Below are 138,754 nucleotides of genomic sequence, written 5' to 3'. Positions count from 1 at the left end.
CAGCTCAGGAAGAAGTAGCTCCCCCGTCACCTGCGTCCCTGTGAACCAAGGAGGCCACCCGGGGCCACAGCTGGTGGGTGGGGAGAGGGGCTGGGGTCTGCCGTGCGGCCGCATCCGACTCCGCTTTCTGGCCCTGCTCAGTGTGCCCTTGGGGAAGAAAACGCAGAAAGGAAGGGACGGGGAGTAAAGGGATGGAAGGAATTATCCAGAGGCTCAGGCCCAGGCCCTCGCGGCCTCGCGCATAAAATCTTACGCGCAACATAAACAGCGCGGCCGCCAGCCTCGCCACCAGAAATATTCAATAATAAAACACAGCTGTCGGCGCTGGCGTTCCCCGAGCGGGGTTTGTCGTTCTCGCCGTCAGAAACGCTGACGGAGACAGAAACCGTTACATGGAAACCGGTTTCCGTCCCCCCCGCCCCGTCCCCCCCCGGGAAGAGGGAGGTTGTCGTGAGCTGCAGCCCAAGCGCTCGCTGAAAATGTAAAACGCTGGAACGGCCCATCAGAATAATTTAAGACAAAACTTCTTCTTCTTGGAAACTCGTTTTGACCGGAGCGTCGGGGAGAGGCCTGGGCTGGCCCTGGCTCGGACGATCCCCGTGATCTGGAGTCTGTGTCCTGGTTGTTCGACGACCTCCCCCTCCCCCCCCAGCCCCTCTCCGTGGCTCCCCACGGGGTCAGGACGCAGGAGCCTCCCGAGGGACCGTGGGATGGGAGTGACAGGGCGCTGGCCGCGGCTGCTGGCGGGTCTGCTTGGGGCTTTGTAAGACTCCATTCTTACCGTCGTTCTGTTCGAAGAGGAAGCCCCAGATGTGGGGGACAGGAAACATCTGGAGGCACCACACTGTCCTCTGGCCTCAGAGCCTCCCCCTCCCCTGGGCCCCGAAGAAGGCGGCAGCGGGGAGTTCGGCGATACAAGATTTCCAGGGGCGGGGACGGAACGGAGCCGAAAGGGCAGGAGGCCTGTGTGACTCTGGGTTCTTGGGCTTTTTTCTCACGGGAAGACACACTCGGCTGAGGAACCCACATCCAGTCCCGGGTGTGGGCTGTGCAGAGAGGGGGGAGCCCGGAGGAGGGAGGGGCGATGGAGGCAGAGAGAGAGCAAGTGAGAGAATGAAAGAGGCAAGGCGTGGAGGGGCTTTCTGGGGACCAGAAAAGATGGGAGTTTTGAGCCCAGAAAGCAGATTTATTCCAATCTCTGTACCTGAGATCCAGAAAGTAAAATTAAAGAAATAAACTTCATTTAAAAAAATAAAGAATCGCATGAAACTAAGGAACCTTGCAGAAGCACAGGGGAGAGGTCGGAGGTTTGACCAAGTGACTCAGGAGAAGGTGTGCACAGGAGGGAGCATTCAGGCTGGGGTGTCCAGGGATGTGTAGGAGTTTTCCCGGCACAGAGCCCCAGAGGCGTGCGAGAGCCCGGCCAGTGACCCAAGAGCTCTGGGGACGCTCTGATGTGCTGTGTCGGACCTCCGCTACTTCTCCGAGTCCAGCCCTTCCTGACAGAGCGGGGGGCTCCCCAGCCCCTCACGGCCTCCTCCACCTTCTTCTCCTCTTCTCCCTGTGTGCACCTCAGTGGACAGCCCGTGAGTGGTGTTTGGCGAGGAAGCAGATCAGAGATTTGGGGGTGAGGATGGAGAAGGGATCGGTCACCTTTCTATGGCACTTACTCAAGTCACATGCCCTTGGACCAAACCTGTCTCGAGGCCCACCGCCTTTCCCTGCCAGCCAGAGGCATCCACGCGTCACCGGCCCATGGACACCAAAGAGGGGGCCACAGAACAGGGGTCAGGGACCCACGGAAGGTGCCAGAGCAGCTTGTAGGGGTTCTGGCTTCAGGACGCTGTCGTGCCGTCTGCCTTGAAGAGCTGGTGGTCCACTCGGACCGGAAAGTTCTCCCCAGGAAAGGAGACACCACGGCATCCTCCGGGACCGATGGAAGAACGATCTTAAATTCACAAAAAAAACCCCAAGAAGTTTTGTTATTTTTTTTGTGTGTGTGTGTATCCTTTGTAAAACGGGTCCTCTTGTGAAAACGATGCCCGGAACATTCTCAAGTGTGGGGCATGTTCTGCACCTTGATTGGGTAGGGGTTACGCAGTGTGTGCGTGTGTCAAACATCAGCGAATTGCAGGCTCAAAATGCGCGCATTTAATTGCATGCAAATTACACGTCACCCGAGAGCAGAGCTTAGAGGGGGAAGTGATGACTCCCAGCATGCCCTCTCGGGTAAATACAGCGCGTCGTGGGGTTCCGCATGGAGCACCCGCGGCCTGGCCCTCACAGCAGCTCTGAGCGTGGTGCCGCTCTGGCCTGCGGTTTGCTCCTTAAATACCAGTTACATTCGGCTCTGGGCTCGGAGACGCCGAGGGAAGAGGTGGCCTGCCGTGGGACGCTGCCCGGAGCACAGCAGAATGACGGGGGCACGGAGGAGTGGACAGTGGGGGGGACTCTGAGACAGTAATGTCCCCAGCAGTGCGGAGGGACCGTCGGCACTTTTTTAAAAAGTTCGTATTCTTTCCCGCCCCGCCCGAGCTGGGAGGCGCGTGGGGCACCAGAGACGGAGTGTGCAGCTGGACATTCTCCCGGGGTTGCGGGCAGGTTGCTGCCAGACGCCAGAGGTTCTGGCTTCTTCAGACAAAGCAATTGCCTGCAGAGGGGAGCCTGAGGCTCACACCCAGGGCCTTTAGCTCACGGCCCAGGGGGGTCTCTTCGCCCCTCCCCTTTTTGCATCTCCTCGGGCAGGGAACCGCTCTGTGGTTCTAGAGCTTTCTGCGTGTGGACAGTGACTGCCGCCTTCTCCTGAGAGGGTGAGAGATGCAGAGAAGCGAAGAAGACACCAGGACAGCCCACAAGGGGACCGGCACCCAGAACAAGCTCCACAGAGCCTGGCTCAGGGCGCAGCACCCCGCCAGACCCCCGAGAACCCCACATCCAGCGGGCGCTCCCACCAGACGGCCTCCCTCCCTTTCTACACAGGGCATGTGGGAGGGGGTGCCCCGAGTAGAAAGTTTCTGTGAAATCAGGAAAATAGTGTTGCTGTTTTTTTTAAATGTAGTTAATAAGTTCATTATCTTTCCATGACGTGGCTGGCGATCGCCTGGGCTGCTGCTGGGGGCACGGGCTCCCGGAGGGGATTCCCACTCAAGTCCAGGTTCTCCAAGGTGCCCTGCTTCTAGAATAAATCAGTCCTCCAAAACACAGCACCCGGGGCCAGGGGCCGGGGGCTGGGAGTGAGGGCAAGCTTTTTCCCCCCCTTTTTTTTGAGCCCCTTAAGGACATTTCTAAAAGTGGGGAACACAGAGTCCAGGATGGGAAGTCCCTCTTCCCCTCATGCCCCGCCCACTGCTCTTCCTGAGTTACTGGGGTCCCCTGGGGAGCCCACCCCGCCAGGACCAGCGACTTCCGGTACAGTCTGGGTCCTCCAGCGTTTATTGTGCATCCACTGTACAACAAACATAATCCACGCAATCAACATAAACCACACGCACCCAGTACCGCTCCCTGTTCCAAGACCCACACACACATCTTAGCTCATTCGATCTTTACAGCCACCCTGGGGAACAGGCCTGGGCTTATTCCCTGGACAGAAGAGGACACTGAGGCACGGGAAGGGCCGTCAACTGCCCAAGGTCAGGATGGTCACAGAGGAGAAAGCAGGATGCCAGCGCCCCCACCCGGCCTTGAGGCCGAGGCTGTACCCATGGCGCCATGTGGTGTAGACCAGAGTGTCAGCCCAGATTGCAAGAAGCTCCCAATTCGGGCAGAGGCAGACCTGCCAACCCCTCGGCCCCTCAGCCTGGCGGTGGGCACTTGCCCTCACCAGAGGCCTTGCCCCAGAGACAGGGAGTCAACGTCACCGATCATCAGTGCTTTGTGCTGAGTGCCCAGGCCTCCGCCCAGGCTGCTGGAGGCCCGCGAGGAGGCACAGCCCTCGGGCAGGGATTTGCTTCTTCCCTAAAAGGAAGCCGCGTTTGCAGAAGCAGCCGCGTTTGGCTGCTGAACTTCGTCCAATCAAAAGTTGCACCCGAGTTCTTAGAATTCAAACTCAGATATCGATTGCAACTCCTATTTCACAACTATTTTGAGCCCAGGAAAGCCCACAAGTGTGTCTATTCTGAGACAGCGACACAAAAAGATCCAGTTAGAAAAACGCTCAGAGAGACCTGGGGATTATAATTACTCCTACACCCGGGAGCGTTCGTGCGACTGCTCTCGTTTTATAAAGTGGCTCTGCAGAAACTGCATGTTAGCGCGCAGGGTTCGGCCCCAGAGGCGGCGGGGTTGGGCCGGGGGAGCTGAAAGTGATACTGTTTTTAGCAGATAGAAGCCCCCCCTTCCCGAGAGGGGCAGACGTGGGCCCAGGACCTTGTGGACAAGCAGGTGTTCTGGTGAGGGCCTGCAGAGGGCCCGGGGGTGGCTCGGACGGAGAGGCACCCATCCTGGGGAAGAGGAGGGAGGGGAGTGGGTAAGGGCCACGGGGCATCAAATATTGGCTTTATTTCCAAAATAACAATGGTGGCTCCCACTTGGTGACTGTTCCATGTTATGTCCAGAACTGTGCTGAGACCTGGATGGGTATTAACTCATTTACTTATCAAAACAACCCCTGAAATCTATTCCATTAGAATCCCCCTTTTACAACCGGGAAAATGAAGGCAGAGAGGGTGAGGGGCACCTCTAAGTCACACGGCGGGGCAACGAAGCCAGGAAGAACTCACCCAAGTCACATGACTAGCCCTCCGCAGGGCGGGCACGCCTCGGAGCTGAGTGGGGTCCAGAGTGAGAAGGCCCAGCCAGGTGGGTGTCCCCACGGGGCCCAGCCTTGAAAGGGGGAAATTCAGAGGGACGTGGATTTTCTCTGCTCACGCCCGCCTTCCTGCGAGCCCTTGAGAAGGTACGGCCAGGTTTGTCCAAAGTCACATCCTTAGCGCGAGAGCCTCCCCTCGCCCCGCAGCCCTGCAGACAAGGCGCCCCAGCCCCACGTCACAGCTCCCGCGTAAACTGAGGCTGCCTGAGGTCAGACAGGCCCCTGGGACCACCGGGCTCCGAACCCACACACCCTGGGGGCTGGAGCTGACTCTGGAAATCCTCAGAAGCGTGTGTGGGGAAAAGGAACCCTGTCGCTCGGGTTTCCTCTGGGGCACGAACACGGCCGATCTCACACCGTCGCGCTGCTGACATTTCTAAACCCAGCGGACCAAGCCAACAGCGAGGGGGAGTCAGTCTGCGTCCGGGACCCTGGGTCTCGGTGAAGGTCACTCAGCTGACACTCCAGCCCGAGCCCAGGAGGCTGGGGGGTGGGGAGTGGGGGGGGCGGTGGCGGGAGGCTGGGATGCTGCGGAGACACGGGGGTGGGGGGGAGGGGGCTGTTCTCAGCTGAGCGGCACCCTGCAGGGTTCACAGGCATGGAGGGGTCACCATCTTAAAAAGGAAAGCATGGCATCCTGCCTTTGGAATGTTCTGGATGGGCCACCCTGCCGGCTCCTCTCAGGGTTGGGGGGAGCTCCGGCCCTGGGTCCCTTGGCCACTACCCCCAGATGGAGCCCCGTGTTTGGCTGTACCTGAAGCCAAGAATTCAGACACACCCCAGGGACCCGCGGGGAGCAGGCCGAGGGGGCGTCTGGGCGCTGGCTTCGTCTGGGGCAGTAGGGCCTGGCCCCGGGGCCCCGGGGAGGGGCTGTTCCCGGGGGTTATAACCTGGGAACAGCTGTCCTCATAGGCAAGGGCGCCCCAGAGCCCAGGGCCTGAGGGAGGCTGTCTCCAAACCCGGCAGGGGAGGAGGGCGCACGGCTCCTCTGTGGGTCTGCGGCCCCTGGGCCCTAAGGTCCCCGAGGACCCTAAGGCGGGCCCTAAGGACTGAAGGAAATGGGAGACCAGCTGTATCAGTCATCACTACGGACTGAGAGCTTCTGGCACGCCAGCGCCGGCCAAGGGCTCCACGGGCATTCTCCAGTTTCTTCCCTGCCTCGCCCCCCGACCCCCCACCCCCCGCCCCGGGGAAGGGCAGGCTGTGGCCAGAGTCTCCAGCCCGAGGCCTCCGGTGTGCAGTGAGGTCTGTCCCGCTGTGGGGGCAGAGAGGAGCCACTGATGGGCGAAACTGGGGTGTCTCAGGAGAGCGGAGGGGGTGGGGGTGGCAGGGGGCCTCGAGGTGTGCAGGTGTGGCTGAGGAACCAGAAGTCATGAGTGTGTGTGGGGGGAGAGAGAGAGAGAGAGAGAGAGAGAGAGAGAGAGGGGGAGGGAGGGAAGGAGGCGGGGCCGCCCAGAGAGGGGGCCGGGCGGCGGGAGGAGGCGAGAACAGAAAAGCCGGGAAATTGTTCCACTTTCCTCCCCTGAAACCTCCCTCACCAGACAGACTTCTTCCCTGCTCAGAAGACACATTTCGCTTTATCTGCTTTCCTCGTCATCGGCGAACAGTCAGAATCACAGAGGCTTGGAGTGAAGTCGGGCCCCTCGGTCCCTTCTGGGTTTTCTGGACGAGGCGTCTCTGTCCCCTCGGGGAGGAGGAGTTTGTTTTCCGTGGGGCGGAAGCGTGGGCTCCCACGAACGTGCGGCAAGGGAGCCTGGCCAGCGGGTCGCCAGGACGACGACGCAGAACTGCAGAGCGTCCTCCTCCAGGGCCCAGGGAAATCAGGGACCACGTTTCTCCCCCCTCAAGGGGACGCAGTTTGGCTTTGGGTGGGCACGGAGGTGACCTGTTTTTCACGTGGACAAAGCAGAACCCACCCCCCGCCGGGGGGTCGGACGTAGAGGAGGGGCGGGCCTGGTCAAGCTTCGCGTGGTGCGGTGACACCCTCGCTGAACCGTGAGCCCCTCGTCCAGGCCCACCCTCGCGGGTCCCCCAGGTGAGCTTGCCCGCGTGACTGCCCCCCAAGGCAAGGGACAGGGCACGTTCAGCCGCAGGAACCTCCCTTCGGTCCCCCAGGAGCGGTCATCGCGTCAATCCCCGTTCACTCTGCCCCCCTTTCCTTCCAGCCAGGTGCGGGGCAAGCCAGCGAGCACGGGGCACAGCCGGCTCGGCCCCTCCTGGGCATCGTCTGGTCTCAGACCCACCGAAGCCCGCAGGGTCCTGCAGGCCATCTGCCCGGTCCCAGACAGGCCACCCGGGGCGTCGGTGGCCTCCCTCGCTGGCCGGGGGGGGGTCACAGGACTGCAGGGGAGAGGGCCGAGTTCCAGGCGCCCCCAGGCTGTGTCCAGAGCTCACACCCTCCTCCCTCCCCAGCCCACCTGCTCCTCTCCCAGTGCTGGGAACGGAGGGGACCTGACAGGTCCCGCAGGTGGGAGCCCAGGCAGCAGGGGACGGCAGGGAGGGTGACAAAGCTCCCCTCCGAGGGAACCGTGAAGGGCACCTTAAAATTGTCCCGCCGTGGCTGGGCACAGCGGCGTCTCCGCCTGCCGCCTCCCGTGTCATGGAGGAGGGCTGCCTTGGGGCACTTGCTGGGACCCCCACCCGCGGGCGGGGCAGCCCCTGGGTGCAGGAGCGAGCCGGCGGGTCGCTCCGTGGACAGTGGACGGCGGTGCCACGGGCCGACGGAGCTGCAGGCGAACTGAGGGCAGCGGAGCAGAGTTTTAAGAAAAGGTAACATTTCTGAGGTCTTTTTATTGGCCCGTGTCTCAGTCCACTTGGGCCGCTCTAACGGAACGCCGCACACCGGGCGGCCTGCGCACAAGGTCTCACCTCTCGCGGTTTGGGGGGCTGAATGTTCAGGGTCAGGGCGCCCGGGGGTGCTTCCCGGCTCACGCGGCTCACTCGCCGTCCCTTCTCCGTGTCCTCACCTGGTGGGAGGGGCTCTCGGGGCTTCCTTTCTTTCATGTTTCGGGGAGCAAGCCTCAGAAGGCGAAGAGGAAGAGCAAGAAACTGAAAACTTATTTGAAACATAGTGAAGGAGAACTCCCCCAATCTGACAAAGGAAAAAGACTTCCAGGAAGTCCAGGAAGCTCAGAGAGTCCCCAAGAAGTTGGGCCCAAGGAGGAATACGCCAAGACACATCATCATTACATTACCCGTAATTAAATTAAAGAGAAGGAGAGAATCTGAAGAGCAGCAAGAGAAAAGGGGACAGTTACCTGCAAAGGAGTTCCCATAAGACCATCAGCTGATTTCTCCAAGGAAACCTTACAGGCAAGAAGGGGCTGGCAAGAAGTATTCTGAGTCATGATAGGCAAGGACTTGTGTTCAAGATGACTCTATCCAGCAAAACCATCATTTAGAATGGAAGGGCAGATACAGTGCTTCCCAGAGAAGGAAAAGTTAAAGGAATTCATCACCATCAAGCCCTTATTATATGAAATGTTAAAGGGACTTATCTAAGAAAAAGAAGATCAAAACTATGAACAGTAAAATGACAACAAACTCACAACTGTCAGAAACTGAACCTAAAAAACAGAAACAAGCCAAGCAAACAATGGGAACAGGAACAGAATCATGACATGGAGATCACACGGAGGGTTATTGGCGGGGAGGGGGGAGACTGGGGGGAAAGGTACAGGGAATGAGAAGCACAAACGGTAGGCACAAAACAGACAGGGGACGTTAAGAATAGTGTGGGAACTGGAGAAGCCAAAGGACTCTGTGTGACCCAGGGACGTGAACCAAGGGGGGGAAAGCCTGTGGGAGGGGGGTACAAGGTGGAAGGGGATAAGGGGGTAAAATGGTACAGCTGTAATAGCACAATCAATAACGTATGCTTAAAAATAAAAATAAAATGGCACTATTCCCATTTTTGAGGGTTCCATCCTTAGGATCTACTTGCCCCCAAATATCATCGCAGTGCGGGGGGGGGGTCCGGTTTCAACACAAGGGTATTGGGAGACAGACATTCAGCCCGTCACTGCCAGGCCCCATCCAAGGGGCTTTGCCCACATTAACTCACTGAGACCCCACAACAGCCTGCCAGCAAGCACTGGCTTAATCTCTACCTGACAAGTGAGGAAACTGAGGCAGGAAGAGTTCATCATCTCGCCCAAGGTCACTCAGGCGGGGGTGAGCCCAGAGAGTCTGGCTTCGGGGCTTGTGCTCACAGGCAGGGCTGGGACTAGGGTGATCGAACGAGGCGCCCGGGCTGCAAAATTTAGGGAGGCGTCCCACCTCAGGGTTGTGCAGGGGCGGGGTTGGTGCCCCAGTGCAAGGCCCTGCCCCCCCAAATGACACCTGGGTGCTTCGCTTGCCCCACCCTGGACCCCGCCGTGTTCATGACTCCGGGCAAACGGCTCCTGCCCTTGACCCACAGACATCCCCCGCATCCTGAGCCGGGGGAAGCGCTGGCCTTCTCCGAGGCTGACCTGAGGTCACACGCCTGTACACGCAGGAAGCTGTGGGGTCACTGAGGCCATGGTGCAGACAGCTTAAGCAAGGAACAATTTGTCCCTTCGATCTGAGTTTTTCAAGAGGCTCTAAGCAACTGGCAATAAAAATCCATTACAACCTGATTTTGAAGTGCACTCAGGAGACATCTAGTCTCCGCTCCAGCTGGTGCGGCTGGGGCGTGTCCTCACCCGCCCGACGACAAGGAAGAAGCTGGAGGAAGTGGATGTTGACACCTCTCCTCGGGTCCTTCGGGGAACTGAGGTCGCCGGGCAGATGGCCGCCCCAGATGGTCTAGAGACAGACAGCTCGCCGAGGGGTGGGGCTGCCCCAGCCAGGAGCAGGCGGCAACCTCGGGCAGTAGCTGAGTCATCGCGGAAGGCTGAGTGTGGAGGAGCTGGGGATAAAGATCTTCCAGGTGGCCCGTCTCCTAAGGGGCCCACACGGTCGTGAGTTTTCCCTGGAGGAGCCCGCCTGTGCTTGCAGGAGGGGGAGGGGCAGTGACTCCTAACCATCTGTTCTTCATCATAAGGACCTACACTCTAAAGGACGGTACCTTAGCGGAGCCTCCTCTGACCTCTGACCTCTGACTGCACAAGGGCAACCAGACCGCTGGAGCACCCCCCACCCCCCAGCTTTCTGCCTCCCTTTAGCGAACAGGACAAAAAGGACTAAGAAACTCTTCTGAAACTGCATCCCATGGTCTGCGGCCCACTAAAAAGATTTACTTCTGAGACTATAAAACACTTTCTCGCCCTGTCACCTTACCCTCCCGGCAGCAGGGCTCCGGTAGGATGACAGCAGATTGCCGCTGGGAGAACGCTAGACACGGACACGATTTCAGAAGGAGTTTCCGGGGAAACCCAGAGACGCAGGGCAGACGGACCAAGAGGCCTCAGCTGCCGTGAGGCTCTGGGCTGGGCTGGTGGAGATGCTCACGCTGCGGTCTCCTTCCCTCAGCTTCGGTCGCTCAGCACGACGAGTCCCGCTGTCAACAGAAAGCTACGAGGCAGACTACACGGCGCGGGAAAAACACAGAGAAGACCACGCAGGGCGTCAGCACCCGACTCAGACAGGGCAGGGGTGTCTGAATTACAGACTAGGAACTTCAAATAGCCGTGATTAATATCCCTATGTGGAGGGCGCTAATGGAAAAGTGGACCACGTGCAAAAGAACAGATAGATAGTGTAAGCAAAGACATGAAAACTCTAAGAAAGAATCAAAAGGAAATGCTGAGCATAAAAGTAAAAAAAAAATTAAAAACCACTGTAACAGAAAGGAGGAACTGCCTTCGACAAGCTCATCGGCAGACTGGGCACGGCTGAGCAAACAAGCAGTGAACTTGAGGATATGTCAACAGAAACGTCCTGAGCTGAAAAGCAAGGAAAAAAAAAAGAAGAACAGAATAGAATACCCAAGAACTGTGAGGCAGTTACAAAAGGTATTTATATATGGAATAACAAAAGGAGAAGAAGAAAAGAAAGGAATAGGAGATATATGTGAGTGACAATGCGGCTGAGATTTTCCACAGTTGATGACAGATGCCAGGGAACTCAGAAGGCACCAAGTAGGATAAATACTAGAACGTCTACACCCAAGCATCTCCCATTCAACCTGCGGAAAACCGATGATGAAGAGAAAACCTGGAAAGGAGCTGGGAAATGCCTTACCTATAGGGAAACGAGGATACAAGTGACATCAGCCTCTCTTCAGAAATCATGTCAGCAAGAAGAGATTTGGGTGAAACGTTTAAAGTGTTAAAAGAAAAAAACACCAACCTACAAGTCTGTGCTCAGTGACATTATCCTTCAGAACTGAAGGAGAAATGTGGATTTTCTTGAACAAAAGCTGTGGGCATTTAGCTCCAGTAGGCCTGCCTTGCAAGAATTGTTTTAACAAGTTTCTGGGAGAGAAGGAAAATTCAGATCTACATAAAGGGAGCACGTGAGAGAAAGAATAAGTTAAGGTAAAATAAAATCTTTTGGTTTTCTTATTTATAACTGATCTAATAGATAACTTTGCTCAAAATAACAATAGCAGAAATGGATAGGGTTACTGTAGCAAAATGAATGGCAGCATCACTATAAGGAACAAAAGGAGAAATTGGATTAAGAACACCCAGCTGTCAGGTAACCTCACTCCCCAGGAAATGGTGTTGTGTTAGTTGATAGTGACTTTGGTTGGTTGTAATTATATTATGAAGACTCTAAGAAAACCACTAAAATTTTTTAAAGCATAATTGATATGCTAAGAGAGGAGAGAAATTAAGTCATAGAGAAAAATGCTCATTTAAAACCACAGAAGGCAAAAAAAAGAAGACAAAAATAGCAAGTACAATGAATAGAAGCAGTAACATATGGTAGACATTAATTCAACTATATCAATAATCACTTTATGTATCACCTGTCTAAATATACCAGACTCGGCTGCATGTTGTTTACAAGAAATCTGCTTTAAATATAAATACACAGATTAAAAATAAAGAGGCAGAGAACGATATACCATTCTAACAATAATCAAAAGAAGGCAGATGTTTAATTCTAATGCAGACAGAGCAGAGAGAGCGTGGAGGTAGAGGAAGGGATGTGGGAAGAGAGAGGAAAGGAATGAAGGGCGGAAGGAAGGAAGGAAGGAAGGAAGGAAGGAAGGAAGGAGAAGGAAGGAAGGAAAGGGAGGGAGGGAAGAAGGAAGGAAGAAGAAGGAAGGGAAAAGGAAGGAAAAGGTAAAAAAAAAAGCAAAGAACCCAATAAAAAAGAAAATGTGTCTCCAGAAACAGAAGACTTCCCCCAGCTGTTTCACGCTGTAGAAAACCTCAAAGACAAAATGATGAAAACAAAACAAAAAAAAATCTTATTTAAGACACAAACCGACCTGAGGAAACATTAAAAACAAAAACCTCATTGTTATATTACAGAGAAGTAAAATGTTAAGCGGCCAAGAGCACAACAGATACAGCTGGAAACCCCACTATTTAACGCAGAGAAAAGGCTTCGGATAAAATGAACAAATGAGAAAGCGGCAAAGAATGCTGAGCGGAGCCTGCCCACACCCCGGGCTCACAGCCCCGTCCGGCATCTTCAAAGACACCGGTGGCGTCACTCGCGCCTCGGCTTCTGGCCTCACTTTCCCTCTCTCCCTGCCCCTCCTGCCCCCCTCTTACGAGGACCCCCGTGAATACACTGGGCCCACCCAGATCCCCCAGAGTCATCTCCCAGCTCAAGGTCCTCAGCTTAATCACATCTTTCCCCATGTAAGGTGACATTCACAGGTCCCCGAGATGAGGGCATGGGCATCTTTGGGGGCCATGATTCTGCCTGTCGCAACATCTGGGCAGGTTGGGACTTCCTCATTCATTCATTCATTCGTTCGTTGATGCCACAGATTGGAGTGTCGGTCTTGGGTTCCTGACTGGTCCAGCTTGAGTCACATGCCCATTGTTGATCCAATCCCTGTAGCTGTCAGAGAAGTGGGAGGGGAAATTCTGGCGCTCCACAGCCATCAGCTAGATCTGTGCTCACGCAACGAATGCCACAGAGGGCCTGGGAGGCCATGGCAGGACCCACGCAGGCCACGTCCCCGGGTGCCCCACCAGAGGCTGACCAGTCTCACATCCAGGGCTTTCCTTAGCCGACCAGCCAGCCGAATGGGGCCGGTCTGGGGACAGCAGAGCCAGCCCGTCCATGTCCACCTCCCTGCCCTCCTTTTTGCAGACATTGGTCCAGCAGGGGAGGAGGCTGCCAGGTCTGGGCACAGGGCTGATGTCCCCTGCAGCCAGTGAGGGGTGAGGGTGCCCTGTTATGCAGCTGGCACAGGGAAGACAAGGGCTTTCTTACCCCTGGTGTCTGGAGACAGTGGCTGGCTCTCAATTTCCCTGGGCCCCCTGCCCACAAGGAAGGAGAAAGGAAAGGTAAGGAAGAGAAGCAGATCCCCACTCTGGAGAGCCGTGGGCAGGGGCTGGATGCTGGAGGGGAGCTCCCCGCTGCCCTGGGGGTAGCATCCGGCCCCCAGTGTGCTGGTGAAGCCTTGTGGGTCCCAGCAATTGCCCCCCACACCTCCAGGCGCTTGCCAGCCCATGTTCTCTCCAACCTACTGGCTTTGCCTTCCTGGGCCAGCCGCCCAGGACACTGTGCCCACCCCACACCCTCCCTCTGGCCAAACCCTTCTCACCTTTCTGGCGTCGGGACACACGCTCCTTCTTCTTGGCAGCTGGTCTGCGTACCCCACGGGCTTGGAGGCCTCAGGGGGGACCCAGGCCGTGTCCTGCTTGCTCCCTCTGTGCTGTTCACGCCGTCTTTGCACCCGGCCCCTGCCTCCTGACTCGCGTGTCTCCCGGAACTGGGTCCCAAACCTCGTGCGCCCTCTCAGACTCTCCCAGGCGCCCTCCCAGCCCTCTCGGGCAGCGCTGCACGTTGCCACCCACGTCTCTGCTCTTACCTGTGGATGCAACACCAGGCGGTGTGCCGTGGGCTCCGGCTTCCTGAGTGGCCCCCAAGGGGCTGGGTGAGGCAACTTGGAAGGGGCTCGTTTCTAGGGGGCTCGTTGCCAGGCAGCCAAGCAGAACTCCTCCTCATTTCTCTCTCCTGAGGACCCCTCGGGGTGTGGGTCTCCCTGTGGCCTTTCCAGGGAAGTCCACATGCTGAGTGGACACACCTGCCAGGAGGCCCACTGTGTCCCCCCCGAGGGTGTCCGCGGGGCAGCCTGGGCCCCTGCGCATCCCCACCTCGCCTCCAGGCCCCTCACCACCACTGCCCCGGGGTTGGCTCCTCCCCAGTAAATTTCAGTCACTAATCCCTGCCTCAGGCTCTGCCTCCTAAGAGTCCCTGCTCCCCGAGGACAGGAACGTGTATCATCCGTTCCTTTTTAGCTCCTGTGCTTGGAAATAAATATTTGAGGGATGACTCGAGAATCAATCACCGATCACATTTTCTTACACTCACTTCACCGTCGGGAAATGGAGACACAGCGGAGGTGAGTTGAGGGTCTTCTCTCGGGGTCCTTGGTCCCTAAACTGACGCAATGGCTGAATGGGGGTGCCCTTATTCTCGTATGAACAGGTGGATGGCTGAGAAAGTCTTTACATCTCTATGCAGACGAACCAAGTTCCTACGAAGCCAGATCGCTGGAGATGGAAGAGTTCCCTTCCCCCGGCCTGGCCGCCTTCCCGACTGTCAGCAGGTGAATTGACTTTGAACTTGGAACTGTGCCGTCTCTATCCACATAGGCACCTTTCAGTTACTTTCCTGCTGGCCCCTAAACCATGACCCACGGAGGCACGTGGCTCTGGGAGTGGCTCCCAGTACCCCAGGCCCCAGACCCGTGGGCTCTCTTTGGGCCACGTGCCCCAGGAAAATGAGGCATGACTGTGTCTGCCCCCACGCCGTGCCCCAGTGTGCAAGAACTTTCTCCAGTCAACTGCCTGAAACAAACTCCCCTCCATTCCGAGAGGAGGCAGCCTGGAGGCCAGAGGGAGTCGGGACCCCATTAAAACTCGGCGCCTTAGCGAAGGGACGACCTGGTGCCTCTCCAGCGTGGACACCCACCTCATCTCTCGAGCAGAGTGCAAGTAACGGTTGCTCATCTCACCAGCAATCACGGTGGGTTTTGGGCTCTTGCTTTTGTAACTTTCCCAAGTACACATCACGATTCTTCCACGGGCCCGGCTGTTCCCTAACCGTACCGCCTAATGAAATGCAATTCGTTTTCAAATCTCATTAAGCTGGAGCCCCCACGTAGAGAGAAAGCCCTGGGTCTAATTAGAGGCCGAACCTCGGGACAAGCCCGCAGACCCACCGCGGCGGGAGGCGGCACTGGCTGCTACACTCCGATTTCCTGGGTGATGGAAGGAGAAATCATAGTGGGGGCGGGGGGGAGTGGTGCTCGTCAGCTGCAGCCTGACAGCTCGGACAAATAGCTTCGCATCTCCATGGAACATATTTCTGGTGGAGATTCCGGAAGGAGCGCGATGATAAAGTGCCTTCCAGGGCCGGAGGACGAAAGTGGCCCCTGTGGCTTTTCCCACCATCACTCAAAGTGACTCTGTAACATTTAGCTTCTGATAATGAAGCAGCTGCAGCATCTACCACGAGCAAACTAAACGAATGTTCGCCCCGAACCTCCCGTGAGCTCAGGCTCAGGGATCTCCTTTCACTGGTCCCGAAACAGAGAGGCAGTGGGGTAAAGGGAGGGCACCCCCAGCCCTGGGCACCCTAGCTAGGCCAGTGGAACGCACAGTGGGTGCCTAACAGAAAACAAAGCGTGACTGGGCTGGATCCCACGGTAAAACCCGACCCGATACACGATCTAATTAGCTCCGGGGACTGAAAATGGGAAAAGTTTACTGGTCGCTTTGGGAAGAAAAAAAAAAAAAGGCGGGAGAGGGAGGAAATGAGTCGGTGCTCTTCCTGCCTGGAGTTTCCTCCCTTGCCCGCGGCCCTGGGCTGCCTCCAGCCCTCCCCCCTGCTGCACCTTCCTCTCTGGCCCGGGGCTGCCCCCGGCCCCCCGTCTCCACAGAAGGGGCATTTGGGGCTGGCTGGGCTGGGGCTGGTGGTCTGAGCCCCCTTCCGCGGCACAGGCCGGGGTCATGTGGAGGCACGCCTGCTTTGGGCTGTTCTGGAGACGGGGTGGCTCTGGGGTTGGGGACCAGAGTTCGGGGAGCAGGGATGGTTAGGTGGTGGGCAGCGGCCTACAGGCCAGAAGCAGACTGGACCATGGGAGATGTGTCTCTGGGCCCTGCAGCGTCCATGTTTGCTCTCCGAGGCTCAGAAAGGCCAGCGCAGGGCAGCAAGGCCTGGCTCCTGCCTCCCCCCAGAAGCACAGAGCCCAGACCACCCTGGTGGCCAGGAGACGGGGCTCTGGAGGCGCCTGGGGACAGAGCCGCAGCCTGGACGCTCTCGTCCCCGTGGTGACGTCAGCGAGACATGCCTGCGGCTGCCCGGGCGGCTGGAGGAGACCGGTGTGGTCAGACGCTGGAGGGTCAGTGGGTGGACGCTGTGTGGGGACGCCAGCTCAGCGCTTCTCGTGGTTTGGACCTTCTGTTCCTCGCCCGCCCCTGGCGAGGGCGGCGCAGGCGCCGGCAGAGTTGGAGAAGTGTCCCGGTGACTCGTCCTGGCCGGGTGGCTTGGCTGGTGGGAACGTCAGCCTGTGCACCCAAGGGTTGCGGGTTCGATCCCTTCCCCAGTCGGGGTGCCTACGGGAGGCAACGGATCGATGTTTCCCTCTCTCATCCATGTTTCTCTCTCTCTCTCTTCATTCCTCTCTTTCTAAAACCATTTTTTAAGTGTCACAGTGATTCGACGCTGCTACAACTGAGAGCCCAGCGGGGCCTGGTTCAGCCATACCGGAAGGATGGGGTGCGCTGGGAGTTCCGGGGGGCACGCGCAGGGGGACTGCCTCCAGGACTCTGGCAGACTGGCCAGGGCACATCCAGCCCTCGGCCATGCGGTATGCAGACGGCCACCCCCATGAGCCCACTCAAGGGCCCCATCGAGCGCACCCAGAAGTGGTGGGGGACACTAGGCAGGGTGGGGTGGGGAGGTGGGGAGAGGGCTCTCCGTCAGGCAGGCTGTAGGGCCCGCGCCGCCGCCCTTGAGGTGTGCGTGGGACCTCACTTTGGAGCCACACGCTGCAGTGGGGATCAGGATCCTCCAGGGGCAGGGTGGCCTGGTGGTTATGCGTGCGGGCCCTGGCGGTAGGGGAGGCGGGTTTGAGCCTCGTCCATGCTGCTTCTCAGCTTGACGGACGCCCTGTGCCTCGGTGTCCTGACCTGTGACACGGGTCCCCGTGAAGGCAGAGCTGGCACGTAGCCCCAGGCTGGTGCTCGAGGCTCTCTGTCACCCCGTCCTCCCCTGGGACCTTCTGTCCCCACTCAGGTCTCCCCACAGGGGCCACCTGCTCTCAGCGGTCTTCTCTGGCCCTCTCCTTCCCCCGTCCCCTGGGCCCCCATCACATATTTGTCACTCCCAGCCGTGTTTTTATTTGTCGCTCTGTGCAATTTGTGACTGTCCCCCTGGAGCGTGACTTTGGTGAGCAGAGACCTCGTCACCCTGCCCATGGCTCCCTCCTGGGCCGAGGGCAGGCTCCGGCATGAAGCAAGTGTCCGGGAATGTTGGCCCCCGGCCGACGCCCGCCCGGCCGCCTACCGAGACAGGCTCCTGAGCCCGTGGCTCTGGGCCCTGTCACACCTGGGCCCAGCACAGAGGAGCACCCGAGAGACTCCAGATGCCACCAGACTCGGCTTCCTCGGGTGACAGTCCCCAGCTGACACGCAGGCGCCAGAGCACACAGGCCTCGAGGGGCACCAGACCCTGTCTAAACCGGTTGTGAGCAGATCCGGCCACACGGCTGAAACAGCGCCAGCTTGCTGTGTCTTCCTGGGGAACACCGTTCTCCAGGCACCACAAAAAGCCTGCAGCCACGCTCTTTCCAGACCCCCAGCCTTGCGGGTGAGAGCGCCCCACCCCCACCACCCCCACCACCCCCACCACCCCGAGCTTGGGCGAGGAGGGCAGGCAGAATCCAGCATGAGCAGTTAGGGAGGCTGCCGCCTCCACGGGTCTCCGAGACGTCTGGCTGGAAAGGGAAGCGCGGAGCCTCGTGACACAGAGGAGGGCAAAGGTGCTGGCACCCTCCCCACCCTGGACCTCGAGTCTCTAACAAGGGCTCCACCTCCTCAGCCTGCAAGCCCCACCCGAGACCAGCCTGGTCAGTAACTGCTTCCTTTGCTGAGGTCTCAATGGGGCTGGGTGGGCGTGCCCGGGGGAGGGGGGGCCCTGCCACCCAAAGGGCTCCCCTGACCAGGGAGGGTTTCGATCACCTTGGCCCAGAAGGGGGCCACGGTGACCCCTGGTGACGGTCACCCACCTGCCACACGCAGTCTGTACTGGCGGTGTCCACGGAGCCCCCGCAGGAGAGGGAACCCCGGGAGTCGGGACGCAGGAGGGCTCATCCCACCCTTGGAGACTCGCTTGCCGTGTGCCTCTGAGCAGGTCAGCTCGCCATTTGGGGCCGCGGTCATCCCGGCAGAAAACCGGACAGGAGCTGAGAGCTGCCTCTGACCCCGCTGTTGCTTTCCCCCAGCGGTGCTGTGCTGAGACGTCACCCCACTCCCCACCCCCCCGTCCCCGGTGCATTCCCTGGTGTCTAAAATGGGACACTGAGTGGGCCGGCCACGTAGGGTGGTCATTGAACTAGCGCGGTCTGCAGCCCCCTGGTGCCCAGCCGGTGCTCAGGGAAGTTCTGGTCCGGGGCCAGACAGCGGCGTCCGCTCAGACGGGCTCCCCGAGAGAGGGGGTCGGTCCTCTGCAGCGAACACCGAGGGCTGGCAGACGGGAGGCACAGAAGACAGGGACGAGGAAAGGGAGAGAGGAAGGGACAGGGGCTGGTCCCTGCCTCCGACACGCCCGGCGTTCGCTGGCACCAACCTGGGGTGGCTGTGAGCTGCGCACTAACAGGGCCATCTGTCCCCTTGCAGCCTGGCAGGTGACCGTCAGGGAAACCAGGATGCCCTGCCTTCGGCACGGTCCTCTCTTCTCGAGGCTTCGACGGGGCACGGGGTCCAGGGACCAGGGAGGAGGCCCAGTCTGGGATGTGTTAGCGGCCCAACCACGGCTCACCAGCTGGGCAGACCCCACAGACGACTCCCAGACAAGCCCTGGGTGGGAGAGGGGCTCCGCTGGGACGCGGACTCCAGAAGCCTCGGCTGCAAGCAAATGAGGCCCACGTGACGAGCGGGGCACCCTCGAGGCTGGACTGGTGTGGTTCTTCCTGGGTCCTGCCAGCAGGACAACCGTCCAGGCATTCAGTGCTCGGGCCTTTTCTGTGGAACTACAGAGGGCAAAGGGGAGGCGTGGGGAGGTGGGGCGAGACCCAGGTTTCAGTCTCAAGTGTCTCTTAACAGCTGTGTGGTCTCAAGTAAGTCACCGCCCCTCTCTGTGCCTCAGCGTCAAAGGCACAAAGCGAAGGAGCAAGAGGCTCCCCAAGGTGGGGCCTCTGTACGAGTGTATGATTCTAAACCTTCTTGGCACCCTATGTTTTATTCTGCTTTTGAAACCCCAAAAGGGAACTATGCCCAAGAGAAACTAAGGCCAAGTTCAAATCCATCCCTTGAGCCCAAAGGGGTGTTCGTTGTTTTCCTGGAATATAAAGGCGGTTGGCTTCAGGCACGGCGGTATCCAGGGGCTCCAGCAGGGTCACCATCCTGTCTGCGCTGTCCCCCGGTTCTGTCACTCAGACAGACGCTTACCTAGTGGTGGTTGACCACTGAAACGGCAGCGCCTTCAGGCTAATGCCCACCTGTGACCTCCTTTCCTGTTTGCTCCGACAGAACTCCCAGGACTGTTTCGGGTTTGCCTCCCTTCCTCCTGTGTCCACCCCCAAACCAACCGCCGAGGGCCGGTTCAAACCCAGCCCCACCATGCGCTGGGTGGCGAGGCCCTGGATGAGTCGCCGTGTCAGTGTCCTGGGGCTGCTGGGACAAGCTACCCCACACCCAGTGGCTAGAGACAACAAAACTGATTCTCTTAGGGTTCGGAAGGTCAGAAGCCCGAAATGAGTGTCCGCAGGGCTGCGTTCCATCTGGAAGCTCGAGGGGAGGATCCACTTCTTGGCCTTTTCCAGCTCCTAGGGCCCCCTCCCCCCAGGCCCCTTGTCTTGCCGGGTCCCTCCTCTGTCCTCAAGGCCAGCGGGCCTGCCTCGTGTGGCGTCACGGACGCGCCAGTGGCTCTCCTGCACCCTCTTCCTGCCCTGCCCTGTGTCTCCGCGGGGCGCCCGATGCACACTTCAAGGTTCGCCAATCAGCGACCTTCATTCCACCGGCAACGCTGGTCTCCCTCTGCCATGGGGCCCAACACATCCGTGGGTCCCGGGGGTGGACGTCATCGGGGGCCATGATTCTGCCGTCCACCCTCGCCTCGCCAGTCCTCACCCCGTCACCTGTGAAACGGGACGATGGCATTACTTCCTCAAACGGTCACAGTAACCGCTTAGCAGGTATACAGTAAGCGCTTACCAGGTGGCGGGGCTGCCGCCAGCCTCAGCGTTTGTCTGGGACCGTACTCAGCAAGCGTTTGGGAGGTTCTCAAGGTCATGTGGGCAGAAAGGCAGCACATGGTTTGGGCAAAAAAAGAATGTAAAATATAAGAATAACTCAGCACTGGGCCTCGGGGTGTGTGACCCCGATATTTCTGGGGTGCCCTCCGCCACCGCTGCCCAGACCAGGGAGGGAGTGTGTGTTTCTGCCCGATACTGCCCCATGGGAAGGCTCAGGAAAAGGCCACGGCCACCCAGGAGGGGGCCTACCGACACCCCACCTCCCTTCCCTGGCCCCCTGTTGGGAATGGACCCGCAGCAGCCGCCCAGTGGGCGCTCTGCCGTCTGAGGTTTCATAAGGGAAGCTTGGGGTCCCGCCCGCTCTGCTCGGCCCCCAGAGCCCTGGGGGCTTTATGGTGCTGAGGTGCGTGCCGGCAGCATCGGCCCAGACAGTCGGTGCTGGAAATGTTTGGTGAGCTCAGGTTCAGCTCGGGGGAGAGAGCCTGGCTGCAGGTAGCGACTGCCGTCCTGCTCTGGCTCTGAGCCTCAGTTTCCCCATCTGCCGGCAAGAGAACTGCTTGGTGCTGACCGCATGATGGGCATCCCTTAAATGGCCACAGAGGTCCCCCGTCTGACCTCAGCCCACAGATCTGCAGTCCGGGTCCCGGGTCCTGTGATGCTAAGATCCAAGAGACGAAATCTACCAGCACGGTGAGCCCCTGGGGCCCAGGGCCATTGTATAAGGGAGGAATCCGAGACCCAGAGAAGGAAGCAACAGGCTGGAGGACACACGTCTAGAGGGGGCAGGCCTGGTGCTCTGGCCCCTGACTCCCACCCCCCACCCCCCACCCCCCACCCCCACTGGGAGTGGCTGGCAGGACTCGCCCTGCTCACCTCCCCAGGTGGCAGGTTGGAGAGAAGGAAGGCCAAACCGACCCCATCCCTCACTCTTCCCCCTCCCCCGCCGAGTTTCTGGAGGCTAATTACAGGTTTAATGGCCCCCGGGACACAGTCCCAGCCCTCCCAGGCGGTGCCGGCCACAAGGATGATAAAGCCCCCGTCCCAGTCAACCTGTGTTTATTGATCCGTAAGCAGCTGCCTCGCAAAGACAAGACAGCACGCACGCCAGCGTCTCTCGGGCCCCCTCGCTGCAGGACACAGTGCTGCAGCCGAGGCCTCCGTGGCGATGGGGTCTCTGTGGTGTCTGCCCCCAAAGGCAACGTGGGTGCGTGACCCCATAATCGGGGGTGTGGGGGTGCGCAGCACGGGGCGGTATTGGATGGAGTGTCGGATATAGGTCTGGTCTGACCATCTCTCTGAGTCTAGACGAGAAGTGTCACCTGCCTGCCCAAAATATTAAAGTTTCATGGCCGACTCCCAGGAGAGCCCCTTGGATGATAAACGCAGAGTCAGTCCGAGTTGTCTTTCTGTGTTCGTCTTTAGGCTTCCTGTTTTGGGCCGATTATGTCTTTTGCAGAGCTGCGGAGGTTCGTGAGTCTCGGGACGCGCACACTCCCTGCCTTCCCCATCCTGGCCTGGTGTCTGAGGGTCCGGGTACCAGTCCTGCATTTGGCCCTTGGCAGCTGTTTGGGCCCTGGGGCCTCTGAGCCTCAGTTTCCCCATCTGAGAAATGGGCTGGCCTCACCAGGTTGTTATGCTAGATGAAGAAATAAACGAGATAGCTACTGGACTGGGTTGAAGCGTGTCCCCCCACCAAAATAAAATCCCCATCCACCTGGACCCTCGGAATTTGATCTTGTTTGGGATGAGGGGATCAGGTTAGGTCGAGGGCATGCTGGAGAAGGGCTGTCCCCAGCCCCATGTGACTGAGGTCCTTAGAAGAAGGGGAGAGAGAGACTCAGAGACACTGATGGTTTGGCAGTCCACTCGGGCCACATGACAAAGACCAACACCGTTCGTTCTCCTGGCTCTGGCAGCCGGAAGTCTGTTCGCAGGGTCCGCGTGCCAGCCCTCTTCCTGGCGGGAAGTGGACTCTCTCTCTCTCCTGCTGACGTCACACCCGAAGCAAACAGCAACCAGGTGGGCTGTTGTCCTGGAGCCGAGAGGAGAGGTGGTCTGAGGGGGAAGCCCACTCCAGGGGTGCAGGTGGCACGGTGGGGGCTCCAGGCTGGCCGTGTTGCCGGAGCGGCCCGATCCGTACCAGCGCGCGACTGTCCAGTTCCGGCAGGTCCCAATAAGCCCCCTCGATCCTCAACGTCAGCTTGAGTGGAGTTTTCTGTGGCGGCCAATCCAAGCCACCGAGCTCACGAGTGGCCACGCGAGCCCCAGCCTCTGTAATCCAGCTGAGTCCCCAGAATTAAAATCACACGGTCCCTGGGCACCCCCGGGCTGTCCCAGCAACAAGGCAGCTACACCAGGGGCCTCCTGGGTTTGACCTTTCTTGCCCGGGCTCGACTGAACTCGGAGAGCGGCACTCGGGAAACACGAACGGCCCCGCTCAACCCGGGCGCCCCGAGGAAGCCCGGTTCACGCTGTGCCGGCCGTGACTTATCTCCGGGCGGGATGCCGGTGTCGGGACAGATAGCATCAGGAACACATTTCAGAGCCGGGGGAGCCCTCAGAAGTGGGGAGCGAGAGGGAACACGCCTTCCTGGTTCAGACCCAGGAGCCAGGAGGCCGCAGGCCCGGGGAAGGCATTCCCATTTCTGGAATTCTTTGGCGACAGAACAATGGGAGCAGCCGCAGGTGCCGCGCAGCGGCCCCGAATGCCACCCGCAGCCGAGAGCCCTGCAATGCAAGTGCCCCAGCTGCGCAGGTCAGCCCCGTCTCCCTGCGTCTCTCCCTGCTCCTGGTTCCCCGTCGAGGTGGATCCCGGGCCAGACAAGCGGGAGGGGAGGCAGAATCCGTGGCTGGCAGAGAATCAGTCTCCGGCCCCATCCAAATCACGGGCGTCCTTACGTGGCAAAAACCAAACGTGTTCCCGGGGCATCAGGGAACAGCCACCCCCGGGGTGCTGGGTTTTCTGAAGCGGAGGCTTGAAGACAAGATCTTCAGCCTCCTTGGGGGCGCGGCGGCCAGCCCCTCACGCGGGGCCTCCACACGGGGATGGATGAGGGGCGTCCAGGTTTTGTCCTGTTCTTCTCTCCTGCGATCAGAAGTGCATGGCGCACGGTCGGAGCGACTCAAACAGCGCTGCCTCCTCCCATCCCACGACCAGCCTCATGCCTCTGCCCCCACCTCTTCTCTGCTCCCCACAAACACCCTTCACGGACCACCCCCAATGCGTAACCTTCCCATAAGCCCCTCTCAAAGCCTCTTCCCTCCGAAAGCCACAGTGACATCGCCCCAGGGCTGTGGATGTGGCCCCGGCACCGGACGGAATGTTTCTTACCTTCCCTGTGAGTGCCATTACCGTTGTTTCCGGTTCTGTTTTTTCCTTGAACCACAAACCGCCCTGAAATTGACAGCTGTGTGCACAGGTGGGAAAGCCAATGCGTTTAACAGCTGTCACGGGTGGGGACGCCAACCTGTCAGATGGAGGTGGCCCTCCACGCCCCGAGCAGCTGGGGCCGTGGGCAGGGAGGGGCTGCTGGTCCTGAGAGGGCGAGCCTGGGCCGATACATTCACCTGCTTTTATTGCTCCGAGATCCTTTGTACAAGTGTGGCCGCTAGGTCGGGGGCTGAGCACGTTTTTTCAGTATCAATTGCCAGGATACTTTTTCTAACTGTGGGGATACAAAATAATTACAGCGATCTGAGAACTTGGGGCTGCTGGGGGCCTGGGTGCACAGCATACGTGCAAGGGTGCGGGGCGTATCAGCATAGCAGGGAGCAAGTCCCTTTGCAGAAACCGGTGGTGTGTTAACCGCATAAAGGACAGCAAGCCCTGGTGAGGGAAGGGTCCCATCTAGGCCAGCGGGTGCCCTGAGGAAGATGCTGGGTTTGTCTCAGCCAGTGGCTGTTTGGGGTCTCAGATCCTTTCAAATGCACTCCCCACGGCCTGGCTCCCCGTCCCCTGCTTACTGTCCCCAGCACTTTGGTGCCAGCCTCGCCGGCCATCTTCCCCGCCCTCCCCCTCCAACCTACAGGGACGTTTCCCACTTCCAGGCCTTTGCACGTGCTGTTCCCTGGCATGGAATGCTCTTCCCCACCCCCCTCCCTCGCAGGCTGGCTCCCAGGTGGTCCGAGATGTCAGCCAACCCACGGCCCCTCCTCCCTTGATGCCCCCGTAGGGGGATCGTAATTTGTCATGATTTTGTGTCTGTTCACGGCTGTTTGCTGCCCGCTCCCCCCGCAAACACACACAGTGGACCTCGGACTTGCTGTGCGCACCCTGCATCCAGCCAATGTGAATGGATACACGGAATTATCCAAACCTTGCTGAATCAGATCCTCTTCATCTGTAAGGTGGGAGTCATGGGGGGAAACGGAAGGCTCAGCCCTCCCCAGGGTGTGCAGGGGGCTGAGATGCGGTTGCTGCACATGAAGTTCAGGGTCAGATGCAGCCGGCGGTGACCTCGTGGCGACCCCCAGCTGGGACTCCCCGCCAGCACGCTGTGTGAGAGCCCAAATCCCAGGTCCCAAGTCCACAGCCCGGGTCCTCCACATCTGAGCAGTGGCCCCGGTGCCACCGCGCCCTCATCCACGCAAAGGGGGTGCTGCCACGAGGCCGGAAGGGACTAGCAGGCCTGCAGCTCTTAGCAAGGGACGGCGCTGGAGAGGGCCGTGGAGGGGGTGGCGGCTCTGGGGACGGTCCCCTCCCCTGGCTTAGCGGGTGCCCTGGGAAACAGCGCTGGGGGCCGAGCCCCACACGCTGCCCGCTGAGGGGGTCGTCCCAGGGCACCAGAGGCGGTGACCGCAGCTGCTCAAGCGGCCACAGCTGGGGCAGGGTGTCCCCAGAGAGGCCGTAGGGAGCCTTGCACCCGGGCCGCCTGCTGAGGGAGGAGGCCGGTGATGCACGAACCTCCCGGCCCCTCCCCGCCCCCGTCTCACCTCAGCCGACCTTCTGCCCCTCGGGATGCTGGCCGCTCACCCTGTCCTTTGAGAGTGCGTCACTCTGTCCTGAGGGGTGGCTACTGGAGAAACCAGGGCAGCTGGGGGTCCCGTATAGGTACCCCTGGGCCCTGAGGCAGCTGGGACCCCAACACTAAGGGCAGGAGGCAGGCTGTGCTAAGGCTGGACCCTCGCAGGGGTGGAGGCGGGTGGGTGCAACGCTGTGACAACACACAGGTAACCGGTGGTTCATGACCTTGGGAACAGAAAGCTCCTTTGCTGGGGAAAGCCGCCAAGGCCCAGGGGGGCAGGTGAGGCCATGGGGACCCCGGGGTGGCAGGAGCTGGGCCCCCACACCATGAACCGACTCTGAGGTCACCCGCCCACCATCCTCATGACAGGCCAGCTGGTCAGGCGCCCACACCCTGCGGCTGTAAAAAGTAAACGCACTGCTATTTCTAACGCACGGAGAACAGTGTCGGAGCTGTGAGCAGGGACACCGAGGGGTGTGCCAACGAGCCGGGCACGCTAGGTATCTCCGTGAGACGGGCACGCCTGGTTCCTGGCCCCTGCTTTGTCCTTCGGTTGACTTGGTTTTTCCTGGGGCGGAGTCCCACAGATGCCAGCTCCCGTTCCCTCCTCTGGCTCTGGGCTGGGTGAGAGGAGTGAGTGTGGGAGGGGGTGGGGAGGACAGGTCACGCCAGCCAGCCAGCCAGCCAGCCACACGTCCCCAGCCCCAGACTGGCCCTACCTGGAGGCCAGTCTCAGCGCGCGGCTCCCAGGGCCGGGCTGTGGCGGCTGCAGGGATGTCTCCATGGCTTCCGAGTCAGACCTCGTGCTGAAAGCATCGTTTAAAACTACAGTAAGACGGAGGAACCCGTTTATGCTGAGACGACAGCATTTTCCCAAGTTGCCTGCAGGACAGAACAATTAAAAAAAAAATGTATCCTTAATAGCATTTTGCTGAATTCTGCCACAGGAGAGCCGTGTCTCCCGGCCGGAATTTGGAAGGGCTCTCAGTCTGTCTCACATCCCCTTCCTCGGCCAGCCACCTGCCCCCCCGCCCCCCCCCCGCCTCCCAGGGGGCACTCGGCAGCCAGCCCACCCTCCCTTCCTCCCTGCACCCGCAGGAACTCCAGGAAGGGAAGAGAAAAAAAAACAACCCTAGAACCAGCTCCCGCGGCTCTCCCCTCCTCCAGCTACAGATGAGTGAGAAGGCAGAAAAGCAAGGGACGAGATAACCCCAGCAGCCAGTGAAATGGTTTTCTTTCTAATTTCATATAAACGAGGGTGATAAGACATGGTGAAAAATTGGGACGGGGAGGGGGGAGAGTAGGAAGGGGGCAAAGCAAGCTTCAGAACAAAATAAAATAGTGATAACATTCATGCATTCCAAAATCTGTCTGTATATATATATATATATATATATATATTCGAGTCTCTACTATGGAAATGCACAGAGAAGAATGTGGAGGGACACGGTTTTCTCGGGGTTCCCTCTGGGACGGGGAGCGGAATGAGAAATGCGTTGTGCTCTGAGGACACGTCCCCGCTGCTCAAGTGTTTTGCCGGTAACTTGGGGTAACTCACACGAGTGAAAAAGGGGTGCTCCCGACAGAGCGAAACTGCGTTCAGAGTGTGGGATGTCGCCGTCTGGGCCAGTCTGTGGGGTCCCGCCCCACCCCCACCCCCACCCCCGGCGGGAGCGCGCACGGACACGGCCCCTTGGGAGGATGGATTTTCCGAGTCTGAAAACGTCACACGAACAAGCTTGCACCCGGCACCTCCCTTCTCCGGAGGGAGGAGCTGGGGAGAGACCCCCCCCCCCCGGGGCATCGGACGGTTAGTCGTAGCACAAACTCGCACAAACTCACACCTCAGAAGCCCCCTCTAGGAAGCTGACGAACTCAACTTCGGGGTGTCCGAGCCATGACACCTGGGCAGCCTTTACAAACAGGACGCAAAGTGACACCTCCTGGCCCAGAGAGCTCTCTCTCTCAGGTGCTTTTTCAGGGGGGAAAGAGAGTGTTGCAGAACGGCCTGTAGAACAGGATACGCTGTATCTTTTCCAAGGCTGCCCGCGTAAGGATGCGAACTCACAGAAAGAGGCGTCTGGAAGGAAACGCACCAGACCATTCCCTGGGGCATGGTGGCCCCATGCTGTTCTCCAGACATTGTTTAGAAGGTTTTATTTATTTGGTTTTAGAGAGAGAGGAAAGGAGTGAGAAACAGAGGGGGAGGTAAACACCGACGTGGGAGAGAAACATTGATTGGTGGCTTCTCGCACGCCCCCGGCTGGGGAGCTGGGCCGCAGCCCAGGTGCGTGCCCCGACCGGACCTGGAACCGGAGACCTTTCCCTCTGCAGGATGCCCTCAGCCAGCTGAGCCAGCGGGTCAGGGCAGTTCTCCAAACGCTTTTGGCCCACTCCGCTTCCAGGCCACCTGCACTGGGTGGGGGGCCGTGGGGCCACTCCGGACAGCGCGTGGTGGGCAGGAGTGCCGGAGGCCCCTTGCAAGCTGCACATTAACTGACGCTGGGCAGGCGACCCCTCAGCTCTTTTGCTCGGGCACAGTGACCCCCACCCACGTTCAGGAAGGCAGCTCCCACCAACCCCGTCCCAGGGGGCAGAGCCGCCTCCCACCCCAGACAGACGTGCAGCTCTGAGCCTTGAGACACCAGTTCTCTGCTGTTGTTGCAGAATAACCCAGGCTCCCCCGGCAGAGGCCTGTGCCACGCTCGGGGACACACAAGCTCAGGGATCGGCCACCACAGGCAGAGGCCACTGCGGCCTTGTCTCCCTCCATTGCCTGGCTCTCTGCCTCCGCCCACCGCTGCCGGCTCGTGGCTGCCAGCAGGCACCCTGAGATCGAGACGCATGTCCTGCTCCCGACGGCATCCCGGAGCGGAGCACTCAGTAGGAGCTCAGTCAGCATGGGTGCCGCTATGGGATGCACGAGTACGTGTCTTGGGAAGCTGCAAGGGGCCAAGGCACCTGACACTTCGCTGCCAGATCCGGTCCCAGGCGAAGGCGGGAACTCTCCACGATCCTCCCTCCCTTCACAGTGGCAGAGCGCGCTGGCCGCCTCCCCACAGCCACACCCCCCGTCCCCTTCCTGAGCCAGAGGTCCTGCCACGCGACGGCCTTTCCCAGCTGTCCTTGAGGCTCGGGCACTGAGACGAGCATCGAACTGGGGGAGGAGGGGCCCCTCCCAAGGCGGATGGACAGCTGGGGGTGCCCCTTTGGACCCCATCCCTATCTTTGGCTGGGTTTCCTCATAAGCCAACCCTAAGGACTCAAGGACTCAAGGGCAAATGGTTCTTTCAAGGTTGTGCAGGGGGAAGACGAGTCTGAGAAAAGGAGGAAGCCAGCACAGAGCGCACCGACCAGCAGGCTAGCACCGTGGGCAACACAAGCTCAGTCCTGCTGGGACTGTGGGGGGGATGGTCCAGAGCACACCTCTCAGAGTCAGCCCACCCGGGAGGTAAGGAGGCTGGGCTCTTCATCCACCGACTTGCTCACCACTGAAGACTGCCCTCAGGTGATCCACTCATCCCACCTGAGCCAAGAGCAAACCTTCCTCTGGCAGTAGGACACCCTCCCCATCTGCAGAAACAGTGAGAGTCAGGGGCAGCTATTACATTTCCAGTCCCCTTCTTCCTGCCTGGAATGCAGAGGTGTTGTCTGGAGTTCTAGCAGCCATATTGGGCCATGAGGCAAACGGGAATGGAAACCACAGGCTAAAGATGAAGGAGAAAACAAAACAAAACAAAACAAACAAACAAACAAAAAACAAAACAAAACAGAAAGTATGCGAGTCAAACCAAAGAGAAAAATACACTTTGACCTTAAGCCACCACAAATTTTCGATGTTTGCTAGCAGCAACCAAATGCTCCTGAAGTCATTGGTCATGTCATGGCCGTGTCCCCCCGCCTTCGAGAACTCAGACGATGCGGGTGCTGCTGGCGATGACGGCGGTCCGACTCCGAAAGGAGTGGTCGGCACACGCCGTTTCTCCTGCACGTAAGCACTTTACGTGCTGCTGTGGGTTCGGTCTTCACAACCAGCCTATGAGGCGGATACTATTATTATTTCTACTTCACGGATGAGGAGTCTGGAGCACAGAGAGGTCAAGCCACCTGCCCAAAGTCACACAGCTTGTAAGCCGCTGAGCGGGGCCGTCTGACCCCAGAGCCCCCTCTCCTGCCCACTGCAACACGCCTCCTCGTCCTCTGGGCTCTCCCGGCATCTTTGAAAGCCATTTCTTCCCTCCACCTGTGCCCTGCCTGATAACATTCTAGAATGGCAACTTTGATAGTTCAGTGGCTTAACAAAGCATGTGATTTCTCAGCACGCCTTTCTCGGGAGGAAGGTGCCTCTTTGCAGTTTAACCAAGCTCTTCGTGGAAGCCGGGAAGGAGGGGGTGGAGGGAAAGTGCCTCAGAATCTGGGGAGAAGGCGCCGAGGTCCAGAACGCCCCGGCAGGAGAGGGGCACGTAGACCTCCGTGTCCTGCAGCAGGGCCAGCGTCGTGGGTGCCGTGGGGGAGGACGTGAACCTCACGGCCGGGTGGTGGCAGCTCAGCAGGCAGGGCACAGAGAGTGCCACCCCCACCGTGGCAGATGCTCCAGGAGCGGGGTGGGCAGTGAGACAGCGCTGTGGGAGGAGACCGATGACCTCGGGGTCCGAGAGTCCTGGGTTCAAGTCCCGGTGGAGGACAGTGTACCTCCCGGTACCCCCGTCTTGTCCTCTGTGCGACGGGCCGTGAGCCGCTCGACTCTCAGGAGGTGGGAGCGGAACTGGGGACAACGGGAGCCGGGAGCTGGCCCTGCAGCGGGGGCTGCCTTCTGCGTGACGGACTCGGAGACGCGCACCGGCCCCCACTGGCAGCCGCCGACTGGCTGCGCAAGCGGAACGGGTGGCCTCGCTTCTGAGTCTCGGTTTCCCCGTCTGTCGAAGGAGAGTAAGAACAGAGCGGCCTTAGCAGGGCTCTAGTTCACCCTTTCAGCAGTGGCTGAGCGTCTGCGGTGTGCCGGGCCCGGTGGTACGGCACCGAACAAGACCGGCGGGATCGCGCCCTTGTGGGCGGCGCGGTCCGGGAAGGGGGCGGACATCGGCCACCTCACCAAGTGCATAAATATAAAACTACAGTCGGGACACATTCCACAAGGACAAGGGCCTGGGATAGGAGGACGTGGCCTTGTGACACGCCAAGGTCCTGGGGTCGAAATGATTACCCAGATAAAGCATGAACCCCTTGCAGGCTCGCTGGCCAGGACGTGCTAAACAGGGCGCTGCCAGTGCGTCCTCCGGCCAACGACGGGCGCATTCACATCAACGGAGAAGACACTTCCTCAGCTGTGGTGCTGCCCACCCCCCTCCGCCCCGGCCCCCTTCCCCCTTGGTCTTCCAGGCTGGGGTCTGCCGAGCAGGGGCAGTGGGCCGGCCACTCATCGCCCACAATTGGGATGTTTTATTGTAAACAGTTCAGTGGCACTCTGGTCCCCAGGGGTGGGGGAGGGCAAGCTCAGTGGGCTGGCACTGTCCGGGGTCTGCCTGCATGTGCCGGCCCCTGACTCACTCTACACTCACCTGGGTGACCACCCCCCTCATGGGAAATCATCAGGGGAGGAAGGGCAGCCAGCCCGCCTTCTGCAAGTGGACACTTCCCCCGGCCGGCGGCGGCTTTGGCAAGGCTTCAGACAAGCCCCTGGGCCAGCTGCAGGCAGCCGCCAGGCTCCCGGCTTTTCCGGGCACCAGCTCAGGGGCTCCGGCATCTGCATGGCCAAAGTCCACTTTATATTCTGCGTCTCCACGCGGAGCCGGAGGCTGGCGGGCCCAGCGGCAAACACAGGCGACATTTCCAGCTGCCCCCTCGATCTCATTTCTAAATTCAAACAAGCTGGTGTCTCCCGCAGTGGGCTGCAGGGCCTCCCTGCCCCGCGGACGCAGTCCCGGGCTTGTCGGATCAGGGTTCTGAAAGGGCCCGTCAGCACCCTGACAAAGCATCAAGGGGCCCCTCTGAAGGTCGTTGCCCACTGTGAACCCAGCGCAGGGGCCTGGGGGACCAGCCCAGACGCCAGTCCGCCTGCCCTGCAGTCTCGGCCCCGTCCTGGGGTCAACCCGGTGTCTGCAAGGCCCGGCCCGAAAGGTGCTCGGTGCAGCGGGACCAGGCAGGAGGCTGTCCCCACACCGGGAGGGGCCCCTCCCCACTGGGGAACCAACGCCAGGAGGCACCTCGGGTCCCAGCTGCACTTCGCTACTGGGGACACTGAGGCCAAGGGAGGGGAGGAGGGGTCAAGGTCAGAAAGTGAATCGGAGCACAGCGGGAGGAGGGAGCCCTCTGCCCCCACAGGCCCTCCCAGGCATGCCCGGGGCACCCCCACCACCTCAGCTTGCGGGGCCTGGAAGAGCCCTTCCTGCCTGTCCAGGCAGGTGGCACAGGCCCTGGTCCCAGCCCCCCACCCCCGGTGTCCTGCACCGCCCTCATCAGGTCACCCACCCACAGGTTGTCGCCGCCTGGACATTTGTCAGTCTCCCGTGACACAAGCCCCAGGACGGCGAGGGCCGTGGCGCCTCACCTGCAGAGTGGGAACACACATGCTCACACACGTACAGGGAGACTCACACACTCACCCACGCGCTGGGAATGAAGGGCGGGTGAGTGAGAGACAGTGACCAACCTCACGCCCCTCCTTCCACGGGCGTCGGCCCTCTGCCCCAGCAGCACCGGCTGGCGCTGGAGAGGAAGAGGATTCTCTCGTCCTGGCCCTGCTCCCATCTGCTCTGTGACCTTGGCCATGCCTGCTCCCCCTGCCCCACCCCCTGCCCCACCCCCACCCCGGCCCACTTCCCGAAGTCTCTCTGTCATTGTCAGGCCCAGAGTAACCCCCTGGGGTCAGACAGACCCTGAGGCAGAGGAGGGCAGGCAGCGTCAGCGACCAGCCCGCCAGGGGGACCACGGGGGCGGGGCTGCCCCTGCCTGTGTCGGCTGCAGCTGCTGCCATCATTTTCATCATCATTGTCATCGTCATCATCATCGTCGTCACCATCATCGTCACGGTCATGGCAGCAGCAGCATCTTCATCGTCACATCATTATCATCGTGGTCATCGTCATGTTTATCATTTGCCAAAGCATTCACCTGGACACAGACCTGACGCAGGGCACAGAACTAACTCAAAGTGGATCACAGACAGAAACATAACAGGCAGAGAAGCTTGACATCGTGGGGTGAGGACACGGGCAGGGGGAGCCGGGCGTGGGGCCCAGCCGTGGTCCAGGTGGCAGCGGGCAGGTGCGGCATAACCTGCGCAGGTATTGGAAGACCACTGACTGGGCTTCCCAGTGGGGCAGGGAGGGTCTTCCCAGAGGGGCTCGAGCTCAGGGAAGTCCCCAGCGAGCAGCAAAGCTCCCTCGCCGCTCGTCCCCGTGGCGTAGCACCGCCCCCCCACCAGACCACCCCTGGGAAGCTGAGAGGCAGGCGAGTCCCTGGAGGGAAGGAGGCTCCGCCCACTGAGCCCCCGCCCCAGGAAGCAGCTGCAGGAAAGGGGAGAAACCGCTCTGTCCTGAGGACACTCTGTGCCCGCGACTCTTCACTCGGCCGTCCCCAAAGTGACAAACATCTCCCGCCTCCACACGGCTGCCACCCCAGCAATTTCTCTGTTTACAGGATGTCTAGACGGGTTCGGGGTGGGGGGGGCGGGGGTGGTCAGAGAGAGACACCCAGGGTCGATCTTGGCCCAGGTCCTGGCTGCCTCGGCAGCGGGCGGCTGAGCCCGGGGACGGAAGTCTGCCTCTGTCTGGAGACTTCATTAAACGAGAATATGCTTAATTCTTTCCTTTTCTATATCAGCTGACAGCTTCCAACAGATAAAGCTTATTTTATTTAAGCTTTCGCACAGCCGGTGAGATGAATGTCCCTGAATTCCAGTCTTCACAGGGAAAAAAATTAAATGTGGATGAAGTCAGAATCGTGAGCAGGTTTCTCGAAACCCCGCAGGGCCGGGTCTGAATTGAGTCGTCCCCCCGCCCCGCCCCCATGCTGTGCTGAAGGAGGAGGACGGGCCGGCCCCCGGGGAGGGCAGATGTGAACCTGGCGGTGGAGGTTGTTGGAGGGGACAGCCACCAGCTTCTGCCCCGGAGGGACCCCAGAAGTCAGACTTGGGGGTCCGATGAGGCCCTACAAGCAGGTGCGTGGGTTCAAGCCACCAGGCAAAACAAACAAAGGGCGTCTCTGCTATTTCTTACGGTTGCATTTGAACCTACAGCGATCTCAGTAAACACACACACACACACACACACATTTTAAAAGTAAAATTTTTACTTGAACTTAATGACCTTTGAATGCTTCAATCGAATTTCTTTTATTCAAAAGATATACATTGAGCACTGTGGGAGTCAGCGGTTGTCCATAACAAAATCCTCTAGTGCGGGGGGTTTGAACAGCCAGCATTTACTCCTCACAGTTCCGGAGTCTGGGAGTCCAAGATCAAGGTGCCCGCAGATTCGGTGTCTGGTGAGATCCCACTTCCTGGCTCCCAGTCGGCCGCCCTTTCCCCGTGTCCTCACATGGCAGACAGAGGACGCCAGTGTCTCCTCCTCTTCTTGCCAGGGCACTGCGAGGGGACCCACAAAAAACCATAATTACCTTCTGGAGGGCTGGCCCCTTGTAGGCCAGGATTCCCCCAGCAGGTGAGTGTTCTAGGAACCCACCTGTGCCAGTGTGCCAGCTGGTGTTGTTGTGAGAGGCTGCATTCGGCTTCAGTGAATTTTTTTGAAGAATCTTTCAACACATTTGCTCATTCCATGATGTGTAATTGATGAGGGCACCTGCCCACACCACACTGAGTGTCCAGCAGTTTTTGACCAAAAATGAAGAGGTGAAACAATAAACGGCAGAGGCTCAAAAAGGCATCAAAATTGATGAGTTCAAACACTGTTGCGAGCAGTAGGACAAATGTCTCGATAGGTGCATTGCATCAGATGCAGAATACTCAGAAGGTGACTGAAGTTTAAAAATGTAAGAATAAATACACAATATTTTATAAATAAATTCCAGGCTTCTTTTTAGGATCCCCTCTTGTAATCCCACTGGTCACGGGGGCTCTGCCATGGATCCAGGAGAATCTAACCCCATCCCCCCCCCAAAAAAAAGCTCACCACCGGATACAATCATGTGGGTGTTAGGACCCAAACATTCCGCCCACACGAGCGCTGCTCTAGAACCAGGGTGACCAGCCAGCTGGGATGGACCTCTCTCACGTCACCTAACCCAGGTAGGGGACAGACCACAGTCCGGCAGAGAAGTGAGTGTACAGGATGCTGGCCCAGAACATAAAGGCTTTAAAACAGAAAGCAGGAGGACACTTCAGAAGCTGGCAGCATGGCAGACCTCCCTGAGGAGGTGACAAATGACACGAGAAGCGCCCAATCCGTAGAGATCCCGGGGCCAGAGAATTCCAAAAGAGGGAAGGCTGGGGTCCGTGCTGGGGGGAGGGCAGAAGCCCAGCCGGGGGGAGGGCAGAAGCCCAGCCGGGGGGAGGGGCAGCAGACACTCAGTGTGGGGGGCGCAGGCACCCAGGAGGCAGGTCTTGGGGCTTTACCCAGGGGGACAGGAGGAGTCCCCGAGACTTCGGGGCACAGCCATGACACAAGGGGCTTTTCAGTGTTTAAAAACTCCACCTGGCTCCATGCCCCTCCCAGCTCAGAGTCTCTGATGCCAGCTGGCATTCGGAAAGCACCTACTGTGCGCCCAGCCCAGGGCGAGGCGGTGTCAGACCTGGGAAAGACCACATCGGACATCTGGTTGGTGAAACGGAGCATCGGCGATGGTCAGAGCCAAGGGAGCGTCAGAGTCCGGGGCCCCTACCACAGGTCCTAGCAGAAGGTCATGGCCCCGGGCCACCGGAGCAGCACATGGAAGGGCTGCAGGTGGCCTGCAGGTGGCCTGCACAGCAGCACCCAGGCCCTGTCTGTCCCTAACCCCTGGCTCCCCCGTAAACAATCCCACCTCCCCAGGAGAGGCAAAACTGTGGCACAAGGGTGACACCTCCATCCACATGCCCCCACGGGAGGCAGTGACCCGCAAGCCGAGAGGTGACAGTGGGGTGGGGCAGAGGAAGGAGCCACCCCCCGCCGGCCCGCCATCAGGTGTGTGTGCTGGAGGGGCCGTGTGAGAGGCCCCGGTGCCAGCTGCTCGGCGGAGAATTCCCAGAGTCACGGGTTGGCAGCCAGATCAAAAGCAGCACAGAATCCCGACAGCTTCTCGTGTGGGGCTTATTTCTAATTAATTCCTCGCTGGCACATGCGGAGTCTGCACTTTCTCTCCCTCCTGGCTCTCCCAGCCCCATGCATATTTAAGAGCTCGACAGCTTTCCTGGTACTAAATATAAATCAGGCTCCGAGCTGAGAATTCAGTGCAGGTCCACGGTCGTCACCCCTAGCATTGGGGCAGACGGGCTGATGCTGCTCCCTGCCTCACGGGGGCTGGACCTGTGGGCGCTCCCCCACCACCCATCCTCGTTGCCCGGTCCTTCCATGGACCCAAGGGCAGGGGTCAGTGTTGTCTCATCTGTCCAGCATCCATCCCTCTCCTCTGGAAACAGCGACCAATTTTCCTTTGGAGAATGCAGCTGGCCTCACATCGGAGTCTAAAGGTGGTACCAGCCCCAGACCTGGCCAGTCAGAACGCTGAGGCTCTCCAGCCACAGTGATTGGATCGAGGACATGTCCATCACCCACAAGAGGCCAATGTGAGACTTCTCTGGGACTTCTGTGGGTGCCGGAGAGATAGAGAGAATCTCTTCTTTCTTAAGCCACTCTGTGAGTGGGAGGGAGTCGTGGCGTTCTGGCAGCCACCGTGTCACCAGGAGGGGAACACTGGACCGTGGTTGAGATTCCGGTTCCATTGGCCCAGCCTTTTCAGGAGGGTCTGCTCTTCCTGGGCTGAACATCAGCTTACCAGTACAGGTAGAAAGAGAACATTAGCGAATTCACCTTTGCAACTATTTTGCCAGCAAAATCATGAATTCAGGAAAGAATCGCTAGCGGACACCAAAACCACAAGGTGAGAGAGGGCGTTGGGAGGACAGATTCCTTGCGAGAAGCCAAACTATCCCCTTACAGAATAACTTCAAAGGGAAAAAAACAACTCTTCACGAGTGGCCCCCATCTCCCAGTGACCACGCTGGACGTGCCTCAGAGTGGAGCAACCTGGCATTGTGTTTTCATGGGACACGGAGGAGAGAGAAGAACAGGAAAACCCAGAACGCGGTGCAGTCTGCAGGGTGGCTGGAAGCTCACTTCAGACAGTCAGTGTCGGGGGCAGGGAAGGCAGCGGGGAGAATGCTCTAGATTTCAAAGGACTCGAGAGATGTAAGAATGAAATGCAAGGTGCGAAAGGTGTTGGGTCCTGGTTAAAAGCAAAACAAAAGGACGTTTGGGGCATGACGGAGGAACCTGACTGTGGACGGGACTGCAGATCATAGTAAAGACAGACAGTTAGTTTTCTTGGGAAAGAAAGCAGGGGCGTGGGCATCAAGGCGAATGACCTTGGTTTCCGGAAATGCCGCCGCCTGGACGCCTGCAGTCCCCTCCCCAGTGGCCCGCTAACGCGTCCACCAGACGGGAACAGTGGAAACCAGGTCTCCGCAAAGCGCTTGGCCGAATTCCACACGACGAACCACACGGAAATCTCGGTCTCGGTGCGTGGCCCCTAAAGGCACTCAGTAAACTCGAGAGATCGGCATCGTTAGAAGGGACCCAATGAACTGAAAGACCCTCGGTTCTAACCGAAAGCCCCGACCCTAACACACTCAGAAAGCCCAGAATACTCCTCCAGGACAGGAGGGTGGGCCGCTCTGTCTCGGGGGGCTGGCCTGCGGCTGAAGTTCAGGCCATGTGGACAGTGTGGGGGGGTTCCCCGACACAAAGCTGGGGACTCTGTAGCAGGGAAGGAAGGCAGCAATGGCTGCTGGGAGCAGGCAGCCGCAGCTGCCACAACGTTCAAATTACAGATGGGGAAACTGAGTCCACGGGGTAAAGTGAGTGCGGGAACCTGAGCCCTGCCTGGCAGGTTCCTCACCAGGCCAGGCCCAGCCACTGGGGTTGGGAGGTGGACATTCCAGAGCGAGGGGGCTTGTTCCTGTGCCCCAAACGATGACAACTCGACAGACCATCTTGCCCATGGGCCCCTGACAGGCCTGTCAGTGTGGGGCTGGCCGTGCAGGTCTGTGAATCCGTACAGGTGTCACACTCGCCCCGGTCCCTGGGGGCCCTCAGTGTCCCCTTACTGTGCCCTAACTAACCCCTTCTCAGTCGGGGCCAGCAGGGCCCAGCCTGGCTTCCCCGCTTCTTCATTCGCTGTGCCCTGGACTGGGAGGCAGACAGTCGATGCCTGTCTCCTTAGGGCTAGCAGGCAGGGCCAGTTCTGAGAGGGGACAAGCATTGTCACATGTGGGAATGGATGTCAGGCCCTGGAGCCCCGTGACTCTGCTCCCAGGGGTCCCGGGCACCACACTTTCCCTGCAGGCACCTTCTACCTGGGAGGAAAAGGCACAGCGGCCCGAGGTTGGGTAGGCTGGCCCCTTCGGCGGAGACGTTTACTGCGGGAAGGATTCTGTGACCAGCCGCGACATTCTACAGATGGAGAATGGGACACGGCTGAGTGTCTGTCCCACAGCAGGCCAGCCTCCACCTACATGAGGACCCTGTCACACTTTCCACGGTCCCCTGCCCTTCCTTAGCCTCCACACTGTCGGCAGCTGGGGACTCACACACGCCGGGAGCTTATGCTCCCTCTTTGTCCCCTGCACCCCATGCCCTTGAACCTCAGCCCCGCCAGGGCCCGCGGTGCTGGGTCAACACGTGCTCAGTGGAGTGACTCTACGTGGAATAAAGAGGATTTTGAGCCTCCGCAAAGCAGGGATGGGGGCGATACCAGACAAATGAGGCCCGCATCCGGGGCCCCGTCACCAGGAGCCCTCTAAAGCCGGCGGGCGGGCCCGCTGCCTGCACTGCGAACGGACCCCTCCTCCCCCCCAGGCTCCTCCCCGGCGGGCTCAGCTGTAAGTATGCGTGCCGGGCCGTCCCAGCAGACGGGGCGGGGGGCTGACTTTGAAATCACTTTGGCCTTTGAGTTTTAAAAGAGGTTGATTGTGACGAACTGACCTGAATGTTAACGGCACTGGAGTTTAATTTGTATTCCGACGGGAAGGGAACCAGCCAGTTGGAGGAGACGCTGCTGTTTAATTAGGTCTAGCAGTTAACTTGGAATAAAGGCAGCGCTGCCAGGGACCCGGAAGGGAAGCGGGGTCTCCCGGGAGCTCTCGGGCTCCAGAGGCGCTGCGGCGCGAGCAGCAGCCAGTGGCTTAGAAACGATGCATTCGCTTCCGGAGAGAATCAGACCGCAGCCTCGCAGCCAGGTGCTGAGGGTGCCCCCCCACCCCCTGGCTCCTGAGTCTGTCAAAACAAAGGAGGAGAAACAGGTGAGAATGCGTTGGTACGGACTCAAGTGTGTGTAACACAGGTCTGCAGGGGAAGAGCCAACTTTAATTACCAGCAAGGCAGACCCCTCCGACACCCATACCAGCACACGGGGTTCAGAATAGGCAAAAAAAACTGGAAACAACTCAAATGCCCATCCACAAAAGGATGAATGAATGAACTGTGGCACAGTCACAGTACGGAATACTACGCAGCAATGAAAAAGAAATGAACTCTTGCTGTGCACGAGAACGTGGGTGAAATGCAGGGGAATGATGAGTAAAAATGATGTCACTGAAGGTCTCACACTGCGTGGTGCCGTTAATAAAAAGTTGAAGAGCAAGAAAAACTAACCTAGAGTGACAGAAGGGAGGACAGCCCCCACCTTGCCAGGAGGCGCTACTAAGGGCTGACGTGCTCCGGGTGTTGGTCCCAGAGGGGGTTAGACAGGCATGGATTTGTGTGAAGTGCACGCTATTGGAGGTTTGTGGTACCTCCATTTAAATACATGCATGTTGAGAGAAAGCCCTATTCCAAGCAACGCAGCAGCTACGGCATGTGTCTCTGCCACGGCACTGCTTGGTGTCACACTCGTGACACACGTGAGCTCCACGCCCGCATCCCGCCCCATGCAGCAGACAGCCGGTGCTTGGGCCGTGGGAGCCGTTATCCTCACAATTACAGGTTGAACTCTCCCCAGTTGTCTGTTCAGTCCACAAAATAAATTATACATCTTCCCCGCACTCTCTGCCTGCATGGTCTAATAGGGCGGGGAGACCGGGCATTTCTCGCTTTTACTTAAGGGCTCCGAGGGGTGGGAGCCGCGAAGATGCTACAGATTACCCACTCATCCGCTCCTCGTGAAATTTCCCGGCGAGCGCGGAGCCGTCCCTGTGCCCACGGAGCGCGAGAGGGAAAAAAAATGAATTATGCTTCAAAGTCGTAAGATGTGAAAATTGATTCAGGCACGCTAGCTGTTTTCAATTTTATGCTGCCATTTATTTTAAGAACGCCCAGGCTCTCCCAAATAGGACTTTAGACGCAGATAGAAAAATATAATTAACACGTCGGTGACGCTCCGGGTCCTGGGGAGGTGGCTGTCTGTGCTCCGATGTGCACAGCCAAAGCAAACAGGACCCGCGCCAGGCTTAAACACGGAAGCGCGGAGCGATAAATAAAACACAAAGAGTCTGCTGCCTTTTTCCAGCTCCTCCTCTGCATCCCGCCTCCCTCTGAACTCTGGGAACTTCCCTGGGACGGGCAGGAAACGAGGCGAGGAGACAGGGTTCCGGGGACTCTTAGATCCGAAGGTGGAGAGGGGAAGCACATGGCGCAGAGCGAGGAGCCCGGGTGAAATGCCATGGTTTGTGCTTCTGCAAGACGGGGCGCCGGGACCCCCGGGGAAGCGGGGGGTTTACAGACAGAGGGATCAGCCTGATCACCTTCTGGCTTTCACACGCCACTCCACCCCTTGAGCCTCAGTTTCTTCATCTGCGAATGGGGGATGATAGCAGTGACCACTCTCTAAGGTTGCTGGGAGGGTGAGACGGAAGTGACCTGTGCCCAGCACAAGCCGTGTGGCTCTTTCTGTCCCTCGTCCTGCTGCTTCGCTTCCGACAGCAGGTCAGGGCCCTCACCAGCACTCAAGGACCAGGTCCCTCCTTAGCGCCCTGGAGAGGGCAGCTGGGTAATTTTCGGGGGCACTGCAAAGTGAAAACGTGGGGCCCCTTGTTCAAACGCAGGGGAAAATGCCACTAAAATCCCTCAACTACAATGTTTTTTCCTTTCCCCTGCCGCCTCTTGTCTGTGTTTTTTTTTGTTGGGTGTTCAAAGTCGTCCTCAGTAAAGAACAAATGTCTGTTAGCAGGAGTTTTATCACTCATCTGTTTATTATGCAATGTCCATTTTAAATGCAAATCCGAGAGCGTTGGACCCGTGCGCGGAATCACCGAAGTTACGCCGCTCGTACCTCGCGCATGCATATGCATTGTGTTCCTTCCAGAGCCGTGGGAACGCGGCGCAAAACTAACTCAGCTGTTTTATTTCTCTCCAGATAATGACGCTACCCACGCTCTCTCATTGGCTCACTGGTGACTCAGGGAGGACTGAAACATCGCCTTCTCTCTCCCTTTCCTTCTATGGTGTTGTTTGCGGCAGAAGGGACGGGCTGGGACAGGGAAGTGACATAAGAAAGCACATGTTAGGGCTCCGCTGCCTGTCGGTGGTTTTGAGGACAGCGTTGCCTTCCGTCTGTGTGAGAAGCAAGTTCCGGGTCACCGGGGTGTGGTCTCTTGGGGTGTCCATGCCACTGACTCCGTTATAGATGGAATACCCTTACCTGGTACTCGCTTTGGTCGCTCCCAGGAGTCCCCTGGAATTCTGTGCTCGTGGGGCATTGGGGACAGGACAGCAGGGAGTGGGGACACCCATACTGTACGTGTCCCCCCTGCTCACACACAAGGGCCCATGGACCTCACTTACACACACAAGTTCAAAAGTAAATCTATGACATGTGCCAAGATGGCGACAGCAACAGGGCATCACTCCAGTGTGCGGCTGCATGGACCCTGGGCCTGTGAAGCCCACCCCTCCCAGAAAGTTGTGCTTTAGCTCCTTCAGCGAGAGCCTCCGGCCCCAGCCCACTGAAGTGCATGAATGCTCTGGGGGCAAGATGAGTGGAATCATTACCCCAATTCACAGACAAGCAAACTGAGGCCTGAAGGTTGGCTTGCTAAAGGTCCCACTTCCCGGGAACTTCCCATGGGAGTAGAAGGTAGGCTGGAACCCTATGACCCAGAGATCCTGTCCTGCTCCCCCAGGCCCCTTCTTCAAACCCTGGAGCCCCATCTTGAAGGCCCAGATATAACACAAATACTGGCCCCAAGGTCAAAAGATGTGCCTCCTTCTGTCCCCGGAAGCTTGATCAAGCCATTCCTGAACTCCCACCCCTACAAGTTGTGCCCTGGGAGACTCCCTCAGAAGAACTGCACCCAAAGGCTCACAGAGGAAGTTCGCAGGGGCAGGTAAGTAACTCATGATGGGGCTCAGTATCAAGCTCAATCGAGAGCCTAGGGCTCATGCCTTTAGTTTGGACACACAGGGAGAATCACAGGGCGTCCTGTCTGATGCTGGCACAAGCAGCGTTTGTGTCTTGGCTTGACCCTGTGACTTGGAGACATCCTTCCACCTCGCTGAGCCTCAGCATTCTTGTCTGTGATACGGACTATGACTTCCCTGGAGAGCCTTGGAGGGAGGAAACGAGACTCTATGGACGACACTCAGCGTGTGTCTGCCCTGCCGGCCATGCTGGTCACGCAATACTGTGTGAGGCGTGGTGACTACCAAGGGCCTCCCAGGCCGAGGAAGCCAAGCTGTTCTCAGATGGACCGGCAGTGGTGGGGACTGGGCCGCTCAGAGCAGGATCAGGGCCCAAGGGCACGCCCCCTCCGGGGTGACGGACCGCACTTTCCTGTTGATGAGGAAATCAATGCAGTGCGCGGAGGCGGGCTCCTTGGTGTTCACGATTCTCCCACTCTCCCTCCCGTCTCCTGGGGGCAAACCCACTTCCCTCTGCACGGCGCAGGCAGCAGACCAGGAGGGGAGGAAAGAAAGCATGCCTAGTCCTGAGGGGACGATTGTAAACTCACGATTTAATTATCTCCAGTTGATAAGTGGCAAGCCGTCTGCGATCTTCCCGCACGGGCAGCCGGTGGCTTCCCTTTGCTGAATGTTGATGATGTTTGGGGAAGCCTTTGAACTGTGCTCCCAAATCAAAAATGACTCCTCGCGGCGGGGAGAGGGGAGAGGGACCACCTGGGAAACGGTGGCTGGAGGCACTTCTGTGGAAGCATATGATGACACGTTCTATGCGTCCTGACGCCGGCCGAGCGTGTGCCGTCTGCCAGACCCTCCCTCGGCATACTTGTGGGAGCAAGCGCCTCCCCACCGCAGGGCCTTTGCACGTGCTGTGCCCCCGACAGAACGCTCTGTCCCCGTATGGGCTCCCCCTCCTCTTCTCAGAAAAGACTTCCCCGCCTCTGCTCTCTAAAGATGGATTCCCACGCACGTCTGCTGGCTTGTTCCCTGCACAGCACCGACCTCCGCCTGCAGCACCGTCCACGGCTGGCTTGTGTGTCTGTCTCACCTGCTGTAGCGTGAGATCACGAGGTCAGGCCAGGATGTCATGTCGGCCTCACTCCGTGTCACAGTGCCTAGGGCGGGGGGGGGGGGGGGGGGTGCCGGGTGCCCAGTGCATGAACAAAGGTTGAATGAATGAATGAATGAATGGGCTTGGTATTAGGAGAGAAAGGAAGTGAGGAAAGAATGTGGGTCCTCCCCCCGATCTCAGTTTCCTCCCTGGGCTCATCTATTTTGAGTCAGTGACTAGACCAAGAACCAGCTGCCTCTATTTCTGCAGCAAAACCCTCACTTGCTCCTCCCCAGAGTATGGCTGTGTGGCTGCATGGGTGGGTGGATGGATGGATGGGTGGGTGGGTGGATGGATGGATGGGTGGGTGGATGGTTGGATGGATAGATGGGTGGATAGATGGGTGGATGGGCGGGTGGGTGGGTGAATGGTGGGTGGATGAAGGGATGGATGGATGGATGGGTGGATGGATGGATGGATGGGTAGATGGATGGTTGGATGGATAGATGGGTGGATGGGTGGGTGGGTGGGTGGGTGGATGGATGGTGGGTGGATGGGTGGATAGATGGATGGGTGGATGGATGGATGGGTGGATGGATGGATGGACCGAAGGATTGATGAATATATGAATGGATAAGCAGATGGTGGATACCCAGTTGGATGAGTGACTTGGGCTCCAGGGATGGAAGTGGTCACCTCCTCACCTCAGGACAAGACAGAAAGCCATCTGCCTGGCGGTCTCTCAGGTGACTGCGCTCCTGGAACCTCAGCTACAGGGCCTCCTTCCCTCCCAGCTGCACCGAGGTCCTCCTCTGGCCAGGACACACCTGTCCCCTCATTGTGTCCTGGCTCCGACCTAACGCCAGTGTTTCCTGCCGGAGGGTTTTCTGCGGATGAGGGGTTGCCTCCCCAGGGGGCTGCCCTCGCTGGACCAGGCGCTTCTGGGCTAATGGGGGCAGTTGGCAGGGTTACTCTCACTTCTGCCAGACCAGCAACCCGGAGAGAGCCTGCCCACCCCACAGGCAGCCCACGTCTCTGAGAGGACGGCCTCGGGGTGGGCAGGTCCCCACGACGGGCCCTTGGTCGGTGGAGTTCTCTCGGGAGTGTGTGACAGAAGCGTCCTTGTCAACTGATTGAGTTATACCCAGGTGCTCACTGCTTTTCCTGGGTTTTGTTCCTGACCTCCACACACACAAAAAATATTGAGATTATTTTCTTCCGTATTACAAATCGAATAAACCTCGACTTCCGTGTTTGCTGCGGCTGATCTCACGCACCTTGCAGCTTTTTCCGAGTCTCCGTCCGTGGCAGAAGCAGTGGGGAGGGTGGGGGGCAGAGGTCCTCCCCTTTGTGGTGTGAAGTTTCTGAGTAGCAGACCCGCAGGTGAGCCCTGCAGGTTCCGCCAGGTGAGAGCCAGCTCGTGCCTTCGAGAAAGGACGGAGCCCACGAACGGCACCGGGAGTGTGCACCGCAATTTGCACTTGACAGATTTCCACCCCCATTATCTCAGCCGACTGTCACCGCAGCCCAGGGGAGGAGACACAGATTGCTTCTCGCCAACCGCACATGAGGGACACTGGGGCCGAAATGGACAAGCAATTAGCATTCATGTGTTACCGTGGGCGGCACTGTGACTCGCCACGGCCCCCCTCGCTGCCTCACCCGCTCGCTCACTCACCTGCTCGCCAGGCATTCATTAAGCACCAATTATGTGCCGGGGCTGCCTGCCCGGTGCCGAGAACGCCGCGGTGAGCAGAGCAGACTGGAGTCCGGCCCTGTGAGCCTCCCGCCTCCCACGGAGAACAAACGAGGGACAATGCGGGGAGCTCTGACAAGTCAACAAAGACAGAGAAAAACCCCAGTGGGGGGAAAAATGGACAAAAGATACGCAAAGGCAATTTACAGACCAGGAAACTCACAAAGCTGCTGAGCATAGGAAGCGATGGGAAGAGTTATTAGTAACTAGAGATATGCAAATGGAAACAAAGACTGGTTTTAATTTGGAAGGCAGTTAGTGCAGCGGGTTAGGGGGCCTCATGGGGTGTTGGAGCCCTGGTGCTCTGCCTGGGGCGGGGGGTGGGGGGAGAGGAATGCAGCATCCAGAGGACTTTCTAGAATTTCAGCGATTCTGAATCCTGGGTGCCCACGCCAAAGGCATGCCCACCGAAGTCCACAGACGGACACGTTTGAGAACGACCATCACGGACCCACCAGGGTGTGGGTCCCCGGAGACCACCCGGCTGTCCTCCTCGGAATCCCACGGACACATGTGAAGAATGGGCCAGGTGTGCACATGGCAACATGGGCATGCTGCGAAACACGACGTTGAATGACAAACAAGAGACAGCGAGACCTCAAAGGCAGGTATCGTTTCCGTAGCACGAACCGCACACGCGAAAGAGTAGCGCGTGTTTTGCAGGAACACACGGCAGCGGCAGGGGACACGTCAAACGTTGAGTGACGGCTGGGATCCCGGGCCCGGACTCACCGGAGTCGATAAATGGAAAAGACACGGAAAATCGGTGCTGGCAGTTGTCACGCGTGCTGCTCAGCGCGGGCCCTCCGTCCCCAGAGGCCCAGCGGCACCAGCTCACCCGGCTGGGGAGGGGGCTTTGCTGTGAGAAGGTCTCACCACCAGCCCCAGGCAGCTGCTTACATCCATATTTAAGTTATTTAATATTATATGAAACGGAAAACTCCGTTGCACGGCCTCCCAGGGCTGGTGGCTCCGGCGCTGGAGAAAAGACGGCGTGTTCGCTGTCAGAGGGCTCTGTTGGACAGCGCTGGTCGGGAGTGGGGCTGGGGCGCGGAGCAGCGGTCTCAGTGTCTTCGGGTAGAGGAGGAAGAGGACCCGAACCTCCCCCACCCCCACCCCAAGCGCACCAGCCCAGCACTGGCCGGCTCTGCGGCAGGCAGAGCCCAGAAGGGGCCGGAGCTCGGCCCAGCCCCAGTGCGCCTGCCCCTCTGTGTGAGCCGGAAAACTCTGTCTCCCATAAACGGGAAACCAGGAGGCAGGACGGATAGCCTCCCCCTTCGGCCCGTCCATCACATCTTTAATATGGATGCGGTGCAGGAGGGCCGGCTGTCTCTCCCTGCCGGAGCGCTGACTGCGGATGGGGAGCCCGCAGGTGCACGGGCAGGGCTCCCCTCGCACCCCACCTGGTGCTGTCAGTCGGGGAGCTGCCGCTCCGGCTGACGGATGGGGCTGGAGCCCCGCCTCTGCGGGCCTGTTTCCCACGGAGCAGTGAGGAGAAGGGGGCCCGGGCTCAGGAGACACCCCAGCTCGGCTGCTCCGCAGCCGCGAGGCCCCGGGCGTTTCACTCGATGTCCCCGGGACACGGTTTCTTCATCCCTGGCGGAGCGTTCTAGAAGCCCACCTTGCCCGGACCAGTGGGGCGGGGACTCGAGGAGACGATGCAGGCAAACCCTCACACCGCTCCTGGGGCGACGGGAGTCCTCACAGCGGTCACGTCTGAACACGGAGGGCAGTTCGTGTGCGGCCGGCCCGCCCCCCACCCCCTGGCCCCTCAGGGTGCTCTGTGGTCCCACTCATAACGAGGCTCATCTGAATCCAGATCCAATCTTCTAGAATATGCTGCCCTCAACAGAAGCCGTGTAGAAACCAATACAGGAGAGAGGACCGGGGTGGTATTTATCGCACAGAGCAGGGGAGCGGCCTGCGTGGGCCATCTCACCTGTGTGTGTCTCAGTGTCTTTGGTGACCATGACAGTGTCCCTCAGGGTGGGTGTGAGGATCCGTGGCCAGTCCCCGGGCAAAGGGAGGTGCTTGATTAAAGAATTCCCCGCAAGCAAGAGTTACAGCCAGTGGGGCTTCTGGCAAAGTTGTGTGAGAAAGGGTTGGGGGAGATGCCCTGAGGCTTCTAAGTTTTCCTCCCTAATGACCTTGACCCGGAGAATGCATGGAGCTTGCGTGGGGGCAGGAGCTCCGGGACCTCAGTGGGGAAAGAGCTGAGAGGCCACGAGCCCTGTGAGCCCTGCGGTGGCTTTAACTCGAGTCCCCAGCCCTTCCTCCCTTCAGGGGGTGGAGCTGCATCCCTCTCCCCTGAGTGACAGCTGGGCTTTATGACTTTCCTCTGAGGGATGGAGCAGACAAAGTAACTAGGGCGTACAAAGAAGGAGGCATCCTCCTTGGTCTTTCCCTTGGGTCACTCAGGTTAGCATAAGACGCTGCTGTGCCATAAGGACACTTGGAGAGGTCCATGTGGCAGGGAGCTGGGTCCCCACGCTTCCGGAATTTTTAAGTTTTCTATAGTGAGGATGTTTGCCAACTATTTATGAAGACGTTTTAGATAATAAAATGTAACTTTTAAATAAGAGACATCATACAGTGTGATGTGTGCTAAAGGAGGGCCCAGGCCAGTAGGAGATAGAGGAAGGCAGTAAAGGAGCTGGTCATCAGGGAAGGCTTCCTGGAGGCGGCATCTGAGCTCTCAGAAAATGTTGCCTCTCCTTGAGTCAATGGAGGAGTGGCCTTAGGGAGGGTCCCTCTGTTTGGTGTCACCTGCTTCTTTGGCAGGAGGAGTAAGTTCTGGTAGGACCTGCCTCTCCTTCCTCCTTCAGTGCCATTAGGATTTGCTGGACAAAGATAAAAAGGGGAGCTCTTACCCATAAACATCCGAGTCCCCGCTTCTCCTTTCCCACCTCAGGCATCTGCCTCCTTGTTGATAATACTGAATTCAGATCCATTAATAATCACCCCTTAGTGCTGGGGGTTGCGGAAGCAGCTTGCCTTCACTGAGGAGCACTGTTGTGATAAACGTTCTCACTTTGCGGGTAACATATGTGTAGTGCATGTCTTCTGGAGGCACAGAGAGGCTAAGTGCCTTGCCTAAGGCCACACAGCTTCCTGGGAAAGTGGCACAGCCCGAGGTTTGAAGCCATGCCGGCTGGCTCCTCAGTCCAGCCCCACACGGTCTCTCTGGGCTGCCTGTCCTTCCTTCCAGACTCTCTCTCTCTCTCTCCAGCAGCTCCCCACCCCCATCCTTGCTCCCTCTCTCCCCACCCTCCGCCCTGGCACTGTGGGGCTGGCCTTGAGGGACGTCAGCCTCCTTCTCCCTTCCGCAGACGCAGCGTATTTTAGCGGCTCCGATTCCCGAAGGCGACCCTCCTCCCAGACCCTTTAAAATTTATTTACCTAATTAAAAATCTCTCAGCAGCTCAACGTGCTGGAAGAGTTCATATTTAACCAACACACACAGTGCCAAGCCGGCCGACCCGGGCAGGGCAGCCACCTCCCGAGAGCATCGCGCCGCCGGGCCTTGCGGGGCCGGGGCGGCCAGGGCGGCCAGGGCGGCCAGGGCAGCCGTCCATCCCTGCAGAGCCAGGCCCGGCCAGCTGCGCTTCCGGCCCGTGAACCTGCTGCTCGGAGCCTCCTTTTTAATTAACTCCATCCCTCAGGCGGCCGGAGCACGTGGGCAAACTTCTGTCTGACTTCCCCGGGAAGCCGGAGCACACCCCAGTTTGCTTTCTGAGAATAGAAGCGGGCGCTGGGGAGGGAGGAGGCCGAGGTCTAAAAATGAACGTGCAGCCCCGAGCAAAACACGCCGGGCGGGCGCTCGGGGAGGGGAGAGCGAGGCAGGCACGCCGCCCCGCCCGGTGGGGGCCAGCCGTCTGCTGCCTGGGTCCCGGGTGTGAATCGCAGGCCTGGCAGGCTGCCCGGCCGTCTGGCAGGGAAGAGGGTGGGGGGCGGCTCTGCCCCCAGGAGCCGGCAGCTGGGGATGCCCAGGGGAGTCTGGGTGCTTTTCTGAACTGGTTGGCTTCCCCCAGTCGGCAGAAGTGACTCACGGGCTTTCCGGCTGGGCTCAGGGGTACGGGAGAGCCCAGACGCGGCACAAGGTGTTGGGAGTCGAGACGCAAAGGCCTTGGGGGGCAGGAGGCGGTTGGCTCTGCCATCCAGGAGACCCTACCTCCGCCGGGAAGGGGTGGCAGAAGGGGAAACCCCAAGCCCCCCTGCTCAGGGGGACCCTGAGAAATCGATGGGGAGCGACCTTAGTAACTATGAACAAAAGCAGTAACAACAAAAAAGAAGAACCACAGCTACTGTTTGTTGGGATGTCACTCCATCCTCTCGAAGTATTTGACCTGAGATATCTCACTTGGCCTCACGGTGAGCAGGGCGGCCCCATCTGACTCGTGTCCTGCTGCCAAGGAAACTGAGGCCCGGAGGGTGCGTCCTGCACCCCAGGCTGCACACTCGGGAAGGGGTGCCCCAGGATCAGAACCCAGATGGGCCCCCCCCCCCCCCCCCGCACAGGGCAGGCCCTGCCCCCCTCAGCAGCAGCAGCAGCAGCAGCAGCAGCAGCAGCGGCGGCGGCAACAGCGGCGTCTCCACGCAGCAGCCCGAAGCAGAGCCGTCTAGGCACCGCCTGCCACCCTCAGGGCTGGGGTGCGGGTGGGGAGGGGTGAGGCTGTTCAGGGTCCTTGGACCCAGCACACTGTTCAGAGAAGCTTCTCCCCTTTCCATCCTCGCTCAGCCCATCCTAGGAGACCGGGAAGGAACGAGCCTCGCTGCACTGCTCACCCCTCCCGCCCAGCACCCGCGGGCTCCCCTCCAGGCCAGGAGCGCGGGCCAGAACCCCCCCCGAAGTCCGGGCGCGCTGCTGTCGCTGGGTGTCCTGCGCTCTCCTGCCTCTGTGGACAGTGGCCCAGATCCCCCTTTGAAGGCAGTGAGACAGAGTTCACTTTTAAGATAAACTTGGTTTTAAAAGACAGTTGCATCTTTTTGAGACAGATACTGAAATATTTATGGATGAAATGACATGATGTCTAGGATTTGCTTTAAAATAATCTAGAGCGGCGGGGCCGGTGAGGAGAAATATAGAAGAAACGGGACTGGCTGTGAGTTGGGGTTTTCCTGAAGCTGGCTGATGGGTATTATATTCTATATAATTATGTACAGTATAGGTATGTGTATGGGATTTTACATACAATTTAAATATATAATAAATTATATACAACTATATAAGTGATGTTTTGATGTATTATAATAAATAATTATATATAATACATTATTTATATGGCAATATAATTTATATTCCATATTCTATATTATGGGTACATTCCATTATGTTATTCAGGCTACTTTTGTACATGTTTGAGATTTTCCATGGGAAAGGGGGGTTTCTTTACAGCCACATAAAAAGTTTACAGAAGGCCCTGGCTGACATTGCTCAGTGGATTGAGCGTGGGCTGCGAACCAAAGGGTCGCCGGTTCGATTCCCAGTCGGGGCACATGCCTGGGTTGCAGGCCATGACCCCCAGCAACCGCACATTGATGTTTCTCTCTCTTTCTCCTTCCCTTCCCTCTCTAAAAATAATAAATAAAATCTTTAAAAAATGGTTTGTGATATTTTTTTAAAAAGCTTACAGAGAGGTGTTCTCAGGAAACGGTGACACAGTGGCAGGAAGCGGTAGGTGCCCGGATGGGGCAGGACCCGGACAATGAGGTGCAAAGGACCGAGGCTTGTCACCTGCATTTCCCACATGACAGGGTCCTTTTCCTTCCCAGGGGGCGGGCTTCCTCCCTCTGGCTGCCTGGGTGGTGTACGCGGGGTGTGTGTGGGGGGGGAGGGCCCTGGAGAGGTTGACGGCGTGATGTCGCCCGCCCTGCCGACCTTGAGACAGAGGGCGGGAAAGAGAGCATTGCCTCTGTGTCCTTTCCTGTCGCCGTCACTGAAGCGCAGCACCCCTCAATCGGCTCCCGTCCGGAAATCCGGATGCGTCAGGCATGGGCTCATCGCAGGGCTCTGTGCGGAGGTCATTCACGGCCGGGCTGCACGTCCCACCCGGGGGACCGCGGGCTCAGAGCTGGGAGCGGCCGGCCAGCCTCCTGGTCCACCCAGAGCCCAGCCCCGGGAGGGTGAATGCAGAGTTGCCTCGGGGACCGACTGAGAGGCTCAGGGCTTTGGGCCTCGGCCAAAGGGACCTGGCAGAACGAAGCCCACGAGCCCATCAGAGGAGGGCCTGAGGGGCCTCCTGGTCCCCACCCAGAGCCCCAGAGGCCCCCCTTTGTCCCCCGAGCCCCTCCCAAGCAGGGCTCTTTTACGAGAGCTTCAGACTCCGAACCACCAAACACCTCCCTCTCACGGGCGTTCATTCACTCCGATGTTTCACTAACACGTACCCGGTGCCTCCTGCAACCTGGGGCTGCTCTCGAAGCTGGAAATGCCAGAGAGAGAGAAGGGCACTTCCCAGGAGTCTTAGCCCTGCCGCTCCAGGAGGACACTGTTGTCACCCTCACCTTCAGATGGGGCATCCGAGGCAGACACAGGAGGGGGAAGGGCGCTGCAGAGAAGAAGCCAAACACGTACACACAGCAACAGGAGCTGAGCTCTACTAAGCACCGCCTGTATACTGTATCCTTACCTCCCCCTCATTATGAAGGGGTGCAGTTAGTAGACGCTTTCTGCATACCAGGCTGAGGCGAGGGTTCAGTATGTGACGCGAGTGTTTGCTAAATTTCCAGCACTGTGGGGAACCCTTCCCTGGATCTCTGTGGTCCGCTGCAGCCTCTGTGTGTGGTCCCTGAGCCCTCGAGACGCGGCCGGTCCGAAATGAGGTGGACCGGGAGTGCCTCATACTTGCTGGGTGTCCACAGCGTGATGTGACAAAGACAGAGATCGTAAAGTATCTCACTGATCATTTTTTATTTGGTTTACACATCAGAATGGTAACATTTTGGATATATGAGGTGACACATAACTTTTAAATACATTGTTAAAAGTAACGTTCTCTGTTTCCTTTTCCTTCTGGAAAGTGACTACCAGAAAACGCTGACTTCCGTTTGTGTCTAGACCCATTCTACCGGTGAGGAAACTGAGGTCACACTGGTGCAGGCTCAGCGAAGCTCCACGCTCAGTTCAAAGCTGTGCTGGTCCCCATCTTGAAATTCTCACCAACTCTTGAGTAAGGGGCTGGGCTTTTCCATCTTGCACCCACGGAGGAAGGCAGGCCACCCACAGTGACCCGGAGAGCGCCTCTGAGCCCGGTTCAGATGCAGCAAGCCCCGCGGTGCCGAGTCCCCACACTGGTCACTGCCACCTGGGTTTTGTGGGGAGGGCAGCCAGCGGGATGCAACGCCGGGGGGCCTAGAGGACCCGAGACCCACACCCTCCTTCCTTCGCCACATTCGTGGTGTTTCCTGGACCACACTTCCCTTCCCGGGAAGCCCGAGGCGGGCTCTCCCTGAGAAAGCTCACGCACATTCCCCAGTCCTGCTATTAAGTTTTCCCAAACTGGGCACAGCTCCTCGTTGCTCCAGAAGGCTCCAGAAGCCTCCAGAAGCCTCCTCTGGACTTCCAGCCAACTCCCCGCTCCTTCCTCGGGGGAAGAGAAGTGCAGAGACCTAGCTGGGAGCAGCTTATGACAGGTGGGAGCATCTTAATACTTAAGAGTTATTAGCGCCTTTTATGAACTTCATTTTTACGAGCCCTGCCCTGCTTAATCACGCTAGCGCCATTAACTCAGCATGAACAGCAGCCCCGAGATCTGCACTCCGAAACGTCGCCGTTTGATAACGCTCGTGAAACGCAATGCCTTGGAAAATCTGGGTGGAACCGGTGAGCTCTCTGCTCCCCTGCAAATGGGACCTCAGCTTGGGAGGCCCCGGACTGCAAGCGGGTCCCCCTCCTACCTGCGGCTCAGACTCTGCTGCTTCCCAGCCACTCACCCGTCACTAGAGCAGGGGGCCTCCCTGCCCGAGACCTTCCTGGGAAACCACCCGTGAGCCCCACGCGGAGGGACACCCAGGGAGGTGGGCTTGAGGAAGGCCCGCCGTCAAGAGGGTACCTGGTGGGAACGGTGCAAACTGAGTCACGCTTTATTCTTTTCCACGCCGGTCAAACAATAGAGACATTTGTAAAGAAAGGAGTGTTTGGCCTTCCCCTGCACGCTCAGATCCCAGCTCTGCTCGTGGAAAGCTGTGTGACCTTGGGCAAGTGACTTCACGTCTCTGTGCCTGTATTGTCTCCTCTGTGAAAGGGACATCAGCATAACCTCTACCTCACAGTCTTCTCGCGAGAACGAGAGGAGCCCTGTGGTGGGCATAGCGCTTAGCCGTTGGCTAGTGCTCCATAAAGCGCCTCTCAGATTCCAGCGGAAACCTTCATAGCGGGTACGCCCTTTCAGACCTGTGAGCTACACCCTCATGCATGCTTCACCTGAGTTTTGTCTGTGTTTCGTTGTCCTTACAGAACAGAAACCATCCTCTCTGTGCTGTTGCGTGTCCGCCCCTGCTTTCGGCGTTTTCCTCACGCAGCACTAAGTGATGGAGAACCTTCCCCCACGGGGTGCACTGACGTAGCGAAATTTCCCGGCCCCTGTGACCACATCGCTTCTCCCCTCTCCTCCGTGCCCTCCTCCGGCATCATGGTCAAAGCTCCAGGTCCCTGAGTCCCGCTCAGCTGTCAGCCGGGCGGCAATGCCCAGCCCCTGGGCTTCTGTGAGTCTTCCCTGGTCGGCGAGGGACGAACGGAGCCCCAGGCGGGGTGGACACAGCGTCAGCCATTACTGAGTTATCACTGTCCTCCGCTTCTCAGCAGGTCCCCGGGTCCCCTACAGCAAAGCCAAGGTGGACCTCCGGCTTGCCCGAGGGGCCAGCCGCCGGCGGTCCTCCGCCCTCCCCACCTCTCAGCAGCTGACCCCTCTCAGCAGCTCCGGGAGGTCCAGCTGGTTGTCACCCCCATCTTAGAGACGAGGAGACTGAGGCACCGATGGTTTCGGGCTGTGCCCCAGATAAAACGGTAGGCGAGGGGAAGAGCCTAGATTGGCCTTGTTGCCCTTGACTCTGGAACCCCGGTCCTAATGGTCAGGAGCCACCACCTCTGGGAGCCCCTGTCAGGTGGCAGGTGTGCGCGGGTGTTCTCTGAGAGCCGGGAGCAACCTGCAGGCCCGCCCACCGGGGGTGGCCTCCACTCCCGCGGGCCCTGCCACCGTGAAAGGTGAGGACAGACCCTTCTTCCCCAGCGGGACCGCGGGGACGGCCGGGAGGGGAGAGCCAGCCGCTGAACGGCCCCCACCATGGATTCTATTTCTGCTTCAATATACATTTCAACGTACATGTGCATCCCCCCACCCACCCACCCACGTGCACACGTGTGCCCAGAAATGAGGCGGGAAGGCAAAGGCTCCAAATGCTAAAAGCTGTGTTGCTGGGGGGTAAGATTCTGGGTTCTTCCCACTTACAAGTAAGTGTCTTGGTTTGTTGTGGTTGTTATTGCTGTTTTGCCGTGAGCACAAGTTGCCTTGTTCATGGGGGGGGGGGGCGGGTGGAGACGCAGATGGTGACTCAGCGTCTCCGCCGGCCGGTGTGGCTCAGCTGCTGGGGCATCGTCCAGGGCAACCGCAAGCTCTCGGGTTGGACGCCCCGTCGGGGTGTGTGGGGGAGGCAACCAACCAGGTTTCTCTCTTGAGTTGATGCTTCTCTTGCTCCCTTTCTCTCTCTCTCTCAAAATCACTAAATATATATATATATATATATATATATATATATATATATATATATATAATATTTTAAATTATTTAGCTATTTTTCATTTTGAAAAATGAGCAGTTTGCTCTCTGTCCATAAGGCTCCACCATAGGCGTCTCTGGGTCCAGAGAGAAGTCACAGCCTTCGCTGTCACTGCCGCGCTGATTCTGGAACACGGAGGCACCGCCAGTCACCCAGCCACTCCCCTGGTGACAGAGAAGAGGGCCAGGCATCACTCCTTGGGTGGCGTTGTGTTGGAGGACCCCGTCTTCCCAGCAGACACCTTGAGACGCTTGCTCTTTCCACCACTGTCTTTGCAGAAGGAAACGGCCGTGAACCCCTTGAGAGCCACGAGGAAATCGATCCTACCAATAGCCTGAGGGGCCTTGTTGCTGGTTCTCTCCCAGCCCCACACCTGGATTTCGGGGGGACCGGAGCACCCGTGGGTACTCGGATCTCTGCCAGCTGCGACCCTGAAGCAGAGGCCGGACTCCTGACCCACAGAGGCGGTGAGATGACAAACGTCTCCTGTTGCAGCCGCTCCGTTGAAGGCAGTTTGTCACGCAGCAACAGGTGACTGAGGCAAGCTCATCTGTCCATTCACCCAGCTCAGCTCTGCTGGAGAGGCTGCAGGTCGAGCAAATAAGCGTCCACAATGCCGGGTCAGGCTTGGGGTCCAGCTGCATTTGGGGCGCGCTTCGACCTTTCATGGTCGTCACTGGGTGTCCTTTGTTTTGTCTGGCGACTCCGCGGCTGGACCTCGTGGAAGAGGTGCTGAGCTGAGAGCTGAGCAAACCCTCACCTTCTGCTGGAGAGGCCCAGGGGACGCCCTGGGAGCAGCACGACCAGGCCAGCGTGGGAAGGGCAGGGGCCACATCCTAAATTCCTGTCTCATCCCTCGGATTTTCAGCGCCAAGTCACCGTCCCGCCATCGGAGCGCCACCGTCCCGCCATCGGAGCGCCCTGCATCTGAGCTGGAACACACCTGGGCTCTCCTGCAGGGCTCCCAGCACCCACCGTGCGGGGCCGGAGCCCTCCGCCCTCTGCCCCCCACCCCCAGCACTCTCCCGTGTAGTGGAAATAAGGCCGCCTGTCCACTCGTCCACTCGGCTCGGCGGCAGCCCTGTGGCGGCCGTGCTGGTGGCACCGAGTTGCAAAAAGGTGAGTAAGAGCCAGCCTTATTCCTCAAGGGGACTAGGGCCCGGCAGGAGACAGGAGGCAGACAGGGAGAGAAGCAGCAGGAGGAGGAGGAGGTGGAGAAGGCGGCGGAGGAGGGAGGAAAGGAATGCATTTGTGCAAAAACGTCCGAAGCAGCATTTTCCATGACGGCCACACACCGGAGAGAGCCCGAACGCCCCTCTCCCAGGGCCTGGGTAGACAAGCGGAGGGCCGGCCGCACCGCGGAGCACCGCCGGGCCGCACACGGGCGGGGAAGGCTGCCCACACTCACAGGCGCAGGGGAATGTGGAGCCGGAAGCCAGCTGCGAACAAAGAACGCATTGTGTCACCCACGCAAAGTTCCAGAGCCGGCGGCTTCCTCTGCGTCTTAGAAAACGGGGTGGGGGCCGCCCTGGGAGGGGCGGCGGTGACCAGAAGGGGCACAGCGGCTTCTGCTGGGCACACCCCGTGTCTCCATCCGGGCGCTAGTGACACGGATCCGGTCACTAGTGTGTTCACTTTGTGGAAATTCACTCGTCCGGTCACGTGTGATGGGTGTGCTTTTCCGTGTGTGTCGTGTTTCACTAAATCATCGCACTGTGAACAGGAGGTGGGTTTAGCAACAGGTGAACGGGGTGTAGCCACACCAAGCGACACCGCCCAGAAACACAAACTACACACACAGCAGGCACAAATCTCAAAATAATTGTATTGAGTGAAAAAAGCCAGGCCAAAAAAAGCACATGCTGGATGATTCCAGTTATATAAAACTTGAGAAAATGTAAAGTCATCTATGGGGACGGCACAGATCAGCAGTTGCTGTGAGGGAGCGGCCAGAGAGGGCGGTTACCGGGGGACACGGGGGACCTCGGGGTGATGGACAAGGTCAGTGTCTTGACCGTGGAGATGGTTTCAGAGGTGCATACGCAGGTCAAAAACAACCAAACTGTCCACTTTAAATATGCACAGTGCATTGCCAATGACACCCCGATAAAGGCACTGAGTGTGGTGCTAATACCACACCCATTCTACAGGTGAGAAAACCGAGGCGCAGTGGGCAATGGTTAAGAACACGAGCCTGAGAGCAGGGGTTCCCACCCTGGAGCGGTTTTGCCCCCAACTGCAGGTTGGCGGGGTTAGCCGATAAAAATACAATACTCACGGCTAGGTTTGAATTTCAATAAACGGTGAATCCTTTTTTACTATAAGGATGCCTCAAATATTGCGTGACACATACTTCTGCATGTGTTGGGGACATGGTTCCACTTAAAATGATTCACTGTTAATCGGATGCACAAAGGTAACCGGTACCCTATATTCTATCAGGCGATCCTGCTCCAAGCAGGTAAGGTGTGAGGACAGTGTGGGTTGTCACAGCTGGGGACACTGCTACCAGCATCTAGAAGGGACGAGAGATGCTGCTAAACACGAGGACAGCCCCCAGGACAGGGAGCTCTCTGGCCCCAAATGTAAATAGTTGAGAAATCCCGACCGAGAGCTAGACCAGGGATTGAAATTCCGCACGTGCCCCCAGGGGGTGAGAGGGAAGACCTGGGCTGTCATGCGTCCCCTGACGAGCACAAACAGGGACAGAGGGCACCCGTGGCCCCGAAAGGACAGGCCCGTCATCACACACCCTGAGAGCATCTGTCTGACGCTGGCATGTGTCAGGAATGTGTAACGTGATACAGAGGGGCTAAAAGTAAATAAATAACTAGAGAGGCCCAAATTAGCCATCTGATGGTTTCAGCATGGAGATTTGGTACAGCTTGCTCCAAGCATCCTGGTTTCCTTGGATACGCTGGCCACGCATTAGCTCTCTCAGGCCAAAAATAAAAGATTTGCAAGAAAGAAGCCACAGGACGTTGCTGCTGCTTTTAAAAAATCAGACACCCCTGGCTCTAGGACAGACGAGGGCTTAGCTCTTGCTTCCTCCTGTCACGGGAGGGTGCAGGCGCTGAGAGAATAGACTCCAGGGCCAGGCGGGACTGAGTTCGAATCCAGACCCCGTAGTAACCGGAGAGCTTTAATAAGCATGTTATCTGTCCTCCCCAAGCCTTCTCCGTTCAGCAAGAGGGAAGGCGCTCCCCGCTTCATAGAGCCGTTGGCACAGAGCGAGGCCTGGCTGCCAGCTCCGCCAGCATAGGTGGGCAGGAGAAATGAGCGCGCAGGTGTGCAGAGAGCACGTGAGCCCTCCTGGCAGCCGTCTCCGAGCGAATCACCGGCAGGAAACAACCCAAAGCAACCAGATAATCGACAGGAGAACGATCCATCGAGGTGGCCACCTATGCTGCCGAGCAACAGGGACAAACCGGTGTGACAGTGATGAGGACGGATCTCCCAGGCGCAAGGGTGGGACAGCAAGTTGAGGCGGGGAGAGAGCCGGCAGCTGGGCAGCAGGTGGCTGCGTAAATAACTGGAGGGGCCCTCCCCCCCCGGGGTGGCAGAGGTCAGAGAGGGTCCGCAGGGTGCATCTGTGAACCAGGACTCCCACAGCCAGCTGCAGGCACAGGCCACGCCCCAGGTGCATTCCCCAGGCCCAGAGGGAAACTCCCCTCTCCGTGGTCTCCGGACAGAGCCCAAGCAGCCATAGGCATCCTGGAGGACATAGCAGGACCAGGGGCCACCGATGGGGAGCAGGGCCCACTTCACGGCCTGGGACGTGGGCAGCCACATGGGACCTTGCCCTCAGAAGGGGCCCTGAGCTCTGCTGTCACCACAGTGACATTCTTAAGACATTCTAACAGGGAGCCCTACATTCTCAGGTGGCGCTGGGCTCCCCAAATGATGTAGCAGGTCTCGAAAGGGAAGCCATGCTGTTCCGCTGGGCCCTCTGTGTCTGGAGGGCTTGTCTAGGAAAAGAAAAGCACGTTTAGCTGCCGGCAGCATGAAGTTGTGGACGTTATGAAGCAGGTGGACCTCAGCGTGATGGAGAAAAGAACTTCCTGCCAGTGGCTGTGGGAACACCTCTGCAGGTACCCGAAGGTCACCAGTGAGGGGCTGCTGGTTTTGACAGCAGGAACACACCTATCATGACCCCCATGCACTCCCCCACAGTGGCCCAGCACGGGGCCTGGGGCGCCCCAGTGACAGCCAGTCTATTGGCCTCTCTCTCGCCTCTGCCACCCAGGAGGGCTGGGCAATGAGGTGGGTGGGAGGACCCCAGCTCCCTTGGCTGTGCCTCACCCCTCCGCTTCCTACTCCCTCCCTTCCCTCTCGCTCCTCAGTGGCACAGGCCTGATTGATGAGAATTTTCTTAGAAAAGACAGGCTGGGAACTGCGTGAATAAATGGAAAAGTACATTAGTGGTTAAGACCAAGGGTTCTGGAAACAGACAGACCTGGTTTGAATCTAGCCCCAGGACCTTAGAAAAGTTCCCTGGCCTCCCTCTGCCTCAGTTTCCACATCCATAAAATGGGAGTGATAGTACCTAACTTGTTTTGTATGTGTGTGTGTGTGAATGTTGAATTAGAGAAGAGAGACCTGTCCTTTTTTTTTAAATATTAAGTTACATAAGGCATGTCAGTTTGTGAATAGTACCATGCTAAGATTTGGTCTTGGAGATAATCAGTTAACAGCTATATATATACACGGAGCGTGAAGAAGGCGGAGCGTACCTCCACCATCGTCTCCCTTGCGGATCTCCTGCAGCGGAGACCGGAAGAATCATGATGGAGCAGAGCTGTGGGGGAGGTCAAGTCAGGCCACTGGCCCGCAGTTACACGGATAGAAACGTGGGATTCACAGCGTGTCTTTCAGGGCTTCCGCTCTATCCCACCAGATCCTGCCTGGCACAAAGTAGATGCTCAGTAAATGGCGAATGGACGAATGCTCACGAGCTTCTATAAGGTATCTGTCCATAAAAACAGCCCCGGGACGGCAGGAGGCGGGGAGCGCAGCACCCACGCACGCCTTTCCCGGGAGCGGACTCCAGCCCCAGAGGCGCGGCCGCCGCAGCCCCGCCTTCCCGCCACCACGTGGATTTAAAACCCACGCTGCCGCCGGGCTCCTGCCCCTCTTCCGCCATTGGGCGAGGCAGCCCGCACTTGTATCCAATAGAATGGCTGCTCCCGGAATCCGAACTTGGGATTGGTCCGGCCGCTGTGTCATTTCGGGCTGCTCGTGACGTCAGAAGTGTCTGGCACCCCCGCCTCTTCTGTGTCTTGACTGGAGTTAAAGGAACCACAGGGAAGACGCGGGCGGTTGTCGCTTCAGAAACGCTTTTAAGTAACCTTTAAAAAATGTTTAAATTAACGCTCATTGCAGAAAATACAGCAAAAAGCATCAGAGGAATGTACACTCTGTTTAATCTGTAACACAAAACCAACTCCTGTTAACGTTTGACACAGATCATTGTTTTTAATGTTATTTTATTTCTACATAAGTGGGATCAGTTCTGCAGCCTATTTTAAACTTTATAAAGAACTTTTCTTTCTGCCATCAAATAATCTTTAAAAACACCGTTTTGAACAGTTGAATTATCTTTGATCTTCTTTGTTTAACCTATCCCCTCTTCCCCTAATTTTGTTGCCTCTCTGCTTTCAAACATGAAGGCAAGATCAGTATTTTTGCCCTGAATGCTCCGTTCTCCGATTATTTCCTGACAATATGTCCTGGGAAGAAAACTAGAGGGTGAGGATGCTCACACTTTTAGGGCCTCATACACATTGCAAAAGGGCCTTGCGTTCATCCCGTGGGTATGCCCTGAGCCCGCTGATGCTGGTGGCTGTGGGCGCAGCGAGGAACAAGACAAGGCAGCCCACGGCCCTTTCAGAACAGCAGGGACATTTCAACACCTGGAAAGCTGGCTCGGGACATGTGGTTCCAGCCCCAGATGAGCAGCCTGACCTTGGCCAAGTCACGTCCCTGAGTGGGGCTCAGTCTACCCCTCTGTCAGAAGTGTTTCTTTCTGTCCTTTCCTTCTCTCCGCCCCTCATCTCTCTGCCTTGGTCCCAAAGCCCTGTCTTCTCTGTGGAGACCAGTCTCCTGCTGGAAATGAGAAGCTGGAGGGGAGAGGAGACGGCTCCCTGGTGGGAGGGTGGGGGGAGGGGGATCTGGGACCCGAGCAGCAGAGTTCTCTGGCTTGCCGCTGGGGAGCTCAACCATGCGACCTTTGACCACGAGCTAAGTTCCTGTATCGACACCCAAACGTACAGGACACAACCAACAAAACACACAATGCACCATGCCCGCCCCCACAGCTCGAGTGCGGGGACACCCCACACATACATACCACCCCTGTGTGCACACCCAGGCACCCACAACGCACAGACTACACACCCCCAGCCCCCCCCCCATCAACTTCATGGTTAAGAGCGCATCCGGCTGTGCTCTGGGACCAGGCAAATACTTGTCCTTGGTAGATGCTGGCCCAGGTGCTTGGCTTTCCAGACTCGGTTAGAAGCGTGTCACTAGCTGGGTGTCCAAGGGACAGGACAAAAGGAGACGTTCGGGGGTGGAGGGAGTGAGCGAGCAAGGAAGACAGAGTGGTGAGCAGGTGACGAGGGGAGCTCCACGTGACACTTGCGTGTTTATGTGAGCGGGTGCCGCTCATTTGCTCCCCAGAGGCCTGCCGAGCACCTGCTGTACAACAGACCCCGATCCCGGCGCCCCCTGGGGCGAGCTAGGACAAGTCGGGCCGCCCTGCCCCCCTGGGGGTGCCAGTCAAGAACAGAGAGGTAGTGAACACCCAGACACAGGTGTTGGAGGCCGCCGGCCGCTGCTCTGAGGCCTGGGCACGCGCGCACACCCCTCTGAAACTCTGTGTCCACGCCCATTTAGGGGGGAGGACACTCAGGATCTTCGAGGCCAAGTGACCCGCTAAGGTCACCCACATGGGGCCTGGGGTGCTGGTAGCAGGTGCCCAGAGGATCCTGTCTGAGTTTAGTCTCCACCTTACCCCTGGCCCCCAGCCAGCGGGAAGCCGCCGGGGCGCCCAGGGGCTGGTGCTGCCCGCCCCAGCAGGAAGGCCAGGGTGGATAGACCCTAGCAGAGGTGACGGGGGCAGAAATGCCGTTTGCTGACGCCGGGCTCTGGGGCCCAAGCACCAGTGGTCACGTCCCACTGCACCTCACCCCTGAGTCCCTGAGCCTCAGTATCCGCCTCTGTCAAGTGGAAATCATAGTAACTGGGGCCTCCCAGGGCTGTCTGGGGACCCGCCAAGCTTCTGTGGCTGGCTGTAGGACCCAGTGCATACGTACTGAATGGCGGACGAATATGGAGGCGCTGGGGCTGTCACGCAGCACCCAGTGAACATTATCAGCTCTCGTTCCTGTTTAGAAGCCAAACAAGAACAAAAAAAAAAAGAAGTCTAGAGATCCAAACTGGGGCATGTTGACGGGCCAACTAACCCGAGGCCAGGGCGCGGGGAAAAGAATGACTCGGCAGGCGGGGGCTCCCAAAGGTGCTAAGTCAGTAGGGAGGGCGTGAACCCTCTGGGGCTGCCTGAGATGCTTCTGGAAGGGCAGTTCTCTCCCCAGGCCTGGGGGCGGCAGGGGGTGAGGGGAACCTAACCTGGCCTGGCTGGATGTGAGGAGGCCGCCGCTGCTTTGTCCCGCTGCCCGCTGTCAAAGCAGGCCCTTTGTTGACTCAGCCGGCGCTCTCCACGGTGCCCACAGGCGCCGTCAGGGCCCGGCTGGCCGCCCCCGGCCACAGCCAGACCCCGCGCTGGCTGGCTTCCCCAGGTTCCCCACTGGCTGCCAGCGAGAGTCCCGGCACCCACGGAGGACCGACTACAGGATCCGAGAGTCCCCTTGTTCAAACTTATCAGTGAAGCATTTCAAGCTGGTGATAGTAGAGCAGGAAAGCGAGTGTGGGTTGCAGGGCCCACGGCGGTCACACCGCTGTGGAGGGGCCTGGCCTCCTGACCAGCTCAGACCGGACTTGCCTGTCTAAAGGTCCCCCTGGGGCAGATCCACCCCGCACCCGAGGCAGACAGCACACGTGCCATCTGGAGGCCCAGGAAGGCGTGACTCCGGCAGTCGCCTGGGGACACACACGCTCTTCACAGTCCCATGACCTGTAACCGGCTGGGTTGGGCAGTGTGTCCCGAATCCCAGACTTCCTGGGACCTTGAGGGTCCCTCGGTCCCTCTTCCACTAAGGCCTTAGGCCTGGGCACCCACGGCCCTGGTGTGAGACTCCCTCCCAGCTCTCGGGCCTCCCCAGAGAAGCCCCACGGACCCCTTGGGAGCCAGCGGAGCCCAGCCCAGGTCTCTCCGTCATCGTCCCAGCCCTCGTCCCTCTCTGACGCCACCACCTGGGCTTACAGGTCGACAGACCTGCAGGAACACGAGCCCCGGGAGGGTGGGGAATGGTGCCTGGCCTTAAGTAGCTGCTCAGTAAATTATGGGCGGGGGGCGGGGGGAGGCCACCTCCTTGGGTGGGTTTCCCCACCCACCAGGCCTCCGGCTCATCATTGCCCAATCTGAAGGGACCTCGTGCAGTTGCGGGCAGCTATGGGGCAGAGTCTCACCTGTCCCCCACGATGTCACAGGACGACAGGGTGCCCAGTGCCCCACACAGAGTCTGGCCCTGAATAGGGGGCGTAATGTTTGCTGACCAAATGAAGGAAACTTCCTTCCCTCCCTCCCGTGGCTCAGGGCGGCCCAGCAGAGGCTGTCTAGACCCAGCGCCCTGCCCCCCTCCCCCCAGACTGGGCTCTCTCGTCGGGACCGTGAACTCCTCTTCATCCACCCGGCCTGCCCCTGGGCTCCGTGCCCCTTCACTGCCTGGCCCCAGCACCCCTCGGGTGGTCGTGCCTCCCCCCAGCAGGGCGGTGCCTGGCGCACAGCTTTGGAGAGACAGTTGTGACCACCATGCCTGACACCTGCATCAGACCTTCCAGCAGAACCAAGTCGGGAACCAGAGCAGAGACCACTAACCAGTCCCAGGTGCCACCCCCAGAACAGTGGTGTCGCATGGCAGGCACTCAGTAAACACGGCCAGTGCTCTTGTCCCAGACAGGCCATCCAGGGCTCAGCGTGGGCATTTTTTTCCTCCCCCACTGAATTAACTGGTTATTTTCGCCTGCCGGCTGTGTAACCTGGATTGTACAAACGCTGCCTCACTTCCAAGACAATCAACGTGTGTTTCTTCGCTGCCAGACAGGCCAGACGTCTGCGAGAGGCTTAGAGGAGGGCAGGGGTGTTGCCTGGCATGGCTGAGTTCCCGCCCCAAGGCCGGAGCTCGGGGAGAGTTTGTTGATTGAATGAATGAAGGAGCGGCTGTGGGGGTGGGGGTGGGGGTGGCGGTGGGGGTGGTCTCCTTTGGCCTAGGAAATGAGTGGGACCCACAGTCACTCCCAGGCCCGTCCAACATTGTCAGGGTTCCCCGAAGAACCTTTGGGACCTCCCCCCTTCAGCTTTTTCTCCAAGCTGCAGAAGCCAAATTGCAGCAAGACCTGTCCCCTCCCCCTTCTGGGGACCTGCCGTTGAAATTGACCCCTTTGCAAGGCGGGGGCTGAGATTGCCCAGCTCCCAGTAGGGGTGCCCCTTGAAGTAGGCGGGGAGGGCTCTCCCCACCTGGGTCCTGGGGCTGAGGCCTAGCTCTAAGGTGGAGCTTCTCATCCCACACAAAGAGGGTCAGGGCCCTTGAACTTCCCTGTGTACTGGACACCGGTGGGCTCCCCCATGAATCTTCTACCCGCCTATCACCGCCCCCAGAAAATCAGTTTCCTGCCTGCCTGCGGGCATTGTTGTGCCCCTTGCAGGGGGAGAACTCACCCACTTCCTGGGCTGGCTTTTTCCAAACTCAGCAAGACGCTGGCTGGTTCCAGTGTAGGAAAAGGAAATAGTAACTTTTAGACCCCTTTGCCCCTGAATACGAAAGAGTTTGCTCATTACTGAAACTCGAGGCATTACGGGGACAGGTGAATATTTAAAGAACTAGATATGGGGGCGGCGGGGGGAGGGGAGACCTGCAGGTGACCTGGGTTGAGCTTGGAATCGCCACTGCGTGGAGGCTTCGGGACTATTTACGTGATGGGCCCCCAGGCATTTACCGGAGCTGTCGGGGGCGTGTCCACGTGACCTCAAGTCTCCCCACCCGAGCCCACTGGGGTAGAGTTGAAGTGCGCCCGGGCGAAGTGGGCTAGGGGCCTCGCGGGGCAGCGCGCCTGGAGGCGGGGAGTTTCCTGCGCAGTCGGGTGATGGGTGATGTGGGGGACAGCCCCCTCCCTTCTCTAACTTCCCCTGCCCCAAGCCGCAGGGACCTCAAGCTCCTTTGAGGGGACAATCTTCCCCCAAAGTCTAGGTCACGGATCCGGCCGCAGGAGGGAATGCATGGGGGTGGGGAACGCACTCCCGCGAGTGCGGCTGCAACCCGCTTCTGCTTCCCCGGGACTGGGGTGTGGAGGGCAGGGGTCCCAACCCGACTCCTTGAGGAAGGGAACCCAAAGCCCCTCCGCTGCGCGGGTCCCTGGTCTACGGGGCCGCCACCTCCTGGCCCTTTAAGAGCCCGCCCCCTTCCCCGTCACCCCGCCCCGCGGCCCGGGGAGGGGGTACGGGGGAACCTCGCCGGGGATTGGCGCAGCGCGCGCCCTCTCCCCGGCCCCCGCGCGGTGGGAACCGGCAGCCCCGTCTAGCGCTGACGTCAGACCGTCTGCCTGCCTCCGACCGCGGTCTCGGAGCGAAACCCGATCTCCTTGGACTTGAATGAGGAGGAGGCGGCGGCGGCGAAGGAGGAGGCGCTCGGCTGGGGGAAGCCAGCAGCAGAGGCTCAGCCCCGGCGGCACCGCGCGCCCCGGCTGCCAGCCCATTTCCCGGACGCCACCCGCGGGCACTGCCGACGCCCCCGGGGCTGCGGAGGGGCGGCCGGGGGGCGCCGGGGAGTGCGGCCCCGCTCACTGAGTCCCGCGGCGCCCCGGAAACTTGGCGGCGTCCCGAGCCCGGCGAGCCGGGGCGCGCCTTCCCCGCCGCGCGCCTTCTGCATGCGGGGCCCGAGCACCGGGCGCCGGCCGGAGCCCCCCCCGGCCGCCCCCGTGCCCCCTGCGCCCCGCGCTGCGCCGCCACGCCGTCCATGCACCGCTTGATGGGGGTCAACAGCACCGCCACCGCCGCCGCCGGGCAGCCCAATGTCTCCTGCACGTGCAACTGCAAACGCTCTTTGTTCCAGAGCATGGAGATCAGTGAGTGACCCCGCGCCCCCCTCCCCGGAGGCCCCATCGGGCTCAGACGTTGAGTCGAGGCGCAGCTGCGGGCGGGGGACCGGGCTGTGCGCGCCCCCACGGGCCGTGAGCCCTGCGCCCCGGCTGCGCCCGCCGCGCCCCGGACGCGCCCTCCCGGCTCGCGGCAGCTGGCGGCCGGCCCGGCTTTGTCCCGCGGCGCTGCGAGCCTGGAACGGCCCCCGCTGCCCGCGCCCCGCCCTCAGGGTCTCGGACCCCGGACCCGGTAGTGGAGGGTCGCGGAGCGCCGGGCGAGAGAGGGCTGGGGCGGGCGGCTGCGTGAAGTTTCCATTTTATTTCCCGAAGGGGCAGTCGCGATGGACCAATTAGGCCGGCTCTAGATCAACTTTGGCTGGGAGGGGGGTGGCGGGCGTGTGAGACACTGTCTGGCCCGCGAGGTGTCTGGTCTCCGGCTGTGTGTCTGGCGTGTGCGTGGCGCTGTGTGCCTTGGTCTATGTGAGTGGGTTTCCGTGCGTTTGTGGAGTGTGCGTGTCTGTGTCTCTGGGTCTCAGCGCGGCTGTGTGTGTGTGTGTGTGTGTGTGTGTGTGTCTGGGTCTGCGTGGCCGTCTGTCCCAGAAGGTCGTGCTGGCGAGTCTCCTTGTGTCTGCTGCTCCTCTCCGGTGGGTCTGGGGACCGTTTGTGTCCAGGTGTCCGAACCCAGGGCTCAGCCCCAGTGGGTCTGGCCCAGCGTGGATCTCCAGTATGCGTGTCATTGTGTGAGTGTCTGTGTCCCCGACGCACCTATAAATATCCTCTGTCTGGACAGCTTGGCTCAGTCTCACTGGGACAGTGGTTACAAATGAGTCAAAGTTTGGGGCTGTCTGTGTTCCGGTTGCCCTGGCCCTGACCGGGGAGGTGGGCCGAGGGTAGGGAGGGGACTGCGTGAAGCCCAGTCTGACTCCCCCTGTGCTTCCCCCCTACACAGCCCACCTAGGTGGAGGTGCGGTGGGATGGGAGAATTGGCTGCCACCCCCTGGGGTCTGCCTTCTAGCAGACGCTGCTCCTCCCCCAGCCGGCCCTTCTGAGGACCCCTTGCCTCTCTGAACTTCAGTTTCCCCATCCTGGCCCCCCGAGCACCTCGGGCCAGGGGCACACGGCCCTGTTCTGCAAGGCCCGGCCTTCCAGCTGGAACGAGGAGCCAAGAGGCAGCTGCCACCCAGCCAGGGCAGTCACTAGGTGACTCATAAGCCAGTTTCCGCAGGCGGCTGCCACGGTTCTCGGCCCCTGAGCCTGTACAGTGAGGCGCGAGGGGTAAAAATAACCCGTGACCGGCCGGCTGGGGCAGGCTGGCGGACTCGGGTGGTGGTGGGCCCTTCCATTCACCTCGCCCCACTCCCTCCAGTCCAGGAATTAAAAGCGTCGCTCCCCCCCCCCCCCCCCACGCACCCAGTTGCCCTGCGCCAGGGCAGCGAGGTGCCAGGAGAGCTTGCCCAGCGCCAGCGTTTGCGGAATTGAGTTGCATTTAAACCAGATTGCCTCCCAAAGGCCCTTTGTGAACTCGGGAGGCTAATGAAATGCACGAGAGGATGTTATTAAAATATGTTTGCACATGTTTGGACAGAGCCTCGCCGCTGCTAAATGGATTGCTGCTTCGGGCCCCTCCGTGTCTTGCTCTTAGCCCCCCCCCCCACCCCTTCTGCAAAGCTGCACAGGAGACCTCCCGCCCAGGGGGTCTCCATTGTGTCGAACTTGTCACCTTGAGGGCTGGGCACTGTCAGACTTTCTGTTCCTGTCCTTTCTTTGGGCCCAGGACTTTTTTAAAACACTCATTCTCACTTCTGTCTCTTCTTTGGCTAATATTTCAGCTGACACTGAGGTGCGGACAAACCCATTGCCTGCAGGGACCCTTGAGGGTAGCGCCTGGAACCCTGGCCTGCCCAGCTGGCCCCCCAGGGGCGGCCCATTAGTCACCGTGTCTTTTTTACGCAGGGCCCCCTACTTACTGGAAGAAAGCCCAGGGCAGGAGGAAGCAGCTTTAAAACCCAGGTATAATGTAACAGTTTGTTGCAAGTGCTAATCAGATTTCACTGAAGGGTCTGCTGGAGGAAGCCTCCGGGCCTGGGTTTTACACAAAAAGATAGGGAGGAGAGAGGGGAAGGAAGAAGGGGGAAAGGAGAAGACACTGAAGGGTGGCCCCTGGGTGTGCACAGGATAGATAGCACAGCTGCGGATGGATTTGGACCTGGGCTGCCGGGCGGCGGTGGCCGGGGGCTGTGCTCCTGGGAGGGGTCGCTGCCCTTGTAGGGCCTCCCTCGTAGCTGCTGCCTGGGCCTCCGTTTCCTCACCTGAAACATGAGACCACGAGGCAGAAATGTACCGCCCTTCCTTTGGGGATGGGGCCTCCGCGCTCCCAACTCCGGCTGGAGGCCTCTGGGCCGGAGGGGTCCTCGTTCCCACAGTGCTGCTGTGGTCTCCGGTTGCCCCCGTTTCGGACCTGGAAGGGGCCCACGCAGGGCTCACGCCATCATTCTGTAGAGGCGGCAGGGTGGCGATGGAAGGCTTTGCCCCAGGTCCCCAACCCACACTCGACCTGAACCCCTGGACCCAGGGCTCTTCCTCCTCATGGAGCGCATGCACACACTGTCCCTTGAACCTGAACTTGGGCGCCAGAGTAGGTCCACCTGGAACTCGGGGGACCTGAGGAAATGAGCGGCATCCCGTTCGCACCCTGGAGGTGGCAGCCGGTGGAGGGGTGGGGGGCAGTGATAGGAGGGCTCTGGGGAAGCCAGACACCTAGAAAGGCTTGACCTGACTTTACCAAGGAGCTCCGGGGGCCCCCATCTTTTCTGAGAGCCAAGGGGTGATGTCTGAGGGCAGTGCAGTGTCCCCAAAACACACCCCACGGAAAAAATGCATCATTCCTTAAAAAGCAGGGGTCTTGGGATTAAAAGCAGGGCCCCCCAGTGACAGCCCACCCGAGGCCGCAGCCAGCAGGGAGGGGAGTTAGCTCCGACTCCTTTTGAGGAAAAGAGTTCCCCTGGCACGCATTTTTTTTCTTGGCATTCTTGTTGACCTGCTTTTAGTTCAGCCGCGTCTCTTAAAAATGACCCCGTCTTTCTCCATCAGCTTCTGCTCCTGGGGGGCAGGTAGCAGCTAATTGCTCCCTGGACAGACTGAGTTGTCTGCCACGCAGCTGCCGGCTCTCGTGACAACATTTCTCGAGGGCCCGGGGAGGCGCCCCCTGCCCCAGACCCACGCTGTCCCCCTGCAGGGAGTGTGTGCGGCAGCAGCTCGGTTTTCCAACACCACCAGGGTCGTTCATCGATCCTCGGATTCGGCCTCACCCGCTGGCTCCAGACAGACAGTCCTGCACGGCTTTCAGGAACTCGCGGGACGCCCAGCCTTCTGGTGGTTGGCCCAACACGGGCTACTCAGGGTTCGTACTGAACTGCAGGGTGTCTCAACCTCGGCGCCAGGTGATTCCCCCGTGTCCCCTCCCCCTCCCCTTCCCCCTCCCCGCCAGATGCTGGCAGGAGCAGCATCTGCTCCCCCCACCAAGTTGCGACAGCCCAAACTGTCTGCAGACTTTGCCCAACGTTCCCTGCAGGGCATTCCCCCCACCTACCCCCCCCGCCGGCCCCCAGGCTGAGAACCCCTGCTTTAATCAGTTCCTGGTTTCTGCAGGGCCCGTGGGGGGCGGGCAGGGTGCTGGGGGCAGGATGGCAGGTCCCAATCGCCGGCAGAGCCTCAGTTCGCTTCAGAAACCGGCCCCTAGAAAGACCAAGGCCAAGGCTCTCCGGCTTGGCACCAGCCGCTCCTCGCCGAGCCCCCAGGGAGGAGGGCCTGCTGTGTGCAGGAGAGGGGGGGGGCTCCCTCTTGCTGGAGTTTTCGGTTTTTGTCGTGGATTCGCATTTATTTGGAGGAGAGGCTCTGGCCCCCATGAGAAGTCGGTATTTCAGGATTCAGTTTAAACTATGGGCGTCGAGGGCCCATTGTGTCCCCCTGGGGCCCCCCCTCAGCTGGGATCTTCAGCCCACAACATTTTAGGACTGGGTCTTCGGTTGGGGTGCCGTTAGGGCTTGAGTGTTGGCTGGACCTCAGGTCGGGCAGAGGGTCAGGGTGGGGCCAGCTACAGCACCCGGCATGGCCCAGCATCGGGGCGGGCTTGGTGGTTATCAGGACAGAATGTGCGATTGCTCCTGCATGCACGTGCTGCACACATGCACACCCACACACGCCTACTCCCGTGTGCACGCCCACACATGTGCACACACACGCACACTCAGCCGCTAACCTCTCTGCCTTTCCCACCAGCTCCTCTTTGGGTGGGGAACGGTTACCACGTCTCCTGGGCACGTTAGAAGAAAACAAAACAAGAAATGGGAAGAAAGTGCACACGTGTTGCGCCACTGTGTGCACCGTCCTTGGAGAGGAAGCGGGGGGTGGAGTGACGTGGGAAGCGGCTGTGGGGAGGGTCCCGAGGTGGCTGCTGGGCTCCCGCACAGCGAGGCGTGTGTGCCCGAGACCCTCAGAGCCGCGGCTCAGGCGCACCCGGGAGCCCGTCTCCCCGGGGCTGTGAGACGTTACACAGCGTGGTATTAACGGCGCCAACGTGAGAAGAGGTTCCAGAGGAGGGTCCGGGTGGCCGTGTTTGCAGGCAGCTTGGCCTCTGGGGTCCTGCCCAGAGGGAAGGAAGTCCCGCACGTTGAACTTGGGAGGCCGGGGGCGGCCTTGGGCTCTTGCACTCGAGTTTGCTGAGGGAAAGAGACCAAAGCCGAGGGCCCATTTTTGCTTTTTCACAGGTGGCGCTGTGCCCGCCCCTCTGTGGGTGCCTGAGGAGCAGGGAGTGGCCCCACACTGTGCCTGGGGCCCCAAGCCAGCATGTGGGATGCCAGGGGGGCTGGCCCAGTCTGCCCTGCGGTGGGCTGCAGAGAACAGGGTACACCCTGAGGGGCCATTGCCACCTGGGCCCCGTGGGGCCAGATCTTTCGTTCCAGGGACCTGGGCCACTGTGAAACCAGGGATTTTTCAGTGCCGGCAATTCCCTTTTCTTCTTGCTCCGAGAGCCCCACGAAACCTGCCCACAGACCCACGTCACCTGTGTGCAGCAGTCGGTTAAGAGTGAGGCCGAGGGCCGGAGGGGTGGAGACCCAGCTCAGTTCGAGAACGCACTGGCTGCGTCACCCTTTTCGTCCCTTGGCCCGTCGGTGAGGTGGGGCAGCAGCAGCCCCGTGTGCCGGGACGTCAGGAGTGTCCGGCGCTCAGGGCGCCCCCACTCCTCCACCCAGAGGCGGGCTGCATACCCCTCTGTGAAGTCACAGCAACTCGGAGCAAGCCCTGACACCTCGGGGTCTCACCAGGGCCTTGTCAGGCTGGCAGGAAGTGTCTGTCACCAAGCTGGAGACAGTCCCCAAATGGCCTGCCAACAGGAGCGGGGGGGCTTCAGCACCCCGAGGTGGGCCTGGAACAGTTTGGGGCACCCCGGGCTTTCCGAGAGCCCCGGTTGGCCCCTCTCTTCCGTTTCCAGGGTGACTGATAGGTTTTCGCTTCCCCTCCCTTTCCTAGTTGGATACAGAGAGCTTATTACGTGCCAGGTACTAGTGACACATTTTTCTCAGTCTTCAAAACAACTCCGTGGGAGAGGCATTGCTAGCGCCAGTTTGCTGGTGCAAAAGGTGGGATCAGAGAGGGCGCGGCACGTGCCCGGGTCACACAGCCGGAAGCTGACGCTCTGCCTCCTTCCCCGGGATGCCGCACCGACTCCCTGAGCCCCGGTGTTCTCTCTGCCGGACTTGACATTGCCGTCGAGTTTCAGAGTTTGTCCTTAGACCGTCACAGGCCTTCAGGGAGGAACACGCGCAGGCCCCCCGCTCGGGCCCCGCACTGGCTGTTCCAGGTGCTGTTCCAGGTGCACCGCAACACCAGGGGACCTCCAGGCAAAGCCCTGCCCTCCGACAGCAGCCATGCTGGGGAGGACTCTCAGAAATCCTGACGTCACGAGAGGCCGCCCAGGTTCCCAGACTGGTCGCCCTGTCTGGGCTCCCAGGGTGCCCCGTGAGTCTCTTCTGTCACAGCTGCCGCCGCAGGGCATTGACAGCTGTGTGATTAGTGAGCCATACCCGTTCCCTCTGGTCCCCCAGCCCTGGGGGACTCACATAAGATCCCCACAGCCCAGTAGGCCCCTCGTATGCATATGAGCAAAGAAGGAGGTAGGCAGGCCAGGCGGATGGGCTCATAGAAGATTCCAGACAGTCAAGACTGAAAACCCTCCTTTTTCAGGCATGTGGATCCCTCCCGAGCTCCCCCACCCCTCTGTAAGCCGGCCCCGCTGCACAGGAGTGGTGGAGGCACCTCCTGCGCAGTGTTATTCAAGTGCTCCAGGGAGGGGCCGCCGTTCGGGCGGGAGGCTGTACCTCCTTAGCCTCTGGACACAGTGAAGCCGCCCTGAGGGGCTGGAGCAGAAATCCAGCGCGGAGGGCACCCCTCCGCTGTCCCGGGAGACACCCAGGTTTCTCGGGGTCGCTTCAGTGCCGGTGAGAGCGTCGGAGTGACTGAAAGGCATCGCTGGCGCCTGCCCGCGCCCCAGAGGGCGAATTTCTAGGGTGATTCTTTTCCGCACACACAGTCACCCCAGGCTTGGGGCATTTTCCAGTCACTCTCCTACCCGTCGGCACCCACGGGTGGAGCTGGCTTTTGCTGCGCTGTGACCGTGAGGTGCCACACACTGAAAGGAGTCAGGCAGCCACAGTGACTCACCTTCAGAGGCAGCAGGTGGGGGTGGCGCCTCCGTGGCGGTGCTCCGCGAATCCTGCTGTGTGTGTGTGTGTGTGTGTGTGTGTGTTTCCCTCTGGGGTGGGGGTGGGGGTGGGAGGGAGAAGGGCCGGATTGCTCGGCCCAGCATCCGAGCCCGCAACGGGCTCCCTGGCGAGTCCGGACCCGGGGAGGGGAGGCCCTGATGCTCTTCCCCTGCACACGTGTTTCCCTCCGCCGGCCCTCACCTGAGGATGCGTCCATTGGTTTTAGAGAGAGGGGAGGAGAGAGAAACATCGATCGGTTGCCTCCCTATATGCGCCCCGACCTGGAATTGAGTGTGTCCTTGGTCCACGATGATGCTCCAACCCACTGAGCCACCCGGCCAGGGCTCCCTTTACCTGTGTTTTAACCACAGTCATTTGTTATCATCTCAGCGGATTTGAGAAACGGCTGTACTGGCAGGAAAGAGTTTTCAGTATTCGGTGACAAGTATGAAATCCCCAGTGGCTCTGGGACCTGACTGCTGGGTAGAGTTTTCTTCTGCTCTCTTCAAGCCGGTCTTAGGAACTGCCCCCCGCCTGGGGCTCCGGGGCTTCAGCGCTGGGCTCCCCCAGGCCAGACAGGTACAGCCTCGGTCTCTGAACAGTCACGCAGGTGTGCAACACCGCCTTGCCTCTTAAACTTGGAGGAATTGCCCCACGTCCGTTGTCCCTCGTGTGGACGTTGGTGGGCCTAGGGGAGGGGCAGCTTTGGGACCCTGGTTAACACGGATCGAACCTTTGGGAGAGAGTGGGTGATCAGTAAACAGTGGGACAGCTGGTGACAGGGAGGAGCGACGGTGTTCCTTGGTCTCCCCCGCCCCCGCCCAGGGCTGCAGGGAGCTGGCAGTGGAGTGGCTGCAGATGCCAGCACGAGATGGGTCTGTCCGGGGCAGCTGTCACCCCTGGTCCCCTCCGACGGGGAGTCACCGGTTCCTGGTGTGGGGCTCACGCAGGCTTTGAGGGCAGGAGAGTCTCCCTCTGTTGGTCCTTAAGGTGTCCGGGAGCTCGTGTTTCCATCCCTGGCTTGGGAGGTGGGGGTTGAAAGTGGCAAATCCCAGCATGGATGAGTTGGGGTGTCAGTGATTAAGAATATGGAAATACGTGCTTTTTGCATATAAAGCCACACGTCTGCATGGATGTAAGATATAAACGCGTATCTCATCCAATGCGTAGAATACCTATAAGGGTGTGCGTTCCACTCCCCGAGGCTGGAGGCCTCTCTGAGGTCCCTCGGCCGGAATCCCGGCTGAGACGACTGGGGCTGAGCCTGAAGCTTTCCGCCCCGGGCTCTGCAAGGCCGCCGAAACCAGGGTCCCCGGGCTCTGTCCTCAGACGCAAGATAAGTAAGGGGCTGAGTCAGTTTCCTGCTGAGTTGAGGCCGAGCCAGCTGCCCTTTCCCAAAAGAGGTTTCTCAGCCCTGGTGGTCTTAGCTGCCTGCTGACCACTGCTCCCCTCCAGTGGACTCCCTGAGACGGCGCGCACCCCGCCCACCCTGCCTGGCTGTGCCCATGACTGTCCAGGTAGTTGGTGGTGCGTGGGGCCACCGCCTCTGAGTGTATGCCAGGTGTAAGCTCAGTTTTATTTTTTTTTAACCAGCGTGCCCGCCAGGGTTGGCCATCCTGACAGGGACACTTTCAGAATTGGCTAACACTGTCCAGTGTGGCCTGGGTGCCTGGCCAATAGGTTTGGCTCCAGCCCTGTGTGTGTGGGGGGGTCATCTCAGCACCCCACTTCCACAAGGGAGGCTCGTGGTTTGCACGCAGCCACCGCACACGCTCCCTGTTCGCCAGCCGGCGTGAAAGCAGGTAGGCTAGCTTGCATCTGACGCTGGAGCTCCAGGCGCCGTCCGTTGAGACGTGGCGGCAGAGTGGGGGTCTTTAGATGGTGTGTTCCAACGGCCTCATCAGAGAGGAGACTCTCCGTGTTCTATTGCGGCCCTGGCGTCGGAGGAATAAACAAACAAAGGTTAACGCCAGGACTTTCACTAACACTGGGGATGAGTGTGAATATGTGTGCCGGCTCCCTGTCCATGGCTTAGCTCTCCAGACGGAAGGAGGAAGTGACGAGCGGGGGACAGAGGGTCCATTCAGGCCCCGGGAGCCCTGCGGGAACTCGGCGGCTGTCCCCCACTCCCGCTGGCACGTCCCCAAGTCATCTGGCTGAGGGGCGGGGAGCTGGTCGCAGCCCTCACTGCCTTCCTAAAAACAAGGTAGCCGGCCATAATTCTGTAAACCGATGAATCAACTTTGCGCAAGCACCCTGAGTAATTTCTTTGTTCTTCCCTTTCTCCGTCGTAATGGGTGTCTGTAGAAGCCAAAGGTTCGGGCTTGCAGGAGGCATGATTCATTTATTGGCGTCTGGGGCCGCTCCGCTACCTCTCGGGGGTTTCAGGGTGCCGTCGCGGTGAGCCCGGCGTGATTCATCCCGGGCCGAGCGCCGCAGCCCGTGGGGTCGTGACCATCCGAGGAAACTGTGTGTGTGTGTGTGTGTGTGTTCTAAGCTCCTTAGTGGGAGGAGGAGGAGGGTGCGCTGAGATGATGGAGAGGGTGTCAATTACATTAGTGAATATAACTGATTAAATAACCGCCGCCGGCCCTTTAAACACCACTCCATCGGCCGCTGTCGATCGCGCCGATAGACCGAGCTGCCCACACGCTTATCTCGGCGGTGTCGCGCCCGTGTTTATGGATCCCGATCTCTGAGCTGGCTGACGGGGGGGGGGGGGGGGGGGGTGGCGGGGGGAATGCCCCGTCCAACCCGGGGCAGGGTTCCCAGCCGGAAGCCGCCGAGGCAGGAAACGCCGCCTGTTAAAAAGTCTGCCAGCCGGGTCCGCCCGGGAACAGTGGCAGTATCTCCGCTTCGGGGTCAGGGGCCACTCCCCCACGCCCCTGTCGTCTTCCGAGCAATGACAGTTGTCAGAGGTTTGCGGTTGATGAGTCTGTGTCTTAGCTGTGAAGGGTGTGAGCTCGCACAGGGAGCTTCTGGGTTTACCTCATTTTACTCGTTACTCTGGGCCCTAAATAAAATCGTCGCCGTCCTCCCATCGAGAGGGTAATTAGCGTCACTCGCTGCATGGCCCAGAGGTGTCATTAGGAGGCCAGCTCCCAATCCCCCGTGCACCTGGGCCCCGCCCGCAGCTGCCTGTGTTGGAGACTCTTCCTCCCCGTGGCCACGTCTCCCTGCAGCCCCCTCTGGTGGGTTTTCCACCCGTAGTTTCCTGCCACGCCCCCCCCAACCAGGGTCCTCAGCCGCTGTGGTCCTTCCGTCGGGGGGAGCACCCAGCCGGCATTCATCAAGCTGCTGTGTGATGCTGCGGGCTTGCACCCGGAATGACGGCCTGGCCCTCAGCCCGGTCCGGGATGCGGCTCACCCATCCCTGCACACAGTCTGCTGGGCTGCATTCCCTCCGGGGTGGAGCTGTGTCCGCTCCCCTCCCAGGCCCCGGGTGGGCCTGAGCGTGCAGTCCCCCACGCCCGCCGGTGAGCCTCAGGAGGTGAACTGGACGCTCTCTGTGCGGGGCACTGGCCGGCCGGTGTGGCGGGCGGCGGGGGCCCCAGGACTCCCGGAGAGAGAGAAATTCCTCTTGCTTGTGCCCACCAGGGCGCCCGGTCTGCCGCTCCCCGAGTCGCCTGGGGGCTGCCGAACAAGTCAGGGACAGTTCCTCATGTGCGTTCGAAGGATGTGCCAGCCCCTCGGAGTGGCCCAGCCCCCGCCTTCTGCTGTCAGGCCTGGCTCCCCCTCGGAACCCTGGGCTTGTTCGTGGCGAGATCTGGAGTAAGACCCGCCCCCCACAGCACTCAGCCTCCCGAGGGTGCTTCACTTGCCTTTCTGTTTCAGTCAAGGCCACACACTCAGTTGCCCCCAGGAGCCTCCATTTTGCCTCGCCACTTCTTTCCCCGGAGGTCTTGAGCCCCACCTACACATGCTGTAGCATTCCTTTACACTGTAGTGAGAACAAGCTCCGGACCCTTTCCCCAGGATAGACTGGGGCGAAGGAGGGTGGGGTTTGGGAGGAAGGAGAAAGGGAGAGGCTGGGAGGCGTGAGCACCCAGCAACTCTGTCTTCTGATCGTCTTCTTGGTGTTTGCTGGTGACGGCGGGGCCTCTCGAATCCCAGCTGTGGCTCCCTGAGCACCACCCGCCCTGCCGCCGCGTCGTCCTCGTGGCAACCCCGCGTGCACGGGAGGCCGCAGAGCTCAGGCACGTGCATGCGGCTGCGGCGATCACCCAGCCAGGGGCAGAGCCAGATTTCAGCATGCGGGCCACAGGGCTCCGGAGCCTGGGCGTTTGCCCACCAGCCCCTGGGCTTCAGGACCACCTGTCACCCGTGGGAGGGTGTGGCCGACACCAGGCCTCACTGCTCCTTTGCCCTCTGGCTTCTCCTCCTGGGCCTGTGTCCCCTTTAGTCCCCTCCTCCACACACTCCGCGTCTTGGAAGGGTCCCCTGGCTGTGGTCCTGGGGCTTAAGGCTGCTCAGAGAGCAATAATTTGTTCGGCGTCGGGTTGCAGCTGAGGGGAGAAAGGGGTCACCGTGACCTGTGGGGGGCTGGGCAGGGGCTGGGCTCCCCTGAGGTGCCTTGTGGGAGGGGAGGGGAGAGCCCAGAGATCATGTGGGCTGTAGGGTCCCCCCAGCCCTGGCTGACGGTGAATCCTGACATTCAGGCCACCCCCGGGCCGGTCCCTGGGGGTGGGGCAGTGGGCTTCTTAAACCCCCAGGTGATTCCAGGGTTTGGTGGTGTGGAGCCCCCCCAGGCTGGCCCCCAGCCCCCTGCTTGCACCCGGACAAACCGAGGTCTGGAGGGGTAAGGGGGAAGCCAGGCCGGCTTATAGCTGAGCGCTTCCCGTGACGTTCAGGGGGCACGCCTGCAGCGTCAACCCCGCAGAGCCACCCGCACTGGTGGGGACTCTGCTCACAGGCACATGCCTCTCTCCGTGAGTTGGGCCCTGAGCCCCGCCCCTGTCCCCGTCTTCCCGTGCAGGGCTGGCCCATCCTGCCGTCCTCCGGGCCAGGTGCTGCAACAGCGGAGCGACCCCCCAGCAGCACCGGGTCAGGGGGTAACCGGGGCTGTGACGGGCGGAGTGGGGGGCTGTAGCGTTCTGTCTTTAGTTCAGTGAACGGCAGGGGCAAACCGGCTGGGCACACGGTTCCACCAGGACCAGGACTGGCCTTGGCGTCCCAGCGTCCTGTGGCTGGCAGGACATGGCCCCGAACCTGGCCTTTTGCTGCCGCTGCCCTCGCCCTAGGACTTCGGGGTGCTTGGCAACCTTGAGAGGCCCTCTGTCCCCCTGGGGAAGGCTCGTCACATCTTCGCAGGGGTGTCTTGGCACAGGGGGTGGAAGGGACAATCTCAGAGGTGGGAACGGGGCTGGTGGGTCCACAGTCAAAGGTTGGCATGTCCCGGACGCAAGGTTTGCTGGTCCCTGACAAGTCCACATTCCTCTCTCTGCCTTGCCGTCTCCTCTCTTCTCTGTTTTCCTCTCTGGAAAATGGGCACAATTGAACCCAGGACTCTTGGGAGAAGACAGAAGATGTTGCAGAGACCCCGTCGGCTGTCTCTTCTCTTCCTTTATGCGGTTACACGTCCTCTCGGGCCCCCGCATGCCCTCCGTGTGGGTGGCTTACTGAGGCAGAATGACAGACAGAAGTGCAGCATGTGTGGGGGACAACTGTCCAGGCCAGGGGGGGGCCTGCCCCTCCCCAGGCTGCCCCTGCGCCCTGAGCCGGCACACTGGCTCACCAGCTCACGGTTTCCCGGGGCAGAGCCCGCGTGCGTGGAATCCCACCCCGTGTTCCCTCCCGTCACCTGGCTCTTGCCGGCAGCCCCCCGGCTCTGGGGCCCGCCCACGCCGCGTGGGTCAGCGGTGATTCCCTTCTCACTGAGGTTGCACAAGGGCCCAGGGCGAGCGAAAGAGACGGGCTGGGCCCGCAGGGGTGACTGTCCAGGGGGGCGATCCCAGCCGCCTCCGCGGGGAAGGGCCCGCAGCCTGAACCTGGGCCTCGTCCCGGGCCCTGGAGACCAGACGTCTGCCCAGCCCCAGCGCAGGGCGGGTGGGGGGTGGTCTCAGGGTGGTGGCGGAGCCCTCGGAGACTCCGCAGGCTACACCTCTGCCAGCACGTGGCCTGGCCCGGCCCGGCCTGGCCCCGCCAGCCGTCAGCCGCGCATGCCGGCCCGCCGGGTCGCCTCACCTGCCCTGCATTCCTCTTCAGGGAACGAGGATGTGGGCGACTCCAGACAGGTGTGAGTCACGTCTGGGGGAGGCGGTTACTCACCGGCGGTGAGCTCGAGGCCCCGTTCCCCTGGGGCTGCCCGGCCACGGCCCCGTCCTGGCGTTCCCTGGAGAGCGAGACAGTGACCGCAGAGTGGCCTCGGGGCCAGGCCGGCAGTCCGGCCAGCGTCGTGGCTCCCTCACTGACCCGCTTCCCGGACCCCAGTCCGCCCTTCTCAGCCCGTAAGACGGGGTGTCGGTGAGTGTCCGGACGTCTTTTCGCCGTTACGGGACCACACGTCACTGCTCTCACTTACCGGGCGCTTGCCGTGCGCGTTCCCACGGCCGCGGCAGGAGCTTCTCCGCCAGACCCGTTTCTCAGATGGGCAAGCCGAGGCTCCGGGGACAGGCGGCGCTTGCCCGCGTGCGCAAGAGCGGTGATTGGCCGAGCTGGGTCTGGAGTCCCTCAGAGCCACCGCTTGTGTCGTGATCCCCCGACCCGGTCGGTTGGGGGACATCGACAGACCCACAGCAAACCGGCCGCCCGTGAGAAAATTCTGGGTGGCGTGCGGACAGGCATGTCACATTTAACAGTTGTGTGTGCTCAGGTGGGTGCATGGGCAGAAATGTGCGATGGGGGAAAAGAGGAACAAGCCCCTCACTTGTTTCCTGAACGTCACTGTGTAAGACGTAATAGTTCGGTAGTAAAAGCGGGTCCATTGAATAGTTGTTGAAAATGTAAAATGAACAGATCGAGAAATTGTCGTTCGTTCCATGGGTGTTTGGAAACGGGGAAAAGTCGGGGTGGCTGGTCCAGAGCGACGCTGACAGTGTCCTCGGGGGCTTCACTGGGCGGTTACAGACCCCCGGCGCCTCCCGCAGAGTGGAAGCACCTCGCCCTTTGGCCTTCTGAGGCCGAACAGACGTTTGAAGGTCGGGGTCAACTGGATTCTAATGAGGTCAAGGTCATGGGGTCGTGTCAGCCTCTGGAACCCAGTGGGAAAGTCTGTAGGCGGGGAGTTACGGGTGGACAGGAATCGCCCGTGCTCCCCCCAGTCCCTCAGCTCAGAGGGGGGTCCAGCTCTGAGGACGGCTGGGGCCGAGGGCGGAGGGCAGCCCTCTGACCCACGGGACTCTCACAGCCCCCCACCCCACCCCAAGGGGTGCTGGGGAGCGTCTGTGCTGTGCCCGGTCCCAGCCGGGTGCCGCCTGCACTCCGGGTTTGAGCCGAGGTCTCTGCCCTCTTTATGTGTCACGAGGACAATACTTCTCCTCCCTTGCATTGCCCTGGCGTCTGGCGCTGGTGGGTGTTTCACAGGACGGATCTGTGGTTTATTAGCCAGCCTCCTAACGTAGCCTTTGGCTCTGGGGAGAGGAGCCGTGGTGGGAAACTGAGGTGTGTCCGGGCCCGGGGCCTCGCCAGGCTGCCTGGGCTCCCAGGGTCACCCCAGGGTCACTGGTCACTGCTGGGAAGTACGTGCCAGCGGCAGAGGTGCTGGGGGGAGAGCGGCCACGTGTCCGGATCGGGCTTTGGCAGAGCTGCACTGATTTTTACGATGCTGTCTTCAAGACGGTTTGCCTGTGACAGGGGCTGGGGGGGTTGTTTGCAGACCCCACAGTGAGACCAGAATTGAACCCCCGGAGAGGGGGCCGAGCTCCCTCGAGGGACCCAGCCTGTGAGTCCGAGAGGAAAGGGCAGGGCAGGGCAAGCGGGAGCACGGGGCCCTCCCTCCGCTGCCCTCTGCCCTCCGGGGCCTCCAGGGCCTCCAGGGCCTCCGACCTGACTACCTGTCTAGGAATGTGGATTGCAGCTCGACTGGAATGGGACAGATCCTGGCTGGGCGGGTGGCGGCCGTGGTTCCGCTGCTTTGGGGACTGTCTGGGCATCCTGTGGTCTCTCTGTGCCCAGACTCTGCCTGCTCGGTTCTGGTTAGATCTGGGTTTGACCACCTCCCTGAGACCTCGGGCCACGCGAGGACCCAATCAACGGCGGGTCGTGATGAGGCGGGGAAGTCAGGAGAGCGGTCCCCGGGGGTTGTCTCACAGCCCCTGTGGCAGGGCCAGGACGTGCACCCCAGCAGGCGGCCACCACACTCACTGGTTTATTGGCCAGGGCACAGTTAGGGCCCATTATGCATCTGAGCAACCTTGCAGCCAACTGGCAATCACTGGGAGGGGCAGTGTTCCCCCTGAGGGTGTCCAGATGAGGGCAGGTGGACCGAGGGACCCCACCCCCGTCTGACTCCGGCTTCTGCAGGCCACCCTGCCAGTGGCTGCCGGGCCGGTGGGCCAGGGGCATGGGGGAGGCTGCCCCGCCTCCTCTCCATCTGGCAGCCACGGCTCCCAAGGAGTTCCTCCTGGGGCCAAGAGCGGCATGCCGACCCCTGCCAGCTGTGGGCCAGGCGGAGATCCAGCCGGGCTCCCCTCTGGGGCCTGAGCAGAGGACGCGGTGTGGGGATGAGGGCCGGGACCAGGGACGCCAGGCACCTGCGGCTGCGAGGTGGGGGGCTCTGTGCCCCTCTCCTGGCTGTCCTGGGGTTCCTGCCTCTGGCTTTGGCAGACCCTCGTCTGCCCCTGCCCCCCATGACTGCATGGGCCCACCTAATCTGAAGTCCAGCCCAGCCTGTTGAACCCCTGTGAGGCCAGCCCCGGGGTGCAGGGAGCAAGTGGGCGCTGGGGGCCGGGACCCTGGGAGAGGACGGCCGTGGGGCCTGGGTCAGCCCCCACCACTCAGGAGAGTGTCCTTGGGGCTGCTCCCCGCCCTGAGCCCCTGCCATCGGCCGCAGAACAGGGGTCATCAGCTGCTTCTTAGGCTCGTGGTGAGGACGGAACGAGCGTAGAGCCCAGCCCAGTGCCAGGCGCCCTGTAACTGCTCGGAAATGCGACTTGTCCTGCTCTAAACATGCGGCCAGCGGTCAGCACTGAGGGAGACACAGCAAGGGGGACCCCGAGACCTCCCTGGGAGGCGGGGGTGTGGGCGTGGCTGGGGGCCTGGCTTCTGGGGAGAGATTTCTCCCTGTCCCCGTGGGGGGTCGCAGGCACCCTGCGCTCCCAGTCCCCAGATGGGGTGGGGGTGGGGTGGAACGGAGGCTGTGGCCCCTGAGGGGCGTCTGTGCCCCGAGTGCTTGCATGTGGAGAGACTCCACCTGGAGACCTTGGCCGTGGCTCCGCCCCCGGGGCAGCCCCGGGCCGTTTCTTCCCTGTTCTGGGGGTGCTGTGAGTGCGGGCTCCTGACTGTCTCCGCCAGACCTGCCTAGTTTTCCACGGCAGAATAAGGATTCCTTTTGGGAACACGTCCCCCACCACCACCCCGCGGAGGGACCAGGAACAGGAGGCTCTGGTCCCCTTGCGCCTCAGCCTTCTCCCCCAGGGCAGCCTCCTGGCCCCCCACGGCCCTCCCACCAGAGCCCCCAGCTCCGCCCCCCACTGGAGGCCTCCCCTCACCCCGTGGATGCACTGAGGAGGAAGAAGAGCTGGGGATTGGGTCCCCCCGTCCCATACCGATGGGGGGCTGGAGGGTGGAGAGGGGACCTCATCAAAGGGCCGTTCCCTCCGTATCCCACTCCTCATTCGTGGTTCACTCACTCCACGCATTTATGAAGCGCCCGCTGTGCGCTGGGCCTCACGTTTGGGAAACGCACAGTATGACCAAGTCAGACACAGACAGGGGAGGTGGGCAGGACCCCCTTCTCTCTTGACCCCTGCTCTGTCCACCCACAAACTGGAGCCCGGGTCCTACGCGATGGCCGCCTCCGAATTCGTCCGGCGACGTGGTTCTGGGTGCCGGTATGGAGCCTCAGGGAGAGAGAGGCGTCTCGCTCTCCCTCCAGGGTGCCGATCCAGGACCTGGGCTGGGCCAGGGACCTGCATTTTTATAGCGTTGGGGGAGGAGGAACGAGTCGAGAGCCCCAGGCCCCAGGGTCCGGACCCCTAGGTGCCTGCCGACGGCCCTGGGGCTGTGTCCTGGAAGCGTTGGCCCTCGGCCCCCGAGGACGGAGCCCAGGCCGAGGGGATGGCAGGACTAGCGGGTGTCCCTTCCCAAGCTGCCGCCGGAGGGCCCGTCCCTGAAGAGGTAATTAGCATTTTTGTCTTCCGTGTCACGGGGAAAACGGTGTGCCTCTTCTGATTGTGGAGAGTGATGTATGCTCCTTATTTAACCAAAGTTCAAAGGACATGATAAATGGCAAAGACAGAAGTCAGAGACGCCCGTGGTCCCTTCAGAAGATCAGTCATGACATAATTCAGCCGATCGGCTCCCCGAGGGCCTGTCTGCAGGCATTGGCATCGAAGGCTGATAAAGGGCCGGGACCACCAGTGGTCAGGGAGACGGGCGTGGGCCCGGATCAGCCCTTGTGGGGGGCGGGGGGGGGCTGCCTCTCTCCACCTGCGGGGCTGAGCTCCCGGGTCAGACTTCCGTTCAGCTTCGAAGGCGCCCGCTGGAAGACAAGTCCGAACAACCACAAGTCTGATGCTAGCTGCTCTGCACAGACCGGTCCCTGAGACCCAGAGAGGGCGCATAGGGGCCTGGGGCCACACAGCCAGCAGCCACAGTTAGGAGTCCAGGAACGGGTCCCCTGCTTGCGGCAAGGACTTCCAGACACGGGAAGAGCCAGGGGTCCCCGTTGGGGACCCTCCACCCTCATCCACCCAGAATATACCCGAGGCTTCCAAACCGGTCACCGTCATGAAACAGCTGACAGTCACAGCTGCCGCCCGGGTTCAGGAACTTTCCGAGGGCTTCCCGGGAATCCATGCCTGTAGTGACAGCTCAGGGCTCAGGATTCCCCGCGTCTCCTTGGGGACGGCGTGCCCAGCCTGGCGGTGGCCCAGGCTGGGTTCCAGGTGCTGGGCTCCGGCCACGTCCCTGTCCCAGGAGGGCCAGACGGGGCGGGGCCCAGGGCGGTGGGCTCAGCGAGCACCTCCCCACTGCCGCCGCCGCCCCTGCGCCCCGACCTTTCCGCCCAGGAGGCCAGGCGCCCCTCGTGGGGCACACAAAGCCCCTCTCACATTCAGACGGGCGGCCTAGACGCTCCCACTCCCCTTTGTTCCGGAGGGTCAGGGGTTGGGGAGCGGCCCGGCGAGTGGGATTTGGGCCCTGGCAGGAAGAAATCTCCCCCCGACTTCACGAGAGAAGAAAGGGGTGGGGGTGGATGCAGGGACACCCGTTTCCAAGGAGGCAGCGGCGGCCTCTGTCTCCGCCTGCCCGGCCAGCGACCGGCCCTACCAGCCAAGCACGCCCTGGTGTGTAGTGGCAGGGGCAGCTCCCGGCAGAAACGCGCCGTGAAACCCAATCGGGCTGACGCCCACTCGGGCCTGTGCGCCCATCTAAATAAAGCCCGTGCCCGTGGGTCTGGGCCAGCGCAGCGGCCGGCCAGGTGGAGCCCCAGGAACCCTGGGCGAGGAGGTGCAGGCTGCCACGGCCCCCCTGCCTGCCCGCTCGGGGATGCCCGCCTCGTCCGGGTGCTGCCGAAAGGCCGGGGCCGGCGGGAATGACCTGGAGGCAGGCCCTGGGGCCACCTTGTCCCTCTGGCCCTCGGTGTCACTGGTCCTCGGTGTCACTGGAGCTGACACCGGCCAAGGAGAGATGCAGGCTGTGCACTGTGATGCTCCGCTCTGACTCCAGGCCCGGTGCTTGACCTGTGGGGTATGCGGCCTCCCGGGGCCTCGGGCTCCTCACCTGTGAAATGGGGGCAGGAGTGGCCACAGGGAGCCCCTGAGGGGAGATCCAGGGTGGGGATGTCCTGAGAGAGCCCACCTTCCCTGCCTGGGGGTGAATGCTGCCACACTTTCCACTCGGATAACTGTGACGCGTTTGCTTTGGGGACAGGGAAGAAGCACGCACGTGCCCCCTCCCCCGTGAGTTTGGTGGCAGGTGGCCCGGTTGCCTGTCACGAGGAGGTGCAGGGGGCAGCCTGGACCGGGCTCGCCTCCATCCGGGGCTTGTTGCTGTGCAATGCGGCCAGCTGCCTGCCCTCGCCGAACAGCCTGTTTGCACCGGAAGGCCCCTCCCAGCTCTGCTGTGCAGGGGGGTTCCCCAGAATCGGGGTGGTTCAGGGCACCCGTCGCCCACTCAGGCCTCGGTGCCGGTTGGCCCAGCCTCGGGGAAGGAGAAACAGCGTCCAGGTCACTCACTGCCTTTGGGGCCGTCACAGCTTCCGGGTGGTTCCCGCTGGTGGGCGAAGAGGGGCTGTTGGAGGCAGAGCTGTCGGGCTTACGGGCGCCTGGAGTTGGTGCTGGGGTGCCTGGGAGCCCCCGTGAGGGTGCAGAGCAGGGCAGGGGTCACAAGGCCCAGGTGGGCTGCGTGGAGAGGGGGCCGGAGGCAGGGAGAGCAGTGAGGGGCGGCCTGCTGACATGCAGGGCCCCGGCGATGGTGGCCGGACTGAGTGGAAGGGAAGGTGGGTTCAAGGTTATGAAGACGGAGGTTGCAGTGGGGCCTGGACCAGCCAGCCTGACCTCACAGCTGACACAGGGAGACAGACAGACACAGGACTCAGGGACAGAGGCCACTGGGATCCTGAGGAGAGGGAGTGGACGGAGAGCCGGGGCAGAGAGAGCTGCTCACACACCCCCCCCCCCCCCCCCGGAGCTTCCCGGGAGGCCCTGGGGTCCTGGGGAGAGTCTGGGAGGGCGGACAGGATGGAGCAGGGCAGAGGTGCAGGGGGGCTGAGTCCTCCAGTCAGAGACTCCTTCCGGGTCGCTGCCTTTCAGGCCACAGGCCCCACGACTTTGTTCGGGGAAGAGGTGGCAAAAAAGGTTTTACTTGTTTGACGGGCCGAGCCGTCGCCGGGGACTGGGCCGAGGAGGAGCTCGGTTGCCGATGAGTAACTAACGTTGCCGCGGCCGCCAGAGGAGGGTGCGAGCCGGTGTGGCGGGGAGGCGGTCGCAGGTGGGTTCTCTCCACGCCTGGCTGGGGCCCCCGGACAAGTCGCATCCCGTCTGGCCTGGGGGGCGGCCGTCCACCGCAGCGCTGACCCTGCCGGCCCCTGTGGTTCCAGGGCCTCGGCCCTGCCCCGGGGCTGGGGACTTCAGGGGACCCCGGGGGACCCCGCCTCCCATCACTCCGCTGACCCCCTCGACCGAGAAGACCCTCGACCTCCGCGTGTCTGGGTGAAGCCGGAGGCTGTGCCCACAGGCGACGGAGCCGTGGCCGTGGGGGGGCGAGGAGCAGCAGCCTCCCACCAGCCGTCAGGAGACACTCGGGCAGGGGAGCCGGGGAGTGAAGGGTGGTGCTCGGGGCTGCAGTCCTCCGACTCGGGGTCCCCGGCCTCCCCTTTACCCCAGCGGCCCGGGTCCCCTGTGACCCAGGCCCTGACAGTTCCCCGGGGACCAGTGTGGACGGCCTCTGTCGGTGTGGGCGGGAATCCCGCCACTTCTGTTCCCCGGCGTTTGCGCCCGTCCGGCCCCCAGCCCAGCTCTGCACCAGGGAGCCCCCACTGCCACCCGCTTCACAGGTGACGGCGGCCCGGCTCGGGGTGGGGGTGGGCCTGCAGGGTGCAGTGCCTGCAGCAGACCCACCCGGGTAGCGCATCCTCATGACGGCTCTTCAGGGTGGGAGGCCAGGCACGCCCCCCATCACAGTTGGGGAAACTGAGGCTCGGGGCAGTGACGTGGCTTAGGCCGCCAGGAAAAGGTGGAGCTGGAGTTGGATCCACACCTGTGTGGCTCCAGTGTCCGCACGGACAGACAGCAAGGGGGGGAGGGACGGAGGGTGGGTGCGTCTCAGGACCTGAAGCTGCGTCCCGCGGGCCGGCCTGGGGGGGAAGGGGCGGCGCGGCCAGCACGAGACAGAGGTCGTGAAGGTCAGTGGAAAGAAAGACCCTTTGTGGGGCTCCCGGTGGGCTCCAGGCCTTGCTCTAGAAGTTGGCAGCTCCGAAACGAAGAGACCAGAGATCCCCTTTCGAGGGGACCCACCGCCCCTGTCTGTGGCTCCAAGTTGTGACCTGGCTGAGGGGTGGCCGGCAAGCTGAAGGGTGCGTTTCCTCCTCCATTTGACCTGGCTGCGTAGGGGTGCACCCCCGGGCTCAGGGCTCTGGTGGGGGGTCACAGCAAGCATGTCCCAGGGACGCACCCCTGAAGCCAGCCCACCCCCCACACTGCCCCCCTTCCCTGGGAAGGGAGAACAGCCCATTTTGCAGGGACCCTTGGTAAAAGCCGGGGCAAGCCCCTCCCGCCAAATGCACAGCTGGTGGTGGCACCAAATTCTTCCTCCCCCATTTATGCCCCCCCCCCCCAAGCAGGTGGAGACAGGTCCTTATCCCCATCCATTTTCATTTAACCCTTTTTGCACCTCTTAAAATCGCACCGTGCCACACAGAAGCTGTCCCCACTAGGTGTTAGAAACGTTTTAACAGCCGACCTCAGAAGGAGACGAGCGAGAATTATCTGCCTGTCAGCCGCGCACAGCCCTATTTTAAGAGCAACTTGGAGTGCAGCCCCATCAGAGGTGATCTGTTTTCTATTTCTCCAGAGCAGCCAGCCCCCCCAGAAGGCACACCCCCCCCCCGCCCCGCACCAGCCCCATCCACCGGCAGACCCCAAACCAGACCGATAACTTAGCATTTTCATTTAAGTCCGTCTGACAAATCGTTTTGGACGGAGAGAGCGACACGGCATCTTTAAATGGCTACTTTGTCAGCATGTCTCTGGGCACTGTAAAAAGTCCTTTGTTATCTCTGTCTAGACAGCACGCCAGCGGGGTATTTGGTCGGCGCGAGGGAGAGAGATCTGACAAGGTTGAATTCATTTACCGGCGTATTTAAAGTAGAATTTCAAAACAGTCGCTCATAAACTGCGTTCGGCCCAGACCGCCCCGGCCGCCCCCGGCCCACACGGGCCTCCCTTCCTCGTTTCATCATCGGTGCGGGTGGCAGCCGGGGGCCCCGCGAGGAGGAGGAGGAGGCGGCGGCGAGGGCGACTGTGGCGTGCGGCTTTTTTTCTTTCTCTGATTGTCCTCTTTATGACTGTCTAGACACCCCGCAGATGTGGGTTCTCAGGGACCGGCGTCTCCCTCCGGGGATGGGGACGGGCCTGGAAGTGGGGAGGCGGCCGGTGCCGCCGCCCCTCCCCACACTTGACCACCCACCCCCTTCCCAAAACTGCGCCTCCCTCCCATGCCTCCCGCCCTTAAATTAAGTCGCTTCACCTCCTGGCGGCCGCCTTTGTGTTTATCACACGTCGACTTGGCTGTGCTAATTTTATACCACCCCCAAAGAGAGAGAGAGAGAGAGAGAGAGAGAGAGAGAGAGAGAGAGAGAGAGAGGGGCATCCAGGTTTTCCCCTCCCTGAAGGGCGAGCAGAGGCCCTCTCACCCCCGCCCCCGACTTCCCCCACTTTCTGTCACTCCTTCCCAGTTTCCCTCCTGTTGACACACAGACCAGTAAAACGCTGGAGGTTGGCTTTTGAAAGATGGAAATATCGGGGCCACCTGAATGGGTCCGAGGTTTGAGTGATTCCAGACAGAGGCATCAATTAACCTTGTTGCCATAGCGATGAGGCGGTGTGTTGCCAGCGTGGAAATGGGCAAGCAGTGCAGGCTAAGGGGCGCCGCCACCCCCCCGCCCCATCCGCCCAGAGCCGTCCCGCAGGAACTGAGCCTGCACGTGGGCATTGTCCTCTTGGCGACCGAGAAAGGGACCGCTTGGGGCTTCTCTGGACCCCGCAATGGGTGGGGGAGGGTCCCCTCAACACGCACCCCCCCCCGCCTTGTGAGGCAGCCCCGAGGCCGGTGGAGTCAGGAAACTGTGCCGCGACAGCCCAGCTCTGCGGTCGGAGCTCCCTTCTGCGGCGAGAGCCGCGCGATGGGGAGAGGCGGCTGGTGCCCTGCCCGTCCCACAGCCAGACCTTCCCTCCGCCCCCCGCCCCCAAAACTGCCGTCACTGCCGCAGAGCCATACATTTCCGCCCTGCACCCCGAAGCCGTCAGTCTGCCCTTCAGGTTTTGCGTGGTGGGGGCGCAGAAGGGGGGGCGGGGGCTGGGGGCAGGCGGCCCACCAGATGCCTCCGTCTCCCGGGAGCCCCACGCCGCCTCTCGTTTCTGCCAGACCCAGCAAATCCGGCACGGTCGGTCTGCTTTCCCGGGGGGCGGGGGCGGGCCAGACGTTGCATCTGCACAGGATGGGAGGTAGAGGAAACACGTCTCGGAGCACTCTGGGTTTCTTGGCACGATCCTTCGATTTCTCCCCCCAGAAGCGGTTCAACCCCACAGGCAGAGCCGTCTGTCCCACTGCCGTACCGCCCGCGGGGCGGGGTGCGGGCTGCGGGCTGAGACTGGCGCTGTGCGGGTGTCTCGCCACGGAGCTGCGGCCGCGAGCCGGAGACGGCAGGGGCTCTGGCCTCTGGCCTTCCCGTGGCTGCAGCCTGCAAACCTGTAATTCCCTCGCCCTCGAAGGGCGAAGTCAGGTGACCGAGTCTGCAGTGCTTCGAGCTACAGGGTCGTTGAGGTTTCTCCTCGCTCCCCCGTCCCTGTAATGCTCATCTTCAAGGAGAAAAGTCCTAAGTGTATTATTTTGAGGTTTAGGGGTCTTATTTAAAAAAAAAAAGAAAGAAGGAAAGAAAGAAGGAAAGAAAGAAAGAAAGGGAAGAAGGAAGGAAGGCAGGAAGGAAGGCAGGCAAAGCAGCAACACCAGGTTTGAGTTGGGCGCGCACACTGGCCCAGCCCCGTCCCCGGGTTCCCTGGCGAGAATGGTCCTTCCGAAGGACGAAGGACGGGCTGTCCACTGGTGGCACCTCGGGCCGGTGGGCGTGTCCGCACTGCCCTTGGGTCGGCCTCAGAGTAACTATAGGGAAACGGTGGCATGCACCCCGACACCCAGCGTGTGGGGCATGGGGCACGGCGTGGCAGGGGACCGATCGTCCCTCTGAAAAGTGGCCTTTCTCAGCACCTGACAAAATGCAATCTTGGCATGAGTTTTGGGAGGACTTTAAAAAAAAAAATTGATTGCCTATCTCCTGGTCGTGTTCTTTTTCGGGTTGCTCCGTCCCCTCTCGTCCGGCAGCGTTGGTTCACCCAGGGAGAGGCGACCACGGAGAGCCCGCCACCCTCCGGACGAGGTGGGCCGCCGTCTCCTCTTCCAGCCCCCGCTGGGGAGGCCAGGGCTTCCTTCTTTTCTTTTTCTGCAAAGTTGGAGGAGCCAAGAGTTTCAAGACGGCCGGGGTGTGCTGCCTTATTTAGGAGGCAAATTGCTGCTCGTTTGTCAGACAAAACAGATGTGGCCAGGAGACGACGTGTATTTTCATAACTCGAAACAAATCGGGCGAGCCACCCTGCTTTTCCGGGGGGGGGGGGCTGCCGAGGCGGAGAGCCCAGCTCCCCCGCGGCAGGGAGCAGGCATATTTATAGCTCACCCCCTGACTTCCGGTTCGGCCAGGAGGAGTGACTTTCTGCTGGCGGCTGCAGCGGGAGCCGGTCTGGGCAGTGGGTGCTGCTGCAGTGAGCTCAGACATTGTGTTAGTGGAGGAGGTGGGGGCCCGGCTGGAGCCTCTCAGCGGGTCTTCTCATCTTCTGAGTGGGTGGGGTGCCGGCTAACGACCCCTGTTTTCCCGTCATGGTAACCCCTTCTCAGTCAGGAGGGGCCGTTGGAGGATGAACTCGGGGAGACCCCTCTGGGCAAGCAGCTGGCACCCCCGATACTCCAGGAAGACCCACGACCTGGGCCCCTTGTCAGTGGGGAGTTGGTGCTTTGGTTCGCGAGGGAACTTGGGAGCCATTGCCCCATTTCATGGGTGAGAAGGCCGAGGCTCAGAGAGAAACAGCTTTCCCAAGGTCAGGTGATGATCTGATGGCGGAGGCGGTCTCCTGCCTTCAAGGGGGGGCCCGGCCTCGAACTCACTGTCCCAGAGGAGCCGCCAGCCCAGGCAGCCGTGTGCATACACAGATGCAGATTATGCAGGGCCAGGGGTGGGCCCCAGCGTCTGCAGAACTGGCCGTCGCCTCTTTGCCCGACAGGCAGTGAGGCTCCCACCCCGTGCCCCTGGAGGAGTGGGGGACGGGAGGCGGTGAGTGCAAGGGGCTGGGCTGGGCTCCAGTGGGGGAGCCGACACCGGACCTTGTGCCCCGTCCCCACGGGGACAACATGAATGTCTCCCCTGGTGGGTAGAATCGCCCTGGCTGAGAACCACCACTTGACCCACCCTGGGCCTGCGCTGACGGGGCGGAGTGTGTGTGTGTGTGTGTGTGTGTGTGTGCGTGTGCAGCTGGCGGCCTCCTCATCTGTCACGGGGGCTGCTGGGGAGCCTGGCCTGGGAGGAAACACTTCGGGCCCTTGCACAGCCCCCGGCGTCTGAACCTCTCCCCGCGGGGAGGCTGGTGGGTGGCAGTCACTCTGCCGCTCCCCCATCCAGCCAGGGCGCCTGGGGCTGTGGCGCTGGTGCCGCAGGCCAGACCCACCTCGCAGAGACCTCAAGGCTGAGGCCCTCACCCTCCAGGGGACCCTGACCAGGTACACCAGTGCGAGTGGCCAGTCCCCAGGGGCTGGAGGTCGGCACCGGCTGTCCAGCTTCGCCCAGGTGGCTCTGTGACTCTGAGCCATCCCCTTCTCCTCTCTGGTCCCACCTTTTTTTTGCATCTGACCCACGTCAGGGGGCCTCCCAGCTGCTGCCTCCCCCGGAGACCCAGCACACAACAGGCTCGCCGTTTTCCCAGCCTCGCTCAGGAGTCGCTCCAAGGACCTCTGGGGTGCCCGGCGTGCACCCCCGCCTCTCCCTTCCACTGTGTGAGTGTGAACATTAGGCTCCAGCCTGTGCTTCTGCACCAGGAACCGCAGCGTAGGAATCTCCCTGAACCGGAGGCTCCTCTGGGAGCGAAAGCCTGGCATATAGATCATTTCACCTGCAGCGGGCCCCTTGCAGAACATACCAAATCCTGCAGGTCCCGGACCCAGCCCGGAAAGGTGTGTACGAGCCCTGGTGGACTGGGGGAGGGGGTGCGTGGGGCTGCGTGTGCGGCGTGTGAGGAGCTTGCACAGCACTTCTGACACGTGGCCTTGTTTGGACACCACACCGGACGGTGATCCTGGATCACGGTCCAGCTCACCTTCTCCGCGCAGCCTCTGTTGGCTTACACACTGGCAGGCGCCCCAGGGCCGCACGCCCACTTGCCCGGCTGGAAGCAGCTAACTCCCCATCACACCCTCACGCCTGCCTCAGGGCCTTTGCACTGGCCATTCAGTCAGTCATTCATTCGGCCAGGGGTGCCCCTCCCCGTCTTCCCCCATCTTTCAGGTCTCGGCTTCGAGGTCTCCCAGACACGCCGTCCCCGACAGCCCACCTAAGGGGCCCACCCACCCCGCGCTGCGCTCAGCACCCTCTTGCATCACCTTTCTAGTGCCCAGAGCTCCTGGTGCTTGGTGCTTACATATGCTCTAGCTCAGTGTCTTCCTACCCCCCCACCCTGGCAGACCTGAGCCCCGTGGGGGCCAACGCATGCTTCTCCTGCACCAGCACAGGGCTGGGCACGGACCCCCAGAGGCAGAGGGACTGGTACTCAGGCCAGGTGTCCGGAGAAGCCGGGCGAGTGGTGTATGAGGGAAGGACTCAGGGGTCTCCAGACATCCGTGCGGCTCCTGACTCTGCTGTGCGGGGGGGGAGGGGGGGGGGGCGGCCCCTGGCAGCAGAATGCAGGGTCCCTTTATCATTGGCAGTGCATTGATACTTTACAATGAGGCCAGGGCTCATTGATACATTGTACTGAGGACATGCCACCATGCTGGGGATACAAGGACACTCGGATACATTGTGTGGGGACAGTTGATTGTATGGAGACATAATGATACTTTCTATTGGGGGAACCAAACCGCTCCCCCCGCCTTGAGGAAGAAGTTGGAGGTTCCCTTTTTGCTGGGGGGCAGCCAACAGGAGCCAGTGCCTCCAGGTCACTTAACATCTCTCTTCGGCTCTCAGTTTTAAGTGGCACGGTTAGAACTGAATCCTCAAACCTGGGAGCCAGACCGGCACATTGGAAGATGACAGGGGGAGATGGTTTCGTTTGGCTGGCTGCGGGGGCCAGATGGCGGCTGCTGTGAGCGGGAGACGGGCGGGGGCTGGCGGGGGAGGGGGGTGTGGCTTCTGTCTGGGCTCTGACCCTCCCCCTGCAGCCAGCCAGCCAGCCACCCTCCCAGTGCCAGCCCCCACGGGTCACTGGAGGCTGCCCGCGGTGCCCTCTGCCCGAGTGACTCGGGGGCCCCAGGGGACGGGGCCCTCCAGGTGGTGACGGGGCCCGCCAACGCTCTTCACTTTAAAAACAAAACCGAAAACTTTATTTTGGGATCCCTGTGGAACCGCCTGCCGTTCTAGGAAACAAGACAGAGAGAGCCTTTGTGCACATGACCCAGCCCGCCCCAGGGGTGACATCTAGGAATAGACAGGGAAGGACATTCACTACAAACCACCGACCTCCTTCCGGTTTCCCCTGTGCACGCGAGCACGGTCCTGTGCCGTGCACACGCCGCCGCGGTCGGTGTACCCGCTCACCTGTTCGAAGAGCACCACCAGGCCACCTCGAGTGGGGGCCCCCCGCAAGTGGAGCAGCCATGAGGGTCCCGTGCACAGGGTCCCGTGTGGACGGGCGCCTCCCTCCCCTGGGATCAAGCCCAGGTGTGCAGCTGCTGGGCCGTAGGGGCGTGCGGTTGCCGCCTGTTTGGTTTTATGAGAGATCCTTCACTTTCCCTCAACACCTGTTCGTCCCCTGTCCTCTGGGCGGAGAGGCGAGTCCCGGCGGGTGGACCTGGGACTTGGATCCCTTCCTCCTTCAAATATTAACCGGCGGCGGCACCTTGCGCCAGGTGTGGTACTAACCGCCCGGGCTACAGTGAGAACAAGATAACCAAGGGCCCTTGCTCGGAGCCTTCTTGCTGGAGAGGCGGAATCAATAATAAACAGGCAAGCAAATTAGTAAAGAGGATAGTTTCTTTATTTTTTTAAGATTTTATTTATTTTTAGACAGAGGGGAAGGCGGGGAGAAGGAGGGGGTGAGAAACATCCATGTGTAGCTGCCTCTCGCACACCCCGTACTGGGGACCTGGTCTGCCACCCAGGCATGTGCCCCAACTGGGAATTGAACCAGCGACCCGTTGGTTATACAGACTGGCGCTCAGTCCACTGAGCCACGCCAGACAGGGCGAGAAGATAGTGTCTCCTAGTAGCGCACACATACGCTATGCTTTGCTACATGCCAGGTGCTTTCTAGGTAGTTTAAAACCTTCCATCAGGCCACGGAGGTGGGGCCAACATTTTCTCCACGGTGCAGACAAAGAAAGCAGGCGTAGAAAGAGGCGTGGAAAGCCAGAACGGGGCAGAGCTGGGTGGTCCAGACTCCTTCCCTGAACACTATGTCGTCCGTGTGGCCAGGACAGGCCATCAGGAGATGCAGAGTGAGGTGAGCAGTGAGCACACTGGGGATGGGGTGACTAGGGGCCCCCCTGAAGTGGGCCATGCAGAGATCCCAGGACACATCTGCACATGCAAAGGTCCTGGGGCAGGAACAGGAAAGAGGCCAGCATGGCTGGGGAGGGGTAAGCAAGGGAAGGCAGCGGTGGGTCCGGAAATGGGATGGAGTGGGCCTTGGAGAGTTTTCATGGGAGCGTGAGTCAGTCATTCAATTGATGTTTTTTTTTAAAAGTGCAGTAGCGGTTACGTGCAGAACGGATTGGGGAGGGGAGTCAGGACGTGAGGGAGGAAACAGGGAGGGGAGGGAGGACCTGTGGGCGCAGCTTCTGCTCATGAGGGCTGACTCCTGAGTCTCTGCCAACCTCCGCCTGGGGACACCCGTGGGCCCCTGTGTGGGTGGTCAGCACCCTTGGGAGTACCGTCGGGGGCCAGGTCTCTCTGCGGCTGGAGCCCCTGAGCCGCTGTCCCGTGGCTCCGGCCCACCCAGTTGGGAGAAAGCCCCCCCCACCCCCCTGCCCCCTTGAACGTCTGCATCTAGACCCCGTTTTCCCGTGTGTGCCTGTCTCCAGGTGGATTTTTTCTGGCTCCTCGATTTTTCTTGCTGTTTCTCTCTTCCCCCTCTGCCCACACCAGCTGTGATCGTGTAGATTGGCTTTACCTGCTCAGGACCGGCCGCCCCAGATCGTTAATAAAAACTGTGCTGTTGTAACTGTGGCCCCCGTGCCCGGCCCGGTCGGGTGGAGCTGCCCGCCTTGGACCCGAGGGTGGCCACCGCTCACGCCGCCCCTGCTGGGTGCCAGCCCGTTTGGGGAGAGCGTGGCGTGTGCAGCTGCTCGGGAGGCCTGGGAGGTTCCCCTGTTAGCGACCCCTGCTGTACGGTGGAGAAACCGAGGCAGGGGGCCAGAGTCACGCTGGCGGGATTCGAATTCAGAGCCGGGGCACACTCAGCTCCTGCAGCTTCGCCACGTCCCCCCTGGGAACTCGGAAAAGGCACCTCCGGGAGCTCCCGCTCCTCTCGGAGAAGCCCTGGGCCTTTCCAGCGTCTGGCGTTTTCCGTTTCTGGAAAACGCTGCGTCAGAAGGAAGTGGTGATGAGGGGCTGGAGGAGTCTCGCCGTGGGGTGGGCCCCCTCCCTGGGGTGCAGACCCGCAGAGGTGCCGGCCCGTCCGGCGTCTGGAGGCCCCTGGGACTCGGTTTGTGCCTGGCACCTGAAAAAGAAAGAGGAAGAAACCCGAACAGGGCGTCAGGGAAAGGCTCCGGACAGCAGGGACTCCTGGCAGTCACACCCACGCAGGCGAGACACCAGAAGGACAAACACCCCAGGACAGAAGGAGACACGTCCGCAGACGGACCAGAGACAGACAGACACGCAGAGGCCGAGGGACGGACCCGGGCTCTCGGGCCCGGAGAGGGAGGCAGAGACGCGTTCACTGTCCTGTCCCACCTGCTCAGGGTTCTGCCCGACCGGGCAGTCCGTGCGGGAGGCCCGACGTCCGTGTGTCCAGTGTTGCTCCCCGGAACCTTCCCCACAGAGGTGTTAACAAACCGGCAGCAAGGAAGGCCCCATCCTGGGGCATCCTGGGCCGGGGCTGTTCCCGGGGACCTCGGGGTCTGTGTCACCGTTGGGCGACCTTCTGGCCCAGTCTGGCGTCTGGGGGACTCAGGCCTCTGCCATCTGCTGCTCCTTCTAAGAGGTGACAAGGTCCGGAGCCGGGGAAGGGACTGCCCCTGCTTTCGCCGCCGGGGGCCGCCGGGAGGGGTGGGCTGTGGCTGTGGCCCTGTATGGGGGTCTTGTCCTGTCGCAGGGGACTACGGAGGTCGGGGGCCCAGGCCCAGCCACGTGACCTGTGTGAGCTCGGGCGTGTGTCTCCCTGTCCCAGTCCCAGACTCCACGGCCCTCAAGTGGGGGGACAGTCAGACCAGCACCCTCTGGAGGGCCATGGGGAGGGGTCGGCGAGAGGACGGGGACCTCTGGCCCGGGAGGGGAGGCGGCAGGTGCACACGGCTGGTCAGGAGGGCGCCGGCCGAGTCCAGGTCACTGACCGTCCAAAACGGGCCCAGCCAGGGGCACAGAGGCAAATCCTGTCGCCTCACAGAGGACGACAAGTCTCCCAACTCCTGGCACACAGTAGGTGCACAGCCACAGTGTGCTGCGTGAACAATGGTGGGACTGACGAGTCCCCAGGATAGGTGCCCACAACCGACTGCCTGTCCTCCCGTCCCCAGCAGGTGCCTTTGTGTTTCCCTGGGTCCTTCCCCCAGGGCGAGGGTCCCACCTCCAGGACTTGAGGCTTCCGCACATGGCCCCCTGGTCTCCCCGAGGTGCCGCGTCCTTCTGCTCGGGCTGCCCTGCCACAGCACCAAAGGCTCGGGGCTTCCACCGTAGAGAGTCACGTGCTTACTGTTCTGGAGGCTGGAAGTTCAAGTTCGAGGTCCTGGCACACTGAGTTCCGGCGAGACCTCTCCTGCTGGCTGGTCGACAGTCCCATGGCTTTTCCTCGGTGTGTGTGCCCTGCTATCTCTCCGAGAGGAGGACAGGGACCCTGGGGGCTGGGGGTCGGGGCCTCCCCCTCGAGGCCACATTTAACATAATAACATACTCCCTCAGGACCCTCCCCCCCCCCGCCTTCAAATACAGCCACACTGGGGGCTAAGGCTTCATTCAACCAGTGACCTTGGGGGGGACATACAGCATGCGGTCCGTAACACCGGTCCCCTTTCCTTCTGATCCACACGGGGGACTCGGGAGGGCGGGGGAGCACGGCCCGCTCTGTGGGGTTTCCGGTGAGCTCCGCACCCAGGCCCGGTTGTCTTCGGATGCTCACGTGGGATCCGTGAGTTTGGCCGTGGGGTCCAAACAAAGGTGGGAGAGGAGCTAGAGAGGTGGGCCCGCCCCCCTGCTTCCCCAGATGAGGAAACTGAGGCGCAGAGCATGAAAACCCTTCCTCGGGTCCCAGGTCGGGCCACTGGCAGAGCTGGGGTTGGAGCCCGCCAGGCCAGCTCCGGGGCGCTGGACGACGACCCCGCCACAGAATTCGGGTCCATTCCTGGGGCCCGGGGAGCCTGTCCAGCCCTCCTCACCACCTCCCACCCCTCCCGACAGCTGACCTTGGCCGTCAGTCCACCTCCCCCAGCTTCTGCCCTGGCTCAGACCCAAAGAGCTGGGCCCCTCGAGGTCCTGAAAGGGAAGGGCACCCCGGGTCAGCGGGGGGCCCCTCCAGACAGCGGCCGCCCGCCCGGCCTCAGGGCCACTCCAGCACGCGGCCGGTCGATTGAGGAGCCATTGAGAAGCGGCTAAGTAGCGGCCGCATTGTGCCGCCCGATTCAGAGCACGCTTTGTGTCGGAGAGGCTTGGAGAGGGAGCCGGCTCACCTCCCGTCCCCCGGCGCTGCCGTCCGCGCTCGTGTTGGGAAACACCAGGCTCTTGAAAACCGGCGACAGAGAGAAACATCTGCTGGTTTGCAGGGAGCACGCGGGGGGCCTCCCAAGTGGCGGGGGCAAGCGTGCCTCGCACTGTCAGCCACACACAGGACCTCACACACACACTCCACCACACACACACACACACGCTTGAGTCTTTGGGCATGCTAATGAATATCGCGTTTAAATTAAAGTGACCACAGGATGCGAGCAGCACAGAAGAACAGAAAGCAGGAAGTGTAGCTGCCTTCTTCCAGAAGTAGCCACCGTCAACAATTCGGGATTCATCCTCACGGTCGCTCTAAAAAGGGGCTTGCGGTACTGATACTGTCCTGGGCTCGTTATCTCGGCCCAGCAGTAACCGCTGACGCCAGTGCCTCTCAGCCAGGGCGACCCTGACCCCCAGGGGACGTGCGGGGGAGGGGGAGTGGTGCTCACAACCAGGGATGTTGCTGAACAGCCTACGACGCCCAGCACGGCTCCCCAGCAGGGAAGGGTCCGGCCCAGGGTGGGAAGGGCCCCGGGCGAGGAGCCCTGACTTAGGGATCTTTCTAGTGGCCCCATTATCATCCACGATGGGACAGGCTAGAGTTTGTGGAGTGGGGGTGTCGATGGTCTCTGGTTGTTCACTTAAAAAAAATTTTTTTAAACCCTGCTGTGGTGTCTTTATGCATCTCTGCCTTCCAGCGCTTCTGTGAAATTTTCTGTGGGATGACAGTCGTGGAAGTTAAAACCGCTGGGTTGAGAGGTAGCACGCATTTTTTAATCTTGACAGGCACGGCCCAAATGTTCCCCCGAGCAGGTGGCTGTGGCCATCATCAGCACGACCACCGGCAGGCGACTCCCCAGCCCGAGGGTCCCCGGCTCGTCTGAGTTAGCAGGACGCACGCGACGCATTTTAAACACCTTCCCGGGCCCCTCCGTCGACGGGGCCGCCGATGGGGCCGCCGATGGGGCCGGCTCTGTTCTCCCTGCGCCGCGCTCACTCCGTCCTGCCAATAGCTCCCGGACGGTGATGGATCCCGCGCTGACAGTGGGTGTTTAAAGACGGCCGGTGCCGGTGACAGCGGAATGAAAACCCCATTAGCTCTTTCCACTTGGATAATAGCGGGAAGATAAAAGGCTCCGCTTTGTCTTCCCTGACGGGGGAGCGCTCCGCCACGAGGCCCTGAAGCGGCGGCTCGGGCCCTCCGCTCCCCCTCTCGGTCTCAGCCCACCCTCCGTCCCCGCCCGCGCTTTCGGACCCACGGCCGGCCGCCTCGGCCGCCCCCTCCGAGGCCAACTCCCTCCCAAAAGAGGACCCCAGGACGTGTCGGGGGTGGGGGGGAGCCCTAGAACTTGGGCCTCGGGCGTCAGTGCCGGGTAGCCCTTCGCCAGCCGAGGCGAGGGGTCTTTCCGCGGGGAGGGGGGCGCCCGCTGGGGAACGAGTGGGGTTCTTGATTTGTCTGAAGACTCCTTTGGACCCGTCCCGCCCCGTGGTGTCTGACTCGTGTGCCTTGGCTGTGCATGGTCCCATAGGCTTCTGGATGCTTCTGCCACCTGTGCTGGGGCAGCCCAGCGTGGGGCCTTCTCTGGAGGCTCTGGCTGGGGGAGCGGAGGGCGCCCCCTGGGTGCCCCTCCTCAGGCACCCACAACAGAGGGGGGTGTGAGTCAGAATGCAGTGGGAGGAAACTGAGGCAGGGCATGCTCGGGAGCCCAGAGGGGCGGGCTAAGCCCAGCAGGGAAGCACATTGTGTGTGTGTGTGTGTGTGTGTGTGTGTGTATGCACACGTGTGCTTATATGGCCAGGGAGGGAAGGAGAGGCTGGACCCGGCCTTCAGGAGGAGGGGACGGGGTGAGCCTGGACTGTCTTCTGTTGTCCCGTGTGGCCTCCAGCAGCCAGGAGGACGCCTGCCTCCCTGGAGTGGCCGTCAGTCCCGTCCAGTGTTGGGGACACAGCGAGTCACTATATCACAGGCCCAGCTGCGTGTCTGCCCACGTGGGCCTCCCCCTCTCCAGGTGAGGGCAGGGCAGGCCCAGGGGACCGTCTGGCACTCGGAGCCAGGGACACCACCAGGTGTGCCGGTCAGGTGTCCTCCTTGCCCCACAAGGGCACACGCCAGGGCCGGTCAGAGGCCACGTGATCTCTGGGCTCCGCCACTCTCGGCCCCAGAGTGAGGGCCTTGATGCCCCACCTGGCCATGCTACCAGACACTGGTCCCAGACAGGGCACCTCCTGGGAAGGGCCACCGTGGGAGCCGCCGTCTGGTTTGGGTGCCGCTTCCGTCTGTTGCCCTCTGACTCTGAGCGTAACCCCAGGTTCGTGCGGCGCGCCTGTCCTGTGGAGGGCTGTCCCGCTGGGGGCCCCCCGGGCCAGGCGCCCTCCTCCATACGGGGGACACCGAGACGAGGCAGAGAGTCACTTCAGGTGACACTGGGTGTTCCAGGAGGGAGAGACAGGAAATCAGTGGTTAGACGGGTCACAGACAGCATTCCGGATGTCACGCCGCAGAGAACAGCAGGCAGGGGACGCGGGGCCTGGGTTGGGGACAGGGCGCCCTTTCTGACAGCGTGCTCAGGGGCGTGTCCTGGGGAAGTGACCTTGGAGCAGGGCCTGGAAGGTAAGGAGGCAGCAAGCACTTGGATATGAGGAGAGATCACCCAGGAGGTCGGCAGGGCGTGTGCAAAGGCCCCGGGGCCGGGCTGAGCTCGGTCCTTTCACAGAGGACGTGGGCGCGAAAGGGAGAGAATTCCGGGAGAAACACCTGTGGAGGTCAACCCGGAGTGGGCTTCCCAGGTCCAGGGTTCACCCTTGAAAGGTTCGAGGCGTTGTTTCACTCTGCAGAGGGGCGGACTCCTGGTTTACACTGTCCACTCGCCCCGGCCCTGGCAGAGGGCTCCCACGCCGCTGGGCCTTCTCCAGCGACCGTGGATTCGGGCGTCCGGGGACCCTTCCTGGAAATGCCGGCTAATTCGTTCGTGTGTTTCTCTCCACAACGGTGTGAAGGGGACACGGGGTCACCCTCCGTTTCTTACCCCCAGACACCGATGGTTGGCCCGAGGCCACCGTAAGTGGCAGAGTGGGGTTCAGCCTCGGGAGTGTTGGAGGCAAACCTCACATCCCTAACCTGCACCCTCAGTTCTGCTGTGAGCCCCTGCGCGGGGCAGGGGGGGGGAGGGGGTCCTCAGGCCCTGGCGCCAGGCACGGTCCAGGCAGCACGTGACGAGTTTCCTCCTGGACACCAGACCACACCGGACGGCACCTCAGGGTCACGTGTTACCCGAGGGGCGCCGGCACCCAGCTGCGTGCGCAGTGCGGGGTGAGCGCTGAAGACGCAGCAGCACAGTTTACTTCCAAAGCCCAGGAGACTGCCCCGGCTTGCCCCCCACCCCCGCACCTCCAGGGGAAGACCCCCCTGGTTTTTAACCCATAAATGATCCCGTTACCTGAAGAAATGAGCGTGCCCACAGAGGAGTGTTTGAAAGGGCACCAGGAGCCATCAGAAAGTTGTCTGGGTCCATCTGGTTTGAAAATCTGGGGGTGGGGGTAGGGGAGCTGGGCTCTCATTCAGATGCAGTGGTGGGGGAGGGGAGGGGGAGGGAGGAGGGGGAGTACTTGCGGTGGCTGGAACCCCAGGCAGGCGGGGGCCCCGCGGAATGACAATGAGGCCCGCCCTGGTGGGGCGCATCCACGCAGGCCTAACGAGACCAGATTTTCATAAATTTCAGACAGTGCCGATTCCTAATTCCTCGGCTCGCGGCCGGGAGGCCAGACAGGGCAGCCTGCGCAGGCTGCTCGTTAACCGGGAGGCATTGCCGGCTGCCCCGCCACCACCGCTGCTGGGGCAGACCCTGGGGGGTGAGAGTGGGGGGAAGTGTCTGGTCTGGAAACCTCCTGTGGGCTGGCAGGAGCCAGGTGAGCTCTGGCCCAGGTCCCCGCTGCCCCCGCCCCGAATCATGCAGCAGACCCTCAGAGGCCACTGTCCCTCAGGGCTGGGCTTTGCGCATATTAGCGGATTCTCCGCCAGCCACCTCCCTGCTCCCAGCTGGGCCTCCTGCACCTGGTTCGGGTGGCGGCTCTGTCACCAAGAAGGGGGTGGGGGGCAGCGTGAGCCTGGACTCAAAGGAACCCTGTCTCTCCCGTCGCTGAGCTGACCCGGAGTCCAGGGCTACAGGCGGCGGCGGCGGCACCTGGGCTGCGGTCGCCGGTGGAAACCACAGGCCTCGCGTCCCGTGGAGACCTGCCAGGTCGCATTTCGTGCGGTCGGATCGCCGTGTCTCGAATGTAATCCCCCGTGTTCTTCCCGTATCACAGGTCTGGTGGAGCGTTCCGTCGCTCTTGAAGAGCCGTAATTAGCTCCTTTTTAAGCCACAATTGTCATTTAATTCTCAAGACCGTGTTCTGGGAGCGTGTCCCGGCTTCCTTGGAAACCGTGGGTTCGGGACCGCTCCCTGATTCGGCGGCTCCCTGGCCGTGTGGGGGCCCGCGCTGCACCCCAGGGCGGGCGTGGGAACCAGCGGGGGAGCTCCTGTCCTGGAGGGGTGCTTGGCCACAGGTGGTGGTGGCAGAGGGGTGTCCAGCTGTTCGTGAGTGTGCACCGTGCCGTGGGCGGTGCCCCCACAGCTCCCCCGAGGCTCTGGCTGGAGGTTCCTTCCGCTCTGTCCTGTGATTTTCCTCTGCGTCGGCCGGAGACACGGGCACCACTGGCCTCAGGGACTGGCTGCACGGGCCCCGTGGTGGGCGGTGTTCCCGCCTGGCCACCAGCCCCCTGAACACGAGTGCTTGGCTGGAACCCGTGCTGTTCCCGACCTTCTGGAACCAGGGTTCCAAGGACCACGGGGTGTGGGGCAGCACCCCCTGGGCTCCGTGGCCGTCAGCCAATCCCCTCACTTCTCTCAGCCTCAGTTTCCTCGTCTGTAGAGGGGCTGAGAGGTCATGTTCGTGTCTGCGTCTCGGAATGACAGTGTGGATTCGGCGTCCGTAGGACTCGGGCCGTACCCGGCGCGTAGGGGACCAGGGCCGTGTGCACACGTCTCAGAGTGACCGAGGCTGTGTCAGCGAGAGGCAGGCCACTCCGATGGGGCGGAGCCACCTGTTGGTTTGAAGTTATTCGAGGAGAAAGAGGACGCCGAATTACATTAGAGGGACCTTACTTTGCCCGAGGAAGATGGGCGTCGTCCCCCCAGAGCCCACCGCGTCTGTTGCCCACCCCGAGGGGGGCAGTCACTGTCAGAAGTCCCTGGTGGCCTCGGATCCAGCTGCCACCCCGGTGACCCTTTTGGATGGCCGTGCCCCCAGCCCCCAGCCCAGGGACAGAGCCAGCAGGGCACGCACACCCAGTGTGTCCAGGGCCTCAGCCAGGATGAGGGGTGCCATTCGTCCCCACTGGGACGGCAGTGACGATGGAGCACCCCCTGCTTCCTGTCCTGTCCCGAGCTCTTTACAGGTGGTAGCGGGTGCTCCCAGAGGTGGCAGGTGCCTCCTTGCTGGCAGGTGCAGGGGGCGGGACTGGGAGCCCTCAGAGGTGCTCGGGCGTGGGGAAGGGGAGCTCACTCACTCACCCTTCGGGGGGGCCGGGAGAACTCAGCAGCACAGGGCCCTTGCCCGTCTCAGCTGTCTCAGGGAGGCCCAGGGCCCGGCCCTGCTGTTTTGGGTGTGACCTAAGGCAGCTGCTTCCCAAGCCTCAGTTTGCTGGTCTGCAAATTGGGTGTGTGTGGGCAGGGGGTGATGGCGCCCACTTCATGGCTCTGGTGAAGAGCGTGCAAAGCTGGGCCAGTGCTGGGGCGTGAGTTCTGTGGTCACCTGTGGTCTGGGGACGAAGGCCGGGGAAGAGGCCCAGGGGCAGGATCCGCCTCTGCTTGTACCATACAGGGCACTTGGCTTCATGTCCGGGTACAGGGGAGGCCTGTCAGACTGGGGAAACCGAGGCAGGGTCCGCCTCTGCCATCAGCAGCTGAGTGGCCTGGGGCTCCTGTCTTGGCCAGAAGTCCCGAAGCCTCCGCCCAGTGCTTTAAAACTCTCGGACGTGTTGCCGGCGTCAGAGGCCAGGCAGCCTCGCAGCGGCCTCTAGGTTCCAGGGAGGCGGGGTCCCTTGGGGTCCGGCGGGGCGGCCTGCCTGCGGCACCACCCTGTTGGCCCACCGGGGTTCCAACCAGTAGTGCCTGCGTGGAGCAGCGCGTGGGCCAGAGACCCCGGTGGGCACAGCGGCGCTGCCAGGAGCCCTGTGCTCATTTCTGGGGGTGATTCCCTGACTCTGGACCCTGGATCCCAAAAACCAGACCCTTCTGCCCTCTGGGCCCCCCCTCAGCCGGTCTGTGGAGCTGTGGGAGGTTTCTTCGCAGCCACCCGGTCGGCTGGCGCCTCTTCCATGGCCACTGGCGGCCCCCACAGCCTCGCGGGTTCAGCCATAGCCACCATCTGGGCGCAGACGGCACCAGGAAAAGAGCACAGCCTGGCGTGGGCCCTGCAGGCCACTGGGACGGGGACAAAGGCGCCCCACAGCCCTCCCTCCCTCCTCCCAGGCCCAGCACCAGCAGGGCCCCAGAGACAGCAGGGGAGGGGCCGCGGGGTGCCCACCACCGGGGTCCAGCTGGGGTGAAGAGTGCACCAGGCTGGGGGAGGGGGTGCCGTCCCCTCTGTGGCGGGAGGCCGTGGGTTTTGCACAAAGCAGGCCTGTGTGTCCCCTGAGTGGGTGGCTTTATCCCGGGTCCTCACGGGCAGGACCTGGGCCCGGTGGCATCACGCCAGGCTGCCAGGCCCTGGACCCGTCTGCCTGGGGAAGCGGGAGGTGTGGCCGCCGTTACTGGGGTGAGGCCAGAGGCCTGGCCTTTGCCTACCCAGGCCGCCCTCCCGGCGGGAAAGTGGTGCTGTCTCCTAGGCGGTGGAGGTTCGCCGAGGTCCTGCTGGGCGGGGCCCCGCCTTCTCGGGGCTCAGAGTGCCACCAGAGTCCCCGGCCAGTTCCTCTTCCCTCCTGACCAGAGCAAAATGGAGACACAGTCCCACCTGTGGGCCAGAGCCAAGGCCCAGGGTCCAGACCGAGTTCCTGGGACCAGTGGATGGCCAGGTGGGAGAGGCCACCGGCTTCCGGCCCTTGGGCTCCATCCCCGAGCCGGTCACCTGCCCCCTGAGATGGGATGACAGATGGACCCGGACGCACGCTCGGCCCCGCACAGAGGCACTCGGCTGCGCCACTGTTGACCAGACCGTTCTTTGTGCAGGGACATCCTGTGTGCCTGGGAGGCCCTGCCCATGGACACCGGGAGCGCCCCTGGTTGTGACAGCCACTCATGTCCCCAGATATTGCCACATGTCCCCTGAGGGGCAGACTTGCCTGACCTACTAATGGTGCCAAGTACACTTGGCGCAGCGGGGCAGACGGATAATGTGTCGTGAGAAGGGGGGTGTCCTGGACAGCCGGGGGGGATGGAGGAAGGGGTCAGGCCCCCTGGGGCACATGGAGCCTGGGTGGAGAAGCTTCCATGGCTGTGCCGACAGAGCAGTGGTCACCCGGGGGTGTTGCTTCCCCACTGGAAGCCCTGGGGAAACTGAGGCTGGGGGTGGGAGGGGCCAGCCCCGCAGGGTCTGGAGTTTGGGGACGCAGCGCGGGGGGGCAGGGCCCTGACACGGCCACACCTCACCTGCAGCCGGTCCCCGACCCTCCGGCTCCGCTTTCCTCGGAGGGGCAGAACCTGAGTCCAGGGGCTGTGACCTTGAGCCTGAGCCCTGGAGGCCCTCAGCGAGTGGCTCATCGGTGCCCGGTGGCACCGGGGCATCTCCCTGCCCCCTGCCCCATCTGGGCGGGGGCCGCGCATTCCCCTGCCTGCCGAGAAGAGAGCTCTGCCCCTTGGGCTGTCGGCCAGCTTTGGGCTGGGAGGGGCTGGCACCTGCTGCGGGGTGGGGGTGGGCTGGGGTGGGGGTGGGGGGCCAAGTCAGCCGAGACGCCCCTGGCTCCAGCAGGATCAAAATCCTCTTTCTCTTGAGAGTGTTTCCACTTGCGGGGAGAGAAACCAAACCAAACCAGAAACGAGGAATTAGAATTGCAGCCCCTGTGGCCCCCGCAGCCCCCACAGCCCCCACAGCCCCCGGGACTGGTGCTTTTCTGAGCCTCCTCACCAGAGGGTGTGTGTGTGTGCGTGTGTGTGTGTGTGTGGTGTGGCTGTATCTGCGTTATCTGCGTGTGTGTTGGGGCATGAGGAGGGGTATCGGGTGCGCAGGGGCCGGGAGACCCCAAGCCCCAGGCCCGCCAGGTCCCCGAGGTCTCACGCGTGCCCTTGGCCTTGCAGCGGAGCTGGAGTTCGTTGAGATCACCATCATCGTGGTGGTGGTGATGGTGATGGTGGTGGTGATCACCTGCCTGCTGAGCCACTACAAGCTGTCCGCGCGCTCCTTCATCGGCCGGCACAGCCAGGGCCGGAGGAGGGAAGACGCCCTGTCGTCGGTGAGTGCCCGCCCTCGCCTCGGGACGCTCCCGGGGTGTCCCCAGGCCCTGGGGGGGGGGGGGGGGGGGCACGGTGCTAGGTCCAGGCAGAGGCCTGACCGGACCGGGTTGTGGGAGAGGTGCCTGGTCCTGCAGGGGTGACCCAGACTCGGGGCGTGGGGGCGGGGGTCTTTCCCTTGAGCCAGCGCCCTGCATGCTCTGGGCCAGGGATTCATGTGCTGGAGGCAGCAGATCACCGGGGGAAAGGCCCTCCCCGGGGCCGAGTTTGATCCCAGCTCTGCTGCTCTGACCCTGTGCCCTCTCTGACCAGTCCCTGACCATGACCTGGGGCGTCAGTCCCCACTCGGTGGGTAAAAGCCTGAGACAGCAGCTAAGGCCCCATGGGCGGGCTCTGAGGAGGGAGATGGTGGCAGGTGGGCGGCCCGGGGCCGTGGGCCGGCGCACATCCCTGAGCCTGTGGGAGGACAGTGACAGGCCCGGGAGGCAACGCCAGGTGTGGCCTCCCTGTTCCCGGGGACACGTGCTTGACGGCAGTGCTCGGTGCTTGGGGCTGAGCCAAGTCAGCCGGCAGGCCTGTCCCGGCAGGCTCGGGATCTCCGCTGGCGTCAGGCCGCGGCCTCGTTATGTCATCGGGTTGCCGGGGCCAGGAGGGGCTGCCCTGGTCCCTCCGGCGGGAACACTGGGTGCCCCCCCAAGACCCAGCATGTGTCCCGAGGGCAAGGCTGCTCTGGAGGAATCTGTGCTTCCCCTGCCGGGGCTCCGCCATGGGTTCAGTCAGTTGCCCCTGCTGTTACCCCACAACAGTGCGGCTGGCAGCAATGCATGCGTCTGCAGCACCTGCGCTCCCTGGCTCCCCCACCCTGCAGCAGCACGGGAACCCCGTGTTACAGAGGAGAAATGGGCTCAGAGAGGTGGGAACACTTGCCTGAGGCCACCCAGCTTTTAGGTGACAGTTTGGAGAGCCCACACCCCTGTCTTGCCCTCCCTTGGTGCTGGGGCCTGTGGTACGGGCTCCGGGGCGGGTCCCCTTCCCCTCTGAGCCTCCCAGGAGCGTCGGGAGAATGGGTGGAGCTGGCCTGCCTCCCGCTGCCCCCCGCAGTCCATTGCATGGGCCTGGGAGGACGAGGTCAGTGAGAGTGTGGGGTGGGGGTGCAGCAGGTGCAGCAGAGGCTCCCGTGGGCCATGCCCCCTGCTTCCAGGGAGCTGGAGAGCTCAGTGCACAGCGCCGGGGGCTTTGTGCCCAGAGGGGCGTTAAGGTTCAGGCCCTGGTTCCAGGGCACCTGGGGCTAAAAGAAAGCCATCCCCCTCTCCCTCCCCCACCCAGCCACCTGCACAGGCCCCCGGGGATGCCTGGCTGGGTAAGCACAGAGCCTTGTAAGTATGGCAGCTCTCCTGGGGACCTCCTGCCAGACAGAGCGCACCTGAGGAGTCTCAGAGCCCTGGGACCTCCCAGACAGACCCAAACCGGGCCGCTGTGGGCCGGGGGCTGGGCTCACCCCTGGCCTGGCTGTCCTGCCGTGGCCCCTGATCGGAGCGACTTCCTGGGTGTGTGTTTCCTGCCTGGCGCACAGCCAAGCCCATTCCTGCGGTCTCGTCTGTGGTGGCTGCCTTTGCCATCAGCAGCAGCGTCGGTTGCAATGCAACCTGCTGTCTGTCCCACAGAGACATTAATTTACTCTCTGGCCCTTTAAGGAAACGGTTTTCGGACCACTGGTCTACCTGGGGAAGCTGTGGCTGGCTGGAGGAGCTCAGTGCAAGGAAGCGCTTAGAAAGAGAAGGAGCCAGGTGGAGCCTGAAGTGTCGGCGGGGGAGGGCAAGAAGGAGCTGTCAGGAACAACCCTGGGGGTCTGGCTTTTGCACTGGGAGGATGACAGGGCCACTTGCTGAGCTGGGAAACAAAGTGTCTTAAGACCTGGCTTCCGGGCAGGCGGGTTCTAACCGGGTTCTAACGGAGTGCGGTGCAGCCAGTGGGACAGGGAGTTTCGTAGAGCAGGGCCAGGCTGATGGAGGAGCCCAGATGCTGCGGGAGCCTCCGGAGGAGTGTCTGGCCCAGTGGATGGTTCCTGGTGGGTGGTTCCTGGAAGTCTCCCTGGAGGAGGTGACCTCCAGGTGCTCAGGTTGGAGGCTGGTGGTTCTGTGGTCCATGGTGGGGCCCCCCAGGCACTGACGGGTGTTTTCCTGTCTTTTAAAAATTATTTATTTTCTCCTTTCTCACCTGAGGATATATCCAGAGACGGAGGGAGGGAGGGAGGGAGGGAGGGAGAGAGAAACATCAACCAGTTGCCTCCCTCATGTACCCTGACTTGGAGTCGAACCCTCCACCTTTCAGTTTGCGGGGCGATGCTCCAACCCACTGAGCCACACCTGCCAGGACCTGACTGGTGTTTTCTTAACCTCCTTGGGTGGCGCTACTTTGTAACCCAGTGGAGAACCCTTGAGCTGGGGCTCGGAGGTGGGGATGGGGGTGGTGGGAGAAGGCTCCAGTGGCCATGTCTCGCAGGACCTCAGACACAGGGTTTTAGGCCGGGGCCCGTGTGGGCCCCACGACATCCAAGCCACCTTGGCTGTTCTCACCCCTGCCCTGGCCTCCGGGATCCACTTGGGAGCAGGTGGTGTATTGGGAGAAGGGAGATGGTGCTTAGGAGAGCCTATCGCAGCCCGACACCAGGGCAGCAGTCGATACGTCATTATTAATATTAACGACCATATGAACAGTAACGGTGTATGTCGGCTCCCCGCACGCCCGCACCTGGAACATACTGGACTCCAGCGCGTCCCTGCTGGGACCGTTTTGAGAGGCACAGGGCTCCCCTAGTGGCCACGTCGGGAATTGCAGCCCTCCGGGCAATTCCTCTTGTAGACGGCAGGTGGGAACCCTCAACTGGGAACTCCCAAGGAAATTAATGGGATGATGGATGCGTTTGTTATTTTGATTGCGGCGACGGGTTCCTGGTGCAGACGTATGCCAGAATTTAACCACGCTATATACTTTGAGTGCATGCAGTTTGTTATCTGTCAGATAAACCTCGATAAAGCTGATTTTAATTTTTAAGAGAACACATCCCGCCCTCCAGGCCCAGGGGCCGGGTTTCCCCCTCACACGAACCGATTCTGGCGCTGGGGTCCCCCTCCCCTGACCCCCCAGGTCTCCCCCTGTGACGGGGGAATCTCAGTAGACAGGGAGGGTCCGGTGTCTTCGGTTGAGAGAGGCCCTCGGCGCCTCAGGCAGGGTTTCCGCCGCAGTGGGATCTCGGGTCCCCAGTGTGGACAGAGCAGGCTGTTCCCTGGCCCCGTGGCCCCTCCGTGGGCGAGCTCACTGTCTCTAAGCTCTATCCGGCACCCAAGGCCAAGGTCAGGGGGGCCTGAGCGGGGCAGACAATGCCAGCGGGTGGTAGTGGGGGCGAGGGAGCCAGGAGCGCGGGGAGAACTCACACTGGGGTGTGCCCCTGCGTAGCTGGCTGCCCCTGGGCAGTCTGCGGTCCAGAGCCAGCCCCCTAGATTGGGGGGGGGGGGGGCGGGGCTGGAGCGCGGAGCTATAGGCCCCGCCCAGAATGTTAAGGCCGAGGGCGCGAGCTTCAGGAGGTGGCAGCTGCATGCCCCGCCCCCAGCCCGGAGCTTGGCGCGGAACGTGGAGCCACAGCCTCGTCTGTTGACTCACTGAGTCATTTGGTGGCGGAGCGACCAGGCGGGGCCCTGGGTTTGTTAACTCTCATTTCTTCACCTATAGCCTGGGCTCACAATAGGGAGGCCAAGGCGGGTCAGGAGCTAAACAAACACGCAGACAAGGTGATTCTTTTGAAGGAAATAATTAGATGACAGGTTTTTTCATGGGCCCTTTAGGTAATGGTGTCAAAGAAAGTCTCAGGGGACCCTGGAATGAACGAGCAAGGGGTGGCCATGCCATGGGGGGGCCCTGTTGTGGAGGAGCACTGGAGGGTGGTCAGCCTGGCTGGGGGGAGGGAGGTGTGGACCCCCGACACCTTCATAGGCTCGCTGAGGGCCACACACACTCCCGAGTGGCGTGCATGCTCCACGCCTGCCGTTCGGGGGCTCAGTAACTCGCCCGGGAGACTCAGCAAGGGAGGGCTGGTCAAGGCCAGGAGGGCTAGGTCAGGCCCAGCTTTCTCTGTGGCCGGTTCATGGCTGACTTCGGATTTACTCTGGGGCCCACAGGGTGAGCTGGAGGGCTCTAGGAAGGGGCCCACGAATCAGCTGTGTGTTTTGCAAAGTGTGGAGGGGTGTTTTGGGGGGACAGTGGGAGCCCAGAGATCAGTGATGAGGCCAGGTGGTCACGTCTCCCAGGGGTCCAGTGCCTGGGCCAGGGGAGTGGGGGGTGAAGATGGTGGGAAGGGGATGGTGCAAGAACTCATTCCAAGTGGAAGATCTCAGGGTCAGAGCCGGGGGGATCCTGGATTCCCTCAACTCCGTCCGCCCCGCTGACCTGTCCCTCTTCTCCCCACACAGGAAGGATGCCTCTGGCCCTCCGAGAGCACAGTGTCAGGCGGCGGAATCCCAGAGGTGAGCCCCAGCGCCGACCCCCAGTCCCCGCCCCCAGACCCCCAATCTGTGTTCATGGATCCCAAGGCCCCCTGGCCAGCGGGTCCCTTTCCCACCTCTGGGCTCACTCCTCGGTGCTTCTCTGAAGAACTATTTTTGGGGGCTGGGATCCCCCCTGCTGGGACAGGATGTACTTCCCTGCCTCCAGGAAGCGGCCTGGAGTCTGCCACCCGGAGGCCAAAGGCCGCCCCTTCTGCCGCTCCACGATGGCGTCGCAGGGCGGGGCTCCCCTGGGGCTCGGGTGGAGGCTGGGCTCCGAGCACAGCTCCTTCCCACCCTCCCTGCGTCCCAGTCTCCCTTCCCCAGGGAGCGGAGTCCCGTGCAGCCATCCCTGCCCCGGGGCCCTGCCTCTGCGGACCCTCACTGTGCTCTGCCCCCTCCAGCCCCAGGTCTACGCCCCACCGAGGCCCGCCGACCGCCTGGCCGTGCCTGCCTTCACCCAGCGGGACCGCTTCCACCGCTTCCAGCCCACTTACCCCTACCTGCCGCACGAGATCGACCTCCCGCCCACCATCTCGCTGTCGGACGGCGAGGAGCCGCCCCCCTACCAGGGCCCCTGCACCCTCCAGCTGCGGGACCCCGAGCAGCAGCTGGAGCTGAACCGCGAGTCGGTGCGCGCGCCCCCGAACAGAACCATCTTCGACAGCGACCTGCTCGGCAGCGCCGTGCTGGGAGGGCCCTGTCCCCCCAGCAGTAACTCGGGCATCAGCGCCACGTGCTACGGCGGCGGCGGGCGCATGGAGGGGCCGCCGCCCACCTACAGCGAGGTCATCGGGCACTACCCCGGGTCCGCCACCTTCCAGCACCAGCAGAGCAGCGCGCCGCCCGCCTTGCTGGAGGGGACCCGGCTCCACCACGCACACATTGCGCCCCCAGAGAGCACGGCCGCCTGGGGCCACGAGAAGGATAAACAGAAAGGACACCCCCTCTAGGGGTTCCCGGGCGGGGCCGGGGCAGCGGTGGGGAAAGAGGCGAAACACTCCGCACTTCTAAAAAAGAGAGAGGAGGAGGGGGGAGGACACACCGAAACCGCGGGCATCACCATCCCCTCCCCCACCTCTCTGTGTATAAATATTTACATGTTCTGTCTGGTCTGAATGCACAAGCTAAGAAAGCTTGCAAAAAAAAAAAAACCTCACAAAAAAAAAAAACCATGTTTCTTTGTTGAGCTGTGTCTTGAAGGCAAAAGAGAAAAAAGATTCTACCCTAGTCTTTTCTGTTCCTAACTGACCTGCGTGAACGCTTCCCTTCTGTTTGTTGATGATGACTTAACTTTAAAGACATTTGCACAAAACCTTTGTTTAAAGATCTGCAATATTATATATATATAAATATATATAAAGTAAGAGAAACTGTATGTGCGAGGGCAGGAGTATTTTTGTATTAGAAGAGTCCTATTAAAAAAAAAGAAGTTGTTTTCTGAACTAGAAGAGAAAATGGCCATTTTTGCGTGCCAACTCAGACAGTGTGCATTACCTTGTAAAGAAAACAATGACAAAGCAGGGGTTTAGAGTTATTTATATAAATGTTGAGCTTTTGCACTATTTTTTAATATAAATATGTCAGTGCTTGTTTGATGGAAACTGCTATCGTGTCTGTCGAGACTCGTGAGGGAGAAACGTCGACCTCCGACCTCAGGCGGCGGGTGGGCTCCCCGCGGAATTTGGACAGAGGCATCCGGACGGGCCGCCTTCCTCCGAAGCGGAAGCTTTGTCTAGCGACAGGTTGTTTCGCCTGTTGACACATTCCTTCCTGAAGGGGGCACACTTTCTCCCCCTCTGGGTCAGAACGGCCTTTGGCTCGCACGAAACAGGAAAGTTGTTCGAGGCACCAAGTTCCAGGTGGTGGCTTTGGCTTCTCCCCCAAATGAAAATAAACTGTTACTGAAGGAATTTAAGTTTTCCTCCTATTTTTCTTTTGTTTTAAAAACCACGGTGCTCCCATTGCCATGTTACTGACGGCACGCCAGAGGGGCGCGGACGGCTTCTTTGTGCAGAAGGCGTGGGCGGCTCCGGAGCGCGCCGGCCAAGGTCAGTGCCGTCCACTAGCACGTAGGGAGGGCCCGAAGGCCCAGGCGTGTGCCCTTGTCCCTGTCTTTCTCTCTCCGTATCGACTCTCACTTGACAGGCCGATAAGCGGAAGACCAGAGATGAAAAAGAAACACTCCCAGGACTCTCAGAAGGGTTGGAACGAGAGAGGCAGTCCAGCCTTCTCTGCGTGATGCCTGAGAAGCTGGCTTCTCTCCCTTCCCCCCCCACCCCCATTCCCTGCTCCCAAAGCGGTCCTGTTCAGGGTGTGTGTCCCTGAGCATCTTTCTCAGACACAACTCTTGTTCGCCAGGATCCCCCTGAGTGGATTCAGGTGTGGGGAGGCCCCTCTGACAGTGGTGCGCAGGTGAGGAAGCGTGCGTGGGCACACGTGTGTGCACATAGAGGTGAATGACAGGAAGTGGACTGTGGGGGGGTCCCTGGGCGTCTACCAGGGACAGTGGCTGGAGCAGCAGGTCCTCCGTCCCCCTGAGGACTTGCTAATATTCCGTGGGGTGGGTGACACCCTAGCCGGGAGAGCAGCCCCCCAGCCCCCACCCCACGGAGGTGTCTTCCTGTCTGGCAGAGTACTAAGTAGCCCATGAACCTAAGAGAAAGGTATAAGAGGCAATAAGTATTGTTTTTAAGCAACTTTTGTATTACCTGAGAAACAAAAGCCCGAGAACAGTTCTGACGTTCCGACCATTTGAACTCTATTTATGTGCACATCGCTGGCACCTAGACACCAGCAAAGGCGAGGCCAGCTGCGCGCCCACTGGCCAGCCCGGGAGCGGAAGGTGTTTCTGCCTTCACGATAAACCTGCCTCCCTCGGGGGGGGGGGGGGGGGGGTCTTCAGCCAGAAATCGGCTTCCCTCAAAGAGGATTCTTCTGAAAGGTCATGCAGAGAAGTCCGTCTAGCTTGTCCTGGGAGGTACGGGGACACATTTATAGACAACATTTTTTAAAGACGTGTTTTTCCGCGGGGCGTCTCCCTAGTGCCTTACCAAGGAAGCACTTGACTCTCTCCCGTCGCCGGGCCAGGCGGTCCTGGACAGGGCCTGGCTCGCCCGGGGCTGGCCGGGCCGCTCCCGGGCCACAAAGGGCTGCTGCTGCTTTCCAAACGTCCCTGTCGTCCTCTCGTGTCCCGCCCCTCCAGCCCCCACCCCCAGCCTCCCATCGTCAAGCACTGTGCTCGATGCCCGCCTGGGTCGAGAACCTAGGAGTGGGGCTCACTGCTGTGAACCGTGTCAGGCGAAGCCAGTCCCAAGCATTCTCTTGAACCAGACTCCGAACCCGGGTGCTGGGTGCTGGGTACTGGGTGCTGGGTGGTGGCGTCCACAGCTGCTGTGTTTTAGGAATTAGAAGGAAGCCAGGGTGGGTGGCTGCCCTCAGGGTGCCTGAGGGCAGAGTGCGGCCCTCAGACCGCGCCCCAGCGTTGAGTCCCGGCCACCATGCTGCGGTGTCCCCGGGCCTTGTGCCAGCAGAGGGCCATGGCAGAGGCACGTGGTGGAGTGGCTCCTTAAAGCCCCAGCGCGTCTCAAGAAAACCAGTGGTGGGTGTCTGTGGCAGTGACCCCCGGAGCTAAGCCCTTGGTTTCTCTGTGGACCCCAGAGCTGGGGGTGGGGAGGGGGAAGGTGCACTCTTTAGGTGTTGGCTGTCCTGCTGTTATCTTTGAAAAGCCTCGAAACACCCTGCAGGAGGGCCCCCCCGTTTCCAGTCAATAGTTGGGGAACCTTCAGAAATGGCTGGTTGGAGGGGGACCAGGTTGGGCTCAGACAAGGTGGCAGAGCTCAGCTTTCTTAATGCTCATTGTTTTCCTGCTTCCCATCATCACATCCCCCCGCACCCCATCCCCACCCCGCAAAGCCGGGGCCCACGCAGACGGACTTATCGAAGTCCACTAAGAGCCGTCCACGTTCCCCGCACACCCCATGCTTGCGCCAAGAGCAGAACATAAGGCCTCCTCCCCGTCCAGCGAGCCCCAGGGCCGGGCCCGCGCGGAGTCCGTCCCCGCCCTGGTCTGTCTCCTCTGAATCGTACGTTTCAGATATTTCTCTTTTCTACGCGCAACAGAAAGCTTCCAGAGCCCCGAGACAACCCGACGATAAGGAAAGAGCTGTGTTTCTCCGGAATCCGCACTTCAGATGTTGCCATAGGACAAAGCAGAGAGAGAAGGGGGATGCCACGCTCCCGTTTGCCCGCCTGGCTCCGGGACGGCTGTGCCGACGGAGACGCTTTCGCGCGGTGCGCTGGGCGGGGCCTGTGCCGCCCGGTCTCCCGCGTTCTGCGGAACTGTGGGCGCTCTGGCGCGCGGAGGGCGGGGCCCACGTCGCTGCCGCGTGAGACTCTGTGTTTGGACGCCAGCCCGCAGGCCTGCCGAAATCGCTTGTTGTGTATCAATAATCACCCGTGGCAATGACGACATTCTGAAAGCTGCAATACTTAAACAATAAATTTTGCAATTCTTTGGAAGGAGGCTGTTGTGTTTCTTTGGTCCTTCTGCCCGCCCACCGCCCTCAGCAACAGCCCCAGTATCACTGGGAGCCGTGGCTCCACTCCGACCACTCCCCCTACCCCTCTCCGTTTCCGGGCGGGGAGCCCAGTGCCCGCACTTGCGCAGGCCGGTGGTCTCACCGACAGAGGGAGGACTTGAGTTACAAGGATTCCCGAAACACCGCCTACTTTTCCGCCTCCTCGGAGAATCCTTAACACGAGGACTGGCCAGAGCCCTGATAAGGCCCGCGAGAGGGAACTTCCTTAGGTAAGGGTTTTCCAGAAGTCAACTCCGAGAGGTGCCCCTGTCCGGAGGGATGGATCATGGCTGTCTCCCAGGGGACACAGTTCGGGGGTCGGGAAGAGGACAAGCAGCAGTGGCCCAAAAGGGGGTCCCAGGGTGTCTGAGGGAGGCACCCACAATGTGCACGACAGAAACCCATATTGATTTCTCCTTAATGTCTTTATTGTCTGAAAATGCATTTCGTTTTTTTTAAATCAGCCTAAACAGAGTGTGTAACCTGCAGGTGTGGCCAGTTCGGCCTCGGTCCCAAAGCTGCTGGACCCCAGGGACGTATGCCCCTCCTGGGGCATGCATGGGGACAGAACTCGGCACCTGTCAGCCCTCCTTGCCCTAGCTCTGGTGCACAGGACCCCCAGCGGTTAGGAAGACTTGGGCGGGGGCCGGAAGGGCTTGTTAGCCAAGAGCAGGGCCCCGCGCTGTGCCCGAGTGCCTCTTACTGGGGGTCGCTCCCCCGCTGGCCCTTAGCCGCCTCAGCTGCAGAATGGGTTGCTGGAGGTACCTGTGAGCTGGTTGCACCTGGTGTCCCATAAGGTGATGCCTGTAAGTCCTCAAAAGGGTGCCTGCCGTGTGCAAATGTGAGCCGCTTTTGTCAGTAATGGGCTCCCAGGAAAGGTTTTCCTGTCACCTGATGCCCCTGGGGGCCTCTGGGTCAGTTTGAAGGCCCTGGGCAGAGCACACACACACACACACAGCCCCACCTCCCCCAGGTTGTTAGGACGGAACAGAGCCTTCCCCAAACGGAGACCCCCCCCCTCCACCTCACTTTGAGTACAGCCCAAGCAATAGAGCCGTCCGTGTCCGTCCAGAATAATGACTGAACTCACCACAGCTGGTGTGTGTCGAGCATCTGCTGGGTTATACACACGATGCGAAGTGATTGACAGGAGGTGGCTGCCCGTTTGGGCGCGGAGACCACTGGAGATACCAGTGCAGCAGACCAACTGAAGACCTCACAGAGCTCACCTGGGACCACAGCACAATGTGGTGAGGGCAGGAGCGGGCTGTTAGGAGCGGGAGGGGGAGGCTGAGCCCCTCACACGCTGCACAGCGGCCAGGAAGGGTGGGTGGCGGAGGGCACCAAGAAGATGGTTAGGGGCATCCCATAGGTCATCAGATGTGACTGAGAAAAGAGCCGAGGTCCCACGTGGAGCCAACCCCATAAGCGGGCACCCTACCCCCACTCTTGGCCGGCGCCAGGCACACGGCTCAGCTGCGACTCTTGGGGTTCAACTGTCTGCAAATTTCGCTGGTGGGGGGGGGGGTTGTCCTGTGGCCTCAGGTGGCTGGTGGGTAGAGAAAAGTCAGTGTTCTTTAGCCTATTCACCTATTTCTTCCTGTGAAGATAAACGTGACAGCTTCCTGGCTCTTCACAAGACAGAATGGAAAATGGCAATTCCCTCTCTCTCTTTTTTAACTTTTAAAAGCTAAGATAAAATTCACATGCCATAAAATCCCCTCTTTTAAGTGCATAATTCAGCGGGGTTTAGTACAGGCACAAAGTTGGGCAACCATCCCACTGAACACTCCCAGAACATGCGCATCATCCCCGGTGAACTTGGCCCCCTGCCCCCTGCAGTCTCTGGCTTGCTGCCCCCTTGCCCCAGCCCCTGGCAGCCACCCACGGATCTGCTTTCTGTCTCCATGGATTTGCCCCTTTAACCAGTTTGTATAAGGAGTCATACAATATGCGCTCTTTTTCTTAGAGGATGTGCCTAGTTTCTTTTGCCTAGCGTAACGTTTTCCAAGGCTCGCTCACGTTGCAGCAGGCATCGATACATTCTTTCCCACTGAGTCACATTCCATCGTTCGGATCCATTCTGGCCCGTTTGTCCGTCCAGTCGATGGACGTTGGGGGTTTCCATGTCTGGGCTGCTGTGAGCAATGCGTCCATTTCTCCTGGGGATAGACCTCAGAGAGGAACGCCCTGGCAGGGTCACGTGGTCACTCTCTGTTCCACTTCCTGAGGAACTGCCAGACTGTCTTCCTCAGCCGCAGCACCCATTTCCATCCTCCAGCACCGTGTGATGGGCCCCCTCTCCCCTCATCCTCGCCCCCATCTGCCGTGTCCCTTTAAAAAATGATTACTACTGAGGCCGTGGCATGGAGGTGGGGGGCGTCCCCTTGTGGTTTTGATTTGCATTTCCTTGATGCTTATGGAACATTTGCACCTCTTCTTGGGGGGGGGGGGGGAATGTCTATTCAAATTTTTCACCCATGTTTTATTTGGGTGCTTTGTCTTTTTATCGTTCAGTGGCAATGTTTATGGATTCTAGACACGGGACCCCCACTAGGGGGACAGTGTGCAGGAAACCCCTCCCACTGTGTGCGTTGTCCGTCTGCTTTCTTGACCAACAGCGCTCTCGGAAGCACAAAAGTGGGATTCCAGTTTATTTATCATTTACTGGTTTCTTGTTTTTTTGTGTGTCATATTTGAAAACCGTTGCCCAATCCAAGGTTATGCAGACTTCCACCTGCCACTTCTAAGAGGTTTGTAGGTTTAACTCTTCTTCTCAGGTCTTCAGTCTAGATTGAGTTAATTTTTGGATTCAGCATGAGGTAGGGGTCCAGATCCTTTCTCTGGCATGTGAATGCCCAGGTTTGCTTTTTTTAATTTTTTATTTTTGCATCATTTGATGAAAGAATCTTCTTTCTGCTACGAAATTGCCTTGGCCTGCTTGTCAAAAATCAATCTACTGTAACGCTGTGACTTTATTTCTGGACTCTTGATTCCATTTTACCGACCTGTCTCTCTCTGTAGGTCAGTTCTGCACAGCCCGAGTTGCTGTAACTTTGTAGTAACTACCCTCTGATGCTGTATTCCAAGATAGTTTTGCATGTTCTGGGACCCATATGAATTTGAGGATCAGCTTCTCCATTTCTGCAGAAAAGCCAGCTGGGAAATCAGTAAGTATTACATGGGATCTGTAGATCAATTTACGGACTGTCACTGTCTTAAGGATGTTAAATCTTCTAATCCGTGAACGCAGGGGGCCGTTTTATTTATGCAGAAATCACTTAACTTCCTTAAGTAAGTGACGTTCTGTTGTTTTCAGTGCACAAGTCTCACACACTGCTTTGCTAAATTTATTTCTAAGTAATGGATTCTTTCGCAAATGGAATTTTTTTTTTTTTTTCCAAATTTTACCCCTTAATTTTTCATTGCGGGTCTGTGAGAATGCAGTTGATTTGTGTATGATGATACCTTCTCCTACAACCCTGCTAAGCCTGTTTTCTAGGTTTTATAATGGAAAAGCGACAGGCCCGAGCTGGGCTAGATTCTGGGCCACCCCATCCTCCTGCGCACTTGTGACGTTAGGAAGGTGTCTGTCCCCACCACCAAACTGCCCCTCTGTTTGCTGATCGCCCTCTCCTGGTCCCCATCTTCTCCCCAGGCTCCTTCCCGCCGGCTCTAAATCAGTTGAGAACAAATTAGTTCCCAGTTCTTCCCCCCAAAGTCCCAGAACTAAATCCCATTGGCCCGGTTTAGGTCCTGTGCCCATCCCTGAACCAATCACTGCAGCCACAAGAAGAGAGAGCTCTGATTGGTCACATTTCGGTCACGTGTCCTGCCCTGGACCTGGAGGTGGGGTCAGCTCCCTCCCATGCAAATAGATTGAGGAGGGAGCGAGGTGATTCCCCAAAGGAAAACTGGGGTGATTTTACAGAAGAAGGGGGGCCGGGTGCTAGGCAGCTAAAAACAGCGGATGCCAGTACACGCGGCAAGTCGGATGCATTAGCGCGGAAACAGACAACTGTAAACACGCCGACCCTCTGGCCCGGTGCGGACCCTCCCGCCTCCCCCTCTGCACCCAGCGGGGAAGGCAGACGAGCCCCGGGCGCCGCTTCCAGCTGGTGCTGAGTTGATGTTTGTTGAAACGGCTTCAGCGCGCGTGTCTGGCTTCCTGTCGCAGGCGTAGACGGCACGTTCCGCGGAGGGAGGACGTGCGAGCCAGCGAGGGAGCCGGAACGCGCGGGCGTCTGCCAAGGCGGCGGCGCGTTTTCTCTAACACTCCGTACAGTTGTCCCGAAGAGAAAGAACTGTTTCTAAAAATAAAACAAAATATTGTAAAAGCCTCACAATCAGACGCTGTGGAACAAGTGATAGGCTTCAGTGTTCAAGGAAAACGTTCAAATAAATATCCACCCGTGCCTGCACACGTGTGCCTGTGTGGGTGTGCGTGTCCCCCACCCTCCCCCGCACTCCCTCCCCTCTGTGCCCACTCCCCGCCTTGACTGCTCGCCCTGAGAGAGCGAGCTGAAATCATGATGTTCGGCTTATTAAAAGGCTTTCAACTGAGCTCAAAACAATTACATTTGTCTTTAAAAGCATCTAACTTGATTGAGTGAGCAACTTGAAAAACATTTTTTTTTTTTTTAACTCTTGGAGTTCGACTCCTCTTGCCTGCTCTTCTCCGGCCCCGGCAGCGCAGGAAGCCACCGAGCCTGGGTGTGGGGCTGGCCTGTGGTTATTTGGTCTGCGTTCAAACCCTCACCCTCAACCCCCACTCGCCACAGGCCGCAACCGAGGGGCTCCGGTCTCTCAGGGTGCTGTCTCCCCCTTTGACTTTCTGGGCCTGACGTCGTAGCACCTCCGTCTTCCAGATGCCTTTGAAAATGTTTGAGTTCCAAAACACAGGGAAGAAAAAAAAATCGCAAAATCGAAATCAATACACGTTTAATTAAAGGTCTATGAAGCCTAACATGTCAAGTTCACTAATTGTTCCATTTAGTCATCATAAAAGTTGCATGGCACTTAATTACACTTGAAACAAATGTGCAGGTGAAACAGTCTCACTTTGAGACAATTCCCAGGACTCCTGGACACTCTGGTGAAGAATTTGTGGCCAGTTGTAATTGAATGACTTTCTTGTAGGCAAATAATCTTAGGAGCAAGATGATGTTTAAAAATCACTGGATTATAACAATAACAAATGAGACACGCGTTCACTCCGATGTATCTGCTCGGAGGTGGGGGAGGGCTTTCCGCCATGAGTTGTGGGGGAGGAAGGGCCTGAGCACAGCCGGGTGCCGGCCACTTCCCCTCTCTCTCCCTTGCCGCTGTTCTCAGGCACCCAGGGCTGGCCAGCTTTCTGAACCCCCGCCTCCCCTTGGGTGAAACTCCCCCAGTGGCCCTTCCTTTGCCCCTGGGAATAATCTCAAGTTACTACCAGGGCCGAGTCCCTGGGCCCGCCCAGCTCCCTGACTCCGTCCTGCCTGCTGCCCAGGTCCCCTTTGCTGGCCAGTCATGCTGAGGGGAGGGGGTGGGTGGACCCGGGACTGGGCCTGAAGCACCGTTGGTCCCGGATTGGGCAACAGGGCCTCCTCCACAGTTGGGAGTGGGAGGCAGATCCAGGGACCATGATGGGGCCTTTCTCCTGCTCCCCCTCCCCCCACCACAGACCCCAGCGTGTGGCCTGGGGCTAAGAAGGCACAAGAAATTACTGGGTGGGTGACCAGCTGAATAAGTGGGACTGCTTTGCCACCTCAGAGAGGGACAGCTGGAGATCCTGCAAGGACACTGCGACCAGCTCCTGTTTATGGGGCATAGGCCCCGTGCCCCGTGCTCAGGGGGGCTCTCTGCTGGCTCCTTGGGGGCATGATCTCATTCGACCTTCGCAACAAGCCTGCAGCAGGGGCTCAGGGAAGTGGGGGCTTGCTCCAGGCACACAGCTAACAGGTGGGGGCTGGGACCAGAGCCCCAGGCCTGCGTGGCTCTCACGGGCACAGACGTCTGAGCTCTGCCGGGACAGGGAGCAGCAGAGACCGGGGTGCAGCCACTCGGCTTGGTCTTTGCTCTCCTCCTCCAGCAGCTCCTGCGACCTTGTCCAATCCCCGCCCCTCTCTGGCCACCTCCGGTTCTCTGACCTTTGTCCTCGACCAAAGACGTGCTATTCCCCACATTGGGTGCTCTCTGACCTTTCCCTTCTCACCCCCGAGAGGGGTGCACGGAGCAAATGTGACAATGACAACCAGGCTGCCTGGGAGGAAGGAGACTGGGTTCCGCCGACACCGTGTGCAGTAAAAATATCTTGTTTTTAGAAGAGCGTGAGGGAGAAATTTAAAGACTCGAGATCGGTAACATGTCATTATCATCTGGTTTGGGCGGAGAGTTCTAATAGTTTCCAGAAAAACACGAGCCATGAAACAAAGAGTGTGCTTTTCAAAGCAAAGAGAAATTTCAGGGGGCACCGGCGTCCCTGCCTCCCTTCCTCTCCCCTCTTGCCTTCCACGCTGGGCAGCAGGCTCTGCATGTGTGGAATCCGCCCTTGACCTCAGCCTTGGACATGACCAATGAATGGGCCCTGTGAGTGGCCAGACCAAAAGGCGTACATAGGAAGTAGCCTCGCTCCTTCCTCGGAGGAACAGCAGAACCTCGCAATACAAGGGACAGCTATGTGTCCTCCAATAGCTGTTGTCCCATATTTTAAGTAGTAGAACCCTCAGTTTCAGCTGGGTGCATTTCAGCTCAGAATAAAGACTATTTTCCCCACCCCCTGCCCCTTTGCCCAGACATGAGGCAATTGGAAGGCCAGTAGAATGTGAGCAAGTTGGTAGTGCTCTGAAAAGGGAGATACAGGCCCTTCTTCCCTTGACCTCCTTCCTGCTGGAAGGAATGAAGATGTGATGGCTGGAACTTGAGCAGCCATCCTGGAACACAGGGCCAACCTCAGAATAGAGGCCGCCAGTGGCAGAGCAACAAGATAGAAGGGGCCCGGGTCTCAACACCAGGGCGTGGCACACGGACCCCGGACTGTCCTCTAGACTGTTAGAGGAGGAAGACAGAGGTGTCTGGATTGGTTCAGCCACTGACATTGGGGGGAAAGGCAATCCTTAAAGTCATAACGACCTTGAAAATCTCTCACATTGAGAAGGCAACCAAAAGACAATCCAGATCTTCAAAAGCGAGCACCCCACTCAGATCGGCGAGATGTTCACACAGGCTCAGGGCTTGCGAGAATTCCAGGCGTGCTGGGCAAGGCTGGGGAAGGTGGGACCCTCCCAGATTGGATCATTTTCTCCCCCTTCTTTCGATGTCTCTTCTTCTGCCTAGTGCCTACAGTTGTCTTGTAGAGATGCGTCCTGGTGCATTTTCTAACCTTTGAGCCCCTACGGAGCACACAGATACGCATTTTCTTCTTTCTTCTCTGTTTTGTAGTGGAAGAAGCCGAGGCTCCAAGAGGTCGTGACCCTCGGCTCAGGAAGAGCAGGGCCTGCCTGGGAAAGGAAGGCCATGCCTCCCAGGGCAGGGTGCTCCACCTTCCCAGCAGGGGTTCCTGCCACCAGTCCCTGGGGACCTCCCAGAGAGCTGGGGTTTGGGGGGAGCCCGCACGTAGCTTCAGGATGGGACCCCGGGGGCAGGAAGGGGCCGTCCAAACACTGCCTGGATGGCCACGAGGGTGCCAGCCTTTACCACTGAAACACACGTGGTCCTTCCGGAAGCCAGCCTGACCCTCAGGGTGAAGCCTGAGTCCCTCAGCCCCACCGGCCAGGGCACCAGGCCAGGCACCTGGGGCAGCAGGCGAGTGGCACTCCGAGAAGGAGCCAAGGAGTCTGAGGAGGAGAAGCCAGAGAAGACACGGGAGGGCCAGGGTCAGGCCAGATGGACTCGCGTCTCCCTGGGGAGATGGTGGGTGAGAGGCAGGTCCCCCCCTCCATCAGGGGGACCAGGCAGAGGTGGGCCGGTGCCCAGGTTGGTGAGCAGGCGCCACCTGGTGGCCAGTCCTGGCATGGTGCCTCCCAGGGCCCACTGGGGGCTCCTCTGGACCCCCTTCCACAATCTTCCTTAACACCGGCCACAACCCTGCGTTTAAAATCAATTCATCTGTTCAGATACAGATCCACGTCTTCGGTTTTACATAAAAGAGGAACACACGCGCCACTGTGGTTTCCTTGTTTTCATGAATGGGCCAACTCCCGGCCTCCGCGCCCTGCACGACGGCACCTGGGCCGCGGGGCCCCGCCCCAGAGGTTCCGGTTTCCCGGGCCCGGGTGCAGACTGGGCAGCAGAACTTTTCCCGCTTGCTCTGCAAAGGCAGCGGCTCCAAGGGCCTCCGGGACCTTCTTCCCTCACCGCGATCGCTGTTCTTCGCCCCCACCTTTGCAGAAACGCTCACGGCCGGCCGGCATCCTCCGAGGGAGCAGGCGCCTCTCGAGCCGCCCAGGCCTCTGCAGCTGGGGCCTCGGGCCTAGGGGCGTCCTGGGCCGAGGTCTGGATTCTCTTCGCTGCCTTGCACACAACACCCTTCGTCCCTGCAGGCCTCGGTTTCTCCTCTGGTGCCTGAAAGAGAGCGGTGGCCCTGAGCTGCTTGGGGGTCAGCACTTGTGAAAGTGACGGGGTTTATTCGTCCTGAAACATGAGGGTCCCCAATTGGGTGCCGGTCGATGGCGCTGCTGGATCATCTCCTTGGTCCTCACCACCACCAGCCGGCTGAGGTCTCTGTTTTCATGACCAGACCAGTAAACAGGGAAGCTAAATAACTTGGCCAAGGTCGCAGAGCCAGTAAATGTGTGGGGGAGGGGCCCGAGCCTCAGTTTCCCCTTTGAGAAAAGAGGCCAGGACTAGTCCCTCCCTTGTAGGTGAGTTGTGGCGGGGGGGCAGAGGTGGTTGGCACAGGAGATCTGAAAGCACATAGTAGGCGCTCATTAAAGACAGTTGTCACTTGAGATGTACATGACTGCTGGCACCTGTCCACCCACCCAGGTGTCTTAGCCTCTGCTGTGGTGGTGTCAGGGTGGGCATTGAGGGACACCTGGAAGTTTGGGGAGCCCCCATCCCTAGGGGGTTCTGGTCTTGCCTCACTCATCTGTTCCCCCCCAGCGCCTGTCTGGTCCGAGGCCCCCACTCCCTCTTGTTCATCGATGTTGCTTTCAATTTTGTTTCTTTAGGAAACCACACACAGCAGTTTCATTTTCCTTTTCTCCACGAAGCTGATTAGTCCGGGCTCCCTGGGCCGCTCTTTCCGGGTGTGAACAGCTGACATCTGCCCCGTGAAGCTGGTCTCTTGTCACAGCTGCCAGAAGCCCCAGGCTCGGGCACACAGAAACACCCAGCCTTGACCCAGCCCGCCCTCTGCACGGCACAGCGCAGGAGCCAGCCACCACACCCCGAGGCTCCAGGTGTCTCCAGCAGCTGCTGGCAGTATGGCCGAGGCGTCTTCAGACCCTGATGAGACAGGTACTCCCCTCCTTCCAGGGAACAGTGGGAATCCGGGGGGCACGGAGCTCCTTCACTGGGCTCAGATTACAGCAGTTACAGTGAAGGGACCCTGGACCCCGGTGCACCCAGGAAGAGGAGGGGAGCACGGGCTGGTGAGGGAGCCTCGCTCCACCAGGGCACCTGGCAGCCCGCTGGCCTCGAATTTCGCAGTGACCTCGGCGGTGAGCACAGCGATGCTTCCGCTTCACACCTGAGGTCCCCGGGGCCGGGGAGGCAGAATGACTCAGGGCCCGGGGCCAACGGGGGGGCCCAGCACCCCGCTTCACGCTCATTTGGAGATACAGCAGCTGTGGCTTTGATTACGATGCACATTTGCCCTGGCACACTCTTCCGTCTGCCGACGCTTCGCCCCTGGCTCACCTCCCTCCCCAGCCCTCCACACCCCTCCGCACCCCCACCCTCCCACCCCGCAGGTGTCCCCCAGCAGCTGGGGGCTGTGGGTGTGGCTTGGGGCTTTGTTTGTTGTTATCGTGGTCATCAGCGCATTGCACCACGATCTTCGAAATGGGCGCTATCGCCCTCAGCGAGCAGAAAAGAAGAAAAGAAGAAAAGAGGGGGGAGGGCAGGGTGTGGCCCAGGGCCCGGACAGGTCCCCAGGTCCCTGTCGTACTTCAAAAGAGGGACTCGCAGGTCCCGCTCGAGGGCACTTGGTGACCAAATTTTACTTCTTCCCGGGTGGGTTTTCCTTTCCTTGCCAACTGGTCACTCACCCACACCCCCGACCCCGTCCGTGTCCCAACTTCCCATTGCTGGAGGACTCGGCCCACCACCCCCCGGGCCGGCACCGCCCCCCCCCCCTTCTGCCTCCTCTAACCCGCATTTCCACACTTCCGACCTCCTGTCTGTCTGCTCTGCGGTTGGGGAGGTGGGCGCGGGCAGAGGGAGGCGGCTCGCCCAGGGGCAGGCTTTTCAAGAATCAAAGCTCCTACTACTGAGACAAGGCGAAGCCAAGTGCGTTGTTGACGGGACGAGGATTTCCGGGGGCTGACGACTGTTTGGGGCCGAATGTGATGGGTGGGGGGCGGGCGCCCCCAGGTGTTCTACCCACGATCCACCTACCCCGCGGCAACGAAAACATTCTGACCACAGAGGCAAGCTGCACCCCCAGCTGCACAGCCCGGAACCCGACGGCCCCTTCCCCCACCAGCTCTGCCACTGCCTGGAAGGGCACCGGACTTCCCCCAAACGGGCCCTGCCTCGCATCTCCCCTGGGGTTCCTGCGGGCCGACGTTTCCTGGTGACAGGCTGGGCTGCCACCCGCAGCGGCCCTCGGCGGCTCCCTGGGGTGCGGGTGGGGGGCTGGGGCACCGTGTCTGCTCCCTGCCATCCTCATGGCGCCTGCAGAGCCGCTGGCGGGGTGTGGGGGACCCTGCCCACGAGGGGGGGAAGCGGAGGAGAGGAGGAGAGGGGCCTCGAGAACACCAGGAACAGCACTTCCAGGGCGCCGGGCGTGGGCACCGGGAGAGGGATGCCTCTGGATGCCTGTTAGGCGTCCAGCCTGGGGGAGGGCAGCACACGCTGACGGGGATGCCGAGTCCCGGAGAGGGGACGGAGGGCCGTGGGAGCTGGGGACGGAGTGGCGTGCCTCCTGGGACGGGGGTGGGGGGAGACTCTGCCCCACTGCCCCTGCCCCTCCCCACCCTGCCCCTCCAGTCCCCTCCGCTCTGAGGACACCTGCCCGCCAAGCGTCCACCTGCCCTGCAGCCACTCACAGTGGGCGGAGGACATGCTAACAGCCTGGGCGCCTCCTCAGGCCACCAGGGCATCCAGCCGAGGTCGTGTCTGACCAGCCCGCGTGCCCCGCACTGAGCAGAGGTGTCGGCAGGTGTCTGCATGGGCCTCTGCCCCAGGCCCCTCTCTTGCAGCGCCCCCTGCCCCCCACTCGGAGCCTCCAGCCCAGGCTCCCACGGGAGGCACTCAGTTCCCGCCCCCCACCCCCCTCTCCTCCTCTAGACCTTGAGCAGAAGATCCTCCAGGTGCTGAGGGGTGCTGGGTCCCCAGTGAGGACTGCGCAGCTGGTGAAGGAATGCCAAGTGCCCAAGAAGAAACTCAACCAGACTCTCTACCGGATGATGAAAGAGTCCCGAGTGGCCCTCGCTGGCTCCGCCACATGGCAGTTGGGCGGGCCTGGGACCGGACAGCTGGTCTCCACAGAGCTGGCTCTGGTCCGCAATGGTAACCCGCCATCCCGGGGAGCGGGTGGGGTGCGGCACCAGCAGGACCAGCGGGGGGCCCAGCCGGACCTGGGCTTGGGTGTGAATACAGGCTCCGCCCCTCCGAGCTGCATCCTGTCCCCTCCCTGTGCGCCGATGGCCTTTCCTGGCCAGCGGAGGTAACAGTAGGGCTGCCGTGTACAGCTGCAAGATTATAGGCTAAGGGTCCAGCCTAGGGCCGGCACATAGTAGGTGCTTAGCAAACTATAATAATAAAAACAGGAACTAAGGAGGAGGACCATAACTGATGATGACGACGACGACAGAAGGAACTGAACACCCCACTAGCTCCTCTCCTCCGGCTCCGCGGCCCACAAATGCCCCCGAGGCGCTGGCATCTGTCGAGCACTTACCACGGGCTGGGGCAGCGCGCAGGGTTCGCCGGAGGGTTGGAGGCAGTGTTCGAACCCCTTCCCCGGGGAAGTGGGGCAGCAGGGAAGCAACAGCGGGGAAGAGGCAGGGCAGGACCCGACGCCAACTCCGTTGAGCTCGGGCATCCGGGCTCGGAACGCCGGGGGCCCGCCTGCGTCCAGCAGAGACCTGGCCTCCTCCCGGGTCTCACCCCTCTCTCCTTCCTCAGCGGAGAGGCCCCGGCAGCTCACGGTTGCGGTTCCCCTGAAACCCGGCTGTCAGCTGAGTAGACAGCGTAAGCACCCGTTTCCTTTCCGATTTCAGATCCTGGGGCCGCGGGGGCGGGGGGGGGCGTGTGTTCTGACCCCCACACTCTCCTTGGCCTCTTGAGGTGTTTCCAGGGGTTCGGGGGCCGCGGCCCGCCCACTGAGGGGCTCCCACAGCGTTCGGAGACAGCGCTCCGTCTCCGCGGTCGAAGGGCTAGTTGCCCAAGAGCTGATTTCTTCGATGGGTAACGGGCGTCCAGGGTGCGCCCACGTGGTCCACAGACCGCCCGGAGCGCCCGCGGTCAGTCCCTGGCCCTCAGGACCGCCCCCGTGCGCATCCGTGCTCTGCGCATGGTACAGAGGAGGGGCCGGGCGCAGAGGGGGTGGGCCTGCCCGGGGCCCGCGGCCAGGAAGCAGTGGGGCTGATCCAAACTGGGGGGCGGGGCAGGGTTGGGGGCGGGACTCCCCATTGACCACCCGACATCCTGTCTCCCAGAGGAAGAGATCTACAGGTTCCTGAAAGACTCGGGGCCCTCGAGGGCCCTGGTTGTCGCCAAGTCTCTGGGGCTGAAGACGGCAAAAGAAGTCAACCCAGACTTGTACGCCATGAGAAACGATCACCTTCTGAACTATGACCAGAACTCAAACGTATGGGCGGTTTATCAGCCAGGTAGGCCCTTACCTGCTTCCCACACCTGGGGCGAGCAGAGGAGGAGACACCCTAACACCCAGCACTTGGTCCTTGCTGGGCACCCCACTAAGCACGTGGTCTGCCCCATCTTCAGAACCTTCTAGAAGCGTACAGTGGTGTTCGGTGGTGTTCAGTGGTGCTGCTGACCAGTCACAGGGAGGGGGCTCCTGGAGGGAGGGGCGTGCTGGGGGAGTAACCAGGGAGGGCTTCCTGGAGGTGTGGCCCGAGGCTGTCCTTGCAGAAGGCCAGGAGCCGGAGGGAGGTATCAGCCCTGGGTGCAGGGCTCAGCCTGAGTTTGCCCGAAGTTCTCCCGCAAGCGCTCTGCCCAGCGTGGAGGGGACCGGGCGGGGCCCCGGTAGCCGCAGGGTGGAGTCCCGGGACATCTTAACCTCGAGGTGCAGCAGGCACAGCGCCCGGAGCCCACAGCGCTTCCACAGGCCGGAGGAATGCTCTAATTTCTCTCCAAGTCAGGAGGAGAAAACGAACATGATAATAACAATGAATGGCTGGTAACGACTCTTGCCTAGCTTACGTCTTGATCCCAATGCGGCCATAACCTGTACTCTCAGTATTTTAATAACGGCAGAAGGGGCCCGAGAAGGTGGGACTCCCGTGTGCGGAGTCGGTGAAGCCCCGGGCTGGTGCCCACCTGGCCCATGCGGGGTGGACGCCCCTGCTCCTGGAGACCCCCAGGGGGGTCTTGGCATCCTCGCAGTGATGACCTGTGATGGCAGCTGGATTTTAAACACTGGTGACGAGTTCAAATTCTTAAAACTGCCTTGTGAGGCAGATGAAGTTTATCTGGTGGCCAAAAGCCACCCACGGATGGCCACCTTGCAGCCTTGGACCGAGGGCATCGGTGGGCGTCCTGGGGCTGCCTGGAAGGGCGAGGGGCAACAGCAAGGGGAGTGGTGAGGTCCCATGATTCTCCCTGGGTGGCGGGGGACACACAGGTAGGGGTGACCTGCCGTGACCATATCCAAGAGAGGGTCATCCAAGTTGCTGGTGGCATTTGTCAAACATGCTGGCAATGCAGCACCCCGGGGTAGACACCCAGAAATCTGTGTCTCCCAGCTTTCCAGGGGACTTTGGTGCAGCAAGCCGGCATCAGGGCCCCCTGCCCAAGAGGGGCAAAGGGATTGAGTGAAGTTCTATTTTGCAGAAGATTCTAGGGAAAGAAGTCAGGCCACCAATATCATTTATCAGCAAAATCCAATCAACATGATCCATCAGGGCGGACCGAACAGCCACATTTCCATCGGGAACGCCACAGCCGTCCAGATTGGGCATGGGAACACCATAATGGGACCAGAGACCCATGGGGACAACAGTGAGTGGCCAGAAGGTACCTCTGGGGGCAGCTGCTCTGCCTGGGAGGGTGCGGGGAGCAAGGTGGCTTCCGGATGGCCCAGGGCCACCTTCGTGGCCTGCTGGGAACAAAGGAGTCTTTCTTTGTGCCTGGATCAACCCCCTCCTGATTTCCCTTCATTCCGATATCTTTTGCCTCATTTTCCATGGGACCCGATATTTTCCCATGAGAAGCGATTCAGTCCACCCCCCTCCATAGAACATCCCGAGGGGTGATTTCAGTGTGTGGTTGGTTCTGAGACACGCAGATCCCCCCTATATTTTTTTAAAGGTTTTATTTATTTATTTTTAGAGAGAGAAGAGAGGGAGGGAGAGAGAGACAGAGACAGAGACAGAGAGAGAGAGAGAAACATCAATGTGTGGTTGCTGGGGTTATGGCCTGCAACCAGGAATGTACCCTGACTGGGAATCGAACCTGCGACACTTTGGTTCGCAGCCCGAGCTCAATCCACTGAGCTACGCCAGCCAGGGCTAGATCCCCCCCTATATTTTAACATCTCAGATACTGGAATGCATTTCACCAGCAGCACCCTAGTTGTGTTTTTATAAATCTTCCCTCGAGGATATGTTCACTGATTTTAGAGAGAGAGCCAGACAGACAGAAGCATCAAACGGTTGCCTCCTGTCCATGCCCTGACCAGGAATCGAACCTGTGACCTTTGCGTGTACGGGGACAACGCTCCAACCGACTGAGCCGCCCGGCCAGAGCAGTGGAGTCCTAGTTTCGATGAAACGCTGTCCTGTCAGGACGGTGGGAGGGCACAGGACCACCCTCTGCCCCCCCCCCCACCCTGGGGACACCGGTCAGCACAACAGCCCAAAAGTGGGAACACTCTGTGAGATCCCAAGAGACCCCCTCTCCTCTCTGGGCGCCCGTGTTCCCAGCTGGGACACGAGGAGCTTCGTTCTAGAATCTAGATCGATGTTTGCCCGATGTCAGTCCTCTGACCCCCGCCCACCCCCCCGCCCGGTTCTGGCCAGGCCCGTGTCTGCTTGTTGACCTCCTGCCGTTAACCGATCTCCCTTGCCTTCTACTCAAATCCACTTTAAGTTTCCGTATTTGCCACGTATAACGCACCCACGTTTTTGGCCCAAACTTTCAGGGGGAAAAAAGTCTTTCATTTTAATTTTTTAATTCTATTATTTATGCATTACATTTAGAAACAAAACAGATTATCGTATTCCAGGATATTATTCTGCATACGGATTGCTTTCTGGAGCTACACTTGAATGCATAAGCATGAATAAAAGAATGAAAAGCATTTATACAGATACTGAATCAGCACTACCTGTGTATAATACACACCCTTACTTTTCCCTCAAAAATTTGGGCAAGATGTATGCATTCTGCATGGCAAACTACGGTAAGTTTGCATGGCATTACCTGATGTCGGGCACCAGGAAGGTCACCGTGAAGACAATACTGAGGAAAGGGAAGCCTCGGAGGTGGCCCTGAGCTCTCCTGAAGGATGCGTTAACACCAAAGGGGGCTTTCTCCTGAGGGGCTCCGGGGCCTGAGAATGCCTAGCAAGCAGAGGGCGTGCTCACCGTTTGACTATCGAGTGCCCCGGAGACACCCCTTGCACAGGGGTATGACGACCCCAGGGAACCCTGCACGAATGTTCTCCTGGGCCCACCTGGCCGATGGTGCCCGGGAAGAGACCACAGGCCTGTCTCCTCTGTCCGTCCAGGACTTTGTGTGTGCGGGTGTTGGGAAGGTCGGAGGGTAGAGGCCAGAGTTCATGTTGCTGTATTTCCTGCCAGGCTCCACGGCTTCCCCCTGGCTCCCTGCACCGGCACCAGCTGATCCCTCAACGCAGGACCCCTTGGCTGCATCCTGGGGGTCCCAGGACATCCACTTAGAGAAGTCCGTCCTCAGACGGGTGCAGCTGGGACACGGCAACGAGATGAGCCTTCACTACGCACCGGCCACAGGCCCCGCCCGCAGCCGCTCCGCCAGTGGCCTCTCTGTCAGCCCCCCAGGTGATCACCCAGCCGTCCCGCCCCGACCTGCCCCGCCCGGCTCCTCCCCAATGGAAGGACCCTCGGCTAGCATTTGCAGGCAGGGAGGCATGATGGGAAACTCCTTTTCATCCACCAGAGGATGTACCACAGAGTGGAGCAGTGGGGCTTTCAGAGCTAGTGCTTGGGCTCCGGCCCTGCTGCGCCCCTCGGGAAACCGCAGTTAGTTCCTTTCTGCACCGAGGGCGTGCCGCTGCGGGGGCCGGGCCGGCTGAAGCGGAGTCAGAGGGGTGGCTGACGGCAGGGGCATCTAAGGAGGGCGGCGGACAGGAGCCACCCCTGCACCTGGTGCCCTGCTAAGCACTGTCGAGGGAGACCAGAGGGCCCAGGCGGCATCCCCCCTGTCACTGGTGACCCGGGAGCGGGGCCTGGGGGGGAGGGGAAAGCTGGGGCACAGTTTCCAGGGGAAGGGTGGCCAACACGGTCAGGGCAGCTCTGTGGAGTCCAGCAGCAAGGGGTCAGTGGTGGCCTGAGGGGACAGAAGGAGCGTCGGGCGTGGGAGGAGGCGAGACTGAGCGTGGACAAGTCTCTTCCAAGTTTGGGTGGGACGGGCAGGAGCAGGACAGCTGGGGACTGGGCTGGGGGACTGAGCGGATTTGAACCCCAGTTTGGGGCATCGTTCGAGAGCTGCTGGGCAGCCCACAGCAGGGGGGAGGGGCAGGCGGCAGAGCAGGGGGGTGGCTGAGTCCCGGGCACAGCATGGAGGGCCGGGAGGAGGCGAGACCCAAGCTGGCTGACCTGGCAGTGGGGGCGGGGGAACTGGGAGCCCGCAGCCGCAGGTGGGCGGGCAGGTGAGCAGTGAGCACACAGGCTCTATATGGGGGGGGGGGGGGCAGAGGCGGCCTTGGGGGACTTGAAGGCCAGGCTGGGGGTCTGCCTCTGGGCCCTGCCCAGCCGCTCACATCCCGCCCGGCATCTCTCGTCCACGGACCCACAGTCTCTGCCAACACCGCTGACCCGGAAGCTTCCTTTGAAATTCGCATGCCCCCACCCGGACCTCGGACTGAGGGGGACGGGGTCGTGACCCAGAGAGTCCTCATAAAGTCCTGCTTCCTGGAGGACGCCACCATCGGCAACAGCAACAGGATGCGCATCAGCCCCCCGGGGAAGGCTGGCCCAGGAGGAGGGGCAGGGCCGGAGGACGGCAGCGGGGGCTCCGGGGAGCCGGCCGGGGAGCCAGCCGGGGAGCCAGCCAGGGAGCCGGCAGAGGATGAAGGTGAGCCTGGGGCACGGTGGGGCCTCTGAAAGTTCTCTCTCTCTGTCTCTGTCTCTCTCTCTCATTCACTCGCCCATCCATCCATTCAGCAGGCAGGCATGAGCCTCCCACTGCCCGGAGTCAGGCAGGCACAGGAGTATCCTAGTAAAGAGGGTATCAGAGGGCGTGGGGCCGGATCTTTGTAGCCCCAGACCCAACCCATCCCTGAGCACCAAGCCCGGGTCTCCACCTGTACGACAAGGATGATGGAAACAGCCCGCTCAGGCCACACGCCTGTGCTGTGGCCCCTCCTTGGAACCTTCCAGAACATGATACCCCTCCTCTCTTCTCTCCCACCTTCCCTGAGTCACTCAGTCCCCCAATTCTTACTGAGAAGTGGCGTTGTAGCCACCTTGCTCCCTGTGTCCCGTGTGAGGAAGATGCGGTTCCTTTGTGCCCTCACTGGGTCTCACTGCTCTCACCCTCGAATGCTCCCTCACTTGGGGGACAGTCCCGAGCAAGACAGACAACCGTCCCCGCCCCTGGGGGTCAGAGTCCAGCAGGGAGCGGAGACAGCTCACAGGGCGATCCGGCCTTTCCAGGAAAGGCCAGCGCTGTGCAGAGCCACCAAGCCGGGGACAGCGGGCAGTGCCATGGCGGGAGGCCCTGCCCTCGGCGGGCAACAGAGGGGCTCTGGGAGGAGGGGGCGCCTGAGCCAGCCCAGCAGAGGTCTGGGGGCCTCAAGGCAGGGGCAAAGGCCCTGAGGTGGGGACAGGGCAAGCTCTTCGGCACTCGGGAGGGAGAGCACCGATGGGCCAGGGCGGGGTCCCTCAGGGCTGGAAGCCCAGGGAAAGGGGAGTCCTGGGGTCTCGTCCCCGCAGGGTCAGTGGCAGGGCTGACGCAGTGCGGTGCGCCGTTTCAGAGTCTCTGTGAGGACCAAAGGGTGGACAGGACAAAGTGGGGAGGGGTCGTGGAGGAGCAGGGGGCCGCTGCAAAGGCCCAGGTTAGAAAGGAGGGGGCAGGCCTGTGTCGGGGGACAGCGGCCCGGGGCCCCAGTGACCCAAATCACCGTGGTGTTCAGAGACGGGGCGGCTTACGCATCTGTCCGGCGCTGTCTCTTCCCCAGCTCCTCGGCCTGAAGATGCAGAGCCCAGAGGCCAGGCCCCTCTCGAGGGTCGTCAGGCCGGCCCCGACGTGGACACCATCACTGCCCGCCTGGAAGCCATGACCGTTGGAAGCAGGGACCCAGAAGCCACAGGAGATGGCCCCTCGGTGGACTGACCCAGCACGGGGCCCTGGGGGAGGTGGGGCCGGGGGACAGGGCTCGAGGATGGACACACTCCGACAGAGGTGGGCGGGAGCCAGCGGGGCCCGAGAGCCCTTGCACTGTACTGTGGGTCGTGCCCCATAAACACGCTGCTCTTGACCTTCTTGCCTCCTGACCTGCGGCCGGCATGAGTCAGCGGGTGGTGGGCTGGGCCAGGGCTGGGTCGGCCGTGGCCAAGAGCAGAATGACAGGGCGACCCCTGGGCCCCTTGGGGTGCCGAGAGGAGGTGGGCTGATGGGAGGGGTGCTCAGACAGCCCTCAGGGCCCAGGCTGAACCCCCACAGAAGCGATTTTCCCAAACCACCACGATCTGCTCACAAAGGCCGTTCCATTCCCTCCTCCGAGCCTCCCCACGGGTCTCAGGTGAGCACAGACAGGACTCCGCACCTGTGGGGACTCAGCGGACAGGTGACATTAGAGACTGAGCAAGAAACAGAGTCTAGGGAGTAATTCAGGAGCATTGGGGCTGCAAGTGGCTGAAACCCGCCTCACCCGGGCTTAGAAAAGGGACTCTATTCTCTCATGCCTTTGGAAAACCAAGGGATGCCTCGCTCGATCCGGGTACCCCTTGGTTTGGCTGGATCCCGGGGCTCACGCGTTATTTCTAGGCCCCTTTCTGTCCATCTCTCTGACTCTCTCTCTCTCTCTGTGGTCCCCAGTCGCCCAAAGCTATGGCCTGCCCACTCAGCAACCCAGCAGAAAGAGAACGCTTCAAACCAAACCCTGCTGGAGACTTGGCCCAGGGAGAATTCCGATTGGTCGAGCATGGGTCCCATGCGGATCCTGGAGCCAATCAGGGAGAGCAGAGTGCTTTGATGGACTGCTGTGGTGGGCGGAGCGAAGTCCTCCACCGACCTGTCTCCCGGGAACGGGGAGGGAGGGTGCTGAGCGGGCAAACTCGGGCGTCCACTTCAGGGAGGGGTGTGGGCGTGCCTTCCCAGGGTTCCCCAAGCTCTGACGGGCTTTCCTTGTTGAAGGAAAGAGAAGGCACTTCATTCGAGGAGCCGTCGTGGAGTTGAGTCACTCTGCGTGTTCAAGTCCACGCCCAGTCACTGGGCCGTCCCTGCGCACCTGTCCCTCCTCTACCCCTTCCACGCAGTGTTTTGGGGGACGGGGTGCAGTCAGTGGGCGCAGGCAGCTGTACATTGCGGGGGAGGGGTGCGTGGTGGGCAGGTTCGGGGTCATCAGTAGCCTTAGTCACAGAAAAGTCCTACTCAGATCGGATTTTATTTTAAAAGATATTTTCACGAGATATTTGAAAAAAGTTTCCAAATGGAAGGTCAGACAAAAAAGAAAAAAAAAAAGAAAAAGAAAAGAGAGGAATTATGAGGAACCAGAGAAAAATACCGGAGATGGAAGAAAAGCTCCATCATTAACACCCTCCAAGGGGGGAAAGGCTGGCACCGCCAGGAAGCAGGAACAGTTTGCTAAAAAAAAAAAGAAGAAGAAAAAAAAAAAAGAAAAAGTTTAGGAGAATGAGGAGAAGCTCCTTGACATTTTAAATATGAAAGCTGAAATTTAAAAAAATAAAATAAAATAAAAAACAATAGAAGAGTTGGAAGACAACGAGAAAAATGTCCCAGGTAGTAGATAAAGATCTGTTTGTAAAATGGACAAGAGAAGTGAGAAATCTACAGGAATAATTGAGTAAGCCTTATAGCTCATAAGAAAGAGTATGGATACAGTAGGAGGTATGAATTATTTTTTAAAAAGAACATAAAAAAAGAAAGATTGTAGATTTCTAGATGGAACGCCCCCCACCCATACTTGGCCCAGGGACGGCACAGCCCCGGCCAGGGCACCTGTCATGAGGACGCTTCGGAAAGCTGGGGGCAAAGGGAAGACCCCGAAAACCTTCGGGATTAGACAAAGGAGGACCACGTGCCAAAGATCACGTGCCGCTGTTCAACCGGCAGGACGGCACCGCCGCAGCGCAGGGGGGGGAGGGAAAGCCTTCAAGTCCCGGGGAGGTGCCTTCTCCCCGGCTCTGCCGCGCCCTGCGGCATCCTCACGGAGCCAGAATCTACCAGGACCTTCTCCGACGGCACGGCTCATAGGCTCCCTCTCCACGGCCCCTTTCTCGGGAAGAGGCAGGGGGTGCTCTCTCCTTAAACGGGGGCACGTGGAGGACGTCCTGGGGCAAAGCGCGTGGGAGGGAGAGGGGGCGGGGCCTCAGGCTGCACAGAAAATCAGTGAGTCGGCTGGGCTGGCCCGCAGTGAGAGAGGCCCGGTGAATGTGGGGATGAAATTTCAAGTGGAAAAATGAAATTGAGGTTTGAAGACATAACTGAAATTGAGATTTTAAAGTGTGGATTTGTGAATTTGTGAAGAGGTGTAGATGGACATATTGCAGACCTGTTGAAGTTTTTGCTTCTAAAAAACCTGTGTGTGTGTGTGCACACGTGTTAGCTCTCAGAAACAAACCAACTCCAGGGAAGGCCTCCTTCAGCACCTCCACCCACGTGGCCAGTGGTGCCTCCACAGCGTGGCCTCCCACAGACTCGGATTTGTCACGTGGAAACCTTCCCACCCTGAGGAGTTATGCTCTGGCGGTGACAAAGAGGCTGCTGTGGCTCCAGACCTTACATCCTCACCAGGGAGAAAAGTAGCTGCTGACCCACCCCAGGATTCATCATCTTCTGTGGGTCCTGGTGATAGGAGTCATTTTCTGTGGCAAATCCAGTCCACCCCTGACGTCGGGGGAGCTTAGACTCATGACAACCTGCTGAGTGCCCAGCACCTTCTAAGCATCCTTTCATCGCCCCCTTAAGCAGATGAGTACACTGAGGCTAAGGAAGGCTAAATGGCTTGACCGTGATGACAAGGGAAGCCCGTAATCGGGCCTGAGCCTTCCGGATCCTGAGCCAGATTTTTCCAGCCCTGATCATAAACCCATCACCCAGAGGCGCACTCCCATCTCCCACCCAGTGGAGGAAGCCAGAACCTCACCCACTCACCAGGTGTGAAGGAGGGACCGGCTGGCCCAGCACTGGTGTTCTGTGACCGCTCCTCCTGCAGAGGCCCTGGGAAATAAGCGTTCCCGAGCCACCAAACTAGACGTGCAGGTGCAGCTGATCCTCAAGGAGCCCATTGCCTGGACAGGCAAACTGAGGCTCGGGGAGGTTAGGCCCAAAGGGCAAAGACAGGATTTGAAGCCAGGCCACCGGGCTTCTAGACCATGCTGCTGAAGAAGCTGTTAGGGATTCAATGACCAGCCTGGCTCTCACCGCCTGGACCCACTTTTTGTGACTCACTGATTTCCTGCCCTACCCCCACCCAGGAACCTTTGGCCTTTGCTGCCATCAGCTAAGTCTCCACCGGCTGATGGAGGAGCAGACCAGCCAGGAAAAGGCCTCCAAGCCAGGAGAGCTGGGGCCAGGGACAGCGGCCCCAGCCCCAACCACCCATGGGAAGCGAGGAATGCACCCACGCAGGCCTGGAACAGAGACCATGAGGTCCTGGGGGTGGACCCAGCTCTGCCCTCCCTGTCTGTGTGCGCCCACCCCTGCTGCCCACTTCAAGGCCCTGCGCCTTCTGCCGCAGAGCGGGCCGGGAGGCAGTCAGGCCCACTCGGGACAGGTTTTCGAGAGGGTTACATGCGATCGTGGGGGAGGCAGCCGGCGAGGCTACACGTGGGAACAACTCAGTAAAGGGTAACTTTAGTTTCCCCGAAAGGCCCACCGCACCCACATCCTGGGCATGTGACAAATCAGGAGACGTGGCTGGTGGTCACGGGTGGATGCAGGAAGGGGAAGAGGGCAGCTTCCCGTGGCAGCTGTAGCAGACCGCCACAGAGGAAGAGGCATCAAACAACACAGCCTTGTTCTCTCACAGTCGGGAGGTGACGTGTCCCAGCTCGGGGCTGGCGTCCCCGTGGGAGTCCAGGTGCTGGCTGAACCGGCTCCTCCCAGAGGCTCCGGGGCAGAATTCAAGGCCTGCAGCCCCGCCTCCACAGCTGCCTCAGCTGTGGCCCTTCCTCCTCTCCCCTCCAACCCAGCTGCTTCCCATCCTCCGTCTCTCCCTCGTCCCCTCCCCCCTCCTCGACTCCTAGAGGGACCTTCGTGATTGATCGGGCCCCACCCTGCCAACCCCCAGTACCCCACTCCCCTCAAAACACTTGGTCACACCTGCAAAGCGTTTCTCCCGCCCGGGTGCTGTACTCACAGCCTCAGGGGCCTTAGGGTGTGGACCTCCTGGCAATGAAGGGGGGTGGGGGGCAGGCATCGCTCAGGCTAACACTCTGCTAGGCTGGACAGCCAGCCCCCCGTCCCGGAAAATCCTCAAGCCCTGGACGGCAGCAGTGCCGAGGTGGTGCTGTCATTGTGCATATCGAGAAGGGACGAGAGTGCTCGGGGCTCGGTGTCACTGTCCCGGGGGCACCCTGGGTGTGACCTTGGGCAAGTCTCCTCACCTCTGAGCCTCAGCTCCTGTCTGTGAAATGGGCACAAACGAGGACAGTGCCTCCCCCGAGGACAGTGCCTCCCCCGAGGTCACTAGGAAAGTCAAAGGGGATGCCGCACGGTGAGTCTCAGCCCTGGGGACATCTGTCCGGACCCACCCCAGACAGACTGAGGACAGTCTCTGAGGATGAGGCCTGGGCAGGGGTAGTTTTCAAAGCTGCCCGTTATCCCAAGGAGTCCCCCGCTGGGCTGGGCACACCCAGGGCACAAATGGACCCCCGTGTGGTCGTGGCCCCAGCAGCTTCTGTAGTAGGAGAAGGCATGGGGGTGGGGGAGGCCCAGCCAGGGCCCAGCCGGGTCCCAGCCAAGTTACAGCTGGCACCTTCCTGCCCGCCGCCTGCTGAGCCAGCTCCCAGCCATTCACAGCCTTGGGCCGAGCGCCCTCT

At 60.5% G+C, this 138,754-nt stretch overlaps 2 protein-coding genes across 2 annotated transcripts; both read left to right on the top strand.

Annotated features, from left to right (window-relative positions):
- Nucleotides 1–65,128: 65,128 nt before the first annotated feature.
- On the top strand, nucleotides 65,129–111,830 carry PMEPA1 (prostate transmembrane protein, androgen induced 1). The gene is made up of 4 exons (XM_028524330.2): nucleotides 65,129–65,684; nucleotides 105,722–105,876; nucleotides 110,341–110,394; nucleotides 110,817–111,830. Exons 1-4 carry the CDS (start codon nucleotides 65,576–65,578, stop codon nucleotides 111,363–111,365), a joined length of 867 nt encoding a protein of 288 aa, XP_028380131.1. The 5' UTR covers nucleotides 65,129–65,575; the 3' UTR covers nucleotides 111,366–111,830.
- Nucleotides 111,831–124,189: 12,359 nt separating this feature from the next.
- Nucleotides 124,190–134,750, top strand: ZBP1 (Z-DNA binding protein 1). The gene is made up of 8 exons (XM_036009466.1): nucleotides 124,190–124,433; nucleotides 126,429–126,650; nucleotides 127,269–127,334; nucleotides 127,802–127,975; nucleotides 129,159–129,326; nucleotides 131,129–131,347; nucleotides 132,324–132,602; nucleotides 133,663–134,750. Exons 1-8 carry the CDS (start codon nucleotides 124,400–124,402, stop codon nucleotides 133,860–133,862), a joined length of 1,362 nt encoding a protein of 453 aa, XP_035865359.1. The 5' UTR covers nucleotides 124,190–124,399; the 3' UTR covers nucleotides 133,863–134,750.
- Nucleotides 134,751–138,754: the final 4,004 nt, after the last annotated feature.

Source organism: Phyllostomus discolor, chromosome 9 (genome assembly GCF_004126475.2).
Source record: "Phyllostomus discolor isolate MPI-MPIP mPhyDis1 chromosome 9, mPhyDis1.pri.v3, whole genome shotgun sequence".
NCBI lineage: Eukaryota > Metazoa > Chordata > Mammalia > Chiroptera > Phyllostomidae > Phyllostomus > Phyllostomus discolor.
The sequence above is the reverse complement of the archived record's forward strand: the minus strand, read 5'-3'. Positions and strand labels throughout refer to the sequence as shown.

Excerpts from the sequence above, each read along its gene's own strand:
- ZBP1 (XM_036009466.1), top strand. The coding sequence starts at position 124,400 with ATGGCCGAGGCGTCTTCAGACCCTGATGAGACAG. Across the intron at positions 126,651-127,268 it reads GCTGGCTCTGGTCCGCAATG|CGGAGAGGCCCCGGCAGCTC; the intron begins GTAACCCGCCAT and ends CTCCTTCCTCAG. Across the intron at positions 131,348-132,323 it reads CCTCTCTGTCAGCCCCCCAG|TCTCTGCCAACACCGCTGAC; the intron begins GTGATCACCCAG and ends ACGGACCCACAG.
- PMEPA1 (XM_028524330.2), top strand. The coding sequence starts at position 65,576 with ATGCACCGCTTGATGGGGGTCAACAGCACCGCCACCGCCGCCGCCGGG. Across the intron at positions 105,877-110,340 it reads GGGAAGACGCCCTGTCGTCG|GAAGGATGCCTCTGGCCCTC; the intron begins GTGAGTGCCCGC and ends CTCCCCACACAG. Across the intron at positions 110,395-110,816 it reads CAGGCGGCGGAATCCCAGAG|CCCCAGGTCTACGCCCCACC; the intron begins GTGAGCCCCAGC and ends TGCCCCCTCCAG.